The sequence below is a fragment of the Hyla sarda genome, chromosome 5, assembly GCF_029499605.1.
Source record: "Hyla sarda isolate aHylSar1 chromosome 5, aHylSar1.hap1, whole genome shotgun sequence".
Lineage (NCBI taxonomy): Eukaryota > Metazoa > Chordata > Amphibia > Anura > Hylidae > Hyla > Hyla sarda.
The window spans coordinates 331,181,783-331,325,961 of record NC_079193.1 but is presented as its reverse complement, the minus strand read 5'-3'; the positions used below and the strand labels follow the sequence as shown (position 1 = coordinate 331,325,961).

The following is a 144,179-nucleotide window of genomic DNA, read 5'->3' as shown; positions in this document are numbered from 1 at the left end:
ATGGGGAAAAGAAAAGGATTATTAAGCTTCCAATGTGTCAATTCAATGTGCTAAACCATCAGGACAATCAAAACACCTATGTAAACCTAAACAATATGGAGGGTGGAGTACTAAATTATCTAAGTTTTACAATTTGCTGACGAGCTCTGGTCTTATTAGCCATCCTGAGATTTATTATTATTCACCTAAATTTTACTCGCAGGCATCTTTTTTTTCCCCAGATTAAGGGCTCATTCACGAGCAGATTTTCTGCTACAGATCTGCTTCAGATTTTGCTGTCCATTAAAGTTAATGGGCAGCAAAATCTGCTGAAGCAAGTCTGCAGCAGATCTGTAGCAGAAAATCTGCTCGTGTGAATGAGTGAATTCGGCAGTTTGAACATACCCTTATGAAAGTCAAATGGAAAGTTACTAAAACAGATTATGTAACTTCCTAAAATATTTAAGCCAGTGTTTCCCAACCAGGGTGCCTCCAGGTGTTGCAAAACTACAACTCCATGTTTCCCCACTACAACTCCCAGCTTGCCCTGACATCTATTGGCTGTCCGGGCATGCTGGGAGTTGTAGTTTTACAATAGCTGGAGGCACCCTGGTTGGAAAACACCGACTTAAATGGGCACTGTCACCAAATTATTTTTTGATATGTTGTAATACTTATGTACTACAACATCTCTCTAATATACTTATGATTTTTTTTTCAATAAAATGGTTTAATTTGCATTTAAAAACCGGCCACCAGGGCCCAGGGGGCTGCAGCCTGGCGTGACGTCACGCTTGAATTTGGGCATCGGTCGGAATTCAGTCAGGCTGCGCTCCATCCCTGCCTGTCAGGCGGGAGCGAGCGCTTTGAAGGAAGAGGATGCGCGCAGGCTCCCTGGCCTCACACACCACCCCCAGCTCCTGGGGACAGGTAAAATATTATGCCTGGGGGGTTGCGGGCAGTGCGGCCATCACAGATACCGTGTTTGCCTATACAGTATGCCTCCAGTTTCCCCACTACAACTACCAGCATGCCCCGACAGCCAATAGATGTCAGAGCAAGCTGGGAGTTTCAGTGGGGAAACAGCTGGAGGTACACTGAATAGGTGAACTAAGGGCGGAAGTGTCGGCCCCAGCAGGCATCAGTGACTTTGTGCCTGCTGGGGAAGTCTGCTTGGTAGTGAGAACACTACCAGGCAGACAAAAGGCATTTTTAATATGTTAAAAAAAAAATTAAAGGCAGGGAGGGGGTTAGGGATAGATGGGCAATAGGCAGGAAAAAAAAAAAAAAAAAAGGATGGTGGGAGCTACCCTTTAAAGGAATACTCCGGTGGAAAATTTTTTTTTAAATTAATTGGTGTCAGAAAGTTAAACAGCTCTAGAGTTAACCGGGCCAAACAGCTTAGTGGTGGTTAACAAAATAATACCAGGCATCCCTGTGTTTTCTTCTTTAGTTTAACTTTTTATCATTTAAAAAATATATATATATATTCTTCATCCTGTCCAAGCGTCAAAGTAGTGGCCCGGGGTCCATAACATATCTTTACATATGTTAGGGCCACTCCTGTTAGGATTAACACACATGACTCACCAGCATGTGTACCCGATGTAGTTTGCCCTGGCATGCACCTTGAATGTGTACTATGGCGCATGCATGGCAACTGCTCATGTTCCCCAACTTCTTAGACAGCTGGAGGCACCATGGTTTTGAATCAGTGCCATAAGGTGTGGTTGAATACACACTACTGATATCCTATACAAGGGAGAGTCTTTTTTTTTGCCCCTCAATTGCTCTATTAAATGGGCACTGTCAGATACAAAAACTTTATATGTTGTAAAGCATGTATAACCAATAGGTTTTGCAATTGATTTCATTAGAACATATTCAGTATTTCATACTGAAAAAGCCAAACAACTGCCCCCCCTGCCTGCTTGGACACATACTAGTTCTGCTGTGTCCATGCGTCATCACCGATGTCATGGACACACTTCCTTGATTGACAGCTGTGAGCACAGGGCTCAGAGCTGGAGGAAAAATCCTCCCACTGTCAGCTTGTGTCCCGCTACTGTCAGTGAGGACAAGCTGGGAGTTGTAGTTTTGCTAATGCTAGAGGAGATGTGAGCAGACAGCATACTGAGGAAGGGGGCAGAGACCTGAACAGTGAGACCACGCCCCCTCCCTTTGAGAGGAATTCGGAGTAGTGAGCTGAATTAAAAGTGTAATAAAAAATTTAATAAAGGTGCTAGACACAACAATTAGATGTACATGGTCAAGATGAGGTACTGAGTGATATTTAAAAAATAATTTTTGTTGGATCTGACGGGTACGCTTAAAAAATGTGGAATCTGTGAATTTAAGAAATGTTCAGATTTAAAGGGCCAGTTCACCCAGAGAATGAACAGGTTAATTCTGTCGGCTGAGTTTTCATATGGTGCAGAAGAATCCCATTGTAAACTATGGGAGGCTGCTGCACTGTATTTTGAGTGGAATTCCGCTTGGAAAATATTCAGTGTGAATAGGGCCTAATTAAATTCTCATCTATGTGAGGAATGTAAAGTGCATCTATCTCCTGATCTATAGTTCTTAAGCTATCCATGTGGCAGGTCCCAGAGGCATGTGAGGTCTGTGCATCAATCACTAGTAGGAGCGTGCATCATACGAGCAGACAGTTGCGGCCCAGCAGGCCCTGGGTCATTCCTCTTACAATATGGAACAGGTTGAAAAGCTTTTTTTTTTTTTAAAGCAAACAAAGGTATGCCTGGAATTAGCTTTTTAACCCCTACTACACTGTTTGGCCAGTTTAACAACAATAGATCAAGAGATAGATGCACTTTACATTCCTCATATAGATGAGAATTTAATTAGGCCCTATTCACACTGAGTATTTTACAAGCGGAATTCCACTCAAAATACGGTGCAGCAGCCTCCAATAGTTTTCAATGGGATTCTGCTGCACCATTTACACTACGAAAACTCAGCCGACAGAATGAACCTGTTCATTCTCTGGGTGAAGATTCTGTAGTGTGAACCGGCCCTTAAAAATGTTGAATCTGATTAAGAAATTTTAAGGTTTTATATCACAAATTAGGGAATAAAAAAAAATATATAAAAAAAATTAAGAAAGAGGGGACCCTCCCTTGCCTGGTATATATCGTTAGTGTGTATCTAACCACACCTTATGGCCCTGATTCCCAACCAGGGTGCCTCCAGCTGTTGCAAAACTACAACTCCCAGCATGCCTGGACAGCGAATGGCTGTCCAGGCATGCTGGGAGTTGTAGTTTTGCAACAGCTGGAGGCACCCTGGTTGGGAATCAGTGCCTTATGGAGTTGTGCTAGCAATAGGGTCAACTCTATGGAGGGCCTGGAGGATAAATGGTAAACAGGCTGCCGGACTCTGACCTAATCCCACAACATACAGGAGCAGATCACCAGCACGCGGACATACAGGAGGGGGGGGCTGGGGGGGATTTATTATAATGTATCTCTGTGTAGCCAACATTATATTTTTTGCTGTGTTCTTGGCTTATGTGCGTTAAATTTATCAAGCTTTGCGCAAATGAAAAATCCCCTCAGAACTTGCTGTAGGATGTCACTTCTCTAAGGCAAAGCAGAGGTGGTATGATTTAAAAAAAATTTTTTTTACATTTGCAAATTATTTTTGCGCCTTTTCAAAACACAGTCGATAAATCTCGTTCACTGCATAGTCAAGAACGAAGCACTGCATTTCACAGTCCCTTTACCCAAAGTTGTCTATTTTGAAATTGGGCACAATTTTTGCACAAAAAACTAGCTGGGCAAAAAACATGCAAATTTCCACCAATGAAATGTCAGGAAGGCAATGATAAGTCTTCCCCTAAGAGTACTAAATAGGTCTTCGAGTCACTGCTCATAGCTTCACATCAGGACGCTGCATCAGTTACTCTGGGGGACCCTGAGGAAGGGACATAAGTGCCGAAACACGTTATCCAGCTGAATGCCAAATAAAGTTACTGTCGTCCTGGGCATCCCCTGTGGTTGTGTTAAAGGGGTATTCCAGGCAAAAAAAAATTTATATATCAACTGGCTCCGGAAAGTTAAACAGATTTGTAAATTACTTCTATTAAAAAATCTTAATCCTTCCAATAGTTATTAGCTTCTGAAGTTTTCTGTCTACCTGCTCAATGATGATGTCACGGGAGCTGTGCATGATGGGAGAATATCCCCATAGGAACTGCAAAGCTCCCGGGACGTGAGTCATCAGAAAGCAGTTAAACAGAAAACAGCAACTCAACTTCAGAAGCTAATAACTATTGGAAGGATTAAGATTTTTTAATAGAAGTAATTTACAAATCTAAAAGAAAAAAGGGGGTGTATGTGCAGCTCACAATCACAATACACACTGAGGTCAAACTGGGGCATGCAACTATACCCTAATTGCACAAAAAAGACAAGCCAATAGAAAAAAGTTGCCCGGACCTTCTAAGTGAGTAAATAATAAGAATACGGATAATTTAATAAGAAATATTAAATGAATGATTGTCTGGATCGTGCTTCAATGATAATAGTATAAACAGTTTAATAAGATAGGATAAATAGACTGTAGTTAGTTACTTCTCACAGGGCCCATGTGAGAAGAACATATACAATAAAAACAACCTTTAGGTAATAATGTACATGAAAAATATAAAATGACAATAATACCAAAAATAAAGATTATGTTATGGCATGCTAATATCACTGGCATATAGTGAGTGCAGCTGGTATTTAGCCACTGATATCTACGTGCACGCTGCACAATGTATTAAACAATTTATGACAGTTTTCAAATGAATGTTACTGGTCCTTTAGGCAGCAGCCTGAGCAGAAAGCGCTGCTTTCGCAGTGTGTGGATGGTGCCGGTACACTGCGCCCTCTGTGCAACGTCCCAGATGGTATTGGTAAGGTCCTGGACATCACTGGACCTTACCAATACCATCTGGGACGTTGCACAGAGGGCGCAGTGTACCGGCACCATCCACACACTGCGAAAGCAGCGCTTTCTGCTCAGGCTGCTGCCTAAAGGACCAGTAACATTCATTTGAAAACTGTCATAAATTGTTTAATACATTGTGCAGCGTGCACGTAGATATCAGTGGCTAAATACCAGCTGCACTCACTATATGCCAGTGATATTAGCATGCCATAACATTATCTTTATTTTTGGTATTATTGTCATTTTATATTTTTCATGTACATTATTACCTAAAGGTTGTTTTTATTGTATATGTTCTTCTCACATGGGCCCTGTGAGAAGTAACTAACCACAGTCTATTTATCCTATCTTATTAAACTGTTTATACTATTATCATTGAAGCACGATCCAGACAATCATTCATTTAATATTTCTTATTAAATTATCCGTATTCTTATTATTTACTCACTTAGAAGGTCCGGGCAACTTTTTTCTATTAATTTACAAATCTGTTTAACTTTCCGGAGCCAGTTGATACATAAAAAAAAAAAAGTTTTTGCCTGGAATACCCCTTTAATGCCAGTTCTGAGCAGTACATCTAAGACACATTTTGTCCGCTTACTGTCTATCCAGACTGAATATAAAATTTACTTTGAATTTTGCATCTGTGTAGACCAGTGTTTCCCAAACAGGGTGCCTCCAGCTGTTGCAAGATTACAACTCCCAGCATGCAGGGAGTTGTAGTTTTGCAACTGCCAGAGGAACTCTGGTTGGGAAACAATAGTCTAGACCAGCGTTTCCCAACCAGGGTGCCTCCACAGCTGTTGAAAAAAACTACAACTCCCAGCATGCCCGGACAGCCGAAGGCTGTCCGGGCATGCTAGGAATTGTAGTTTTGCAACACCTGGAGTCACCCTGGTTGGGAAACACTGGCGTAGACTGTGCACTGCATCTAGACTACCGTTTCCATACCGGTGGCTCTTTTGCTGCTGCAAAACTACAACTCCCAGCATGCACAGACAGCTACAGGCTTTAAAAAGTCGACTGAACTGAAAACTAAAACTAGTCTATTCGGGACTCAGGAATCTGCAAAGTTGTGATGTTTCAATATAGAAACAGAGGCGGAAACCATACCTCCCTGAAACCTGATCTCACCAGTGAGTCTGCAAAATACATATATGGTCCCAAGTGTAGGGACACGTGATTCAGGATACCTAAACCATATGGTCACGATGGCATCTAAGCAAAATAAAAGAAAATCTTACCATCTGCCGGCTGCTGGAAGTTGACATAAGCATAACCGAGAGATCGGCGGGTGATCATGTCTCTGCATACTCTGATTGACAAAATGGGACCCGCAGGACTGAACTTTTCATACAGCATAGCCTCTGTGACATCTGGATGGAGGTCCCCGACGTACAAGGATGCCATAGGATAGCTGGGAGCACTTGGATTCATGATGTCTGGTGGTTAAGTTTTGACTGGAAGGAGGGGGGGAAAAAAAATTCAATTAATAAAGTCCAAACATTTTTCATTCAGAATTAACATTTCAGTAAAAGCTCTGTACTGCCCTAAGGGGGGGGAAATTGACACGTGGCAGATTTGTTGCAGAAATTCAGTTCCGGCCTTCCCAATAGGGTGGCTTAGTCAGTATATACAGTTTGATACAGAAATAGCCTGTCACGTGAGAACATACCCTAAATGGACAACAGTATGTGCAAAAAAATTGGAAATTCGGATTAATTCCCATTAAAGCTTGTTATCTACTATCCATAGAATCCGGAATAACAAGCCAATCGAACAATCTCTGGGACCCCCACCAATCTCAAGGACAGGCATTCTCTCTTTTTCTCTATAGTTCAGTATTCGACGGTCAGACAGGTGGTGCACTGTTCATTCCAGGGACAGTTATGGTCTCGTTCTTGGGATCAGTGGGGGTCCCAGCAGATGAACCCCCACCAATCAGCTTGTTTTCCCAAATCCCAGTGTTTTTTTTAACTGGTGTGCCACCAGCTGCTGCAAAACTACCACTTTCAGCATGCCTGGACAGCCTTAGGGAAAAAAAGAAAAAGGATGCATGCAAACTAATGACATTACAGGCTCATCTGTTTGCCATAGACTTCAAATGTTAAATTTCATATATATCCATTTCTAATCTTATTTGTGACAGAGGAAAAAAAAAAAAAAATACTGCATGCAATGGAATAGAAACCAAACTAGTGCAAACGAGTGACAAAGAAATGTAAAAAAAAAAAAACACCACTGTCATCAATGGCATCTATTCAAAAGGCTTGAACGGATATGAGAACGGGCATGAACTAACAGGGACTGACGTTAAGGTGAACGAGCCCTAAGATAGGAATACCCCTTTAACCCTCCATCATATAAGCAAAGTGGAATTCCCTGCTGCCACTCCCTTGGTGCCCCCCGGTATCCCCGCTCCAGTCCTCCAGTGCTGTCTTCTTCCTGGCGCCGGGGCTCAATACATCACACTGACGCTCGGCCTATTGCTGGCAGACGCTGCAGACAGTGATTTGCTGATCAGCAGAACGACAACAACCACCAGCAGCAACCAGAAACAATGGAGCAGTGAAAGGTGACCACAGGAGCGGCGGTAGGTAAGGATGCATTCACATCTCGTTTTTGCAATACGGTTCCCGTATCAGTTTTTTGTAAAAAAAAAAAAATGTATGTCTGTCTCAAAACCGGACCGAACCGTGTACAACCGTATATACCTCTGTACGGTTTTCAACCGTATACGGTTTGAAAACGGATGTCCGGTTGCATACAGTTTAATAAGTTTTTTTTTTTGTTAAACAGATACGGTTTTAGGTTTGTCTTTAATTAAATAAAGTTCTTCTTGTTCTATTTGTGGGAAGAACTTTCGGCGTGCACTGCGCATGTGCAAATTGCTAAATCGTATTGTGCAAACCGGATAGAACTGTATGCACACACAGTTCTGTACAGTTCATGTTCAAAAAAAATTATAATAATAAAAAAGTGTACGTTTCAAGACAGTTTTTCACCCGGACCAAAAACCGTGGTTGGCTATGGTTTTGGGTACAGGAAAAAAAAAAAAAATGAAAACCATACAGGATGCAAAACGGACACAACCTGATGCATCTTTTGGCATATGGTTTTCAATGGAGAGTCAATGCATACGGTTTTCAATACGGTTCTGTACGTTTTTTTAATTAAATTGTATTGCAAAAACGTGGTGTGAACCTAGCCTTAAGGGCTGGGTTCACACTACGTTTTTCAAATACGGTTACTGTATACGGTTTTCCGTTAAAAAAAACGTATGGCAAAAACCGTATGCAATCGTATACAACCGTATGACTCCAAATACGGTTTTGCCCCATATACGGTTCCAAAACGTATGTACGGTTCTATCCGTTTGCATCCGTTTTTGCCATTTTGTTGGAATTAGTTTTCAAGCAATTTAAAGGAGTAGTCCAGTGGTGACCCAGTGGTGAACAACTTATCCCCTATCCTAAGGATAGGGGATAAGTTTGAGATCGCGGGGGGTCCGACCGCTGGGGCCCCCTGCGATCTCCTGTACGGAGCCCCGACAGTCCGCGGGAAGGGGGCGTGTCGACCTCCGCACGAAGCGCCGGCCGACACGCCCCCTCAATACAACTCTATGGCAGAGCCGAAGCGCTGCCTACGGCAATCTCCGGCTCTGCCATAGAGATGTATTGAGGGGCGTGTTGGCCGCCGCTTTGTGCGGAGCTCGACACCCGCTATCTGGGGGGAGAGCCTGGCCCCAGCGGTCGGACCCCCCGCAATCTCAAACTTATGCCCTATCCTTAGGATAGGGGATAAGTTTTTCACCACTGGACTACCCCTTTAATAAAGTTACTATTGTTTTATTGAAATTCCTTCTGCGCATGTGTCAACTCCAAAAAACGGATTAGAAAAACCGTGTGCAACCGTATTCTGAAATTCTGTGTACGGTTCTCATAGACAATGTTAAAAGAACCGCATACGGTTTTCCAACCGGAGGCAAAAATGTGGTCGACAGCGTTTTTGCCTACGGTTGAAAAATCAGCAAAACCGTATCCGAGGCAAAAACAGATGCAACCGTGCACAACATTTGGAATACGGTTTACAATGCATGCTCTATGCATACGTTTTCAGATACTGTCGTATACGTTTCTTTTGCGGAAAACCGTATACGGTTACCGTATTTGATAATCTTAGTGTGAACCTTAGAAAGGAAAGAAGCAAACCCCCATATTCTGCATAAGTAATGCCTTAGAATTTAAGGGTTCAACCTGTTGCAAAACTACAACTCCCAGCATGCCCGGACAGCCAACGGCTGTCCGGGCATGCTGGGAGTTGTAGTTTTGCATAGTTTTCTGGTCTAGCTGCAAGTTGAGGCCCTAGAAGTTGAACTTTCGGCTCATTCTACCAAGACAGAAGACCCTCTGATTGTGTATTCCTAGGGACCGACGCTCCTGAATATATTCCCAGTTAACCATTAACCCGTCGTCCTTTACAGACTATTCCACATCTGTGAGCTGGAGGCGGAGAGTGATTTATGTGCTTCCATATAGCACAGAACACTTTACCTGGTGTGAGTCATTTCTAATAAGAGATATTAGGAGGGACGCGCCTTACAAGATTTAGTACAGGAGGACTACAGGTATCAGGAAAACCACTAAGGCCCTGGGTATTCTAAAGAGTAATACATAACCCACTAAGGAACAGATGGTGTAACATGGCGGAGGATCATGTACAGGAAGGAAGATTTACCAATATCTGTACCAGTCATGTGCACAGTCACATCATCCAAAACCTCCATACAAGAGCGGACACCTATATTACACATAGGAAGCCCAGGTCTACACCAATCACACTGTAGGAGAGGAAGGAGACGTCTTAGGGCCGGCTGAGGATTATAAACAAGACTTCAAGATTTGGGGATAGTGGAGAGAGAAGACCCTAGGACAACCAGGTGACCCCACAACCTGCTGTCCTGATGGGGCTGTATCTATTACTATGAAACCCCATTGAGTTCATAATAGTGTACAGTGTGAGCCTGTTAGTGTTGTACGCTGCCCATGGTTCGGGCAGCACTAAACTGGTGACTGTTTTTTTCTGCACGGACATGTGAACATACCCTTCTGTAAATTTTCAACTGCGGGTTGAGCTGCAGCGGATTTCGTTGACCTCAATGGGGTCTTGCTGCAGAAAATCTGCCTATTTGAATGTTTAAGGCAGCGGTCTTCAAACTGTGGCCCTCCAGATGTTGCAAAACTACAACTCCCAGCATGCCCGGACAGCCAACGGCTGTCCGGGCATGCTGGGAATTGTAGTTTTGCAACATCTGGAGGGACACAGTTTGAAGACCACTGGTTTAAGGGGTGCTCCACTGGAAAACATTTCTTTTTTTAAATCAACTGGTGCCAGAAAGTTAAACAGATTTGTAAATTACTTCTGTTTAAAAAAATTTAATCCTTCCAGTACTTATCAGCTGCTGAATACTACAGAGGAAGTCCTCTTTTTTTTAACTTCCTTTCTATCTGACCACAGTGCTCTCTGCCGACACCTCTGTCCATTTTAGGAACATCCTCAGTCTGCCCTAAGACGTCTCCTTGCTGGGATATGCCATCAGTTTATAATCGGTGGGGTCCAACCTCAGACTCCCACCAGACATGAGAATCAAGGAGATGCAGTAATTGTGTCATATTGAAGGGGTCCGACCACTGGGACCCCTGCAATCTCCTGCCTGGAGACCCGGCTCTCCGCATCCACAGATCTGTGCTGATCCCGGCACAAAGCGCTGGGCCACATACGCCCTCCATGCATCTCTATGGGAGTGCCTGAGATACACGAGTACAGCGCTTTGGGTCAGCCATAGAGATGCATGACGGGCATGTGCTGACCCACTCTGTGCATGAGGAGAGTCTGAGTACTGTGCAGGAGATCTCTACGGGTCCCAGCAGTCAGACCCCCTGCTATTTGACACTTATCCCTTACCTTTGGATAGGGGTTATATTTTCCTTAAGTACCACTTTAACCCCTTAAGGACTCTGGGTTTTTCCTCCTTACCTTTTAAAAATCATAACCCAATTTTCCACCTAAAAATCCGTATGGCTTATTTTTTGCGTCGCCAATTCTACTTTGCAGTGACATTAGTAATTTAACCCAAAAATGCACGGCGAAACGGAAAAAAAATCATTGTGCGACAAAATCGAAAAAAAAACCCCGCCATTTTGTAACTTTTGGGGGCTTCCGTTTCTACGCAGTGCATATTTCGGTAAAAATTACACCTTATTATTCTGTAGGTCCATACGGTTAAAATGATACCCTACTTATATAGGTTTGATTTTGTCGCACTTCTGGAAAAAATCATAACTACATGCAGGAAAATGTATACGTTTAAAATTATCTTCTGACCCCTATAACTTTTTTATTTTTCCACCTACAGGGCGGTATGAGGACTAATTTTTTGCGCCGTTATCTGAAGTTTTTATCGGTGTGATTTTTGTTTTGATCTGACTTTTTGATCACCTTTTATTCATTTTTTAATGGTATAAAAAGTGACCAAAATACGCTTTTTGGGACTTTGGAATTTTTTTGCGCATACGCCATTGACCGTGCGGTTTAATTAATGATATATTTTTATAGTTCGGACATTTACGCACGCGGCGATACCACATATGTTTATTTTTTACACTTTTTTTTATGGGAAAAGGGGGGTGATTCAAACTTTTATTAGGGAAGGGGTTAAATGACCTTTATTAACACTTTTTAACATTTTTTTTGCAGTGTTATAGGTCCCATAGGGACCTATAACACTGCAAACACTGATCTCTCATCCTGATCACAGGCGTGTATTAACACACCTGTGATCAATGTTATCGGCGCTTGACTGCTCCTGCCGGGAGGAGGCAGGTAAGGGCCCTCCCGGTGTCCGGTCAGCTGTTCGGGGCGACGCTATTTCACCGCGGCGGTCCCGAACAGCCCGACTGAGCAGCCGGGTCACTTTCACTTTAGAAGCGGCGGTCAGCTTTGACCGCCGCTTCTAAAGGGTTAATACCGCACATCGCCGATGTGTGGTATTAGCCGCGGGTCCCGGGCCGTTGATGAGCGCCGGGACCGACGCCATATGATGCGGGATCGCGGCGCGATCCCGCTTCATATCGCGGGAGCCGGCGCAGGACGTAAATATACGTCCTGCGTCGTTAAGGGGTTAAAATCCACTAGTAAACAATTTTTTTTGTTTTTATCAACTGGTGCCAGAAAGTTAAACAGATTTGTAAATGACTTCTACTTAAAAATATTAACCCTTCCAGTACTTAGCTGCTGTTTACTACAAAGGAAGTTCTATTTTTTTTAACTTCCTTTCTGTCCGACCACAGTGCTCTCTGCTGACACCTCTGTCCATTTTATGAACTGTCCAGAGCAGGATAGGTTTGCTATGGGGATTTACACCTTCTCTGGACAGTTCCTAAAATGGACAGATGTGTCAGCAGAGAGCACTGTGGTCAGACAGAAAGGAGGTTCAAAAAAAAAAAAAAGAGAAGTACTTCCTCTGGAGTATACAACAGCTGATAAGTACTGAAAGGATTAAGATTTTTAAATAAAAGTAATTTATAAATCTGTTTAACTTTCTGGCACCAGTGGATTTAAAAAAAAAAAAAAAAAAAGGTTTTCCCAGTGGAGTACCCCTTCAAAGCTGGGTTCACACGTGAATTTGCCGCAATTGATAATCCAGAGTTTATTAATTGTGTAGGCTAGATGGAGAACAAAGCCAGATACGTTCCCCGTGTGGCGTGTTTGACCACCCAGCATCTAAAATGAGAGGCCGGATTAATGTAAATAGGGTCACGTTCTATCACACGTTTCCCTCCGATGCTTTAGAGCACCTAAGGGTGCGTTCACACTACGGAATTCCCACGAAATTTCACAAGCGGAACTCCGCGGTGTGAACTTAACATTAATGTGAATGGGTCTCCGCCACTGAAATTGCTCCGCGCAAAGAAAGAACATGTTCATTCTTTGCACGGATTCCGCAAACACTGCATAGCCGTCAATGGTGCCGGCTCAGTGCCCCCGCGGCCCTAGCGCCAAAGTATCATCGGCGGCCGCCGCCAGGCGGAATCTCTGCTCGCGGAATTCAGCGAGCGGAGATTCCGCAGTTTGAAAGCACCCTAAGACTGTTTCCCAAGCAGGGTACCTCCAGCTGTTTCAAAACTACAACTCCCAGCATGCCCGGACAGCCTTCGGCTGTCCGGGCATGCTGGGAGTTGTAGTTTTGCAACAGCTGGAGGCACCCTGCTTGGGAAACAGTGACCTAAGGGAAACGCCACCAGATATGTGAAGGAGGCCTGACCCAACTGCACAGGAAGCACAATGCAGACTCCATCCACAGCCAAAGGCTGTCCGGGCATGCTGGGAGTTGTAGTTTTGTGACAGCTGGAGGCACCCTGGTTTGGAAACCTAAGACGGCATAACCTATCAATATGCCACTTCATAGAATGGGAATGTTACTTTAACTGCAGACGTCCGGCTCCTGTTACCTACATCCGGGTTGTCAGGTGGTTTCCCTACCAGAAAAAAAAATATATAATCTTTTTTACTTCCTGTAGAGTTTATCTAGATCCCCAGCGCCGCCCTTGTGGTCAGAATCCTTCACATGGTGTCCAAGGACCTGCACAGCCTTATACATACAGTACGCTGGTCACCAGCTGTACCAAAACCACAACTCCCAGCATGTCCTGCGCCTCTACAGTGACAGGAAACTAAGAGATTCTGCCATGTGCTCACCTACTATGGTGTTTCCCAACCAGGGTGCCCTCAGCTGTTGCAAAAACTACAACTCCCAGCATGCCTGGAAATTGCAGCCTGTTTGGATTCTCTTTTGTATATGCTTATTATGTAAGTTGTAGATCAGTGCTTGTTAAACTGTGTGCCTCCAGCTGTGGCAAAACTAAAGTTCCCTTAATGCCCTGGGCATGCTGGGAGTTGTAGTTTTGCAACAGCTGGAGGCACCCTGGTTGGGAAACACTGATGTACGCTAAGGCAGATAAGTTACCAGATGCCACTTGAGGAATCTTTCTAGAATAAAAGCTGTAGTGTTTAGCCACAGCCCAGGAAGCTCGGGCAGCGCTACTACACTAACATGGGCGCCCATGCTGCCAGATGGTGACAGATTGTCACAGATTTGGTCAAACTTGACAAGTCACCTGACCACGGCACTAAAGAAGAACTCTGCTCAAATAACATAACCCCGGACTGAAATCACAAAGAGTTAACCTCTTTAACGCCCAAGACTGGGGCCCCCTACAGAACAGTAACTAAACCTGCCTGTCCTGCTTTTGCACAACTACAACTCCCATCATGCCCCGACACTCATGTGACCTGTGCTCTCCACCGCTAGCTGGACTACAACCCCCAGCATAAAAAGAGTTTTAATGTGCGATAGCTAGAAAATCACGCAAGATGACCGGTCAAGTCGGGGAACGATGGGAGTTGTAGTTGTGCAACTGAGTAACTCAAGACTACAACACCCTTCATGACCTGATAGTCTAATTCTTTAGGTCACCAGAGTGCGAACGTCCAGATGTTGCAAAACTACAACTCAGCATGGCCGGACAGCCGTTGGCTGTCCGGCCATGCTGGGAGTTGTAGTTTTGCAACATCTGGAGGTCGTGTTTGGAGGCCACTGCTTCAGCAAAACTAGAAATCCTATCATGTCCTGACCATTATCCAACCTGTGGATCCCCAGTAGCTGCACAATTACAACCCCCATCATGCCATGACTGTCACCGAACTAGTAACTCCGCCTCCTGCTATTAAAGTGCAACTCCAATCATACCGACAGTCACATGACCTGCCCCTCTCCAGATGTTGCAAAGGTACAACCCTGATAAAGGCCCCATCAGTCAAACCTGTGGGTGCCCAGCTTCTGCTGAACTACAACCCTCATCATGTCATCATTGACATCCAGTCAGTGGCTACCTTTCATAACTACAACTCCCATAATGCCCTGACAGGATGCCAGAGCATGATAAGAGTCGCAGTTCCGCAGCAGCTGGGTAGTCACAGGACTGATACGGAAAGATGGGAGTTGTAGTTATGCAACAGCTTAAGAGCCACAGCTTGGATGACTTGTTACAAGACTACAACCCCCATCATTCCCTGACTATAATCCAACCTGTGGATGTCCAGCTGCTGAACAATTACAACCCCCATCATGCAATAACCGTCATCCATCCAGTGGCTCTGCTGCTTTTAGATAACGAACGCCAATCATTCCACCACAGTCACATGACCTATGCCTATATCTTATCAGTCAACAAGTGACGCCCCAGCTGCTGCAAAACTACAACACCCATACTTCCTGCCAGTCATCTGACCTGTTTCTAAAGGATGTCAGGGCATGATGGGTGTTGTAGTTATGCAGAAGTTAGGTAGACAAATGTTTCAATAAGGGGGCATGATGGGAGTTGTAGTCGTGAACCAGCTGGGGAGTAATAGGTTTGCGTAAGGGGGCATGATGGGAGTTGTAGTCATGAAACAGCTGGGGAGTGATAGGTTTGCGTAAGGGGGCATGATGGGAATTGTAGTCAGGCAACAGCTGGAGAGTCATAGGTATGAGTAAGGAGGCATGATGGGAGTTGTAGTCAGGCAACAGCAGGAGAGTTATAGGTATGAGTAAGAGGGCATGATGGGAGTTGTAGTCAAACAGCCAGGGAGTCACAGGTATTAGTAATTGGGCATAAGGAAGATGTAGTCTTGCAGCAGCTGGGGAGTCACGTTTGACCAGTGCATGATGGGAGTTGTAGTCGTGCAACAGCTGGGGAGACATAGGTTTAAGAAAGGGGGCATGATGGGAGTTGTAGTCAGGCAACAGCTGGGGAGTAATAAGTATGAATAAGGGGGCATGATGGGAATTGTAGTCAGGCAACAGCTGGAGAGTCATAGGTATGATTAAGGGGCATGATGGGAGTTGTAGTCAAACAGCCAGGGAGTCACAGGTATTAGTAATGGGGCATAAGGAAGATGTAGTCTTGCAGCAGCTGGGGAGTCACGTTTGACCAGTGCATGATGGGAGTTGTAGTCAGAAGGCAAATGGGGAGTCACAGGTTAAACATCACTGATGTATCCAGGACTCTAGGAGACATGACTCAATGCCCCATCACCACTACACCCCGAAATTCCGGGGATTCCCCCCTAAGCAGTCACGTGGTTAGAAATCCAATGACGTCACAAGCCCCAGTCCCCTCAATAGTAGTCAGCCAGCGAATATGGGGGGACACGGGGGAGGGGGTACAGGACACACAGGAGGCGGAGGAGCCCCTCCGGACACAGTAATAACGCACGAGAACCGCACGGTGACTATGGAGGCAGCGCGGCTATGTCCCCTCCCGGCCCCAGCACTCACCGATGTCGGAGTGACGGCAGTGTCTCTCTCCTCTGGGCTTCTCTCTCTCTCGTTACCGATTCCCAAGTTGCGGTGTTGTTGCGTTTTTGTTATTTTTTTTGTTTGTTTTTTCTTCACTTCTCGTTACTTATTCCGGTTTTTTTTTTCTTTTGTAGATTTTTTGGGTGTTCTTTTTCTTCTCTCTAGCGTTAAAATCGGAGACAGAATCGGCGCGGGCGGAGCGGTCCTTCTCTTGTTAAAATCAACGGAAAAAATAAAAATTAAACGTGAGGGGAAGAAGAGGAGCGGAGGGAAATTTTTCTGGGTTTTTTGAAGGGATTTTGTGCTTTTTTTTTATTTTTTTAATTTTTTTTAATAATAAGAAATGTGTGCCGAGGCCAGGCTCCGGAGCACACACTCACACACAGCACTAACAGCCGGGGTAGAGGGGAAAAGGCCGAAGCCCTTCGGCGCGCTATTTATACGGGCGCACGGACGCACGGCGTGCTCTGACGCGCCCTTGACGTCGACGCGGGCTCCTCCCACAGCGCGTGACCAGGGAGGGGGCGTGGCCTGGAGAGTGCCGTGAGCTTTTTGGTCGCCATTTTGGAGTTTTTTAGTGACAACATTAATCGGGTACTCGTGAAAAGGCGCCCGGTACCGGGCTATCGATCATATAACGTCTTGTATAAGGTCTAAGTTATCGCACACGATACTAGAAGAAGCGGAGCTCTGAGACGCGTTATGGACTACAACATCCGGCATCCTTCTCTCCGCATTTTACAAGCCCGGAAGTGGCGGTGCATGACGGGAAGTGTAGTTTGATAATTTGAAAGCTGTACGTTATCACCACGTGTGCAGCACATGTGTATGGAAGTCTCCGTGTGATGTACGGGGCTGACGGTACATCCGGGTCATGAGTTCCAGCCGCACATGATGTGTATCTTTCCTGTTAGGGGTCATTTGCTCTCCAGTTCTCTTCATGTCCGGACAGCCATTGCATGATGGGGGTTGTAGTTTTGCAACGACTGGAGATCCACATGACAAATCGTTGTCCAGCTAAGCAAAACTACAACCCCCATCGTGCCCTGATATATTTCAACCTGTGTTCTTCTAAACTAAGACTTACATCGTGCACTGACAGTCACCTGACTTGTGGCTCTCCAGCAGTTGCTAAACTACATCCACCATCATTCCCCAGCTCCTACTAAACTACAATCCCCATCATTCCCTGGCAGTAATCTAGCCTGTGGCGCCTCAGCTCCTACTAAACTACTACTCCCATGATTCCCTGGCAGTCATTCAACCTGTGGCTCTTCTGCTAGACTACAACTCCCATCATTCTCTAGCAGTAATTTAACCTATGGTGCCTCAGCTCCTTCTAAACTACAATTCTCTGCCAGGGAATGATGGGAATTGTAGTTTAGAAGGAGCTGAGGCACCATAGGGTAACTTACTGCTAGAGAATGATGGGAGTTGTAGTCTAGCAGGAGCTGGGGCACCACCTGTGGTGCCTCAGCTCCTAATAAACTACAAACCCCATCATTCTCTAGCAGTCATACAACTTGTAGCGCCCCAACTCCTGCTAAAAACTACAACCCCCATAATTTCCTAGTAGTGATCCAACCTGTGGTGTGTCAGCTCCTGCTAAACTACAACCCCCATCATTCCCTGGCAGTCATCCAACCTGTGGCGACCCCAGCTCCTACTCAACTACAACCCCCATCATTTCATATCAGTCATCCAACCTGTGATGTTCCTGCCAAACTACAACCCCATCATTCCCTAGCAGTAATCTGACCTGTGGCTCTCCAGCTGTTGTTGAACTACAACCCCTATCATACCCTGGTAGTTATCCATTAATCTACTACCCATACCATGCTCTGAGAAGAAGGCTGTAAGGGCATGATGGGAGTTGTGGTTTTGCAACTGATGGAGCGCCATAGGTTGGAGAACACTGCTCCATTCCATTGTTCCCTAACCTGTGAGTCTCCAGCTGTTACCAAACTACAACTCCAATTATGTCCTCACAGCCTTCTTCTCAAAGCGTGATGGGAGCTGTAGTTTTGCAACAGCTGGAGCACCACAGGTTAGGAACAATGAGGCATACATTGGGGAGATGTATCAAACCTTGTGCAGAGGAGCAGTTGCCCATAGCAACCAATCAGATTTCATTTTTTAATAAGACTTTTTTTTTAAACTGAAAGTTGGAATCTGCTTGGTTGCTATGGGCAACTGTTCTAATATGATGTAATATTCCTCTCCCCATGTATTTATCGCACTAAAATGGTGACCGTGAAGAATGTCTTTGTATATTATTCATATTACACCTGCAAGCACTACCCCAAATATGAGCCTAATGCAGTGTTTCCCAACCAGGGTGCCTCCAGCTGTTGCAAAACTACAACTCCCAGCCAAAGGCTTTCCAGGCATGCTGGGAGCTGTAGTTTTGCAACAGCTGTAGGTACCCTGGTTAGGAACACTGTCCCACACAGAAAGCATAATCGAGGATTCCACACACAAAAAAAGGCCATATTCACTTTATGGTGGTTTTTTGTTTCTATATCCAGATGTTAGTTGGTAGTTAATAGGGAAGTATGAAATGCCAAACCACAATGGAGTTTTGTCTTTTGTCATTTTTCTCCCTTTTGTAGCGTTTCTAGGCTCAGGGCTAGTCTCCCAAAATCGCAGCATGTCGAGGGTATGACGTTTTTTTTCAGGAAACGGGAGAAGAAAAAAATAGCAAACAAAGCAGTGTGGATTTCAAATTGGCATTTTTTGCTCGAAAATGTCCCCCCTAAGGCTATGTTCCGCTATTCCGTTCTAATTTCATTCTGTAATTTGGCAGAATTTTTGTGTGCCAAAATTCAAAACCCCATTTGAGTTCAATGAGATTCTGCAGCGGGATTATGCAAAATTAAAGACATGTTCAATGTTTTTGCGGAATGGGGAAAATCCACCTTGTGAATGGGACAGTAGAATCCCCAGTGAACACAATGGCCCTGACTTACTATTGTAAACCCGACCTGTTGTGTGCCAAAATGTGTTGCATTGCACCACAAATTGTGTCTGCGGCAGAATTTGCACCAAAACTCAGAAAAACCCGACCAACTCTCCATTTTACTCAGAAAACCCCAAAAGGGGCGTGCAGGGGTGTGGAAATAAAATAACAAAACTACTTGTCCAAGGGACTAAAACTGAGCACAATCTGCTTGTCCCTCATGACGATCCACTTGTCCTGGTACATAATATAATTCCAACCAAAATAGTCTGTAAATAAGGTCTTTATTAATAGAAACTTAATAGGCAGACCAGTATGTCACCCCACTAGGTGGATAGGTCCCTGATAAGTAAGTCCGCCCCATTAAGTAGGTAGTCCCCCTTTCAGGTAGGTACGTCCCCTCATCAGGTAAGCAGACATGTAGGGCTCCCCTGGTATGTAAATAGAGCCCCAGATATATATGTCCCCCCCAGTTGGTAAAAAGGTAGGGCTCCCAGACAGAGCCTCAGATAGAAATGACCCCCATTAGGTAGAGCTCCCCCAGTAGGTAGACAGGCCCCCAGATAGATATGACCCCCCCCCCCCAATCAGGTAAGGCTCCCATTTAAACAATTATACCCCCTAAGTCAGAACTTTCCAAACTTTTAATGGTGATGCCCTTGCATAGTTTGGTGACACTGTACTGTAGTACCAATATCAGAATTAGAGTTGTGGCTTCTACCATCCTGTGTCAGTTCATCCCCACCCCCCTTTATCACTCCCTGTGCCACATCTTTTCCCCCCTTGATCCTCTCCTGTGCCATATCATTCCATTGTGACATTATATTCCCACCCTCTGATGCCCCTGTGCCATTATATTCCCTCCCTTCCCCCCTGTGCCATTATATTTCAGTCCCCCCTCCCCCTGTGACATTATATTTCAGCCCCCCTCCCCTTGTGACATTATATTTCAGTCCCCCTCCCCCTTTGACATATTTCACCCCCTCCTCCCCCTGTGCCATTATATTTCATCCCCTCCTCCCCCTGTGCTATTATATTTCAGCCCCTCCTCCCCTGTGCCATTATATTTCAGTCCCCCTCCCCTTTGACATTATATTTCATCCCCTCCTCCCCCTGTGCTATTATATTTCAACCCCTCCTCCCCTGTGCCATCATATTTCAGCCCCCCTCCCCCTGTGACATTATATTTCATCCCCTCCTCCCCCTGTGCTATTATATTTCAGCCCCTCCTCCCCTGTGCCATTATATTTCATCCCCTCCTCCCCCTGTGCTATTATATTTCAGCTCCTCCTTCCCTGTGCCATTATATTTCAGCTCCTCCTTCCCTGTGCCATTATATTTCAGCCCCCTCCCCCCTGTGCCATTATATTTCAGCCCCCTCCCCCAGTGCCATTATATTTCAGCCCCCTGTGCCATTATATTTCAGCCCCCTCCCCCCTGTGCCATTATATTTCAGCCCCCTCCCCCTGTGCCATTATATTTCAGCCCCCTCCCCCTGTGCCATTATATTTCAGCCCCCTCCCCCTGTGCCATTATATTTCAGCCCCCTCCCCCTGTGCCATTATATTTCAGCCCCCTCCCCCTGTGCCATTATATTTCAGCCCCCTTCCCCTGTGCCATTATATTTCAGCCCCCTTCCCCTGTGCCATTATATTTCAGCCCCCTCCCCCTGTGCCATTATATTTCAGCCCCCTCCTCCCTGTGCCATTATATTTCAGCCCCCTCCCCCTGTGCCATTATATTTCAGCCCCCTCCCCCTGTGCCATTATATTTCAGCCCCCCTCCCCCTGTGCCATTATATTTCAGCCCCATGTGCCATTATGTGATGTCCCAGTACATGTACAGGCTCCTGTACTCCGATGCACACTTTTTTCCTTTTATCCCGTCCGGGCTGCAAAATAAAGGAAAACACACTTTCTCTTACCTGCCAACGAGCCCCCGGAGCTCCGGTACACTCCGGTACAGGCATTCGGTCCCCGGGCTGTATTCTTCTTACTTCCTGTTAGCCCGGCATTTCACACGGAGCTTCAGCCTATCACCGGCCGAGTCGGGACATTGCTGCGGCCGGTGATAGGCTGAAGCTCCGTGTGACGTGCCGGGCTAACAGGAAGTAAGAAGAATACAGCCCGGGGACCGAACACCTGTACCGGAGTGTACCGGAGCTCCGGGGGCTCGTTGGCAGGTAAGAGAAAGTATGTTTTCTTTTATTTTGCAGCCCGGACGGGATAAAAGGAAAAAAGTGCGAGCCGGAGTACTCCTTTAACTTAGTAAATGTGATGTATGTTCCTTTAAGAGCATAGACAGGATCCTTATGTCTAGATAGTATACAGGACTTGTGGAGGTCTCAAGGACCTGTGTGAGTAAGTTGATCACATGTTATGTTATGCAGTTATATGATTTGTTGCAATATGTTCTCCCAGAGAGCACCAGCTTTTACCTATGACCCACAGCTTGACCAATGGGCTTTAGTCCAGCCCCCCACTATATAGAGGGGCGACCATCTTAATTAGCTCTCTTAGGCTGCATGCACACCACGTTTTTGCTCTACAGTTCCCGTATACGGTTTCAAGTTAAAAACCGTATGGAACTGTATAGAAAACTGTATGCATTGACTTAACATTGTAAACCGTATGTCAAATGCATCATCCGGTTTAGTCCGTTTTGCGTCTTATACGGTTTTGTCCGGTTTTTTTACCCATAACCGTAGTCTACCACGTTTTTTGGTCCGGGTGAAAAACTGTATTAAACCATATACGTTTTTTTTTTAACGGGAATGGGAACCGTACAGAACTGTGTGTGCGTACGGTTCCATCCGGTTTTCACCATATGGTTTTTGACTTAGCACAGTTTTTTTTCTTGGAATTTCAATCAAACAAGTGAAACTTTATTCAAAATGAAGTGAAAAGATAAAAATGTATATGTTTTTTTCTTAAAAAACGGATGCAACCGGACATCATTTTTCAAACCGTATTTGGGTTAAAATTTGTACACACTTTTTGATACAGTTTAGTCAGGTTTTGAGGAATCCGTTTTTCATCAAAAACCTGATACGGAAATTGTATTGCAAAAACGTGAATGCACCCTTAGACCCTACCATCTGACCTGAGAACAAGTCTTTGCTGAAGCAGCTACCAGAGATCCAGGACAAGTGTTCAGCATCTGGAGTACAACAAAGCTACAACTCTCCTGTAAGTTTACGGGGGATATTTTAAAAAAAAAGTGCCAAAACTGCGCCAAATATAGACTACAAAACAGCTCTAAATGCATTGATAAATGTGTAGCAGTATATGCATTTCTTCCTTTGGCGTTTTATTTTTACATCATGTGACTCCATGATTTCAATTAAAGGATTGTGGAAGAGGAAAAACACCAAGATTTCATAAAGAAGAAAAAAACACCATACCCTAAGCATGCTGTGATTTTGGAAAACCACCACTGAACCTAAAAACACCACAAAGGGGTAAAAAAAAAAGTGCCATGTAGGTGGGGTGTCTCATATTTCCCTGTTGACTACCAGTTAACATTTGGCTGCAGCGTTTTTGGCCCAAAAAGATGCTATTTAGCAGGTATGCTATTTTGTGGAGTGTTTTTTTGACAAAAATGCCAAGTGTAATCCCAGCCTAAAGGCATATTGTAACTACATTCTGTCTATTTCATGGATGTATACTGAGTTTGGGAAGAACTCAAAAGCACAGTAAACCACCAATCACTGGACTTATTAGCAGCAGGAAATGCTAGCAGAATGCTCGTGTGTAGGGAGAGGTATTAGCAGTAGAGAGGGAAGTACTCACGAGTGTATAGGGAGAGGTATTAGCGGTAGAGAGGGAAGTGCTCACGGGTGTATAGGGAGAGGTATTACCAGTAGAGAGGGAAGTGCTCACGAGTGTAGAGGGAGAGGTATTAGCAGTAGAGAGGGAAGTGCTCACGGGTGTATAGGGAGAGGTTTTAGCAGTAGAGAGGGAAGTGCTCACGAGTGTATAGGGAGAGGTTTTAGCAGTAGAGAGGGAAGCGCTCACGGGTGTATAGGGAGAGGTATTAGCAGTAGAGAGGGAAGTGCTTACGGGTGTATAGGGAGAGGTATTAGCAGTAGAGAGGGAAGTGATCACGGGTGTATAGGGAGAGGTATTAGCAGTAGAGAGGGAAGTGCTCACGGGTGTATAGGGAGAGGTATTATCAGTAGAGAGGGAAGTGCTCACGAGTGTATAGGGAGAGGTATTAGCTGTACTGAGGGAAGTGCTCACGGGTGTCTAGGGAGAGGTATTAGCAGTAGAAAGGGAGTTATTTTTCTAGAGCCAAGGAACGTTGCAAAAAGTGCAAATGTGTCACACTAAAAACATGCACTAGGATGTGTTCTATTGCAAGCCCTTTTCTGAAAGGAGAGAGGCCTCCCAACAAACCTACCATTCACCTCTGGGCCAAAGGCAACTGCAAGATTCCATATTCAATGTCACTTTTCGCCAAAGCTACTAAGAGGACCACAAATGCTCCTGGCATCCACCTAGGCATTAGCCCAGGTGTCAACAAAAAAGCCGTATTCTAGTTGGCATCTCTGTTGTAGCAGGGAGGTGAGGAACCTGATGGCCACACACACACCTTCCCTAGACTGACAGGGGGGGCACCCAGAAGGGCACCGCACCCTGATCAATCCAAGTGAACTCGCAAAGTGGCACAATGACAACAGAAATAAAAAGGTGGATAAGCCAGTGCAGAACTGCCCAGTCATCTGGCCAGATATATAAACATTTCTTTGACCCTAGCTAGAAGACTAGGAATCAGGAGGTGAAGTGCTAAAGGTTTGAGTAGTAATGCCCATGCCAGTGGGTCCGACACCCTGTGAGATCAGGAACCTCAGGGTCACCCCCCCCCCCCCCCCCCTGCCCAATGACCAGACCTGGAGGGAATAGCTTTGGTTCAAGCTGGCTTTGGGTCCAGCCCCGGAATGTCTTTGTACACCTGCAGAGAGTAGTGGATGCATGGAATAGCCTTCCTGCAAGAGTGGAAGCTGCACATACAGTGAAGGAGTGTAAGCATGCATGGGATAGGCATAAGGCTATCCTCCATATAAGATAGGGCCAGGGATTATTCAAAGTGTTCAGAATATTGGGCTGACTAGATGGGCCAAATGGTTCTTATCTGCCGACACATTCTGTGTTTCTATTACTCGGCAATATCGCCTCTGATCCGCCTGTTACCAAGATACCATTGTAGCCAATCACCAGCATGTATGCATGAGGGACATTTTGGGAATGCATTGTACATTCATTTACACGTCTATTGATGTCTGCACTGTAATTGTAATTTCTCTTGTTTTTTCAGGGGGTGAAGCATTTTGTTGTTTTTGTTCTAAAATAAACCTGTTTAACAACAATAATAAAAGAAAAGTGAACCAGCAAGAACTAACTCTGAAAAGACATAAACCAGCATTACCCAACTGCATCGCACCCACTGTTGTGTTATTATACCTTATTATGGGCAGAACCTTGCCCCTCTTCTCCTGCGGAAATCATAGAAGGGCCTTGGCCCAACTTCACAGCAGGACAGAATATATAAATTATACAAAAGTCATAAATTATTGTCCCTTAGGAAATGCCCACCCATCTTGGCGGAGTGGGTATTTGCTATATGAAATGCAATCAGGAAGTGCTCAGTGTTGGGGACTGGCACCACTGGAATGGCTCTGGCAGGTGAGCAGCATGTCTATGGGAGGGGGCGTTGCGGCCGTTACGCCCCCTCCCATAGAAATGAATGGAGGGGATGTGGCGTGACATCACGTCCCCGTCTTGGAAGCCTGGCGGTTTCCAAAACTGCAGATTCAGCTACGCATAGAATGCAGGCTGCTGCAGGGAGATCATGGGGGGTCCCAGTGGCGGGCCCCCCGCGATCAGACATCTTATCTCCTATCCTTTCGATAGGGGATAAAATGTTTTTGCCCAGAATACCCCTTTAATTGTCAGGGACTACCGACAGACGTTTTCTGAATGACTAAGGCTTAGTGTTCACACTGCTTTTTAGTTGTGTTTTATGCCTTTATTGGGACCTTTTTGAGAGATATGGAAGTTCACCAATAAAAACAGAAAATGCACGTTTGGCGGCTTTCACATCACATTTTGTGCCCTCCAGTGGAATACACATGGTCACATGTACAGCACATGCAACAATTGGGAAGTGGACCAAAGTGGACTACGTTCAGTCCATCCAGCAACACGTCAGGCTGCACATCAGCATCCCTTTATGAGAGAACGCCATCATGTAACCCGGCGAGGGGCAGAAAATGTCATGTGAAAGCAGCCTTAAAACGGAAATAAAATGCAATGTGAACACAGTCTTCTCTTCCATGGAGGGGAGGCACAGCTGACATTTTCATCTCCTGTGTGATACATGAATAACTCCTGGACAGCAGGCACAGTGTCTTGGAGTTATGGTAGTCATGGTATGGTAGTCTTGGTAGGCTCTGATCTGCCTCTCACTCCCTATATTCAGTCCTGTTCACGTTTTTGTCACCTGCACCTCAAAAACATTTCCGGAATCCGCCCTTTTCTCACTACTGAAACAGCTAAAACTCTCATTATTACTTTGATTCACTTTCGCCTTGACTGTCGTAACTCTTTACTAATAGGCCTTCCCTTCTCTAAACTCTCCCCTCTCCAGTCCATTTTAAAGGGTACCTCTCATCAAAAAAAACTTTTGATATATTATAGATTAATGTATGCAGAATAACTTTACAATTGCATGTTATTAAAAAATCTGCTTCTTTCTATGTAATTTTACACTTTGAAGAAATGACCACTAGGGGTCTCCCTACCAGTCCTGGCAGCAAGCATTTCAGACTCATGCTGGAGTCCTAAACACTACGAGCTGCCAGTCTGCTTTGTTCACAAAGGAGAACACTCAGAGCTGCCAGCCTGCTTTGTTCACAGCCTGTTTGGCTGTGAACAAAGCAGGCTGGCAGCTCTGAGTGTTTAGGACTGCAGCATGAGTCAGAAATGCTTGCTGACAGGACTGATCGGGAAAAATACAATAGAAAGAAGCATATTTTTCATTAACATGCTATTGGAAAGTTATTCAACATTCATTAATCTAAAATATATCAAAAGTTTATTTGATGAGAGGTACCCTTTAAATGCAGCAGCCAGACTCCTCATTCTCTCCAGCCGTAAAGCTATGTTCACACAGCAGAATTTTCTTTCTTTGAAATTTCGCGGGAATATTCAGCTCGTAAATTTCGCTGCAGCAGAGTCCAATAGATTTTTATGGGATTCATCTTCACTGTGCACATGGCAGAATCCCAAATCCAGCATCGGCAGAAAGAAGAGACATGTTCTGCATATTCTGCATGGAAATGCATTGCCGTCTATGAGATGGCGCATACCCAAGGTGTCCTAGCACTCTTCGGAGCATTTAAAAGTGCGGAGTGTCTGTCCGTGTTTTCCAAACGGACATTCCACACGGAATCGGCTGTGTGAACATGGCCTTACACTGATGCTTCCCCCCTGTGTCAGTCACTACACTGGTGACTGGATCATCCACCATTTCGTATGATCAACCCTATTTATAAAACATGTACAGTGGTCCCTCAAGTTACAATATGAATTGGTTCTTGGACGACCATTGTATGTTGAAACCATTGTATGTTGAGACCAGAACTCTATGGAAACCTGGTAATTGGTTCTGAAGCCACCAAAATGTCATCCAAAAATAGGAAAAAGTGAGGATTAAAGAAAAATAAGTAGAAAACTAATATAGATAAAACAAATCCTTAGATATAAAAGTAATAAAGATCTGCTGGGAGCTGTAATCACTGTCTATGTCAGTGTTTCCAAACCAGGGTGGCTCCAGCTGTTGCAAAACTACAACTCCCAGCATGCCCGGACAGCCGTTGGCTGTCCGGGCATGCTGGGAGTTGTAGTTTTGCAACAGCTGGAGGCACCCTGGTTGGGAAACAATGGTTTACGTAGAGGACAGGAGCTTCTTCAGGGTCCTATACAGTACACACAGTGTCCCAAATGGAGCCGCCCTTACTTGGTGTCCAAAGGAGCAGCTAACCCTGGCACAGGTAAGGAGTAGTACAGAACTTGTAGTTCCTCCCTGTACTGTAGGGGGCGCTACCAGACAGCCGGTCAGTGCATGTACTAGAGGTACTACAGTAATAGAGTTGATTTACAAGTAAAATGCCAATTCTGATTGGTCAGTTCCTCCAGTTGTGACAGGTATCACAGATCTGGACTGTCCGTAGCATTGTATGTTGAGTCTGGTTTCAAGTTACGATGGTCCAGAAAAGACCATTGCATGTTGAAACTATTGTATGTTGAGGCCATTGTAAGTTGAGGGATCACTGTATAAATAAAGCCTTTGCTGCCTTATGTCTCAACTTCTCCTTCATAGACTGTGAGATCTCGAGAGCGAATATTAATAGCATTATAAAGTATAATGTCTGATATTTGTCTTATTTGTACCCTCAAAATTGTAAAGTGCAGCGGATTCTGTTGGCGCTATGTAAATATTATTATTATTATCATCATTATGTCACTTTGTGTAGATTGTTGCTTTAGACCACAATGCCCTATGTAAGAACGGCACAATGCCAATCCATCTCTGCTTTGTTCTATGGCCTGGTCCAGGCTTTCATTATTGGGAGGTCTCTAACCACTTTCCAATTACAATACCTGGCAATCACCCAAAAAATGTTACACGGCAGATCAACTTTCCAAAAGATATTTGTCTTTGGTCAGCATCTTCTACACTTGTTGACTTAAATTAAAAGTAAGAGAAAAAATAGAAAAATAAAAATCCTGTCCAAAAGTTTTTTTTGTGTATTGCCAGCTTTATAGCATTTAAATGGGTACTCCATTGGAAAACACTTCTTTTCTTTTTCAATTTCCTTTCTGACCACAGTGCTCTCTGGTGACACCTCTGTCCATGTCAGGAACTGTCCAGAGCAGGATAGGTTTGCTGTGGGGATTTGTTCCTACTCTGGACAGTTCCTAAAATGGACAGAGGTGTCAGCAGAGAGCACTGTGGTCGGATAGAAAAAAACAACTCAACTTCCTGTGGAGCATACAGCAGCTGATCAGTACTGGAAGGATTACGATTTTTAAATAGAAGTAATGTGCAAATCTGTTTAACTTTCTGGCACCGGTTGATTTAAAAAAAAAAAATGTTTTCCAGTGGAGTACCCCTTTAAAGAAGAAATCCAGCTGAAAGAGACTTATGCCCCCCACTCAATCCCCCGTGAGATCTTCAGTAAGGGGCTCCAGCTCGGCCCTGCTTCACTAAAGCGCGTATCGTACCCAGCATAAAAGCTGGTCAAAACACGCCCCCTCCCATTGATCTCTATGGAAGAGGCGGAGACACAATGCTCACCCATAGAAATGAATGGAGGGGGCGTGTTTCAACCAGTATACGTGGTTGGTGCGGAATGTCATCACCGGAGCAGATCCGACCGCTGGGAATTATTTCCTATTTCCTATTCTGCGGATAGGGGATACATTTATTTCTGCTGGATATCTTTTTTTTACTGTCATCCTTTGATGCAATAAATCTGTGCAATCACCCAATCTGATTGTATAAGGCAGTGTTTCCAAACCAGAGTGCCTCCTGAGGTTGCAAAATAACAACTCCCAGCATGCCCGGACAGCCGAAGGCTGTCCGGGCATGCTGGGAGTTGTAATTTTGCAATGCTGGGAGTTGTAATTTTGCAATGCTGGGAGTTGTAATTTTGCATGCTGGGAGTTGTAATTTTGCAATGCTGGGAGTTGTAATTTTGCAATGCTGGGAGTTGTAATTTTGCATGCTGGGAGTTGTAATTTTGCAATGCTGGGAGTTGTAATTTTGCAATGCTGGGAGTTGTAATTTTGCATGCTGGGAGTTGTAATTTTGCAATGCTGGGAGTTGTAATTTTTCATGCTTGGAGTTGTAATTTTGCATGCTGGGAGTTGTAATTTTGCATGCTGGGAGTTGTAATTTTGCATGCTGGGAGTTGTAATTTTGCAATGCTGGGAGTTGTAATTTTGCATTCTGGGAGTTGTAATTTTGCATGCTGGGAGTTGTAATTTTGCAATGCTGGGAGTTGTAATTTTGCAATGCTGGGAGTTGTAATTTTGCATGCTGGGAGTTGTAATTTTGCATACTGGGAGTTGTAATTTTGCATGCTGGGAGTTGTAATTTTGCAATGCTGGGAGTTGTAATTTAGCATGCTGGGAGTTGTAATTTTGCAATGCTGGGAGTTGTAATTTTGCAATGCTGGGAGTTGTAATTTTGCATGCTGGGAGTTGTAATTTTGCATGCTGGGAGTTGTAATTTTGCAATGCTGGGAGTTGTAATTTTGCATGCTGGGAGTTGTAATTTTGCATGCTGGGAGTTGTAATTTTGCATGCTGGGAGTTAATTTTGCATGCTGGGAGTTGTAATTTTGCATGCTGGGAGTTGTAATTTTGCATGCTGGGAGTTGTAATTTTGCATGCTGGGAGTTGTAATTTTGCATGCTGGGAGTTGTAATTTTGCAATGCTGGGAGTTGTAATTTTGCAATGCTGGGAGTTGTAATTTTGCATGCTGGGAGTTGTAATTTTGCAATGCTGGGAGTTGTAATTTTGCATGCTGGGAGTTGTAATTTTGCAATGCTGGGAGTTGTAATTTTGCAATGCTGGGAGTTGTAATTTTGCAATGCTGGGAGTTGTAATTTTTCATGCTTGGAGTTGTAATTTTGCATGCTGGGAGTTGTAATTTTGCATGCAGGGAGTTGTAATTTTGCATGCTGGGAGTTGTAATTTTGCATGCTGGGAGTTGTAATTTTGCATGCAGGGAGTTGTAATTTTGCATGCTGGGAGTTGTAATTTTGCATGCTGGGAGTTGTAATTTTGCATGCTGGGAGTTGTAATTTTGCAATGCTGGGAGTTGTAATTTTGCATGCTGGGAGTCGTAATTTTGCATGCTGGGAGTTGTAATTTTGCATGCTGGGAGTTGTAATTTTGCAATGCTGGGAGTTGTAATTTTGCATGCTGGGAGTTGTAATTTTGCATGCTGGGAGTTGTAATTTTGCAAGCTCTGGAGGCACCCTGGTTTGGAAACACTGGTGTAAGGGGAGGTTGGGAAGATAGCTTTTGGGCATATGATTGTTTACTTGACCTCAATCTTATCATGAACCCAAGTGAAGGTGCTCAGCGATGTCTGAAGATTGCGATCAGTTGTCTAGACCTGCACTTTTGAGAGAAAACAAATGGCTGCAAATGTAATTCTTCCATATGAAAAAGTCACGTTTTGAATACCACCATGGAGCACTTATTCATGCACTCTATCATCAGAATACCCGGTACTACCAAAGGGCTTGAAATACAGAATAGCACAGTCTGATTCTCCACTCTACCCAGTAAAGAGACAAAAAAAAATAAGCCAAGTGGATCCCATTATAGAGTATATGTCAAGATCTGTTCTCAGGGTACGATCACACAACATTCCTGCCCCCGTTAATTGTATCCATTGGCATCCCACAGAAAACGGGATGCTGGCGTATACTGTTAGCGGGAGCAGCCGACTCCATTCATTTCTATGGCCAAATGGAGTCATCCCTAGTAACTCTGTTCGGGACATAGGCATTTTTTTTAAGCCTACTCACGACGGGGGCTATTGCAATTTTGAAATAGCCCGTTAGTCGAGAACGAAGTCACTAGGTGACTCTATACGGCCATGGAAGTGAATGGGGTCCACTGCTCCCGTTAAAGGGGTACTCCAGTGGAAAACTTTTTTTTTTTTTATATCAACTGGTGCCAGAAAGTTAAACAGATTTGTAAATTACTTCTATTAAAAAATCTTAATCCTTCCGGTACTTATTAGCTGCTGAATACTACAGAGGAAACTATTTTCTTTTTGGAACACAGAGCTCTCTGCTGACATCTCTGTCCATTTTAAGAACTGTCCAGAGTAGGAGAAAATCCCCATAGCAAACATATGCTGCTCTGGACAGTTCCTAAAATGCACAACAACAAAATTCCCCAGGGATTCCAGGGCAAATTATATATAACAACAAGAATTATATATAACAAGAAAATGAATACATCTTATAGATATTCATCAATGGGAACATTATGAACAGACAGAGACCCCTTAGTACCATATACAATCACGGAGATAGGGCCCATGATACAGTTTCAATTGAGTTATACCTACCTGGAGCTGTGGGCGATGTGTTGGTAGCCTGCTGGGTCAAGTTTGGATGTTGGGTCCCATTTTTTGAGACTAGTAAGTAATTAGATAGAGTACATTGACCAGTGATACCTTCCATTATGATTTCCACCACTTGTTCGCATCACCTGGCAGACTATCCCTCCCCTTTAAGAAATCATTACAAAGAAAACACCACATAGTATCAGGATACATCTAATCATTAAATTTTATTTTTAGTGCAGAGACCAGTTAGATCCACTGAGACACATCTAGAGCTGTACTTACCTGACTGTGGGTTGCGTTCCAGTGGTCCTCCTGGCCGGGCCCTTGTCCGGGGGCCCCCCGTGGGGGGGGGGTTGGGTCGGACGTGGTGGTTGACTTCTGTGGTGGTGTTTGGATTGAGTTTGGGGTGCCTTAGAGACGGTCCTCCTAAAAAGACTAGATCTTAGTATCAGTCCACAGCACCCTTCCAAATAACCACTACACTATAATGTTCATAGTCATAGGAAGAACATTATCAGTAAATACGAACATGTCCCCATATGATAATAAAATATTCACCTTATACACATGGCTAATTCTCTAACTTTATCAACACTTACTGTCAACAGATGTAATAGGTGGTATCCAGCAACACCAACATCTACTATCTATATCCATATACTTAAATCCAGAATGAATGATTAATACCTTTCATCACTATGATCCCCGTCACAACCAAGTCCACACATATAGAATAACATTCATTAGAATAATGAAGTTTACAAATATTAAAATAATGAACCTTACAAACATGTGTTGTACTTATTGAACTCACTACCTGTGTTGATAGAATAGGACTATATTCATATATATTAAACACACGCAAGTTACCAGCAGTAAGCTCAGAACAACTAAATGTAGTTTACAATTACCATCACTGTTGTGAAACAATTAAGTCCGCAGACATGCGCGGAATCCACTATAGGGACACCTTGAGTCGGACGCAGGCGCAGTCACTGATAATATCTAAGATTGAATCTAAGTTCACTGACATGCGCGAACGGCAGATCGCCGTGGAACGGACATGCGCAGTTGCCTATAATTGCGATTGATTATTACTAAGTGCGGAGACATGCGCCGCGCATCGTATATACGCAGTGCGAGTGACGGGGAATGAAGAGTGTTGATTGGTTGGGATGAGATCAACACATAGTGACGTGGCATGACCGGACTGGTCAGTCACGTCACTTGAGCTCAGATAAGCCGAACAATCGGCACACAATGATGCAGTGGCTTTGACATCACTAACAGAGGATATAAAAGGGAGAGTGGACCAAACGAACGGCCATTAGCCTCTGTACCTTGATAAAGTTGGTTCATCCAACGAAACGTTGGGAAGAGGAGGGCTATTCACATTTTAACCAGCAGCTATCAGTGCTTTTCCATTAATATAGTGGCATCCGTAGATTAGTGCTATAAAAGCACAATATCATTACCAAAGAAGTTATAGGATGCTAACATATCATTTAGGCAACTATTAGCTGTGTTTTTAGATCACAACACCGGAGCTCATATATTTTAAATGATTTAATAAAATTTAGTTTTAAGGGGGGTTTCTAGTTTAGGGTTAACCCCTTGGGGGGCGACCCCTAAAGGTTGTTGTTATATATAGTTCCTAAAATGGACAGAGATGTCAGCAGAGAGCACTGTGCTCATGATGTCAGCAGAGAGCTCTGTGTTCCAAAAAGAAAAGTTTTTCCTCTGTAGTATTCAGCAGCTAATAAGTACTGGAAGGATTAAGATTTTTATATAGAAGGAATTTACAAATCTGTTTAACTTTCTGGCACCAGTTGATTTAAAAAAAGTTTTCCATCGGAGTACCCCTTTTAACAGCATACACCAGCATCCCGTTTTAGGTGGGATGCCAATGGTTACAATTAAAGGGGGCAGGAACGTAGTGTGGTTGTACCCTCAGACTAATCCATCATGGATCATGTAAAAATGGAAGCTATGAGCCTAGTGCAATATGTAGATAGGTAAATGAGTACAGTGCAAGTGAATGGAGTTTTGTGAAACTACGTTTAAATGCTACAGAATGTTCAGATCCACAGCAAGCTCTATGTGTGACATAGTTATGCAAGATGTTTGCAGAAAATTTAGTAAAAACTTTTGTACATATGAACTCAGCCTTATAGGACAACTGTAGTGGAACACTTTTATATATGCCCATGCCCGGGCCTCAAAAATAAACAAAATAAACTCATACATACCTTCCTACGAGCCCCCGTTGGTCCGGCACAGGCCTCACGGTCCGGCAGTGCTGACGTCATTCCACTTCCTGGGGACAGGGATGCCGCAGAGCAGTCGGCGTATCACCGGCCGTAGCCATGTCCCACCCTGGACTGTGACAGCCTGAGCCCACTGTAATGTGATAGGCTGAGCCGGCCAGAGCTCCTTACATGACAGTGGGCTCAGCCTATCACAGACCGGGGTGGGACATGTCTACGGCCGGTGATACGCCGACTGCTCTGCGTCGTCCCCGTCCCCAGGAAGTGGAATGACGTCAGCACTGCCGGACCGTGAGGCCTGTGCCGGACCAACGGGGGCTCGTAGGAAGGTATGTATGAGTTTATTTTGTTTATTTTTGAGGCCCGGGCACAGGAATATATATAAGTGTTCCACTACAGTTGTCCTTTAACCCCTTAACGACGCAGGACGTATATTTACGTCCTGCGCCGGCTCCCGCGATATGAAGCGGGATCGCGCCGTGATCCCGCATCATATCGCGTCGGTCCCGGCGCTAATCAACGGCCGGGACCCGCGGCTAATACCACACATCGCCGATCGCGGCGATGTGCGGCATTAACCCTTTAGAAGCGGCGGTCAAAGCTGACCGCCGCTTCTAAAGTGAAACTGAAAGTATCCCGGCTGCTCAGTCGGGCTGTTCGGGACCGCAGCGGTGAAATCGCGGCGTCCCGAACAGCTGATCGGACACCGGGAGGGCTCTTACCTGCCTCCCCGGTGTCCGATCGACGAATGACTGCTCCGTGCCTGAGATCCAGGCAGGAGCAGTCAAGCGCCGATAATGCTGATCACAGGCGTGTTAATACACGCCAGTGATCAGCATAGGAGATCAGTGTGTGCAGTGTTATAGGTCCCTATGGGACCTATAACACTGCAAAAAAAATGTAAAAAAAAAGTGTTAATAAAGGTCATTTAACCCCTTCCCTAATAAAAGTTTGAATCACCCCCCTTTTCCCATAAAAAAATAAAACAGTGTAAAAAAAATAAAAAATAAACATATGTGGTATCGCCGCGTGCGTAAATGTCCGAACTATAAAAATATATAATTAATTAAGCCGTACGGTCAATGGCGTACGCGCAAAAAAATTCCAAAGTCCAAAAAAGCGTATTTTGGTCACTTTTTATATCATTAAAAAATGAATAAAAAGTGATCAAAAAGTCCGATCAAAACAAAAATCATACCGATAAAAACTTCAGATCACGGCGCAAAAAATGAGTCCTCATACCGCCGCATACGTGGAAAAATAAAAAAGTTATAGGGGTCAGAAGATGACATTTTTAAACGTATAAATTTTCCTGCATGTAGTTATGATTTTTTCCAGAAGTGCGACAAAATCAAACCTATATAAGTAGGGTATCATTTTAACCGTATGGACCTACAGAATAATGATAAGGTGTAATTTTTACCGAAATATGCACTGCGTAGAAACGAAAGCCCCCAAAAGTTACAAAATGGCGTTTTTTTTTTCGATTTTGTCACACAATGATTTTTTTTTCCGTTTCGCTGTGCATTTTTGGGTAAAATGACTAATGTCACTGCAAAGTAGAATTGGCGACGCAAAAAATAAGCCATAATATGGATTTTTAGGTGGAAAATTGAAAGGGTTATGATTTTTAAAAGGTAAGGAGGAAAAAACGAAAGTGCAAAAACGGAAAAACCCTGAGTCCTTAAGGGGTTAAAGGGGTACTCCTCTGGAAAGAAAGTTAAATAGATTTGTAAATTACTTCTATTTAAAAATCTTAATCCTTCCAGTACTTATCAGCTGCTGTATGCTCCACAGAAAGTTCTTTTCTTTTTGAATTTCTTATCAGTCTGACCACAGTGCTCTCTGCTGACACGTCTGTCCATGTCAGGAACTGTCCAGAGTAGGAGCAAATCCCCATAGCAAACCTATCCTGCTCTGGACAGTTCCTGACATGGACAGAGGTGTCAGCAGAGAGCACTGTGGTCAGACTGATAAGAAATTCAAAAAGAAAAGAACTTTCTGTGGAGCATACAGCAGCTGATAAGTACTGGAAGGATTAAGATTTTTAAATAGAAGTAATTTACAAATCTGTTTAACTTTCTGGAACCAGTTGATTAAAAAAATGTTTTTCCAGCGGAAGTACCTCTTTCAGTTCCCTAAACATTTAGGTATTCTAAAAATGGCAAATGGGGAGTAAGACATTGCTGGCAGCTCGGGTAGCGGTTCATGTTTTCGAGAACAAAGGGCTTGATGAAATACAAAATGTCTGTCCGTTCTCTCCACCAGACATCTGCTTTAGGCTATGTTCACACGGCTGAATTTCCGAGCGGAAAATTCCGTGGGAATATTGCGCTCAGAAATTGCGCTGCAGCAATGTCCTATTGATTTCAATGGGATTCTGCGGCACTGGGCACATGGCAACATTTTCGCAGCAGATGTTTCTGCCATGGAAATCCTGATTCTGTGAGTAGACATGTCTATTCTTTCTACTGATTCCAATGCATTGCCGTCTATAAGACGGCGCGTTTCTGAACAGTCCTAGCGCCCGCCCGAACATTTACGTGAGTGTGGAATTTCACACAGAATCAACTACGTGAACATAGCCATAAGAGGAGAGATGACCGATTCAGATAGAAACTGTGGTTTTGCCAAGTTTAATCCAATGTTTATGGCCAGCTTTAAGCTAAAAGTACAAAATAGATTATTTCTTTGCTGAAGCCATTTATATCTGTGGGACCAACCAACCATCTTAGGTGTATGGGGGCCTCCCAAATCCAAGTCCACAAATAAAATTGGAGAAGAGAACAATCAAGCTGAGCAGTTGGATTTCATCATACCAGATGCTTTTGCTCCCAGAGCTTTACTACCAACCCCCCACCATTGATCCCAGGCATGCATGTGTATGGGGGCAGGGACAGCTGTCTAAGGCAGTGGTCTTCAAACTGTGGCCCTCCAGATGTTGCAAAACTACAAATCCCAGCATGCCCAGACAGCCGTTGGCTGTCTGGGCATGCTGGGAGTTGTAGTTTTGCAACAGCTGGAGGTCCACAGTTTTGACACCTAGCCATAGTACAGTGGTCTTCAAACTGTGGCCCTTCAGATGTGGCAAAACTACAATTCCCAGCATGCCCAGACAGCCGTTGGCTGTCTGGGCATGCTGGGAGTTGTAGTTTTGCAACAGCTGGAGGTCCACAGTTTTGACACCTAGCCATAGTACAGTGGTCTTCAAACTGTGGCCCTTCAGATGTGGCAAAACTACAATTCCCAGCATGCCCAGACAGCCGTTGGCTGTCTGGGCATGCTGGGAGTTGTAGTTTTGCAACAGCTGGAGGTCCACAGTTTTGACACCTAGCCATAGTACAGTGGTCTTCAAACTGTGGCCCTCCAGATGTTGCAAAACTACAATTCTCAGCATGCCCAGACAGCCGTTGGCTGTCTGGGCATGCTGGGAGTTGTAGTTTTGCAACAGCTGGAGGTCCACAGTTTTGACACCTAGCCATAGTACAGTGGTCTTCAAACTATGGCCCTCCAGATGTTGCAAAACTACAATTCCCAGCATGCCCAGACAGCCGTTGGCTGTCTGGGCATCCTGGGAGTTGTAGTTTTGCAACAGCTGGAGGGCCACGGTTTGAAGACCGCTGATCTAAGGTGTATGGCCAGCTCTAGAATGTCCATAAACTGATTTAGCAGTGTTTTCTTAGCACCTCTTGATGGGTTAAGCTCATAAAGTCACATAATCTTAAGTACAACTGTGTGCAAACGAAACTTGCACAATTCTCCCTTTGATGTACTGTGTGAAGAACACCCTCTGGAGGTGACAGACCTGCTTACATCATTTTCACATATCTGTTGTAATTGCTATTAACTCCTTCAGTTAGCCACCAGTCACACTTCAGTGTAATGTTGATTTGACTTACAAAAAAAAAGAACCCAAAAAATGACATTTGTTTTATGATTTTTTTTATTTTTTTATTTTTTGTGTTTTTATTTGCAAAATTGAATGAAAACAGTTAATGCAACTGGGGGAAGGAGTCATCCCTTAGTACAGGTGTGGACAAAATACTGTAGGCTAATGTGTTTTTGTTTTTTTTTATTATGTTTTTGATGAAGAATTTCCATATTTTGAAAATGAACGATTACAAAACAAATACAATCTGTATTCAAAAGTGGAAACATAAATGATTTACTGTAAGTTAATGTTAATAATGGTAAAATATTTAAAGTGCGTTACACAAAGCAAAATTATTTGCATGAGACAAAACTGCAGCATTCCAGCCAGTCTGCATCCTCTCCCCTAAATACCTACAGGAGTGAATCAAGAATTGTCCCGCATCATCCCCTGATGAATGAGGGCCGGGAAACCTGTTGGGACAATATTCTTTGATGAGTACCTTTCTCTAGTCCATTACACTATTTTAGGTAGAACAGTATTATCTATGGCTACCTTGTGGTTTGTATAGCTGTACTGCATGGTTATATACCGATCTAGTACCTTATTCTATCTTATTACACCCCCTAGGCATAACAGTATTATCTATGGCTACCTTGTGGTTTGTATAGCTGTACTGCATGGTTATATACCGATCTAGTACCTTATTCTATCTTATTACACCCCCTAGGCATAACAGTATTATGTATGGCTACCTGGGCCTTGTGGTTCTTTTTGAATACATAACTATGCTATTGGTGTGTGGGTATTATCCATTTAATTTATGATTGTGATTTTTACTGATATGAGACGTGACTGTGCAGATTGGTGGTCACATTGGGCCTATGTGTCTGGGGCCAAGTTAAAGGGGTATTCCAGGATTTTTTTTTTTATTTGACTATGCTACAGAGGCTGTAAAGTTAGTGTAGTTCATAATATAGTGTCTGTACCTGTGTGTGATGGTTTTCTCACAATTCTTCTGTGATTTTCATCCCACTATTTATTTTTATCAGCATACAAAATGACTGTTGCCTCAGATTTTTCCCAGGTTGCAGTGCGGCCGAGACCTGACTCACTAGTCATCTGATGACAGGGAGCCTGTCTGCTTCAATGGGTGGAGCGATGGCTTGGGGGGAGAGAGATCAATCTGCAACTAATGCAACAGTAGGCACCCTGATGGAAAACCACAGGTCTTTTAAATGGATGCAGCTCATTAATGTTTCAATGGGTGGGGTGGTTGATGTGCGGAAGGGAGGAAAATGGAATTCTGGGATTTGTAGACAAAGAAGAAAACTCAAACAGGAAATACCAGTTCATAAAAAGTTAGCCATAGTGTTATGGTAATCTCACAGCATAGCCATTTAGCCCCAAGACAAGCGCAGATCCTTCCTAAGCATGTCCATTACTGTCTGCCAGGTACATACTAAAATCACCTTATGGTGGAGAACCCCTTTAACAATTTACTGCACTTTACAAATTCTGTTAGTGCTTATGGAGACATCTGGTCTGTTTGCATATTTGATTTTGCATGAATATTTGTATTTTACATCTTCCAGCTTGGGGTTCAACACTAAGATATTTGTCGCATGGGAAAAGACTTCTTTTATATCCAAGTTCTTGTGTGTCAGGGTAAATACCTGTACACCACGTATGAGCTGCTTCTATTGAGCACCTGCATTATCTCCCTGGATCTTTAGCCAAGGTCTCACTACCAATAACAGCTGGTCTTTAGAAACTGAGAATGTGTCTACATATAAGAACCAATCGGCCCATCAAGTCTGTCCAATATTCTGAATACTATGAATAGTCCCTGGCCCTATCTTATATGAAGGATAGCCTTATGCTTATCCCATGCATGTTTAAACTATTTCATTGTATTTCTAGCTACCACTTCTGCAAAAAGGCTATTCCATGCATCCACTACTCTCTCAGTAAATTAATACTGTACTGAACTGTCTCACTACATTTTTGCTGTCTAGCTACAGTAGATGGAGACTGATACACAAGGATTAATACTATGAATGCACAACAAACCTAAGTGGAATGGATTAGGCAGTGGCTGAGTGACCGATAACATAGGGTTGTAGTCAATGAAGAATATTCAGAGCAAGGTCTTGTTACCAGTGGGGACCTCAGGGATCTGTACTGGGACCAATTTTGTGATATTGCTGAAGGTCTCGATGGTAAGGTATTGGTCTTTTTGCTAATGGCTCAAAGATTTGTAACATGGTTGATATTCCTTGAGGGATCCGCCAAATGGAAAAGGATTTAGGTAAAATAGGGGAATGGTCAGAACTCTGGACACTGACATTTAATGAGGATAAGTGCAGGATAATGTACTGGGCAGAATATAGCCTATGTGATGCAGTCCTAATCTCAGTATCTGAGGAAATGGATTTAGGGGTTTCATTTCATTATTTCAGACTTAAAAGTTAGGCAGACAATGTCATAGAGCAGCAGGAAATTATAGCAAAATGCTTGGGTGTATAGGGAGAGGTATTAGCAGTGGAGGGAAGTGCTCATGGGTGTATAGGGAGAGGTATTATCAGTAGAGAGAGAAGTGCTCACGGGTGTATAGGGAGAGGTATTATCAGTTGAGAGAGAAGGGCTCATGCCATTGTACAGAACACTGGTGAGACCTCAAATGGAGTATTGTGCGCAGTACTGGAGGCCATATCTCCAGAAGGATATTTTAGCAAACTTGGGAAAAGAGAAGCACTCCTAAAAAATGGAGTTGACTTGTGGGTGCAGGCGGCCTATGGGACCCCGGTCCTGGGTCCAGTTATGTAGAAACAAATAGAAGCGGCTGCAGCACACCAGAGTAGCAAAAATTAGTTCTTTAATCCAGCTAAAAAATGTATCTGTGGTCTCACACCATCATTTTTAAGTCAAAGTGCAAGTGATCCAAGGCAGTTCACATGAGCGGATTTTTGCTGCGGATCTGCTGGTGAAGGCTCGCTCTATGCTGTCTTTACATTTGCCTGCTCATAGTGGCTGTACGCCGCTACGAGCAGACACACTGCGATGTGTGAGTCGCAGTATACTCGCACATCGTGGGAGCTCAGAGCAGGGAGAGTGGCCGCGATGTGCGAGTACGCTGCGCACATCGCTGCACTGTGTCTGCTCATCGCGGCGTAAAGACAGCATAGAGCGGGCCTTCACCAGCGGATCCACAGCGTAAAATACACTGTAAATCCGCTCATGTGAACGTATCCTAATTAGACATTGTCATGTGAACAAATGATTAGCATACATAATATTCAATTAAAGTGACCAGTGCATCATAATATAAAATCGACATAAGTACAACACATACATCCAATAGTGATACAATAGTGAAAAATAAGTGCAAGGTGAAAATGATAGAATAAGCATTAAAAACATTCATAGTATATATAATTAATATAGCTGGACCAGCTGACAATCATAAAGATCTAATACGCAGGGCGGGAAGTAGTCGTGGTATATTTGTCTTACCAGCCTGAGTTAGTAAACAAAAACAGCGTGCAGGGGATCCTCCACATGGCGCCATGATTGGCGCTTCCATGTTTATTCTAGTGAGCCAATAGATAAGTCTCTCCCTGGTCAATGGTCACATGATGGAAATGACGTGTGTGTTATCGAGAGCGCATGCGCATCTGTGTTCAGAGAGACAAGCGCAGCCATGTTGGATAAGGGAAATCAAAGTATATATTAGAACAACATATAGCATTGTATAAAATTAAGTAGCATAGAGGGCAAATAATAATAAAGTAACAAGTCATCTTAATGACACCAAAGGCATTGATAAAATTGTGCATATTGTAGCGCAAAATTACAGCGCAAAATATTAAGTAATTAAAGTCAGGCACTATTTATCCTGACCCGCCCGGGGCATCCAATGTTGTTCATTTTTTAGCTGGATTAAAGTACTAATTTTTGCTACTATGTTGTGCTGCAGCGCTTCCATTTGTTTCTCCAGAAGGACATAAATACATTGGAGAGAGTTCAGAAAAGAGATACTAAACTAGTACAAGAATTAGAGTAGGAAAACACAAAGAAAATCCTGCACTCACCGTCCAGCTATTGACTCGATGCTCCTCCTCTTACGGGATAAACCGGGGACACCGGACTGCAGAAAGTGTGCGCTCAGAGGCAAACAACCGGTGGTTTTCGCGCAGACTAGTGCTTCATCCGGCCTCCTAGGAGGAGCATCGAGTCAATAGCTGGACGGTGAGTGCAGGATTTTCTTTGTGTTTTCCTACTCGAATTGTTGCTGAAATCTAATTTTCTACATCCTAGCACCACTGCATAAGACTCAGTTGTATACCGGAGGACTGCATAGAGCTACCTGCGTCTCCATACTTTGGGTACAAGATATCAGCGGTGCCATCTCTCTCTTTTTTACTAAACTAGTACATGGACTGCAGGATAAAACTGGAAGACAAGACAGAGGGGATATGACCTTCTACTTCTATAGATCCCCTTACTACTCCCCTTCTACCTCGCACACTCTTTGTATTCTGGGTTATTTATGCTTGATGAGACAGAATTGGTATGTATTCATGGTGCATGTATTGTGTGGCACGATATTGCAGATTCTTGCAGGTCCAACACCTGGCACCTTCACTGAAGTGTTTGGCAGAGCCATGGCTACGTAAATTGTGTAGTGGTGGCACTAGATAAGAGCTGAGCTATAGTAACCTGGTGCCACCACTACACAATGAACAGAGCCAGGACTTTCATCTCACTTATTGGGGGGGAAATTATTATTGGTTGTACCCTGCTGTTTTATTTTATTTTTATATATATATATGTATATATATATATATATATATATATAAACTGATGAACAGGGAACCTTTTAAAATTGCTTTTATTATTAAAATTGTTTAGACACTTATCGGGTGTATATATTATTGTAGATCGCACCTTAGCTGCCTTCTTCTAGCCTTCAACATAGATACTTGAAGAGACATGTATCTTGCTTCTGTCTTCTATAGTATTATGTCAGGCAGGATTCAGACTGTGCATATGTCTTGCGTTATTTGCTGTGCACTGACTCGTTGTAAAGTGGCTATGTGCAAAATTCCTTCTTAACTGGGGCAATCAGTTGTATCCATAGGTGTGATGATGACTAGTGCATTTAGGTGAGTATGTTTATATACAATGTCCTCAATCACTCATTGCACTGAAATATTGCACTGTCCACAGTCTATTATTGCACTATTAATTATTGCACATGCCACTTAGCTTTTTTTCTTTTTTGAGGAGATAAGGTGCGTCTTTTTCATCCTTGGAGCTTTAGGTATGCATATTATGCCGATCCTACGCGTTTCCTCTATGCGATTCTTCAGGGACCTTGTTACAGCTTTTCAACTCTTGGCTTGTATCCTTTTTTGTAAGCGGCTCCTTTCATATGTGCGGCTCTGATGCCGGCCGTACTCAGGAGTACGCACGACATATGCACAATCTGAACCCTGCCTGACATAATACTATAGAAGACAGAAGCAAGATACATGTCTCTTTAAGTATTTATGTTGAAGGCTAAAAGAAGGCAGCTAAGGTGCGATCTACAATAATATATACACCCGATAAGTGTCTAAACAATTTTAATAATAAAAGCAATTTTAAAAGGTTCCCTGTTCATCAGTTTATATTAAAATCTGGGAGACCTCCAAACTATAAGAACGGTTAAACCGATCAGTGGTATTATATATATATATAAATATATATATATATACGGTATATATTATTATTATTATTTTCACAAAAACTGTATAAGGCTAAGTTTCCATTTGTTTTTTTTGTTTTTTTAGGGATTTAAAAAAACGCATGAAAAAACGCATGAAAAATCGGCAGTTCAGTGTCCTGCATCTGGCATTTTTTCATTTGTGTGGAAATTGCATTTTTGTCACCTTTTGGCGTTCTGTTTTTTTTTTGGTACCCAAAATTAGTTGGGTGCCAAAAAAAAAAAAAGGATGCTGCAGTGATGGAAAACATTTTATTAAACGAAATGTATATATTTTATAACAAACTTTTTATTATTTTTTAATAAAGTGTGTGTTTCACTTTTTTTTTTCTATATTTTTTTTGAAATTTTTTAGGTAGTACTACTACTCCAAGCATGGAACAGACTGTTCCATGCTGGGAGTAGTAGTACCTGTAGTAATAGACAGATCGCATTATATAGCAGAGATGCCGCTGTATACAGCGCTCACATCTCTGCTCTGTACTCCGGCCAGTGATGTCATTCATATTTCCCACCCAGAGCTGTGATTGGCCGGATGGTTGCAGCCAATCACAGCTCTGAGGAAAATAACAATGAGTGAGTGGCCAGCCCGGAATATAGTGCAGAGCAGGGATGCGAGCGCTGTATACAGTCACTCCCTCTCTGCTATAGACAGGACAATCACAGCGGGTGTCAGTAGTGACATCCACTGTGATGTGTCCTTAAGCAGGCACTACTACTCCCAACATGGTGCACACTCTGCTCCATGCTGTGAGCTGTAGTACCTGCATTAATAGACAGATCGCAGGGAGTGTAACTTCTGACACCCGCTGCGATCTGTCTATTAATGCAGGTACTACAGCTCCCAGCATGAGGTAGAGTGTGCTCCATTTTGGGAGTAGTAGTACCTGCAGTTATAGAAAGATCACAGCGTGTGTCACTCCCCACTGTGATCCCCCTGTATAATGTATAGATGCAGCAGACGCTCTCCTATGGTCCCCCGCACAGCCGTATATATACAAATATTCCTATTTCTCACAGAGAGCTGTGATTGGCTGGAACTATCTGGCCAATCACAACTCTCTGCGGGAAATATGAATAGGTGTATATATACGTCAGGGCAGGGACCATAGAAGAGCGACCTCCGCATCTATACATTATACAGAAAGATCGCAGCGGGCGATCTGTCTATTAGTACAGGTACTACTACTCCCATCATGGAACAGTGTGTTCCATGCTGGGAGTAGTAGTACTAACTAAAAAAAAATAAAGAAAAAATGTGAAAAACACACACACACTACATTTTTATAATTGTCGGCTACATTTTTATTTCCGCGCACACATAAATTGATCCCTGTTTAAAAAGTAATACATTTTTTAAAATAAAAAATATACATTTCGTTAGATACAATTTTTTCCTTCACTACTGTATCTTTTTTTATTTTTAATGGTACCCTACGAAATTTTATTCAAAACAGGTATCTCCATCACTTTTTTGGATCGCTAAAGTCCAAAAAAGATTGCAAACCGCCCTCAAAAACGCCAAACTTAAAACCCACATATCGTTTTTCTTGGCGTTTTCTCACTCCCATAGACTTCTATTGGAGCAAAACGCCACGATTTTGACTAAAAACACTGGTTTGAGCGACATACAAGGAGCTTCAAAACGTCAAGGAGCTGAAAAAAAAGCAAAAAAATTGAAAAAACGCCAAAAGGATAAAAAAAACGCCAAAGTGAAAAAACGCCAAGTGGAATTAGAAATTTGCGATTTCTCATTGATTTACAGCTAACATCTGGCTGCAGCGTTTTTAGGCCAAAAAAAGCCATGCGGCAGAATTGGCGTTCTTCTTGGCGTTTTGCAAAAAAAAAAAAGTGGAGACTTAGCCTAATAATGGGGGAAAAGGGGAATAGAAAAAAGAAAAGAGAATTTTTGTGAACAACATTTAGACCCATTCAAGAAAGCAACTTAAATGTATGGTGTCATGGTTAGCCTTTTGCACTGGTCAATGATTTATCAACTGCACCTTGGAATTGTAACAGAATTTTTGCGCAAACAGTTACGTTTTTGTGCAATCTTACGCCTGCCTAGACCACACTTGGCTACATCTAAGCTACATTGCTATTTATGAAGAACGTGCACCTCTTTGATACACCCAGGAAAACGTCGGTAAAAAGAACTTGATTTACACAAGCACTGATAAATAAATTTTGGCTTACCCCCCCCCCCCCCCCCCCCCACTCCCTCCATTGAAAACACATACACACTCGGCTGTAGGGATCAAGGCGACATCTATATAGTGTACCTGTGAATGCAAGAAAAGAGACTGCACACCGGTGCCTCATGTATTACCCAAGGACGAAAGGAGAAAAAAGCCACAGGGACTGACGTCTCTAAAAGTTGGCTGCTCACCTCAAGTGAGTGATTTGAGCACTTACCGTATCACCCCAGTTTTGTATTAGGATATTAATAGCTTGAAGTAGCTGCTGAGCCTGGAGGGTAACAGGATGACAGGGGCAGCCTGACCTGTACAATATCCAATATGGTGTGCAAAAAGGAGAAGATGCCTGGGGACCCCCGATTGTCGCTGGAGACAGGCACAGGTAGGGAAACGACGGTGGGGGGGTTGGAAATGAAAGTGAAATCAAGTGATCTTTACTGTGGCAACCATTAGGAAGGCCAAACTGCAACTCCCAGCATGCCCAGACAGCCAAAGGATGTCTGGGCATGCTGGGAGTTTTGGTTTTACAACATCTGGAGGGTCACAGTTTGGAGACCACTGTTACAGTGGTGCCCAAATGGTAGCCCTCCAGATGTTGCCAAACTACAACTCTCAGCATGCCTAGACTGCCCAGGCATGCTGGGAGTTGTAGTTCTGTAACATCTGTCCCTTCAGATTTTGCAATTTTCATGACATTTTTGAAAATTGCTGCTCTACTTTGAAGCCCTCTAATTTTTTTCAAAAATGAAAAATATGTCCATTTTATGATGCCAACATAAATTAGACATATAGGGGGATATTTATCAAAGTTGGCTATGTCCCGCATCAATATAGACCAAACTACAGAGGGTTAGTCTGGTCTATTGTGCACCTAATTTATCAAATGGCGCACGGCTCTTGATAAATTCTGTGTACAGACTTCATGATCTATGCTTTAGTCTATATATAAACCTGCTCCAACATGGTCTGACATTTCGGCGTACTTTCAGCCCGTGCGACTTGTCGCTGAAAAGTCTCTTTTGATAAATTCAGCACCAATGCATAATGTTCTAAAAATCCTCTAGAGCAAAAGTCGCAAAAAAGTCGCTCATATTTAGACTGCGACTTTCTGTGCGACAAATTTAGACAAGAAAAACCAGTCTAAATCCTTTGATAAATCTCCCCCACTGTATTTGTGAATAAAAATAAAATTTATTGGGAATTTCCATTTTCCTTACAAGCAGAGAGCTTCAAAGTTAGAAAAATGCTACATTTTCAAAATTTTCATGACATTTTGGGATTTTTCACCAAAAAAGGATGCAAGTAATGCCGAAAATTTACCACCAAAATAAAGTAGAATATTTTACGAAAAAACAATCTCAGAATCAGAATATTCGGTAAAAGCGTTTGAGTTATTAATTCGTACAGCGACGGTGGTCAGAATTGCGAAAAAGGGCTGCGTCCTTAAGGGGTTAAATAATATAATAAAATACAGGAACAATGATGCGTTTCTGGGTTTGAAGATTGAAGGGTGTGGTGAACCCTGAAATGCGTTATTGTGCCTGTATTTTATTATATTATTTATTAAGTCGCTTAAAAGTATCTCTGGAGTTTCTTCTCCTCCTTCCTTGACCAGAAGCAGCAGCACCAGGTACAAGGGTTTTTGGCACCGCCATATTGGATCTAATGTATATGGCTAGCTTTAGTTGTTTTTTTTTTATAAATGAAACATTGGTTCTTGGAGCAAAATAACAGTAATAGCCACAGTAGGACAAGTGACTAGGCGTTCGTATAATGCATGTACTTCATCTCTCCTAGTAAAGTTGATATTGACTTGCTAAGTGGCTGCAGCACGACCTTCATTTTATCAGCGCCCAGCAGGCGGTCCCCTCTAGTAATCTCATGCCTTTAGACTCTGGGCGTGGGACTTGGCCCGTGTTGTATTGAAATGCACCGGCTCCCCAGACTTCTGGCTGCACAGATTAGCACTTCAATGCAGAATTCTCAGGCCTCCCCTGAATGCCCTTTGCTTTATTTGCACATCATTTGCATAGAAACATCCTGTTGCACATGAACTCTTATTTTTGCTAAAGTCAGATTTTGTTTCTTGTTTTGGTCTGTACTACAGCGGCCTTTGTTACTTTGTTTCGTCGCAGCTAATTTTCGCAGCCCCACACACGGTTAACGCTTTCCACTAGTTCTGCTGTCCTGGCAGGGAAACAAGCTGCCTAAGCAACTTTCATCCCAATGGAGCAACAATAAGGGCCACAGACAATATTTGCATGATTTCTAGGGCCGAAGCTGCCTGGGATTGTTCTCATTGTTTAGCATGGACATTGCTCATGAGCAGCCTCACATTTTAAGAGACTCACGAGGGGGCTCATTTTTATTTTTAAAGTCCTGGCCAAGGTTTATGTTGTTGCCGTCCTCTTACGGCTGAAAATTTTTCGGATACCTTTTCGCTGTATTTTTTCCTTTTGCTCAGCTCTTACGCACAGATAAGTTTTCATGTGTACATGAGAATTGCTTGTGCAGCAAAGTGTCTGTATCTGGCCATAGACAATAACTAGCTGTGGGCCAAAATAAAGTCCTGCCAGCATCACTGCTCATGAACGTTTGGCTCTGTGGAACCTGTATGTTATTACTACAGTGCTCCGTAATCATTTCATAAATCTTTTATGTGTGTGTATTTTTACTGCATTTTGTCACAGTAGTTGCAGTTATGCAAAGTGGTCTTTTACTTGTCACTTATTATAATTGTTTATGTGCAATAATTTGCACATATTATGTATCTTTGCTAATAGACATGGATTCATGTGAAGCCGGCGCCGGGAGCTAGTGACGTCATAGATCCGCCCCTCATGATGTCACGCCCCACCCCCTCAATGCAAGTCTATGGGAGGGGGCTGACAGCTGTCACGCCCCCTCCCATAGATTTGCATTGAGGGGCGAGGTGTGATGTCATTAGGGGGCTGGGCTATAACGTCATGAGCTCCCAGCTCCAGCATTTGGAACAGTTTGTTCCAAATGCTGAGCCACGGAATACCCCTTTAAGGATACAGCCAATTTTAATTTTTTAATTTTAGTTTTTTCCTCCCCGTCTTATAGAGGTAGAAGTCACAGGGCCCTAATACCTAAGGGGGTCCAAAGGCACCCCTGCCCCATAAAAAAACACCAGTATTATAAGTGGCGCACAGTAGATATGCAGCCCTGTTACAGATTTTGCATTGGGGCCCTGAAGCTACAAGTTAGACCTCTGGTAATAACACAAAAAACAACCAAGTCAATAACGTTCAGTGTGAACATGGACTACAATCCCACCATAAAACAAAAGCGGGGAAAATTGCCATAAAATATATTATAAAACGTAACCTCTACCACCACCATAAAACCCTCTGATAAAGGTGGGAATGTGGTGTTGATGGAGACAATATATTATGTGCCATTCTATTTTGCTAGACCCTTCCACTTATCGTAAATTGGAAACTAACCCTACTAGTGTCTTCATGCATAAACTAATAACTATTCTTATGAGGGCATTTGATAATGAGGGGATTAGTGAAAAAGAATTGTTATTCTTGTGCCCAGAAAGCCCGATGACTCCTGCATTCTACTCCCTCCCGAAAATTCATAAGGGTATAGACCCTTTAAAAGGTCGCCCTATTGTATCAGGAGTGGGTAGTATGATACAGAACGCTGGTATGTATCTGGACAGGATCCTTCGTCCCTTCGTACTTACTTTGCCGTCCTACATTAGGGATACGGCAGATCTTTTATCCAAGCTGAAAGATATCTCCATGGATGAAAATATGATTTTCGCTTCAATTGATGTAGAAGCACTCTACAGCTCGATCAGACACGAACTTGGTCTGAGAGCTGTGGAGCTTTTTTTGTCCATGAGGGATATAAAATTGGTACCACATAGTGATTTTGTTCTGGAGCTCCGCAAAATTCTGTCTCACATACATCTATTTCCTCTTCGGGAGCCACTACTTCTACCAGCTCTGGGGCACCGCGATGGGGAGCCTCTGTGCCCCCTCGTATGCCAACTTGCTCCCGGGGTGGTGGGTGTCTATGGTGGTCTTCAGGGAGGAACTCCGCCAGTGGCATGAACATCTAGCCATCTGGCTGAGGTATATAGATGACATCTTTTTGTTGTGGGTGAGGACGAGAGAGGAGTTCTAGAACTTTGTGGGGCTGTTGAACAATAATGACCTTGGTCTTCATTTCACTTGCGAGTGGAGTGCACAAAAACTAGCATTTTTAGACGTGTTGATCACTAGGAATGTTAACAATAACATAGAAACTACAGGAAACCCACCTCAACCAAAAGCCTCCTAAAGTGGGAGAGTTACCATCCATTGGCCCTAAGGAAAGGTATTCTGAGGGGTGAAAATCTTCACCTTGGGAGGAATTGATCCAGTACAAAAGAGTTCATAACCCAAGCAGGTGACCTTTGGGACAGGTTTCATGCAAGAGGTTATCCAGACTACGTCCTGAAAAAGGCCTTTGATTAGTCAATATCCCATAGGAGAAGTGACCTATTGGTTCCCAAACCACAGGAGGCAAGAATGTTCCTATTTTCCTTTTTCCTTTTTTTTTTATAAGGGATTTCATTAATTGCAGGTCAGAAGGAGCTATATATGTGGCCCAGTGTCCATGCTCTTTAGATTATGTAGGGAAAACAAAACGTGAATTTCTTAGTAGAATTTATAATCACCATGGTGATAGAGAGGACATTCCCGGGACACAACAATAGAAAGACATGTTCATTCCCATCATAATGGTGATCCGAATGCCAATAAATTCATTGGTATCCAGTTGATACCGCAACATGTTTGTGGTGGCGACTGGGACAAAAAGCTCCTCCAAGTCGAATGTCAGTGGATTTTTCGTTTAAACTCGCAAGCACCGCAAGGTCTTAATGAATCGCTTAGCTTTTCTTGTTTCATCTAATGCTGAATGTGTACTTTTTAACATCTTGCACTTTTTGTTGTGCTACATATATAAAGGGGTTATCCAGGAAAAAACTTTTTTTTATATATCAACTGGCTCCAGAAAGTTAAACAAATTTGTAAATAATGTACAAGTAAATGTAAGTGTATAACCAATCCTCAAGGATTCTACCCCGAAAGGTGCATTTTTACTATTTTATATTACAATTTTATATTTGCATTGTATAAAAATCTTATACTTATAGCATCCTATGTTATTTTATTCAAATATCATTATGTACCTTTCGGGGTAGAATCCTTGAGGATTGGTTATACACTTTGTACATTATTTTTCATAATTCCGGCCGTTGGGTTTTGGCTTATAACCAATTATATCCTCGGATTGTGTTTTGTGAGCTGCACACATTTCTATATTTTTAAGATTTGTAAATTACTTCTATTAAAAAAAATCTTAATCCTTTCAGTACTTATGAGCTTCCGAAGTAAAGGTTGTTCTTTTCTGTCTAAATCCTCTCTGATGACACCTGTCTCAGGAACCGCCCAGTTTAGAAGCAAATCCCCATAGCAAACCTCTTCTAAACTGGGCGTTTCCCGAGACACGTGTCAGAGAGGATTTAGACAGAAAAGAACAACCAACATCAGAAGCTCATAAGTACTGAAAGGATTAAGATTTTTTAATAGAAGTAATTTACAAATCTGTTTAACTTTCTGGAGCCAGTTGATATATAAAAAAAAGTTTTTTTCCTGGAATACCCCTTTAACTATGATCATTTCTATACATGGAGAACATCAATTAGGGACAGATCTTCAATGACTACACCCTGGCATTTTTATCTATATTGCATTTTACACCCTGTTTTTACTCTTTCCTGCTATGTATATATATATATGTATGTATATATACCGCTATTTGACTGTATCCTCTGTATATGTACACACTTCACATTGTGTGAGTAGTGAGACTGCTGCAGCGTTCCAGCTTGTTAATTTAACTGGAATACCTTATTGTCCAGATTGTACTTGTAACGGGTAAGGATGCGTTCACACGGCCGTTTGCCCCCGTTCCGTTTAAAAAAAAAATAATAAAAAAAAACGTTTTTAATCCGTTTTTTTTGGGTAGGGCTTGCAATAGTAAGTGAGGGCCAGTGTGTACACGCCGTAGTAGAGATGAGCGAACTTACAGTAAATTCGATTCGTCACGAACTTCTCGGCTCGGCAGTTGATGACTAAGGGTGCTTTCACACCACGTTTTGTACTTACGGTTCCCGAATACGGTTGGGAGGAGGGGGGCGGGGCTTAATCGCGGCGCCCGCACTCAGCCGTATTCGGGAACCGTATTTAATGCATGTCTGTCTATGAGCCGACCGGAGTGAACCGCAGCCTCCGGTCGGCTGCGTTTTCTGCCGTATGCGGTTTCCCGACCGTAGGCAAAAACGCGGTTGACCACGTTTTTGCCTGCGGTCAGGAAACCGCATACGGCCGAAACCGCAGCCGTCCGGAGGCTGCGGTTCACTCCGGTCGGCTCATAGACATGCATAAAATACGGTTCCCGAATACGGCTGAGTGCGGGCGCCGCTATTAAGCCCCGCCCCCCCCTCCTCCCAGCCATATACGGGAAACGTAAGTACAAAACGTGGTGTCAAAGCACCCTTATCCTGCATAAATTAGTTCAGCTTTCAGGTGCTCCGGTGGGCTGGAAAAGGTGGATACAGTCCTAGGAAAGAGTCTCCTAGGACCGTATCCACCTTTTCCAGCCAACGGGAGCACCGGAAAGCTGAACTAATTTTTGCAGGAAAAGTCATCAACTGCCGAGCCGAGAAGTTTGTGACGAATCGAATTTACTGTAAGTTCGCTCATCTCTACGCCGTAGCATAGTGTTGCTCACCTGTTACCTTCCTGCACTATTTTCGCGGGCGTAGCTGAAATGTTACGAGGTACGGGGAGAACTTCTACTATTACATAAGGGTTAGGATGTTCTGAATGCACACAGCGCTTCCTTTCCTGTTTGTTCTGTTCTACAGGCCTGAACAAACTGGGACTGTTCTAGTAAAACCAGATTATTCAGATGTTTGTGTGTACAGGGGGAAGGGAGTACTCGGAGGAGGACAGGCAATTGACAGCAAAACACTGGAGCCTCTTATCCCAGCCTCCGAGCCTTGACACCGGGCAACAAAACACTGGATCATTATTAGGGTTTAGGGGATTGTGCACAGGCTTAAAAATACAGGTCAGGAAAGCCTCATGCTGCCCATACATGGCCCGGTAGGTCTGGCCTGGTCTAAATGAAGGGTTTGTGTCGGTACATATGGCGCCTGAGGGAACATGCACATTTTTTTTGATCTGTCAGATTTATACAGAATGCCACAGAAAAACAAAATCTGTACGGTATAGGACAGTGGTCTCCAACCTGCGGACCTCCAGATGTTGCAAAACTACAACTCACAGCATGCCCGGACAGCCATCGGCTGTCCGGGCATGCTGGGAGTTGTAGTTTTGCAACAGCTGGCGTGCCGCAGTTTGGAGACCACTGCTCTATGAGTAGGTCTCTTTCGGGCATGCTGGGAGTTGCAGTTTGCAACAGCTGGAGGGCCGCAGTTTGGAGACCACTGCTCTATGAGTAGGTCTCTTCCGGGCATGCTGGGAGTTGCAGTTTTGCAACAGCTGGAGGGCCGCAGTTTGGAGACCACTGCTCTATGAGTAGGTCTCTTCCGGGCATGCTGGGAGTTGCAGTTTTGCAACAGCTGGAGGGCCGCAGTTTGGAGACCACTGCTCTATGAGTAGGTCTCTTCCGGGCATGCTGGGAGTTGCAGTTTTGCAACAGCTGGAGGGCCGCAGTTTGGAGACCACTGCTCTATGAGTAGGTCTCTTCCGGGGATCTGTATTTTTTTTCTTTATCAGAAAAACAGAGCACTGACAACTATAGAGAGAGGTTCTAAAATTAAAGGGGTACTCCAGTGGAAAACAATGTTTTTAAGTCAATAGATGCAAGAAAGTTAAACAGATTTGTAAATGACTTCTATTTAAAAATCTTAATCCTTCCAGTTCTTATCAGCTGCTGTATGCTCCACATGAAGTTCTTTTCGAATTTCATTTTTGTCTGTCCACAGTGTTCTCTGCTGACACCTCTGTCTGCAAATTTTTTTTTAATCTGTCGGATTTATGCAGAATGCCACAGAAAAACTAAATTTGTATGGTATAGGACAGTGGTGTCCAACCTGTGGACCTCCAGATGTTGCAAAATTACAACTCCCAGCATGCCCGGACAGCCATTGGCTGTCCGGGAATGCTGGGAGTTGTAGTTTTGCAACATCTGGGAGGTCCGCAGGTTGGAGGCCACTGGTATAGGAGGTAAACAGGGGTACAGTAAAGAACTCCTATTCTGTTATGGGGCCCTATTACAGCTCCATGCAAAATATAGATGTTACACAGCAGAGGTGGATTTTATGGGTATGTTCATGTTGTATGCCTTGGGGGTGTATGGTAGCTGGGATGTTGTGGTAGATAAGGGGTTAATGTTAACATTATAGTTCGTGACGCCAGGTTGAATGCTAGTATGCTGAGGTAATTCTCCAGCCTATCGCCGCCCTTCCCAGAAACGATAGGTGCATGTTATAAAATTACTGAAGGTCCACAATGTACTTGAACTTGAAAAAACTTTACTTAAGTGCTTGCAGTACATCCAATGAACAATGACAGTCTCAGGCCAACAGTCTCTATATATATCTCAATGACTGACAATTGTTGCGGACCTTGAATGATATTAAAAGTCTCTGAATTTAGGGTAGTTATTGCAGATCCGTCCGGATTTAGGGGATGGATAAGGTCCGGTGATGCTGCAGAGTGCTTAGGGATTGATACACTCTCAATTTAGAATTGATCAGCCGTTGCCGCAAGGCTCGGGCCTAACTCACTGCGGTATGGGTCAGATAGCGGTATGGGTCCTTCCACGTCAGGAGCGCAGGAGCAAAGAGATGTTGCTGGCTTGGATGCACAGGAACAAGAGCGCGAGCAATGGCCGCCGCTCCCTTATATGGGCGGGGAGAATCTGATTGGTCCGAACATCCGTCATTCACTGTTACACAGTGTGATGGGATTGACGACGTCACAGGGACCTCTAAAGGTCCTCAAGCAGAAATACCATAGAGTTCACCTGACCATGTGACCTGCTACACTATGGGCAGGTAATTAACTATTTATTTACATTTGTACAAATCTTATACATCTAAATTAGTGTTGCTCGCGAATATTCACAATACGAATTTTATTCGCGAATATCGCATATTCGCGAATTCGCGAATATAGCGCTATATATTCGTAATTACGAATATTCGTTTTTTTTTCACAGTACACATCACAGTGATCATCCCTCTCTGCCTCCAGCTTGTGTGGTGTAAAGATTAGGCTCTAATACTACTGTGTGAGGCTGGTATGCGAATTATTGCTTATGTTAATTTTGCTTATGCTACTTTTCGCATATGTTATTTTCGCATACGTGACTTTTCGCATATGCGAAAATAAAACGAGCATGTTACGAATATGCGAATATTCGCGAATATATGAATATCGCGAATTCGAATATGGCCTATGCCGCTCAACACTAATCTAAATCCTAAGTGGTTACTGGACAGTTACCAACTGGATGAGAGGTGACTAGGGGTGAACTAGACAATTGGGACCCCGACGTCCTAGGGACTCTGCCTATGGGGACCCACAATAAAAGGGACTGGATAGGATACATTACCGGGACACCACATTCACATGTTGCATTTTTATAGCAGATGCACAGGCTGGAAATCTGCAGCATGTTAAAGTAGCAGCAAAGTTGTCGAATTTTTTAGGGGATTTTTAGGTCTGCAACATGTCAACATATGCTGCGGATGTGCTGTGGATTTTCAATGGGGAAGCCCAAATCCACAATAATTTTGTAGTTGTTGATGAATTCGGCACCCTAAATTTATGGCACTGCATCCTGGTACTTTGCGCACAGCGCTGTACATTTGTGACTTGTCTATAAAGCGAGTGCAGGAGTTGCATAGTGGCCGATTCCCCACTAATGTCTGTCATTAACCCTTCAGATGTTGTGATCAATGCCGATCACGGCATCTATAGGTAAAGGGACAGATGCTGAGTTCAGAAGAGGCTTATTGGACCCCCCAAGTATGATCGTGGGAGTCCAATGAGTTCAAATGCATAGTGGTGAGTGGCGGCTACTCTCAGTAGCTGGACACTTACCGCTAATGACGGGGAGTAGTGATCTCAACACTCCCTGTCATTAACCCTTTAGACGCCGTGATCAGTGCCAATCACTGCGCCTATAGTATCAAGTTACAGGTGCCGGTTATCTCTGCAACGAGGTCCGATGAGCTATAATAGTAATGGAGATGCCCTTACCTGCCTTAGGCTGCCGGTCTAATGATACAGCCTCCATAATTAAAATAAATAAATAAAACACCATTGTTTAAAACAAGAATAAACATATTTGGTATCGCCGCATGCGTTATTGTCCGAACTATCAAAATATATTGTTCATGATCCTGCACGATAAACGTCGTAAAGGGGGAAAAAAATACAAAACACCAAAAATTGATTTTGTCACATCATTCATATAGATTATATATGAATAAAAAGCAATGCAAAACAAAAAAGGTACTGATTGAAAGAACAGATCATGGCGAAATAATGTAACCCTAATACAGCCCTGTATACGAAAAGAGAGTAAAGTCATGAGGGTAAGAATGGGGCAATTTTAAGGATTCTGGGGGGTGTTTATCAACAAATGTATATTTTTTTTTGTAACTATTGCGCAATTCTTTGGCGCATTCTCTCCACTGTCATTTTTTTAAACTTTCTCAAAATCACACGGTCCTGTGTGTGATTATTGCTTTGGTCAGTAATGCATCATTTGTGCCAACTGATCTTTGGTGCAATTTTTTTTGGTGTTATTCACTGCCAAGAAATGTTGTACATGGAAAACACACATAGAAACGTCAGAAAATGTAAAGGCGTCAAAATACATAAAAAATTTTTTTTGTGAAAGCAGCGATAGCTCCGAGGCTTGCTGATAAACTGCAGGAGGGACCCCGAAATTGCTGCGCTACAGGGTAAAATCCTCTGTGGTGGTAAGTTCTGTGTAAAAGGCGCTGTGAACAGCTGATTTCAACATTTGCGCCAAAATTACTAACTAAATGATGATAAATTTGGTGCACGTCCACAAAAACCAAAGTGAAAAAAAAAGGGTAAAAAGAAACAGTCAACAGGCAAAATTGCAGTTTTTACCAACCTGCCAAATTCCACTTAAATTTAATTTATTTTGCCCTACTTTTCATGGTAAAATGAATGGTGTTATTGCAAAGTACCATTAGTCTTTAAAAAAAAATAAAAAATAAAAAAAAATAAAAAGACTCGTATGGATGGAATAATACAAGTTATGGCTCTTTAAAAAAGGCAAAAAGAAAAACCAAAAACAAACACAAAAATGAAAGGGGTACTCCAAAAGGATAGGGGATAAGATGTTAGATCGCGGGTGTCCTGTCGCTGGGGACCCCCCGGGATCTCCGGGCTGGTCCGGAACACGCCTCGCCCCTCCATTCATGTCCATGGGAGGGGGCTTGATAGCTAGTACATAGCAGTCATGCCTCCTCCCATAGACGTGAATGGAGGGGGCGTGGCATCAGCATCACCATTTATTCAGCACGGAGCGGAGTTTGCTCCATGCACGGAATGACAGGGGCGCCGCAGCGAAGATCGTGGGAGTCCCCAGTGGCAGAACCCCTGCGATCTAACATCTTATCCAAAGGACAGGGGATAAGATGTTTTCAGCGGAGTACCCTTTTAAGGCCCGAACAGGCATTGTTATTGTAAATGTGCATCATCTTGTGACTTGTGATTTTTGTTACATTCTTTAATAGAAATTCTTGAATCACATGTGTGGTGTCCCGATATAGGACATGGTCCTGTACCATCTCTAGGTCTCCTCCGTAAGAGTCCCTGCAGTCCATAGGGCTCTCCTGCAGGGCTCACCCCTTGCTCACCTTCTGTTAATGCATTGTAGATGTGTTGTGTACATGTTTTTCGTTATACATAAAGTTGTACAAATGTATAGAGGTTAGTCATGTGAACCACTGTCATGTGACACTACCCAGAGTGCCATGGGCACAGGAACCACAGGCTTTGCAACCAATGGGCTTTAGTCCAGCCCCCCTAGTATATAAGGGGCTGTAGTCTCTAAATTCACTCTCTTAGTTCCTGGCTACAAAGCAAGCACAATCTCTGCACCTACTAAATTCATCTCCGCTAGGCCAAAGCCTAAAGAACCTGCAGCCACTTCAAAACGTGAGTTATCAAGCTCTATCTACAATTCTTGTGACTACTACTCAACTCAAGGATAATATTAGTAGCACAGTGGCCTGCATAAATCATCTCAATACTACAAGTCCCAGCAAGCCTGTGAGGTATCCTGCATCCCGGTTGCCTCTAGAGAAACTGCATATTTGTAAAGACTGTTTAATAAGAATTCCAATTAAAAGTTCCAGTTATTTTCACAATTCCTGCTGTGGACACTCCTTTATTGCCTGCCGTTTCTGGGTTTGATGTCGGCAGGGCCTTATACCGAAACAACCACATCCTGGCGTCACGACTGATCAGGGGTTAAATAACACCTTACCCCACAGGGTTAATACCACCAGACCCTGCTACACCATTGCGACACCCCGGGACCACACATGAACAAAAAAATCTAATGAGAAAAATGGTATTTAAAAAAACCTACATGTACTAATACACACTATTTTGGGAAGAGCAAAGTCTACAAAAACTGCATCATGGAGGTCACAATAAAGTGGAAATTTTTAGGGCTTTTTTTTTTTTTTACTCATGGCCAAAAATTGCTAGGCAAAAAGTATGCGTAAAGGAGGAGGAATGTTCATTTTTAGATAAACAATGCGGCATATATTCGTATTTTATTAAACATGTAAAAATATACATAACATACAAGATACAACAGTATTTTCTAATTTATTTTATTCCTATTTTTTTCTCCATAGAACTTTATCTACAGAAATGTTTTCTAAACAGTGTGCCTCCAGCTGTTGCAAAACTACAAATCCCAGCATGCCCGGACAGCCTTTGGCTGTCCGGGCATGCTGGGAGTTGTAGTTTTGCAACAGCTGGAGGCACACTGTTTAAAAAAACACTGATCTACAAATTACATAATAAGCACATAGAAAAGAGAATTTAAACAGGCTGCAATTTCTTTATACATTAATTTTTCATACTTTTCAATCCTTTGGCAGTATAGGATAGCAACCTAACGCTTTAAGCTTAATAATACAATGTACTTCTGGCGCGTTCACATGTCGCAGATATGCTGCAGATTTTTACTTTCCCATAAAAGTTAAATTGGCAAAAATCTGTTACAAATCTGCAGCGTATCCGCCACGTGTGAACATACACTTAAAGGGTACCTCTCATCAAAAAAACTTTTGATATATTATAGATTAATGTATGCAGAATAACTTTACAATTGCATGTTATTAAAAAATATGCTTCTTTCTATTTAATTTTCCACTTTGAAGAAATGACCACTAGGGGTCTCCCTACCAGTCCTGGCAGCAAGCATTTCAGACTCATGCTGGAGTCCTAAACACTACGAGCTGCCAGTCTGCTTTGTTCACAAAGGAGAACACTCAGAGCTGCCAGCCTGCTTTGTTCACAGCCTGTGTGGCTTTGAACAAAGCAGGCTGGCAGCTCTGAGTGTTTAGGACTCCAGCATGAGTCAGAAATGCTTGCTGACAGGACTGATCGGGAAAAATACAATAGAAAGAAGCATATTTTTCATTAACATGCTATTGGAAAGTTATTCAACATTCATTAATCTAAAATATATCAGAAGTTTATTTGATGAGAGGAACCCTTTAATACGATACTTGGTCTGTATAATACTGTAGGAAAACTACAGATCGCAGTCAGACATTTCCAGTGAATCACTGTTTCTAATGTGAGAAAAGGAAAAATCTTTCTTCTCAGGGACATCTACCTGTGAAGACAAAAAAAATGGAAAAACAAGTAAAAAAAAAAAAATAAGTAAATCACAAACAAAATCAGATATGTTCTCTTTATCTGTAATACTGCAGTAAAATCTAAGGGTATCTTCACACTACGAATTTGTTGCGGAATCTCCGCTCGCGGAATTCAGCGAGCGGAGATGCAGCCTGGCAGCCAGCAGCGGTGGTAGGACCGCGTGGGACTGCGCAGTCACCATTGACGGCTATGCACTGCTCGTGGACTTTCGCGCAAAGAATGAACAAGTTCTTTCTTTGCGCTGAACAATTTCAGCGGCAGAATTGTCCGCCGCTGAAATTACGCAGTGTGAACGGGTCTCGCGGAAGACCCATTCACACTGATGCTAGCGTTCACTGTGCGGAATTTCTCTTGGAATTCCGTGGGAATTCAGCAATGTGAACATACCCTTATTGTATAGCAATAGTATGTGTAGAGTATCTAGCACTATTATATTCATTGATGTATTGAGAGCCGTTACTTGGTCACTTGATGTTACTATTATTTATGTACTGTATGGTGGTATTTACAACAACTGTGTAGCACGTTTTTTTTTTTTTTCTTTGCAGTGTACAGTGGAAAAAAAATTATATAGCACCACTGTATGGCAACTAGTTAAAAAAAAAATGGTGAGGAGGGGGGGGGAGGTTCGAAGGACAAACAATGGGCGTCACTGCTGCCACACTTGTACACTTGTAAACATAATAAAATGCAAATTACATAGGTGAGTATACTGAGATAAGTAGTGAGTATACTGAGATAAATTATCACAAAGTGCATGAATAGTATACAATACCAACCTAAACAAAAGTATAAAGTGCCAGGTGCAGCAGGAGTGACGCCACCCCAGCGTACATCTACCTAGTTCCCCATTACTTATACTGCTCACATTATTTGGGTGGACTATTCGGTAGAACTAATTAGGTAGTGTGCTTTTTTTCTATTAATGCCATGATATGCCAAATACATGACAATACAATACATTTTAGGGCAGGAGTGGCCAAGCCACAGCACTTTGGAAGGTGCCATGCGGCTCGTAGCTCGCCTCCAGGTCTCCCTAAAGTAAAGTAAAAATCAGGCACAATCACCAGGCCCATTAGTAGTGCTGCAGTAGCTGCCTGGGAAAGAAAAACAGACGTCACTCTCATGCTCCAGGGACGTGCAGAGTGACCCCGCTAAGAGAGGAGCGAGGAAAATGCACCGCCACCTCTATCTGCAGGCTTAGTCAGCTGCTAACTGCTTAGTCTGCCCTGTCAGGCCTACCGGGCACTGTGCTCCGTTGCTCTGCTGCCGGAAGCAGTGGGCACATAAGTAGATTAATACGGTACTACCTACTCACCTAACTACCTAAACACTCACCCACCTTTTTACCCATCCAACCAGCAACCCCTACCTAGTTACAGATGGATTTACCAATTTGGGGGAGGGATTTCCTACCCGAGAACATAACCTGTTTATGGGGCTACCTAATAGGAGAACTAACTACTGTGGGGGTTATCCGGCAAAGGAAAAAAAATTATGCAACGTGTCCAGACTGTAAAAAAGCTTCTACTTACCTCCCTCGCTTCCTGGTAGTGCCTGGTATCGGTGCCCTGGTCTCCACTGAACCTTGCTTTAAAAAGCTGTAGATATGACATTGCCACTCCACCAATGACTGGCGTAGGCAAGACACTCCTGCAGTCAGCGACTGAGTGACAATACATCATCTGCAGCTCCAGGAACAAGGTGTCAGTGAACACTCAGGTGCAGATACCGGAGGCTACGAGGGAGGTATGTAGAAGCTTTTTTGTAACATTGGGGGGAGATTTATCAAAACCTGTCAAGGGGAAAAGTTTCTGAGTTGCCCATAGCAACCAATCAGATAACTTCTTTCATTTTTGAAAAGGCCTCTGAAAAATGAAGGAGGTGATCTGATTGATTGCTATGGGCAACTCAGCAACTTTTCCTCTGGACGGGTCAAGATAAATCTCCCCCAGTGAGTTTAGCCACCCCTGTTATATAGGGATGCCAGCACGAGATACCTTGGGTGGTACCCTGTGCAGTAAGTCTGGCTCTGGTCAAGTGACATTTAAATAAACTCACCAAAGGGTGTATGGATCAGAGAGGTAGCCATGCTTCTGCTATAATCCTCCTCAAGAAAGAGGGCCCAGCCCAGGTTGGCCATATCCTTTATAGGTAATATGGAAAGGACATCCTTGCACAGGTTAAAATAAACTATGGTGTAGGGCAGGGGTTGGCAACACCTGGCAAGCATGCCACTCATGACACGTAGGGTGCTTTTGAGTGGCACGTGGGGCTGGCTCTGGACACTTATCCCGGATCCCCAGGTGAGTGAGCACTGCTTTCAGCTATCACTGTGCACATACACGCACACACAGCTGAAGCCTCCTCTCAGTGTGAGCTGCAGTACCTGCGGCTTCACTGAGAGGAGACCTGTGACCTCTCGTCACTCATCGGCACCTGCACTGTAGAGGGAGAAGAACGCAGCCAGGCCGTGCTACCCAGGAGATCGCTGCGTGGGAAATAGGTGAGTAAAAGTTTGTTTTAGTCATTCATCCTGGCATCAACAGAGCAGGGGAGGGAAGGTGACGGGAGGGGGGGGTGAAAAGTGATGATGATGATTAGGGGAGGAGGGGGTGCAAAGGGATGATGGTGACGGGAGGGGGGTGCAAAGTGATGATGATGAGGGGAGGTGGGGGTCCAAAGTGATGATGAGGGGAGGTGGGGGTCCAAAGTGATGATGGGGTGAAAGTGAAGGGGGGGGGGTGCAAGTGATGGGGGAAGGAGCACTGGCTACTTACCTACCTGGCTACCTACACAATTACCTGCCTGGCTACCTACCTTATTAATTTCCTGGTTACATACCCACCTACTTAGCCCCCTGGCTACCTACCTACATAGAAACCTAAGTACGTACCTACATACATACGTAGCTACCCATTTACCTACCTTGTTACCTACCTATGAACTTACCTCCATATCTACTTACCTACCTGCATAGCTACCTACCTACCTAAATATATCCAAGGAAATTCATAGCTCACCTAAGCATAAAGTGCAGAATTCATTGCAGTTTATTCCATTTCAAACAGTGTTACAGAGCAGGCTACATTTTGTCACCTCTCATACCTGACAAAGGCGAAGACAGGTCGCTGAAATGTAGCCTGCTCTGTAACACTGTTCAGAATGGAATAAACTGCACTGAATTCTGCACTTTTAGGGAGAGCAGTGGAAAAATGCAGAAACTAAGATGTTTGTCCTGCAGATGCTGCAGTGATGGGTTTTAGCTGGAAGAAGTCATCATGGCAGTCTGAGCCAGATGGAGAACAGAAGGAAAGAGGACGCCGCTGACCGTAAAAGATGTGAATATAATATGTATATTGTTGTGCAACTCGACTGGGGTCTGATCCTGGGGTCTGTATTATGTAAAGGGAGGGGGGGAGGGTCTGAGTTATGGTGGAGTCTGATTCTGGGGTCTGTACTACGGTGGGGTCTGTATTATAGTGGGGTCTGATTCTGGGGTCTGTATTATGGTGGGTGGTGATTCTGGGGTCTGTATTATGGTGGGTGGTTCTGGGGTCTGTATTATGGTGGGTGGTGATTCTGGGGTCTGTATTATGGTGGGTGGTGATTCTGGGGTCTGTATTATGGTGTGGATTGATTCTGGGATCTGTATTATGGTGGGGATTGATTCTGGGGATTGTATTGTGTTGGGGACTGATTCTGGGGTCTGTATTATGGTGGGTGGTGATTCTGGGATCTGTATTATGGTGTGGATTGATACTGGGGATTGTATTGTGTTGGGGACTGATTCTGGGGTCTGAATTAAAATGGTTGCTCTCACTGTAAGGTCCTTGCAGCGAGAACAATATATAGGGACAATTCTGTAAACCCCCCACCCTGTGATAAGCCACACCCACAATGAGCCACACCCACAATGAGCCACACCCACAATTAGCCACACCCACAATGAGCCACACCCACAATGAGCCACACCCACAATGAGCCACACCCACAATGAGCCACACCCACATTCCCAACACCAAGCTACTTCCAAAAAAAAAATTGGCCACAGCACTACCAAAAGGTTGCCTACCCTTGGTGTAGGAAGTTAACCAAATGATCTGGGAAATTATATACGGGTGCAAACAAATACCACATTCTCCTATCCCAGCTGTGTGGGGGTGTATTGTGCAACCAGAAGCAGACCTTCCTTTCCTCTAGCCATTGGTTGTCAACTACCTGTCCATTCTTAAATACCCTACTATGTAATAATAGTCTGTCAATAATAAAATAATGTGCATGGACAATTTAAAAGGGGTACTCCAGGTAAAACCACAGGATAGAGGAGTGTCTGATCACAGGAGGTCTGACCTCTGGGGCCCTCCCGTGATCTCCGGGCCTGGCTTCTCACCTGTCTTTGAAGCAGATGCCTGGGAGTGGCTACCTGCTCAGCCAATCAACTGCTGAGCAAGGGATCCCGTCCCAGCCAATGATTGGTGCAGCATTAGGGAGGGGGAGGTTTGGGGGCCAGTGATCTCTCACGTGTTAAAATTTGCACAATATTGTATTTCATTTACACAGTGTTTCTGATGCGGTTTCTGTATCCAATTTAAGAAATTGGACACAATTGTGTGATTTTTTTAAAGGATGCAGAATGGGGGAAAGCACATGCATTAATGCACTTCCCACATCCCACGCCACCTCGGGAATGGAGTATACTTGTGCCATTTTTATGCAGATGATAAATGTAATAAATCTATTTGCGTACACTAAGTGACTTGCTCTCCAAGCGCAAAAATGATAAAGCTAGTGCAAACTACAAAAAAAAAACAAAAAAATAAATGCACCCCCCCCCCCCCCCCCCACATTGACTTTTAGAGGTGGCTTTATATATGTTCACTGTCTGTTGGCTCTCCATGATCTATAAGTGATGGAGCAATGATAAAGATTGTCAATCATAGTTACATAGTTAGTATGGTTGAAAAAAGACATACGTCCATCAAGTCCAACCAGTACACTAATCACTAGAGGAATAGATCAGTTTTTGGTGGACAAACCTTTTTCTGCTTTCTGGTGAACATACTTGCTGAAGTTCTGTTATCCTGCTATAAAAATAAATAAAATAACTATAGATCATTGACATTTATATAATTTATAAGCGAATAAGTTCTGAAAACTGCAAGTTTTTACTTACAATCTCTAGGTTCCCCTTAGTGCAAGTCACCGGTTGTTCACTCAGCATCTTTTTTAACCAGGTACTTAGTAGGAATGCCTGAAAGTGACAAGGTATGTAATTTGAGATTATGTCACATTATACAGGTCTATGGACACCAGTAGAGTTTGTTACAGGTACACAATAGATTTTTTTTTGTAGCAATTATCAATTTGTATCAAGTCAAATGTCAAGATAAAAACAAGACCTTTATCATTTCCTTTATTTTTAATAGAGAATTACTACTGTTCAGACTAGAAAATTGTTTGGTATGAATAAACAGATTGTAAAGGCTATGTGCACTTCTGAAACCACGTTTATTACTTAAATGCACACACAAAAAAAAAAAAGATATAAAATATAAAATAAAAAAAGGCTACTTTGCAATCTATATGTAGCCATGGTTACAGACTCCAAATGAGTCCTGTGTAGTCTGATCTACCAGTCTTGCAATAACCCCACTTTATTTTCCCCCTCTTCTTGCTTATTTAGGCCTCTTTCCCACCACAGTTTGTGCCCCCGAGGCATGGATACGTCAGTAAAATGTCAAAATGACATGCCGAAATGTCTGTGCTAGGACAGGGACAGGCCCCATTCATTTCAATGGCCTGAGCATAGTCATCTAGTGACTAGTTTGGGGTCATTTGCCAAGGATATTCAAGTGTTTGCTCAGACTAAAACGCATCTTGCAGCATTTTTTAGTCCACGACAAAGGAATGACCAGAACGTAGTCACTAGCTGACTACACTCAGGCTATTGAAATGAATGAGGCCCGTGCCTGTCCGAGCATTGATATGTTGGCTTGTCATTTTGAAATTTTTCAATGTGTCTGGGTCTCAAAGGCACAAATCGTGGTATGAACTCGGCCTTACAAAGAGTAGGAACCCGGCTACACACAGAGTTTGTTCATAGTCTGTAACCATGGGGACACATAGTACACACGAGGGCTGTGTACACTGTGTGGCAGGATATTTTTTTTTAATAAAGACTCTTTGCAAAGTTGATTCACTTTTCATATTAGATGCATTAGGGTCATACAAACTGGTTGCAAAAGTGTACACAGCCAGGATGACAGTGTGTTACAATAGGAGCTGTGTGGTGTATTGGTTTACATTCATGCTTCAGCAACATTGTAAACCATTGTAATAGCAAGAATGGTAATGCCATGTGTGGACACGTCCAGAACCTTATGATGAGAGCTAACACAATAGTGCATGAACGACACATTATCTGCTCCATGGTAACATCCAGGAAGTTATTCATGTAAGCAAATGTTTTTGTGTGCTCCCCCCCCCCCCCCCCTTACTTTTTAGAGACTCTGCAATGTAATGTGCCATCTTGCACCCCCCTATTTGTTCCCTTTCCCTGACAAACCTGGTTTGTCTTTATTGTAATCCATTTCAGGACATCTCCATCAGTGTACTCAAATCTGAACTCCTGTTGGTCAAGGTCTTTTTCTTGTTCCTGAAAAATAAGGAACATCATTAGGTATGGGCTGAAGCCTGGAGACACTCATCTATTCTTGTTCTAAGTTTTGCTCCAATATTCAGTAACTAGATTAAAATGGGTTTTTCAGGACTTTTTGATTGATGGCCTGTCCTGAGGATTGGTGGTGGTCTGACACATGGCGGCCTCCACTAATTAGTTGTGCGCCAGAGCCCCAGACAGCTCTCTACATTGTGTAGTAGCTGTGCTAGGTTACTGCAGCTCATTGAAGTGAATATGAGCTGAACTGCAGTAACCCAGCTAGGCCACTACACAATGTACGGCGCTGTCTGCTTCCTGCTTCACTCACTGCGCATTTCAGGCGCTGCAATTCTGGCACACCGCTGATCATCTGGTCAGACACCCACCTATCAGATATTGATTGACATTTATTGCATATACATACAGTGGTCCCTCAAGTTACAATATTAATTGGTTCCAGGATGACCATTGTATGTTGAGACCAGAACTCTATGGAAACCTGGTAATTGGTTATGAAGACCCCAAAATGTCATTAAAAATAGGAAAAGGGGAGGGTTAAAGAAAAATATGTAGATAACTAATATAGATAAAGCAACTAATATAGATAAAGCAAGTACTTACATATAAAAGTAAGAAAGAGCTGCTGGGAGTTGTAAATCACTGTCTATGTCAGTGTTTCCTAACCAGGGTACCTCTAGCTGTTGCAAAACTACAACTCCCAGTATGCCCGGACAGCCAACAGCTGTCCGGGCATGCTGGGAGTTGTAGTTTTGCAACAGCTGGAGGCACCCTGGTTGGGAAACAATGGTTCATGTAGCAGAAAGGGGCTTCTTCTGGGTCCTATACAGAACACACAGTGTCCCAAATGGAGCCACCCTTACTTGGTGTCCAAAGGAGCAGCTAACCCTGGCACAGGTAAGGACTATAACAGAACTTGTAGTACCTCCTTGTACTGTAGGGGGCGCTACCAGACAGCCGGTCAGTGCATGCACTTAAGTAATACAGAGGCTTTACCACTAAAATGCTCATTCTGATTGGTCAGTTCCTCCAGTTGTGAAATGTCTCACAAATCTGGACTATCCGTAGCATTGTATGTGGAGTCTGGTTTCAAGTTACAATGGTCCAGAAAAAAACATTGTATGTTGAAACTATTGTATGTTGAGGCCATTGTAAGTTGAGGGATCACTGTACATACATACAAGATACATTTTTCTTTCAAGGTCACTTATTTTTACTTTCCCCTTTTCCGCATTAAAAAAAAAAAAAAAATGCTATCCGCGTCCTTGCATGCTCCATTTGCATATAAGTGTCTCAGTTTTTAGCTCTTTAGCAACTACTAGATTTGCTACCCAAGTTGTTATTCACATTTTACACTTTAGTTTATCAGCTACTAAGGGTCCATGCATACAATAAACCCACTTCACTTACCAAGTATGATGTCACATTGAGTCCCTACAGTTCTGTATTATGGACCTATAGTCTTTTCATGTGACACAATATGGTGACTTCATATAGCACAGCATCCTCCCTTAGGAGCAACTATTTCCTGGGGAGCAGTAGACAGTGGAAAAAAGCGGAGGTGGCGCCGGGTGCGGTGTAGGTCTTTGGCCGGTATAGGGAGGTACCCGGGTGGGGGGTAGCGTATCCCTTGCCGGTGATGGTAGCTTGGTATGCAGGCCTACATCGTGTGGACGGAGCCCAGAAGGTGGGTCCGTATGGAGAATGCAGAAGAACAGGAAAAAACTGCGGTGGCGCTCCCAAGGAAGTAACCCAAAGTCGTGGGTATAGGGTATAAAGTAAATCATTTATTTTTTACAGCATATAGAAATCAAAGAAAATAAAAAACTTAATGCAAGATGCGTTTCGGGAGTCACAGCTCCCTTTCTCAATTGCAGGTGGTGGCTGTACAGCCACCACCTGCAATTGAGAAAGGGAGCTGTGACTCCCGAAACGCGTCTTGCATTAAGTTTTTTATTTTCTTAGATTTCTTTATGCTGTAAAAAAATAAAATTATTTACTTTATACACTATACCCACGACTTCGGGTTACTTCCTTGGGAGCGCCACCGCAGTTTTTTCCTGTTCTTCTGCATATTTCCTGGGGAGGCAGATAAAGCTATGGACACTGTATTATAGATCTACACAACATGGATATGGTATAGCAGAGTGGATGAGGCCCTAGGCACCCTATATCTATCACCCAAACCCACCAATTTCAGTAGACTGGCTGAACAACATGTGGATCAGGGTCTCCAAACTCTTCCCCCGATAGATGATGTAAAGGAAGAGTAGTATTGGACGTAATTAATTTTAGTAGTTCGATCCAATTGATCTCTAAAGGATATGCTGCCAGAGATGTCTGGCAGTGACTTACCCTAATACTGTACCCACTTTCATTCAGCCAGGCTGATGTTTCATGTGTATTGGAGGGATTGGGAGAGACAGTGGTCTGCCGAATTAACATTTGTCCACCAGCCATCTAATGTCTATGATCACAAATGACTACAGTAAGTGTTCTGTCCCATTTGTCCTAGCTGACATCATCTAGCCAACCAACAATTCATAAAAGCCATCTGACCTAGGTTCACGACTTACCTGGAACCTGACATTCCAGCAAATAACTTTACTGATATGGAGCCTAAGATTTTCAGTCTTCTTGTCGGTGGTCTGAAAAAGGCAATATAGTTCACTTTTTCCAACAGACACGGTGACCACGGTGTTGGCACCTAAATGATCTGTGAGACCAGGGTCCAACTTTTGGTAACTGTAGTGCTCCACTTGTTGCATCAACTCCAAGAACTAAAATATAAAATATGCAAAAGTCTAAAAAGTTTACAAATACCAGATAACAGAGGTGGCACCTCCAAAAACATTCACACACTATTAGTGTCCAACACAAAACATAAACCAGCAAACCTGTTTGATGGATCCATGCCCGGACCGACAGAGGAGCTCTGCTGCCATAGACTGTGGAACAGAAAAAAAGTAGTCCAGCATGGAATCTGAGTAAAAAATTAAATCTCCTTTATTTGTAGTGTATTAAAAACACACAACCAGCAGGACAAACACAATACAGCATAGGCTTAACCTGAAAAGGATGCTCTATTGTTTTTTGTCCTACCGGTTATGCATTTTTAATGCACTACAAATAAGGGAGATTGGCTTTTTCACTCCGATTCCATGCTGGACTACTATTTCCCCGTTTCATGTTCACACACTACTGATCTGCTGGAACATCTGCTCCTTCAATGAAACAAATGTGCTGGGAATATGGGATGAAAGGCTATGATAAGGACTCTATATAGGAGAGTTGTAAATAGCCTAAGGATACACTGTATATCCAAGAACACTGATAGTTCAAATGTTATCAAACAATGTGTTTTTGTAAAAGATTTATTCATAAAAAAGGATAAAGAAGTTGTTTGCAAATAAACTATAGTGCGTCGTACTTATTGTTTTGAATGTATGAAAGGAGAGCGGAACCTTACAATAGCTTCACTGAATGACTAGATGTACACCCTTTGGGGGGGGGGGGGGGATTGTTTATCAATTTGTGGATTCAGAAAACCCCCTTTAAAACCAAGTTTCTCAAAGCAAAGGAGTATTTATACTTTGCCTCCATTTCTGATCTACTCTTGGGATTGGGCTCTGGAAGAAGAAGAAGAAAGAAAAATAAAAGCACACTAAAAGCTACTTGAAAGATACTTAATATCTAAAAATGCCTTAATTTTGTATAGGAGGGCTCACTGGTAGCATATGTAAATGGTCACTGCCAGATACAAAAACTTTTTATATGTTGTTACTGATGAAAATTAAAGACCTGTGGTTGTTTATTTTTTTTTTTTAATAAAGAAAATGGCTCCTAAAAATCCCACCACTAGGGGTCACTATACCTACTGGGACACTAACCAGTCCTGCAGCAGCATCAGGCTTGTCCATGAGTCATGGACAAGGCTGCATGAGCAGATGCACCAATCCTCTTCCACCCCCACAAGGGAGGGACACACCCCCTTCCCCTGAGAGGATTTCTAACTGTGAGCTAATAAAAAGAGGGATTTTTATAATAAATATAGGTGATAGAGGCATAAAAATGACAGGTACACTTTAAGGCAATGTGTCATTAGAAAGTGATCTATTTATATAAAATTTTTAAGAATTTTTGTTGACTTTTTTTTTTCTATATTTAATTAAAAAGCCTGAAATGTTGCAGTTTCCATTCTGACTGATATGTCTAAAACTAATCTGAGAGTTCCTGCTCTGTACACATCATTTCCCAGTCCTTCCCAGCAGCAATGTGATAGGTGACACCAGTAGATAGATAACACTGGATCCACCACCATTCACAGCAGAGATCAGCCTCCACCCTCCCTGTAGAATGACCTTTAAAAAAGTTCACAGAGAATTCCCAGTAACATCTGCAATTCATTTGAATGGGACTGGTTCTGTGCATTGTTGGCTATGTTCATGGGTCCTGGTGTAAAGCATAGCTAAATGCCGTTCTAAACCGCTCAGGTAAGATGGCTGTTCCCACCATAATAATACTCAGAATAAAACAATTACAATCAGAAAGCAAACATTAGGGGGAAAAAAAAAAAAAGCTTAGTTTAGTATCCAGAACAAATGCAGGTGATGCATTTGCTTATAACATTGGGAAATAGAGGAGATAATGTTTACTACACTAACAAGCTTTTTAAAGGGAATGTCTCAGATTAGATGGCAAGGTCTGGTGTTAAGGCCGCATCTGAAAACATCAGGGCAGTATACACAGGCTGAGTGGAGCTATATACAGTACAAAGCTAGTGCTTTTTGCATTACCTTCACTTTATTATCAGTTGTTATTAACTCTTTAAGTGTGATTCTCTGTTGTTCTGTCGGTCTGGACCAGTTCATCTCGAATTCTTGTACAGCCTGTAAGTAGATAGAAGTGAAGACAGATGGCAGGGTTTAGACTGGCGTTCTGCAACCAGCGTGCCTCCAGCTGTTGCAAAAGTACAACTGGGAGTTGTACTTTTGCAACAGCTGGAGGCACACTGGTCATGAAACACTGGTTTAGACAAATGGATAGAAACTACGAAGGAAAGTTATTATGCCGGTTCGTCAGTACTCTCGTGTACAAAAGTTGCAAATTTTTTAGAAAACCACGGTTTGCATAATGCACGCCACGTATGCAACTTAAAAAGTCACATAGTGGCCAGGGTCTACATATTTATGTAAAATGATGCTCCACTGCGCCCTCCTTCTGTATAATTATGTTGCTCCGCCCCTGCAGAACTCCTGTATAGCCAGACAGCATATCTGTCCATAAGTTGGCTTCCTATGGAGGAGCGCGTGACTCATCTACTCTTCTTTTAATTGAGTGCAGTGTATTGCGATGGGAGGCACAGTGTACCATCAGGTGCTCCTCCATAGGCTATATATGCGCAGAGGATCCATGATACACATAAAAACAGAGAGGAGAGGGTTACAGAGCAGCCTGCAATGATTGGATGAAGAGACCCAGCACAGCACAGCAGCATCAGGGAGGAAGCAGAGTCATGCTGAGGGAGGACAAAAGATGGACACGCCCCTTCCAGGAGAGGTTGAAAAACCAAGTGAGCATTAATGGAAGGTATTTGTGAGAGAAATATAGGTGCTAGACACACAAAAATTATATGTACATGATCATGTACTATGAAGTATGTACATTTTTTTGGGAGAATATGATATAAATTCCTCCACAGGTCTGGGTTGTTAAAACAGGAAATTATGGCACCACACTAATCTATTATGACACTTCACATCGTACCTGGACATATAGTAAATCAATAGCGGATGTGCAGCCCATTAGCATAGCATCAGTAGAGGGAGTCATATACCTGGAAGATATGATTAATAAATGTATCACATTCTGATTGATCTGTATATCAGCATTATTCAGAACCATTTACTATTTATACATCGCCCACTTGCAAACTTTACATTTGAAAAAAAAGAATCCCTATATGAACTTGTTCAGTTTCTCTTCTACAGCCTGCATGTTTTTACATACAGCGCAGGCTACTCTAGCTTGTTTAGCGCGAAATCCATCAGAAGAGCTGCCTGACAGGTTGATCTCCAGCTTTTCTCTCTCTCACGAACAATCTCTTTAGCTGACTTATGACCAGATATGGTAATAAATACAGTATAAAAAAGTGCTCACACACCTTCGATAGCTGTTAGCCCTCTCTCCTGTTACCACTATATAAATGAATGTTCCGTTTGGCCAAGCATTTATGTATACAGAATGGTTAGAGTGGAGTAAGCAGTCAACCATAACAGAGCCGTCTACACTATGCGGGGGTGTTGATAAGTACGGAGCCTTACCCTGAAAAAAGAAGCTGTACATAGCAGGGTGTACTGGCCGATTTGTCTATATTCAATGGTAAAAAAATCAAGTATCTATGATTTTAGCTTTTCTTTATTTTTTCCGGTCCAAAGTGAACATGGCAGAACCTCCAGAAAAGAGCATGGGACCATAATAAAGTTACTGTTTCTCCAAGAAAATATCACAAACTTTGGGCGACAGTGGCCCTAATATGTAACAGTTAAACGTTGGATTGACAATTTTAAAACTGTCTCTCTTTGGTGTTGAAAGTAAGAACCCCAGTAGAAGGCCTCTGTGTCTCTCTGCCTGCAAATGTCAAAGCCATCCACGATATGATCACAGCAGACCGCCGAACATCAGCCAAAACTATTGTTACATATCTGGGAACGTCACATTAGAGAGAGTTGGTGCCATTATCCACAGTTACTTGGAAATAAGAAAGCTTGCAAAGGGGATCCCAAAACTTTTGACAACCGAACAAAAGAGGACAACACCTTATATCACACACTGCAGGGGAAACAATGGCAGAAGCCATGGGCACAGATCGGAATGTCCGTGCTGGATTCTGCATTGGTATCAGACACGGAGATTCCACTGCAGAAGAGTCCTGTTGAATTCAACAGATTCTGCTGCTCGGTGCACACGGTGGAATTTCTGTGCTAGATGTTTCCAGGCCTGGAAATTCCATTTTCTGTGTCCCACGTAGAATCAACTCGTTCATTCTTTGTGAGGAGTCTGAACGGAATGCATAGCCGTCTATGCAGTGTCCACACGGAGATTCTCGGTGCAGACATTCCGACGTGTGAACATAGCCTTAGGCTTTAACCCCTTAACGACGCAGGACGTATATTTATGTCCTGCGCCGGCTCCCGCGATATGAAGCGGGATCGCGCCGCGATCCCGCATCATATCGCGTTGGTCCCGGCGCTAATCAACGGCCGGGACCCGCGGCTAATACCACACATCGCCGATCGCGGCGATGTGCGGTATTAACCCTTTAGAAGCGGCGGTCAAAGCTGACCGCCGCTTCTAAAGTGAAAGTGAAAGTGACCCGGCTGCTCAGTCGGGCTGTTCGGGACCGCCGCGGTGAAATCGCGGCGTCCCGAACAGCTGATCGGACACCGGGAGGGCTCTTACCTGCCTCCCCGGTGTCCGATCGACGAATGACTGCTCCGTGCCTGAGATCCAGGCAGGAGCAGTCAAGCGCCGATAATGCTGATCACAGGCGTGTTAATGCACGCCAGTGATCAGCATAGGAGATCAGTGTGTGCAGTGTTATAGGTCCCTATGGGACCTATAACACTGCAAAAAAAAATGTAAAAAAAAGGGTTAATAAAGGTCATTTAACCCCTTTCCTAATAAAAGTTTGAATCACCCCCCTTTTCCCATAAAAAAAATAAAACAGTGTAAAAAAAATAAAAAATAAACATATGTGGTATCGCCGCGTGCGTAAATGTCCGAACTATAAAAATATATCATTAATTAAGCCGTACGGTCAATGGCGTACGCGCAAAAAAATTCCAAAGTCCAAAAAAGCGTATTTTGGTCACTTTTTATACCATTAAAAAATGAATAAAAAGTGATCAAAAAGTCCGATCAAAACAAAAATCATACCGATAAAAACTTCAGATCACGGCGCAAAAAATGAGCCCTCATACCACCCCATACGTGGAAAAATAAAAAAAAGTTATAGGGGTCAGAAGATGACATTTTTAAACGTATACATTTTCCTGCATGTAGTTATGATTTTTTCCAGAAGTGCGACAAAATCAAACCTATATAAGTAGGGTATCATTTTAACCGTATGGACCTACAGAATAATGATAAGGTGTAATTTTTACCGAAATATGCCCTGCGTAGAAACGAAAGCCCCCAAAAGTGACAAAATGACGTTTTTTTTCGATTTTGTCGCACAATGATTTTTTTCCCGTTTTGCCGTGCATTTTTGGGTAAAATGACTAATGTCACTGCAAAGTAGAATTGGCAACGCAAAAAATAAGCCATAATATGGATTTTTAGGTGGAAAATTGAAAGGGTTATGATTTTTAAAAGGTAAGGAGGAAAAAAGGAAAGTGCAAAAACGGAAAAACCCTGAGTCCTTAAGGGGTTAAAGTGATTCCCCATCCACCTGATTCACCTGACGTGGCTCCTCCTAACTAACGTCTGTTCCTCAATCTTAAAAACAAGAACTTTATTTTGGTCCTATACTCTTCAACATTGAACTTTTCTGGAGGTTCTACCACATTCACTTTGACCCAAAAAAATTAAAATAAATGTACAGCGTCCTAGCTCAATTTTTTTCTGGGTAAGACTCAATACTTATATTAGAGTCTTACCCAGAAATAAATATCAGTACCCCTCATATATGTGAACACATGTTGGTCACAGAAGAGAAACTAAGCAAAAATTTTTAAAGGAGTATTCCAGTAGTGAACAAGTGGTGAACAACTTATCCCCTATCCTAAGGATAGGGGATAAGTTGCAGATCGCGGGGGGTCCGACAGCCTGCGCGAAGGGGGCGTGTCGACCCCCGCACGAAGCGGCGGCCGACACGTCCCCTCAATTCAACTCTATGGCAGAGCCGGAGTGCTGCCTTCGGCAATCTCCGGCTCTGCCATAGTGATGTATTGAGGGGGCGTGTCAGCCGCCACTTCGTGCGGGGGTCGACACCCGCTATCTGGCCGGAGAGCCTGCCCCCCGTACAGAGAGATCGCAGGGGGCCCCAGCGGTCGGACCCCCTGCGATCTCAAACTTATCCCCTATCCTTAGGATAGGGGGATAAGTTTTTCACCACTGGACTACCCCTTTAATAAAGACCTATGGGAGATTTCTTTTTATTAGCACCATAATAAGTAAATGAAATGATAAACTGCATTTAAAGTCAAATTTAAGACTAAAATCTGTTCAATATTAAATGAATATACTTTTTAGTCAGGTATTGCCTGGTAATGTATAATATGTAATAAGTGTTGCAGAACCTTAGGTAGAAAGGTGTAAAATAAACTTCCTCCTGCACTCACCACTTCCTGATGTCGATTTGAAACAAATCATTATTTATGTTCCAAATGGTTATAAATGGAATTTCAAAAGGTGCAACCCGCTTCACCACTGCAGAGAAAAGAGGAACAGTAACATGTGATAGATATCTATATATAAGGGAATGCAACTCGACAGCCTTGAACAGTGCAACAGCCTAGCAATATAGTAAAATGAAACACATAATGCTTTAAAAAAAAAATAAAACAACTGTACTGTACGGTGAGATAACTGATCACTAAAACTTATTTCCTAGCTGGATCCTTACTTCCTTATTTGGAACACTCAGACAACCTGTCTGTGTTAACCCTTTCTTGACAGTGACATGCTTTTTCAGTTTTTTTGTTTTTGTTTTTTTTGTTTAAGCATAGCCACCATCCCCGCAGGAGAAGTTTTATTTTTAATGCCATCAATGTACCATATAATGCCCTGACAATTGTAATAGCTTGGATTGTCATATTGAAGCATTAGCTATTATTATTATTTTTTTTTTTTATGTTAAAAAAAGGAGATTTTTTAACTCTTCCCATAAAATCTCTTTCTCGAAGGATCCATTGGGGGAAACAGACCGTGGGTGCATGCTGCTGTCTCTAGGAGGTATGACACTATGGTAACAAAGAAGTCGGCTCATCCCAGCAGGATATATCCGCCTCCAGGCCCTGAGTTTTAGTACCAGAGCAATAGGAGAGGACTGATAGGTCAAGGAAAAAACACGAACTGTCCGAGAACCAGACGAAAATGTATAACTGAACACACCCTCAGACAGAGAACCAAAGAGAAACCCAAAAGGGCGGGAGCTGTGTCCCCCTATGGATCCTTTGATAAAGGGATTTTACGGTAAGTGTTAAAAAATCTCCTTTTCTCTATCGGCTCCATTGGGGGACACAGACCGTGGGATGTACCAAAGCCGTCCCTTGGGTGGGCAGATAGTCAGGCAGACGGCTGTTCCACTGCCACCTGCAGCAGTCTACGGCCCAGACTAGCATCAGCCGATGCGAAGGTATGAACCCGGTAGAACCTTGAGAAAGTGTGCAGAGACGACCAAGTAGCCGCCTTGCGAATCTGCGAGGCAGAGGCTTTGTTCTGGAGAGCCCAGGATGCCTCAACAGAAACAGGTAGACTGAGCCACAACCTGAAGGAAGAAATCTTCCCCCAACAGCGATAGGCTTCCGAAATGGCAGATCGGATCCACCGAGAAGTGGTAGCCTTGGAAGCAGGTTGTCCCTTATGACGACCTTCCGTAAGGACGAAAAAGGAATCGCACTGACAAAACGACGAAGAGATAGAGGTAATACCTAACAGCCCAAACCACATCCAGTTTGTGGAGTAAATGCTCCCTAGAATGAGAAGGAGCGGGATAAAAGGACGAAAGAACAATGTCCTCATTGAGATGAAAGGTCGAAACAACCTTAGGCAAAAAAGGAAGGATCTAGCCGGAAGACAACCTTGTCCTGTGAAGCACCAGAAACGGAGAACGGCAGGAGAGAGCTGCCAATTCAAACACTCTCCCAATGGAGGAGATAACAAGAAAACGCCACTTTCAAAGAAAGGAGGCGCAGGGACACCTCTCCAAGGGGTTCAAAAGGTTCACCTTGGAGTACCCCCAGAACCAGATTCAAGTCCCAAGGGGGAGAAGGTGACCGATAAGGAGGGGCAGCATGCGCCACTCCTTGAAGAAGGTCCGGACATGAGAATTAGAAGCCAGAGGACGCTGGAAAAGAAAGAAAGGGCCGAAACCTGACCCTTAAGGGAACTGAGAGACAACCCCAGTTCCTATCCCGACTGCAAGAAAGAGAGAAGGCAGGAAACCGAAAAGGTAACAGGACACAAGACCTGAGCTTCACACCAACTAAAATAAGACCACCAGGTACGGTGGTAAATTTTTGCCGAGGAGGACTTATGAGCCTTGAGCATGGTGCGAATGAATTGGGAAGAGAAACCGCAGTTCTCAAAACCGCGGTCTCGACCGCCACGCCGTCAAAGCAGAGATGGTAATAGGGGTGGCACAGGGGACCTGAGATAGGAGGTCTGGAAGATAGGGAAGGCGCAACGTTAAGTCGTTCAGGAGCCTGACCATGACGACATACCACGCCCGCCGGGCCCAGGCTGGGCCACTAGAATGGCGGAAACATCCCACTGAGTGTTTCCTCAAGACCCCGAAAAGAGAAGAAAGAGAGGAAACAAATAAGGTAGGGCAAAGCCCAACCACCAAATAGACAAGGTAGGGCAAGGCTCGTCCAAGAGAGAGAAACGCTTCGGTTGTGGCGGGACAAGCAGAGGTCCACGCCTGGAGTGCACCAGGGGTTGCAGATCACAGCAAACACCCCTGGATGTAGGTACCAGTGCCTTGGACGACTGAGGACCTGCCGAGAAGATCACTTCCCAGGGACGGCCAGACTGAAGATAACTGAGATGGCCAGAAACCTGAGTTCCGCCCAGGAGGGAAATTCCCAAGAAGCAAGCAAAGAAAGAATTGCCCTAGGCCCCAAAATGTTTCTGGGGGAAAAAGTTTCTCAGGGGGCCAAGACCCCAGACCGGGCGGTCCCTGAAAAACACCTCCCCAGTCTGACAGACTGGCAGGGATGGACAGGAAGGAACACCCCCCAAAAAATGAGGGGGAAAACAAAGCCACCATAGAAGGGACCAACAAGACCGACGAGAGACAATGGAGACCTGTCACACCGGAAGAAAATCACCAGTTGAAGAGGTCAGTGATGAAACTGGACAAATGGCACGGCCACCACAGCCGCCGCCAATCGACCCAGGACATCCATGCAAAAGCAAATGGAAACTGGAGCAGGGAGCCGAAGGCAACAGACTCTTGAAAAGAGTCGGCGGAGTTCGAAAGCGGGCAGAGGCCGCATCGAACTGGAGCCACAGGAGAGGGGTTTGGCTTGTCCCAAGTTACCATCCAACCAAAGTGAGACAAGGTCTGGAGGTTGAGACTAAGATTCTCCAGGATCTGGGTCCTGGCTGGAGCTTAGATCAGGAGGTAGTCCAAATAAGGAATCATGGAAACAACTGTTGTCCGTAAAAAAGGCTATCACAGGCGCCAAGACTTTGGTAAAGGTCCGCGGAGAAGTGACCAGACCGAAATGGATAGCCACAACAGAAAATGACCGTCCGGAACTGCAGAGCGGAGGAACTGCTGATGGCTGGGAAACAATGAGAAGTGGAGGCAGGCATCCTTGATGTCCACCGAGGAACGAAAACTCCCCTTGAACCATGGACGCAAGCACCGAATGGAGAGACTCCATTCGGGATGGGAACGCAAGATGCTGTCTGAGATACTCGAGAACCAAGACTGGGCGAACAGAAACGCCTTTCTTGGAGACCACAGAGAGGTTGTAATAAACCTTGAAAATGTTCCCCTAAAGTTGCATGTCCAGGCATCCCGGAGGGTAAGAGGCGACCAACCACCCGAGAGAGGTCGGCGGGTGGGGGCGACCCTTCAGGCCGAGGAAGGCCTACGGGTGCCTGATGGGGCCGCCAAACGGCCGGAACGGATAGTCGACCTCCGGGAGGAATGGGATCGGAAAGAGGAGCCCTCTTCCCATGAAGGCGACTGGCTGGACCCTTTGTTGGTACCAAAGGTTCTGCAGAACCGGAAGGAGAACTCATGACGGAAAGCGGTTTTGTGAGTCTTACCAGAGGTAATAAAGAACTCTTTTTCCGTCCGTCGCCTCACTACCTGAAGGTGGCGTCCGCATTCCAGACTTAAAGCCAACGGTGGCTACCAGGTAGCTTGTGGTAAAGGCAGCACAGTGGCTGCACATGGAAGCAGAACACAGAAAAATCTCCGGCTGCAGTGCATCGGAGAGCTAGATTAAATAAATCCTCCGAAGGGATCTTGAAGACTACCCTGGCGGAGTTGGAAGACCATACTAAAAGGGCCTTTGACACCCAGGCAGAAGCAAAAGCAGGAAAAACCTGCTGCCTCAAGGGCAGAGATTGCCAAAATATCCACCTTCATGTCCGCTGGATTCTTGAAGGCAGCCACATCAGCCAACGGCCGGGTAGGCGCCTTAGAGAGGCGGGAGACCGGCGGATCCACAGTTGGAGAGGAGGTCCACCGAGCAATGAGGTCCTTGGTGAAGGAATACCGCGCTTGAACCTTCTTCGTTTCCTGAAACTTATTGTCAGGGAGACTTCAGGCAGATACCCGCAGGGCGTAAAATTCAGCGTGAGAGCTGAAAGTCTTGAGTGCTGGTCGGGCACAGAGAAGGAGACTTCTGGAGCCATGTCCGAAGTTCCTGGGTCCTTTAGATGGAAGGTGTCTCTTATGGCTGCAACCACTGAGTACACCACATCAGGCACATCCGTGCGGTCCTCTGAGTCGGAGGCCGAATCAGAAACCTCATCCACAAGTTCTCCAGGTGAATGGGAACGAAGTGAGGCAGCCCTGGAAGAGGTCAGACATGATGAAAGGAAACTTCTGGACCAAGTCCGAAGTTCCTGGGTCCTTTAGATGGAAGGTGCCTCTTATGGCCGCAACCAATGAGTACACCACATTAGGCACATCCGTGCGGTCCTCTGAGTCGGAGATCGAATCAGAAACTTCTTCCACAAGTTCTCCAGGTGAATGGGAACGTGTGAGGCGGCCCTGGAAGAGAGAGAGACTGACCTGGCACGCGGGTCTGGAGAGCCAGAGCGGCGACCCTGGGAGCATTCTCTAGAGGAGCGACGCTTGCTACAGGTCGGAGTAACGGGGCGATGCCTGTGAGGGGAGCACCCGTGCCTGCCAGAAGACTCGGGGGATGAGTCAGATGACAAACCCCTATGATGCTGCGAGAGTGTCTGAATAGGGGGAGAGCGGGACCCTCCGGAGGGACGGTGTAGGGAGGGCCTCTCCAAGGCAGTCACCACATAACGGGAGACCTGAGCCAAGTCGGATATAGACTGGGAGAGGGAGGGAATCCAGGCTGGAGGGGCAGCCGAACCCACCGGGTCGGGAAGAACAACAGGGGTAGAGTAGCAGGGGGGGGTCTGGGGGAGCAGTGGAGCAGGCAGAACAAGTGGTTCAGTAGAACCAGACAGTTTAGAGTTACAGTATTGACAGAGTAAAGGAGTGGCTAACACTCCAGTTAACTGTTTAGAGGGAGGCCGTTCTGGGCCTCTCTCACCCAAGACTGTGTTCCATTTCACTGTGTTGCTGATACAGTCTGCTTATCTTACTGTTTCACATGCCTTGATATCCCCATAGACCACAATGGGCCTATTTAAAAAATTAAACCACAACACTGTAACACTCTGTCCCACCACGGGACTCGAACCCGTGGTGGTCTGCAGGCTGTCAAAGAGGAGAAATGCCGGCCAATAGCAAGCTGATTGGCCCCTGCCACCAATCGCGCGCACAGCGCTGATTGGTGTACAGTTCGCACCCAGAGAAGCTTCGGCGGCACTGCATTAACAAGAAGTCTGTAATGGCGCCCGCTCCTTGCCCCGAGTGCACATGCGAATGCACGTCCGCAAGCGGGGAACTGAGCGGACTAGACGCCGCCGGCAGTAGCCGCTGCCAAAAGTGAAAGTAAACCGATGCTCAGAGCACCCGCATAGAGAACGCCGCGGCTGTCAGCCGCTTCAATGTAAAAACACACACACAGTATATATGAATAAAGTGTAGAGAGTTGTGCCCCATCCAAACTGCCACTGCTCCCCCCAGTAATAAAGGACCCCCTGTCCAGGCCAGCCCCATTAGACCCATGAGAAAAGTGGGCCAAAAATTGAGGGGCAAGCTGTGCATAACTAGCTTGCCCCCTGACTGGTGAGCAGTTAAGGGGTTAAGAAATATACAGGCAAGGTTTTTAGCCCCCTCCCCCGCCTGTAAAAACTTGTTGGTAACTATAGTGGTATGTCCCATGGGTGGGGGGGAAGGAGTGCACCAATCAGGGGTTTAATAGTTTCCCGGGCCCTCCCCTGGGTATTTATAGCTGTGGTGTCTCCCTTCCCCCCTCAATCTGCCCAGGACCAGGAGTTTTGCCCTCCCTCCCTTTTTTGTATCTCTGTTTATTTTAAGTCACAGCTTGGCGGTAAGAAGACGGTGAAAGCGTGGTCAACCCGGGGTAGACCTCCACACAGGACAGTGTGGCAGCACCTCTTGGGTTGGCAAGAAGCCAATCGGTGTCTTTGTTACAGTTAAATTGTTATTTATATAAGTAATTTTATAAATAAAGCTGTGGCCGATCCCCACCCATAAAAAAGTTGAATTGTTGTTGTGTCAGTTATTATTTAATTAATTATTGTAATAAGGGGGAGGGGTAGTTATAGCCTGCTAGGAGCTAATTGGGTCTCAACAGTCCTGAGGGTCTCCAGCTGTTGCAAATCTGCACCTAAGGAGAAAGGGAAATATACTCACCTCAGTCAGAAGAGTTTACCTCATGAAGTCTTCCTATGAAGTCTTCAGCCAGCTTTATCACCTGCATCATGCCGGGCTACCATGTGCGAGCGAGGCGAGCAAGGAGATAGGGTGACCCGGAAATATGAGGTACAACCCCAGGCACTGACCGTTGGCGAGAGGGGGTGAACAGCACATATACGCAATATCTGTGCCCCCTTACTCGCAATGGGGAAACAGTGAGCCACAGTTCCTGAGTCCCCACCTGAAAACATCAAAGAAAATGCAATAAAAAACTAACACATTCCCTAACTAGGAAAATAAAAAAACATAAGACCTGGTCTGGAGAAATCCAGACCATGTCCACCTCCTTCAGACACTAAGCTTAAACTGATTACCTCAGGGCCTGGAGGCGGGTATATCCTGCTGGGAGGAGACGACTTCTTTGTTGCCATAGTGTCACACCTCCTAGAGACAGCAGCATACACCCACGGAGCCGATAGAGAAAAACCCTTTATTTTATTGCATACTTCTGGATTGTGCTGTAACCTGTAACGGTTTTCAGCAGGGTGTCTTAGGAGTATGTAGATGGCAGACCTGGGGGCCTGTACGAGGCACCTGGCTGCCATGTTAACTACTCAGCAGCCCAATGATCACATGGGGCAGAGATGAGCCTTAGTCACTACTGCAATCTAGAGGGGATAAACAGCTGGGATTGGAGTTATGGAGCAGTTATGGAGCCATTTTGCATATAATTAAAAAAAAAAAAAACTAAGAAATTATGTAATTTAACAGGCTTCTGACTAATATATAGATTAGTGCTTCCCAACCAGGGTGCCTCCAGCTGTTGCAAAACTACAACTCCCAGCATGCCCGGACAGCCAACGGCTGTCCGGGCATGCTGGGAGTTGTAGTTTTGCAACAGCTGGAGGCACCCTGGTTGGGAAGCACAGATATGGATTGTAGTTACAGTGAACAGAAAGAAAGGCTTTCTGGTGTCCAAGCGACAGGGTCATGGGTGACCAAAGCTCTTTTATGCTGGCCTGATCCATAGAGATCCCATTTCACAAACTACATGGCTTATGTCCTTCATGTCTGTGTTTTGAAGATCTTGTGGACTCCATGCTGTTTTGGCAGCACCAGAAAAAAAAACCTTGCACAGTATTAAAGTAGGTGATTCTACGCTATGGATGATGCTTGTATAATGCTGCACATGGTGAGCACCCCCTAGTGATTGCTGTAGGCAAACGGAATATTATGACGTTACTAGAGTGAAGCATGAAAATTCAGATAAAAGGTTACTAAGAGCACCTGTACTCTGACGCATCGGTCCTGTACTACACAGTCACCCTATTGGTATGAAGAACACTTAATGCTAGGTTTCTCCACAATTATTACAGTCGATTGCTGGGGGGTCATTGTGTGATCTGCTTTATTGTTAGAAGGGCCCCTTAAATGGGTACGCTCATTAAAAACTATTTTTGCTATTGTACTCCTTATGGTAAATAAAAAAAAAATCTTTCTAATGTACTTTGTTTAAAAAAAAAAAAAATAATGAAGTTTTCTATGTTTTATTTAGGTTTAAAAAAGCTGCCACTAGGTGTCTCCCTACTTGTCCAGAGCACATTTCCCTCCATCTTTTGCACAGACTTTGGAATTCTGATGGTCTGGCAGAAGTCCAAAATCAGGAAATGCAGTCTGGAGTGCTGAGGGGTATGTGTGCAGCCTTATCCAATCATAACTCATCTCACACTGAACTGCTTTGGGCTGTGTGTAGCAGAGTGAGGGAGGAAGTTCTCCCCTGTATGGCTTCAGATGATGTCACACCTGCTGGGGAACGCCCCTTTCCAGTCTGTGAATCTGACTGAGACTGAGCAGAAAATACAGAGCAATATCAAGGTAGAAAACTAACAAATAAAAAAACATAAAGGCAGGGGGTGGTTTATCATGATGCGGCAGTGAACTGGGAGGATTATAAAATTAACAAGATCATGAGGGGTACTCTTTAAGGATTGTCCAGAGAGGAGAACCCTTTAAAAGTATTAAATGAGCATTTAGAAATCTTTCGCATGACCTGAAGCATCCTCAGCAGTCTTCTGTCTTGTGTTTCAGTCCACTATAGAAGCCAGCAAGGAGACCCCAAGGACGCTTTATGGCATGAGAACGCTTTATGGCATGAGCAAGACACAGCACAGTCTGGCATTACAATCACACCTATCGCAGCAGGATTACAGCCATGATGTGGTGACTTTTTGTGATGGAGTGCCCACCCCAATGACTAGTTCTCCATCAGTTCAGAGTGCAGAATTAAAAGAATATATTTTTGCAAATGTACAACTCATAAGGCATTTACATAAGATCATCATATAGATCCATTTTATGTGTTGTGTTCCCGCTATTTATGCTTACAGGATTGAGTAATACTTTAATTTTTGTGTCGCTTTAGAGAGAGTCCTAACTTTTTTATTTTTTCCATTAACATAGCTGTAAAAGGGCTGTCACTTTTTTGTATAGTTTGGATACTTTTACTTATTTATAGACCCTCTCTTATCCTATATCAGGCTATCAGTGTAATGATATGTAATGTAATCTCTTTCAATATATACAGTGCCGTGGAACCAAAGCACTATAAAAAAAAATTATTAATAATTATTAATAATAATAATTTAAACAAAACTTGTTTACGTATTGCTATACTAAATTCCAAGAGCCGTAAGTATATCTTTCAGTCAGTGTAGCCATACGCGGCCTTGATTTTTGCAACATAAATCTCTACTGACCTCAGTATCTAAAGAGATAAATGGCTGAGATGAGAGTTTTCCCCAATTATTGCTGTTGCAGCAGGATGTCCGCATATATGATGGCACCCACAACAGATGGTAATGACAGCGCTCCTGTGCCATCCACTAGATCTAACTGTGAGCCCATTTGTGGGAATGCACTGCTAACATGTACATACAGTTACATCAATTTGCGGGAAAAGGTTAAAGGAGAAGTATCACGTGACCCCCTCCCCCCGCGATCTTCTGTACAGGGTCCCAGCTAGGTCCCCTCCATATATCTCTATGGGAGTGCAGGAGATGGCCGAATGGCTCTCCCATAGAGCTATACGGAGGGGGTGTGACGGCCACCGCTTTGTGCGGGGGTTGTGGCACATCGCTCCTGGGAAGAACTGGGACCCCGTGCAGGAGATCGCAGGGGGTCCAGAAGGTCAGACCCCCGCAATCTAAAACTTATGCCTTATCCTGCCTATACGGGATACACTTTTCCCCATGATATATCTCCTTTTAAGATCTTGGGGACTCATCATGTATAATTAAGCCATGGGACCATTAAGGGTGTATGGAGAGGCCTCGGGACTCAAGCCTACTCCATACCCAGCGACAACCAGCTCATTGAGCAGCCGAGGGCCATCGCTAATAGCCATCGCTGAGGAACCACGGCTGCAGGCTATTAACCATTAAGGTGCCATTATTAAAACTGATAGCAGCATTTAAACCGCTTTTATGCATGTTGCATTGTTAGTGATTTCAAAGATGAGCCTGAGAACCTACCTGAGTAAATGCCTTTAGTGTCTTTATGTGTAATAAACAAGCTGAAATATTCCACAAGTTCTCTTGATAAATTTAGTTTATACAACGCAGCCTATAAAAAAAGGATACATGATAAATTCAACATAGTTAAATATGGTTTCTACAAATCATATTGCAAAAGTCGTTAAAGGGAACCTGTCATTTTTAACAAATTCTGATCCGTGAGCATCATGTTATAGAGAAAAGGAGTAAGACGAGGAGGAGGAGGAAGAGGATGACGACTGTGATGAGTTACCTTTAATGCAGTTAAAGTGTACCAGTCGGTAACAAAAACTTTTTATATAATGTAGATAATACCATTATATGTATATTTGTAATATACATTGGTTAAATCATGTGTATATTTTTGTCCCTGCAGCTATTTCCTGTGTGTCTCTATGAGGAGTCCAAATACAGGAAGTGAGGGTGACTATTATTCAAGGGGAATTGTTTAGATATAAGTAAATAATAAAATGAATGGTAAATCCTAAAAATGCGTCCATGTACTGCAGCATCCATGGGAAACTTGCTTCCTTAGCACATTATTCACATTACCCTGTGTCACATGACCACTTTCCTAATTTTATCGATAATGGCAGGTGATGTGTGGGAATAGGCATATTTGACCCGTTACCAAAAAAGTGCTTCCCAACCAGGGTATACCCAGCTGTTGCAAAATAACTCCCAACTCTAAAGGCTGCCCAGGCATGCTGGGAGTTTTATTTTTGCAACAGCTAAAGGTTTCCTGGTTTAAAAAAACACTGCCATACAGTATAAATGTGTGGTGTCGGACGGGTAAATGTGTAATAAACCTTATCGTGATGCCAGGGGGTGGTTGACCTATACACCACCCGAGGTAGGCCAGCTCCATCTGTGCCAGGCACAGGGCAAATAATCACTCCAACGCAAAGTTTGGTTAACTGGCTTGCTTTACTGAGGTTGGAAAGGTGGTACAATCCATTACAGCTCAGAATAGCGTGAAGGAGTTGCAGAGTGAATTTAGGGAAGCTTTTCGGCTTGCTGGGACTTCTAGTTGATTGTGCTGTATATAATTGACTTGACTGGTATGCAGCCCACGCTATACTTTAGGGACTTGGACTTGACTAACTTGACTGAAGTAATCCCTGAGACTGTAGGCTTACCGCAAGGCTTTGACTTTCACCTGGGTAGTGGGGTTAACTTGTAGTTGATGCGTGGTTGCTGGACTAGGCCTCCTTTCAGATCCACCTCACAAAACTGTACCTCAGCATGCACAGAATTAAGAGCGTGAGCTGAACTCTGACCTCATATATATGGGAGGAATTTAGAAAGATCCCATTGGCTGGATAAGTCACATGTTCACCACTGCATACTCCCCTTAACAACAAGGTCCTTGACAACAGGTTTCTTAACCCCTTAAGGACCAAGCCCATTTTCACCTTAAGGACAGGCCAATTTTATTTTTGCATTTTCGTTTTTCCCTCCTCGCCTTCTAAAATCCGTAACGCTTTCATATTTCCATCTACAGACCCATATAAGGGCTTGTATTTTGCGTGACCAATTGTACTTTGTAATGAAACCTCTGATTTTACCATAAAATGTACGGCGAACCCAAAAAAAAATTTTTTTTTTTAGATAGGAAATTTTAAATGAAAACCCCAATTTTGCACATTTTGGAGGGTTTCGTTTTCACACTACACTTTACAGTAGAAATGACAGGTGTTCTTTATTCTGTGGGTCAATACGATTAAAATGATACCCATATTTAGATACTTTTATATTTTTGTACCGCTTAAAAAAAAATCTAAAACTTTTTGTACAAAATCAGTAATATAAAATCGCCCTATTTTGACCACCTATAACTTTTCATTTTTCCGTATATAGGGCAGTATGAGGGCTCATTTTTTGTGCCGTCATCTTAACTTTTTATCGATACCACATTTGCATATATAAAACTTTTATATCATTTAAAAAACAATGTTTTTAACCCCTTAAAGGGGTACTCCGCCCCTAGACATCTTATCCCCTATTAAAAGGATAGGGGATAAGATGTCAGATCACCGCGGTCCCACTGCTGGGGAGCCCCGGGATCCCCGCTGCGGCACTGCGCTATCATTACAGCACAGAGCGAGTTCGCTCTGCACGTAATGACGGGGAATACAGGGGCCGGAGCATCGTTACGTCACAGCTCCGCCCCTCGTGACCTCACGACCTGCCCCTATCAATACAAGTCTATGGGAGGGGGCGTGGAAGTAGTCACGCCCCCTGCCATACACTTGCATTAAGGGGACCGGCCACGATGTCACGAGGGGCGGAGCAATGACGTCACGCTGCTCCGTTCCCTGTATTGCCCATCTACGTCCCCTGTATCGCCCGTCATTACGTGCAGAGCGAACTCGCTCCCAGGGCTCCCCAGCAGCGGGACCGTGGCGATCTGACATCTTCTCCCCTATCCTTTGGATAGGGGATAAGATGTCTAGGGGTGGAGTACCACTTTAAGGACGCAGCTCATTTTCACCTTAAGGACGGAGCCATTTTTTTCCAATTCTGACCACTGTCACTTTAAGCATTAATAACTCTAAGATGCTTTTACAGATTATTCTGATTCTGAGACTGTTTTTTCGTGACATATTCTACTTTCTGTTAGTGGTAAATTTTCGTCATTACTTGCATCCTTTCTTGGTGAAAAATCCCCAAATGTCATGAAAATTTTGAAAATGTAGCATTTTTCTAACTTTGAAACTCTGTGCTTGTAAGGAAAATTGATATTCCAAATAACTTTTATATTGATACACAAATACAATATGACAGAAGAAAGAGGAGTCCAGCGTCCAATAACTCTGAGGATAATATTTATTTCACCAGATGATCATGACAGGAGCACAAGGTACAGTGACGCGTTTCGGCCTTACAACAAGGCCTTAGTCATACATCGTGTATGACTAAGGCCTTGTTGTAAGGCCGAAACGAGTCACTGTACCTTGTGCTCCTGTCAGGACCATCTGGTGAAATAAATATTATCCTCCGAGTTATTGGACGCTGGACTCCTCTTTCTTCTGTCGTTCATTTGTGCGAGGTCCACGCCCTGTCCGCGCACACCTGGGGTGAGCTGAAGCACTGTTTCTCTGTTTTACAAATACAATATGTCTACTTTATATTCACATCATAAAGTTGACATGTTTTTACTTTTGGAAGACATTAGAGGGCTTCAAAGTATAGCAGCGATTTTCAAAATTTTAATGAAAATTTCAAAATCTGAATTTTTCAGGGACCAGTTAAGTTTGAAGTGGATTTGAGGCGCCTTTCTTTGAGAAATACGCCCTAAATGACCCCATTATAGAAACTACACCCCTCAAAATATTCAAAATGACATTCAGAAAGTTTGTTAACCCTTTAGGAGTTTCACAAGAATAGCAGCAAAGTAGAGGAGAAAAATCTAAATCATTTTTTATATTAACATGTTCTTGTAGCCCCATTTTTTTCATTTTTAAAAGTGGTATTAGGTGAAAAAAAATAATTGTAGCCCAATTTCTCTTGAGTACGGAAATACCTCATCTGTTGGCATAAAGCGCTCTGTGGGCTCACAATATGACTTAAGAGGGAAAGAGCAACTGAGATTTTTGAAAACGAATTTTGCTGTTATGGTTTTTGGGGGCCATGTTGCATTTAGGAAGCCCCCATGGTGCCAGAACAGCAAAAAAAAAAAAAAAACACATGGCATACTATTTTGGAAACTACACCCTTCAAGGAATGTAACAAGGGGTATAGTGAGCCTTAGCACCTCACAGGTGTTTGACGACTTTGCGTTGAAGTTGGACGTGAAAATAGAAAATTTTATTTATTTTTTACACAAAATTGATGGTGTTACCCCAAATTTTTCTTTTTCACAAGGGATAATTGGAGAAAATGGACCACAAAATTTGAAGCCCAATTTCTTCCGATTAAGAAAATGCCCCATATGTGGATGTTAAGTGCTCTGCTGGCGCACTACAGGTCTCAGAACAGAAGGAGCAAACTTTGGCTTTTTGAAAGAGAATTTTGCTAAAATGGTTTCTGGGGGGTATGTTGCATTTAGAAAGTCCCAGGGTGCCAGAACAGAAAAAAAAAAAACCCACATGGCACACTATTTTGGAAACTACACCCCTCAAGGAACGTAACAAGGGGTATAGTGAGCCTTAACACCTCACAGGTGTTTGACGACTTTGCGTTGAAGTTGGACGTGAAAATAGAAAATTTTATTTATTTTTTACACAAAATTGATGGTGTTACCCCAAATTTTTCTTTTTCACAAGGGATAATTGGAGAAAATGGACCACAAAATTTGAAGCCCAATTTCTTCCGATTAAGAAAATGCACCATATGTGAATGTTAAGTGCTCTGCTGGCGTACTACAGGTCTCAGAACAGAAGGAGCACCATTGGTCTTTTGAAGAGAGAATTTTGCTGAAATTGAAGTCGGGGTCATGTATATTATCAAACCTCCCATGGAGCCAGAACAGCAGAAACCCCCCACATGTGACACCATTTTGGAAACTAGACCCCTCCAGTACTTACACTTCACAGGTTATATGAAAAGTGGGCCGTAAAAGTGAAAAAATTGATTTTTAATACTAAATTGCTGGTATTAACCAAAATTTTTTTAGTTTCACAAGTAGTAAGAGAAAAAAAGCTCCACAAAATTTGTAGCCCAATTTCTCCAGAATAAGAATATACCCCATATATGGCAGTAAAGCACTATGCGGGTGCAAAACAGGGCTTAGGATTGAGACAGCACCGATGAGATTTGAGGACTAAAGGGGTGCTTTGCACTGAGGTTGGGGTTCTGACGTAAAAGCTAAAAAAAACAACAAAAAAAACAGCAAGTGACCCCATTTTGGAAACTACACCCCTCAAGGAAGGTAACAAGGGGTACAGTGAGTACTAATACCTCACAGGTTTTTTGAACAGTGGGCTGTAAAATGAAAACTGATTTTTTTTTACACTAAAATGCTGGGGTTACCCAATTTTTGACATTTTCACAAGGGGTAATTGGAGAAATTGGGTTACAAATTTTGGAGGGCTTTTTCTCCTGACTATGGAAACATATCCACATATGGGGTAACGTGTTGAGCGGGCGCACAACAAGGCTCAGAAGTCATAGAGGTCTGTTTGCATTTGAGGCCTATGGCATATCAGTAGCTGACTATTACATATATTCAGAGGAAAATACAAAAATGAAACACCCTCAAGTGACACCATTACAGAAAGTACCCACCCTGAGGAATGGGTATAGGGCTAAAGAGGACATTTTGAACGCACGGGTGTTTCCTAAATTTATTTTCCAGGAATGGATGAAGGGTAGCTTTGGAAAATTGCAATTTTCAACCTATACTCTGCTTCATCTTTCTGGGAACTAACATGTGACTCTGAATTGTCGCCTGGAAATACGACAGAGCTCATGAGCGAGAACTCCGCATTTGAGGCCGGTGTTTCTAACGGACCTAACAGTTACATACATTCAGAGGAAAATACAAGAAAGGAACACCCACATGTGAGAATATTACAAACAGTAAACCCCCTAGAGGTTTAGGGGTTCTTTTTTTTTTTGGGGGGGGGGGTGCTGTTTTGGTTTTAAAATTTGGAAGACAATGTACTCTGGACTGGTACATTGGAGTTGAATTCTTCGGAATGAAAATCAGGTGAAAGGATAAAAATTTAGTACTCCATGGAAGTGTGATACTCCCTGAAGCAATCCTTAATGCAGAGGCCCGGATGATCGGGGCAAGTGTCGCATTGAGTGGTGGTGTCCTTATGAATCCGCCTCTTGCGACACACTCTGCATTTTTTCTGAGATCGTCCCTTCTTTCCAGTGTGGGGGACCTCATCTGGAAAGTGTTGGCCGGGGACGATCCGGGGGCCCACAGTTCCAGAGGTGCTCTGACCCGCTCTTTGGCAGTCAACAAAGATGAGGGTCTTTAGAACTTCCTCTTGAAACTGCAGGAATGTCCCTGTGTTGCCAGCATACTGGGACAGTACAAAAGCGTTGTGCATGGCAACCTGTACCATGAAGACCGCAACTTTTTTATACCATACCCGTGTTTTCCGCATGGCATTATATGGTTTGAGGACTTCATCAGAAAGATCAACTCCCCCCATATATCGATTGTAGTCCAGAATAAAATCAGGCTTGAGGACCGGTCCCTCGGTACCTCGCACAGGGACAGGGGTGCTGCCGTTCCCATGAATAGTGGTGAGCATAAGGACATCCCTCTTGTCCTTATACCTGACCAGCAATAGGTTGTCATGGGAAAAGGCACGGGACTCACCCCGGGGGACAGGAGTCTGCAGGGGATAGGAAGGAAGGCCTCTTTGATTCTTCCGGACTGTCCCACAAGCGACCGTGGATCTGGCGGCGAGGGATGTTAAGAGAGGGATACTAGTATAAAAGTTATCCACGTAAAGGTGGTAACCTTTATCTAGCAATGGGTGCAAAAGGCCCCAAACGATTTTCCCGCTAACACCCAGAGTTGGGGGACATTCTGGGGGTTCAATGCGGGTATCTCGTCCCTCATACACCATAAATTTGCAAGTGTACCCTGAGGTACTCTCGCAAAGTTTATACATTTTCACGCCATACCGCGCTCGCTTGGTTAGGATGTATTGCCAGAAGCTGAGTCTCCCCTTAAAGCTGATGAGAGACTCATCAATAGCGACCTCCCTTCCAGGGACATAGGCCTCCCAAAATTTGGCCCCGAAGTGATTGATGACCGGCCTGATTTTATACAGGCAGTCATATGCGGGATCAGTTCGGGGGGGACATGCCGCATTATCAGCATAATGCAAACATTTCCGAATGGCCTCGAACCGGGGACGTGCCATGGCCATATTGTAGAGCGGGGTCTGGTACAGGATGTCCCCACTCTAATATTGCCGGACACTGGGTTTCTTGACCAGGCCCATATGCAGCACAAGGCCCCAAAATGTCCTCATTTCGGCTGCATCGATTGGGCCTAGCCAAGAGTGAGCCCGGGTGAGCGGCGACAAACTGTTGGGCGTACAGATTCGTCTGGTCAACCATCAGATTGACTAAGTCGTCACTGAAAAAATAACTAAAAAGAAGTCTATTTCAGTAAACCCGACAATGTCAATCTTGATTCCTGAGTCGCAAACAAACTCAGGAATCACGGGCTCGTGGTCCGCTGGCTCAGTCCAGACAAGTTCTCCGGTACGGGGCACCAGTGAATTTGGCCGGGGGGCTTCACTAGTATGAGCGCCAGGGGGACTCATACTAGCATGGGGCACAGGGTCAGGAACAGAGGAGGTTAGCGGACCCGCTTGGCGGCTCGTCATCAGAACTAGATGATGAGGAGGACGAGGAAATAAGGAAGGTGGGGTCTTCCTCATCCTCTGAGACGCTTTCAGTGTCGGAGGCAAGTATGGCATATGCCTCCTCTGCTGAAAACGCCCTGCGGGCCATTTCCCTACTCTAATGGGGGGGGGGGGAAATAAAATAATAAAACGCTTAACCCCGAAAAAAATGCACCCGCCTGAACCCAAAGAAAACGCTGATCAGTGATAAATCACTGACAGCGGTGGGGCAGGCCGCACACAGAGGTACGGTCTGTCCACACAGCACAGGCCTGCTACTGGTGGCATGGACCAACTATGGGTGCAAAAATAAAAATGCCGCTATAACCCGAAAAAGTGCCTGCACCTCAAAAAAAAAAAACGCTGATCAGTACTACGGGACTGATCAGCGGCGGGTGGGCTTTAGCTAACAGTGGCGGACCGCTCTTTTATAGCCAAGAGGGTCCAGCCACATGTTAAGCAAAAAATAAAAAATAAAAAAAAATAAATAAAAAGGTCTGCGCCAAAAAATGGGGGGGGGACCTCCTATGTCTCGGGATGCCTGCTGAATGATTTCAGCAGGCATCCGGGTCCGGTCCCCAACCGGCTAGCGGCCGGGACCGGAATTCCCACGGACGTATGCATACGCCACACGTCCTTAAGGACTTGGGATGCAGGGCGTATGCATACGCCCTACGTCCTTAAGAGGTTAAATAAAATGTGACAAGGCAGCATTTTTATTTTTTACGTTTACGCCGTTCACCATACGGGATCATTAACATTATATTTTGATAGTTCAGACATTTACGCATGCGGCCATACCAAATATGTTTATTAACCCCTTAAGGACACATGACGTACTGGAACGTCATGTGTCCACTCCCGATCTATAACGCGGGGCCACGGCGTGGCCCCGCGTCATAGCGGTTCGGGCCCGGCCTCTAACAACGGCCGGGACCCGTGGCTAATAGCGCGCGGCATTGATCGCTGTGCCGCGCGCTATTAACCCTTTAGACGCGGCGTTCAAAGTTGAACGCCGCGTCTAAAGTGAAACCGAAAGCATGCCGGCTAGCTCAGTGGGCTGTTCGGGATAGCCGCGGTGAAATCGCGGCATCCCGAACAGCTGACAGGACAGCGGGAGGGCCCCTACCTGCCTCCTCGCTGTCCGATCGCCGAATGACTGCTCAGTGCCTGAGATCCAGGCATGAGCAGTCATGCGGCAGAATCATCGATCACTGGTTTCTTATGAGAAATCAGTGATCAATGTAAAAGATCAGTGTGTGCAGTGTTATAGGTCCCTATGGGACCTATAACACTGCAAAAAAAAAGTGCAAAAAAAAAGTAAATAAACATCATTTAACCCCTTCCCTATTAAAAGTTTGAATCACCCCCCTTTTCCCATAAAAGAAAAAACACAGTGTAAATAAAAATAAAAATAAACATAAATGGTATCGCCGCGTGCGGAAATGTCCGAATTATAAAAATATATCGTTAATTAAACCGCACGGTCAATGGCGTGCGCGCAAAAAAATTCCAAAGTCCAAAATAGTGCATTTTTGGTCACTTTTTATATCATGAAAAAATGAATAAAAAGCGATCAATAAGTACTATCAATGCAAAAATGGTACCGTTAAAAACTTCAGATCACGGCGCAAAAAATGAGCCCTCATACCGCCCCATACACGGAAAAATAAAAAAGTTATAGGGGTCAGAAGATGACAATTTTAAACGTATTAATTTTCCTGCATGTAGTTATGATTTTTTCCAGAAGTCCGACAAAATCAAACCTATATAAGTAGGGTATCATTTTAATCGTATGGACCTACAGAATACATATCAGGTGTCATTTTTACCGAAAAATGTACTACGTAGAAACGGAAGCCCCCAAAATTTACAAAACAGCGTTTTTTTTTAAATTTTGTCGCACAATGATTTTTTTTCCCGCTTCACCATAGATTTTTGGGCAAAATGACTGACGTCATTACAAAGTAGAATTGGTGGCGCAAAAAATAAGCCATCATATGGATTTTTAGGTGTAAATTTGAAAGAGTTATGATTTTTTAAAAGCAAGGAGCAAAAAACGAAAATGCAAAAACGGAAAAACCTCCGGTCCTTAAGGGGTTAAAAAAAATAAGCTTTTTGGGGGTAAAATGGGAAAAACGGACAATTTGAAATTTTACTGGGGAGGGGATTTTTCACTTTTTTTTCTTTACATTTTTCAACTTTAGTTTTTACACTTTTCATGTCCCCATAGGGGACTATCTATAGCAATCCTTTGATTGCTAATACTGTTCAGTGCTATGTATAGGACATAGCCGATAATACTGATCAGTGCTATCTCCTGCTCTGGTCTGCTCGATCTCAGACCAGAGAAGGAGAAGCCGGGAGATGGCCGCCATTACAGATGATCGGATTGCCGCGGCAGCGCTGCGGGTGTTCCGATCATTATTTTATTATGCACATTGCCGCAGATGCCGTGATCTGTACAGATCACGGCATCTGAGGGGTTAATGGGGGACATCCACACGATCGCAGATGTCTGCCATTACCGGCAGGTTCCTGCCGTGTATGACGCGAGCACCGCTCCAATGCTCGCGGTCATACACAGGACATAAGTGTACATCCTGGTGCGGGAAGTCCTGCCAAACCAGGACGTACATTTAAGTCAGTGGTCGTTAAGGGGTCAAGGTAACAAGTAAATACATTAACCCTTATGTAACATTACATTATTTAGTGCATTATGGGGAGTTCTAAGGAGAGTGGGCCCAAGACGGACATTGAAGAAGCATCTGCCACACAGGATGGGCAGGAGTACAGAAAAATATGTGATTCTGTACTGGGTCACCAAAAATGCAGTTGTGTCGCACCCAGCCAGCAGAATGCCCCAGTGCAAGAGAAGCCCATACTCTCCTATAGCTCTTTATAAAGAATCTCTTACATCTCTGTAGCTATCCACAAGTAGTTTACCATCTCAGTCCCTTTAAAGCAATTTGATAGGAAGCATAATTTTTCTTGTAGGGCAGTTGCACAGGTTTCACACATGTCATGCTTTGCGCCCTGGTGTTTGGCATCCTCTTATTTACCCTGCTCTAAGTCTAAATTATAGTTCAGCTGACACCTATAGGTAAAAAAAGAGTTGCTGTAAAAATTTAGTTGTAAAAAAAAACAACAAAAAACAAAACAAAAACCAATTACCTCTAGAACTCTTTCTGCGGAGTCGGACGTCTTGCAGTCTATGTTAACCTGTCGACCATCAGGCAAGAAAATTTTGAGGATCACATTTACGGAGGGCATGTTAAATGTTTCCTGAAAAATAGAGATGTCTTATCAGTTCCGATTCCCTTTTACAGTCTTCACAAGGTTATGAAGTAAGTGCAGCACCACTAGCTTATCTAAACACAGCAACTAAGGAGCAGTAAAGGTCTGGTACAAACAATACAGTCTAGTATATATTCCCTCCCTATAAGAGTTGGAAACATTGGGGTGGGGGCATAAATACAATTGTGGTTGTAAAAAAATATATTGCAATTTGCCAAAAAATAAAAACCTGGTCTTACTGTCACATTGGGCAGGGATATGTGCAGCCCTGAGCTCACTCATAGCCTCTATCCCTGCCTACTTGATCTGCCCTGAGCGACAGACCCACAACTGGATGACGGTCCCCAATCTGAATGAGCGAAAAGGCGTAGCAACATCAAAACAATAAAATACTAAAAGTCACGGATTAGGTCAGGACACAATGGGTTTGTTTGCACATTTAGCGGCAAACACAAGAAGCACAAACTAAACATTTAAGCAGGGTCAACTACTCGGGTCGGTAACTGAGATAGTGGCACAGTACAGAAACAGTAAGCAAAGAGAGTAGTCAGAGAACAAGCCAAAAATAAATGCAGGTAAACCAGGAGATTCAATCACAAAGCCAGCAACAAGGAATGATCCAATATTGCAGGGAAGGAACACTGGAGTGAGTGGAGTATAAATAGCCAGCTTTAGAGAGGCGTGGGCGCTGGGGACGAACTCTAATGAACCACCCTCTGATAGGTCTGGGAGTGACACAGCTGCAGAGGCATTGTCAGGGTAATAAACGATGCCTGCTGAGTACACAGGCATAGCACTTACATGACTTGCGCAACATTTTCAATGTGTTTTAGACACTTTCATCTTGCTAAAGGGGTAGGGCTTTTTTTTTTTTTTTAAATACAGTGGGGCTTAAATTTTTGGGCCCCAAAAACTAAGCCAACTTCTAGAAGGTGCAAACAAACTTGATAGATCAGAAAAATGCCAAATTGTCAAACAGCCTTACAAATCTGGTAAAATTCTGGTAAGGAAACTCAGTGAAGAATCCTCTGTGGATCTGTGATCTTCCTGCTCCAGCTAAAATTATCCAGAATTGGCACCTACTGCCACAGAATACGGCCTTTTTCTTGCAGGTGACGGCAGCTTTAGATACTGAGTAGGGCTCTGTCTTTTATCTTGCAGGTATCCCAGTGGAATAATAGTAAGTGACCAGCGCTATACCCACATGTAAATGTACAAGACGACATGTGGGCATTTAGTAATCGCTTTTGTGTTTCTCTTGTTTTCTTTTACAGGATGAACTACCACTAACAGCAGGCTTCACGGGACCCATATGGTCTAAATGATATTTTTCTCTAAGAGCATATAGGACATTGGTAGTTTTACTCTACTATTTCTGTTATTTTTCACATACCCTTAATATCTTGTCATCACCTCTGAGGACGTCGCCAAATTGGGTGAGGGGATTTAGCCATCTTTTTCACTAATAAAGAGGTTAAGGTGATTAAATGGGCACGGTCATGAAATCAAAAAATTGATATGTTGTAGTACTTAAGTACTAAAACATATCTCTAACATACTTTAATTAAAAAAAGTGATTTTAAACCAGTTTAAAATCACTTTTAAATTCGGCCACTAGGGGACGCCCTCCTAGTGGCCTAATGCATTCTGCAGTGACGTTACTACAGAATTTCGACTCATTTAAGCCTGGCAATGGGTCGAAATTCAGTCACTGCGGTGCTCGCTCCCGCCTGTCAATCAGATAGGCGGGAGCGAGCGCTTTGAAGGAAGTGGATGCGCGCAGGCTCCCGGGGACAAGGTAAAGTATTATTGGGGGGGGGGGGGGGTTGCGTGTTCACCTATACAGTATGCCTCCAGTTTCCCCACTACAACTCCCAGCATGCCCTTACAGCCAATAGATGTCTGGGCAAGCTGGGAGTTGTAGTGGGGAAACAGCTGGAGGGACACTGAATAGGTGAACTAAGGGTGGTGGGGAGGGGGAGTGGGTTGAGCGGAGCGGCAGGGCCGGGGGGGTTGCGGTAGGGCTGGACAGTATACCGGTCACGGGATGTGCAGGAGCGGGAGCCGCTGAGCTCACGTGCGGTGCACATCCCTGCTCCCCCTGCAGCTGGGAGGGGAAAGCGCAGAAACTTCATCCCCTGGCTCTGATGTTTCCCTCAGCCCCGAGCCTGCTCCCTGTTCAGCCCCCCTCTCCCCTTCCTGCAGGCTGTTTGTTTATCATGCCCATCCCCAGGTGCGGGCTCTGCAGGGCCTCCTTCCCCTGCAAGCGCTAAATGTGACTGGCAGGCACAAGGCATCTGATCTTCATCCCCGCTCTGTTCTCTGATCCCCGAGCGGGGACCGGGATCAGAAGCTCTGCAGCGCCCGTACATTCAGCGCTTACAGGGGGAGAAGGCTCTGCTGATTCTCACATTCCCGTCCCTGCTCGGGGATCAGAGAACGGAGCGGGGATGAAGATCAGAAGCGCTGCGTCTGCACATTCTGCGCTTGCAGGGGGAGAAAGCTCTGCAGCGGCCGCAGCTGGGGACCGGGATTATAAGCTGTGCAGCGGCGAAAATGTAAGTGAATAGCCGTCAGTGCGCCCATGGGGGAAATCATGATAGCGCTGCAGCTGTCAGTTAACCCCTTCCCCGCCATAGGGGTCGTGCGCACGGTCCCCATGGCGGGGAAGGGGTTAACTGTCAGCCGCTGCACTTATACACTGTTTCCCCCATGGTATCACGGTAATAACGCGATATACATATTAGGTCATACCGCCCAGCACTAGGTTGCGGGCTGCGCGGCGGGGAGGGGGTACTCTGGGTGAACTAAGGGGGAGGGGGAGTGGGTTGAGCGGCACGACGGGGACGGGGGGTTGCAGGCTGCGTGGCGGGGAGCGGTATGTGCGGCCATCACAGATCCGGTGTTCACCTATACAGGGTGCCTACAGTTGTTTCCCCACGACAACTTCCAGCATGCCCTGACAGCCAATAGATGTCAGGGAAAGGTGGGAATTGCAGTGGGGAAACAGCTGGAGGCGCCCTGTATAGGTGAACTACTGGCGGAAGTGTCGGCCCCAGCAGGCATCAGTGACGTGGTGCCTGCTGGGGAAGTCTGCCTGGTAGTGAGCACACTGCCAGGCAGACAAAAGGCAGTTTAAATACATAAAAAAATAATTAAAGGCAGGGAGGGGGTTAGGGATAGATGGGTAATAGGCAGGGACAGAAAAAAGAAAAAAAAAGGGATTGTGGGAGCTACCCTTTAAGGTTGTGCTGATGTCATAGATACGAGCACCCTTGATTTGATTTGTGGGACATATATCATTGTATGAGCACGTGAAAACACTTTATCTTGGTTTATAAATTTTACGCAAGAATATTAAAAGTTATGTTTTAGGCACCTCAAGCACTGGTTATTGTTTTGGTCTAACTAGTGGTACTTTATATTGTTTATGCCTTGAGGATCATTGCAAATGACGGTCGTGCACAGGACCAACATAGTAGTTGTACTTTAATGCCACAGGCTGGTGCCAGAACGTTAAACAGATTTGTAAATTACTTATTTTTTAAAATCTTATAGGGGTACTCCGGTGGAAAACGTTTTTTTTTGTTTGTTTGTTTTTAAATCAACTGGTGCCAGAAAGTCAAACTGATTTGTAAATTGCTTCTATTAAAAAATCTTAATCCATCCAGTACTTATTAGCTGCTGAATACTACAGAGGAAATTCTTTTCATTTTGGAACACAGAGCTCTCTGCTGACATCACGAGCACAGTGCTCTCTGCTGACATCTCTGTCCATTTTAGGAACTGTCCAGAGGAGCATATGTTTGCTATGGGGATTTTCTCCTACTCTGGACAGTTCTTAAAATGGACAGAGATGTTAGCAGAGAGCACTGTGCTCATGATGTCAGCAGAGAGCTCTGTGTTCCAAAAAGAAAATAATTTCCTCTGTAGTATTCAGCAGCTAATAAGTACTGGAAGGATTAAGATTTTTTAATAGAAGTAATTTACAAATCTGTTTAACTTTCTGGCGCCAGTTGATTTAAAAAAAATAAAATAAAAAAAATAAAAAAGTTTTCCCTTTAAGCTCCATCACATTGACAGACTGCATTTCTCTGGCAGATTCGGCCAGAAGACTGAACATATTAAATTTTCCGTTGGAACCCAATATTTTTTCAGAGGTTCCTAGCAGGGGAATACTCATTGTAGCCAATGGGACTAGGATACAAGGCAGAATTCCTCGTCGGCATTACTTAGGGATTTTACCTTGCAATTCTATAGTGTGAATCAACCTTTAGGCTGTCTAACACTCGGCTAACACAGTCTAAAAATTAGTGTTTAAATGTTTGCTCCCAATGTCCCCAAGCCATGAGAAGTCTGCAAGTACATTTTCGAGTGCCCACTGTGACGACGGTGGAGACCCGCTAACAGCACACATCCTCCAGCATTTACTGCCTGAGGTCTATGTTGATAATCACTAGGGCCCAGTGGGCTTTGTTTTACTAATAATGATATCTTGTTTGTATTTTGTATCCTTAAATAACCTATATTTGAATCCATATTGGAGTTATCTGGATATGTACACTTCTGGAAGCATTTTAGGCTCAAATATTCCTTTTTCATGCCATTTTTACCCACGTCTTTTCTCATTTCCTCATTGCTCCCACGTTCTTTTCTCCATTTCTCTCTCCATTTACACCACTTTTAACTTCACATCACTTTTACCCTTTCCATACTCCTCATACTGACATGCAAATTAGATCCTTCAAAGCATAGTCCACTTTTTATTTACATAAAAATAGTGCATTAATACAGGCAAAAGTTATAAGAAAGATTGTCAGATATCTATAATACTTACATTTGTAAATTTACTTAAAGTGTACCTGTCAGATCCAACAAAAAAACTTTTTTTTTTTAAATATATCACTCAGTACCTAATCCTGACCATGTGCATCTAATTTTTATGTGTCTAGCACCTTTTATTTATTTTTTATTACACTTTTAATTTAGCTCACTGGTCTGAATTCCTCTCAAAGGGAGGGGGCGTGGCCTCACTGTGCAGGTCTCCGCCCCCTCCCTCAGTATGCTGTCTGCTCACATCTCCTCTAGCATTTGCAAGACTACAACTCCCAGCTTGTCCTCACTGACAGTAGCGGGACACAAGATGACAGTGGGAGGATTTTTCCTCCAGCTCTGAGCCCTGTGCTCACAGCTGTCAATCAAGGAAGTGTGTCCATGACATAGGTGATGATGCATGGACACAGCAGGACTAGTATGTGTCCAAGCAGGCAGGGGGGGCCGTTGTTTGACTGGCTATTTCAGTATGAAATACTGAATATGTTCTAATGAAATCAATTGCAAAACCTATTGGTTATACATGCTTTACAACATATCAAAAGTTTTTGTATCTGACAGTGCCCATTTAAGCCCAGAATATTTTATGAACATTGTGTATGCATTTTTGAAATATACAAGATATGATAAAATAATTTAGTAATGGAATAAAAGTTCCCTACGTAGGTTTAAAGGGGTACTCTGGTGGAAAACATTTTTTTAAATCAACTGGTGTCAGAAAGTTAAACAGATTTGTAAATTACTTCTATTAAAAAAATCTTTACCCTTCCCTTTTAAAGGGGTACTCCGCCACTAGACATCTTATCCCCTATCCAAAGGATAGGGGATAAGATGTCAGATCACCGGTGTCCCGCTGCTGGGGACCCCGGGATCGCCGCTGCGGCACCCCGCTATCATTACTGCGCAGAGCGAGATCGCTCTGCACGTAATGACGGGCAATACAGGGGACGGAGCATCGTTACGTCATGGCTCCGCCCCTCGTGACATCACGGCCCGCCCCCGTCAATACAATTCTATGGGAAGGGGGCGTGGCGGTCGTCACACCCCCTGCCATAGACTTGCATTAAGGGGACTGGGCGTGATGTCATGAGGGGCGGAGCCATGATGTCACGCTGCTCCGGCCCCTGTATCGCCCATCATTACACACAGAGCAAACGCGCTCTGTGCAGTAATGATAGCGGGGTGCTGCAGCGGCGATCCCCGGGTCCCCAGCAGCGGGACCGCGGCGATCTAGCATCTTATCCCCTATCCTTTGGATAGGGGATAAGATGCAAAGGGCGGAGTACCCCTTTAAGCAGCTGTATGCTACAGAGGAAGTTCTTTTATTTTTGAATTTCTTTTTTGTCTTGTCCACAGTGCTCTCTGCTGACACCTGATGCCCGTATCAGGAACTGTCCAGAGCAGCATAGGTTTGCTATTGGGTTTTTCTCCTGCTCTAGACAGTTCCTGATACGGGCATCAGGTGTCAGCAGAGAGCACTGTGGACAAGACAAAAAAGAAATTCAAAAAGAAAAGAATTTCCTCTGTAGCATACAGCTGCTAAAAAAGTACTGGAAGGGTAAAGATTTTTTAATAGATATAATTTACAAATCTGTTTAACTTTCTGGCACCAGTTCATTTACAAAAAAATAAATAAAAAATTAATATTTTTTTCAACCGGAGTACCCCTTTAAGCCGTTTGGCATCCATAAAAAAGAAAAAAATGCATACACAATGGGGGAGATTTATCAAAACCTGTGCAGAGGAAGAGTGGTGCAGTTGCCCATAGCAACCAATCAGATTGCTTCTTTCATTTTCCACAGGCCTCTAAAGAGGCCTGTGGAAAATGAAATAAGCAATCTGATTGGTTGCTATGGGCAACTGCACCACTCTTCCTCTGCACAGGTTTTGATAAATCTCCCCCAATGTTCATAAAATATTCTGGGCTTAAATAAATAAAAAAATGTAACTATTATCATAGATATCTAACAATTCAGCTTTCTTATACCTTTTGCCCGTATTAATGCACTTCACACTTAGGGTATGTTCACACTGAGAAATTGGCGAGTAATTCTAACTTAAAAATTTCGCCGCAGAATTTCCGTTTTTTTTTTTTTGAGCGGAATTGACATGGAATTCGGCGCGCAAATATAGGAGGAAACTTTTTTTTTTTTTTTTTAATTTTTTTGCTGGACGACAACCACCAATTAGAATTTCCTTTTTTTTTTTTCCCCAGAATTTCTGCGGAGCGGAAATACAGTTAAACTCTATTGGCTTTTTCACTGCAGACTGAATTGGAGAGGAATAAGTGAGCGGAATTACTCAAGTAGATTCCTCTCCAATTCCTCAGTGTGAACATACCCTTACATGCGTTTCTTTCAGGGAGTACACACACATTTTATTAATGGTATATTGACCGCTCCGTTTCATGTACACTGATACAGCATTGTATGTAGCACTATAGTATAAGAACATTCACCTTCCTGACTGATTCGTAACACACATTACATCTTGTATACATCAGTGTCGGAACACGGCTACTTCTCACACATTTTTGGTTTTATATTAGCACCGATGTTTTCTACCATGTAGCTGTGTGCGACTTTTAGATTATTTGATTCACCTGTGAAGCGGGCTATTTGAATGTGATTTGAACCGATCTGTGTATCTTTTGACAAAGAGCGCATACGCTCAAAACGCGTTAAGATGATGCAGACGTTGTGAAGCATTTCTATTAGGGATAGGCCTATTATTCACGATTTTGGAAGTTATCAGTATGGGCAATTACCTTGCCGATAATGCGCAAATCCCCCCCCCCCCGGCCAGAGACCGCCGCCTCCCCCATCCCTGGTTTTATAATTACCTGTTCCCAGGGTCTGTGGTACTTCTGTCTCCTGAGGCGTCCTGCGCTATTGCTGTGCGCTGCGCAATGACGAGTGACGTCCGTGCGCACAGTGACAGCTCAGGACATCGCCGGAGCCAGAAGTAGTGCGGACCCCGGGAACAGGTAATTATAAAACCGGGGATGGGGGAGACAATGGGGCAGCGGTGGTGGTTGGACTAGGGAGGACCCCAGGACAGGCAGGGGGAGAAAGGCGGGTGGCGGCGGTCTCTGGCACCGCAAAAGCCACTGCAGTTCATTGATTTAAAGCACCTGCTTTAAATCATTGAGCTGCAGCGGCTTCTGCGGGGGCGGGGTGGGGAGAAATGGCTGATAACTTATACCAATATTCCAGTATAAGTTATCGGCATCAGCCCTAAAAAATCAAGACAATACCGGTCGATCCCTAATTTGTATGCTGTTTTTAAATCGAAGAATTACAATAAAGCTGCTATTACTTCAGTGCTGGATCATCCATCTTTTCACTCATAGTAAAAGCCCTTTCTGCCCGACAGCACCATCAGTGCAGACAAACATAGAATCCCAAGTATATTTGGCCAGGAGTACAGGTATACCTTACAGCAGCGTTTTCCAACCAGGGTGCCTCCAGCTGTTGCAAAACTACAACTCCCAGCATGCCCGGATAGCCGAAGGCTGTCTGGGCATGCTGGGAGTTGTAGTTTTGTTACAGCTGGAGGCATCCTGGTTGGAAAACGCTGCCTTTGAGAAAACTGATGAAAACTGACAATGTGGTATGGAGGAGAAGAAAGAGACAATAGGGGAGGGTCTCGGTCCACCTGATGGCAGGAAGGTGACAAAGGCACCAAAGAATTCTTCATATGATCCATAATAGTGGCCAGGTGCTTACCAGCTGTAATTTCTTAAGATATGTGATGAAAATTTCACTGCTGGAAATAACAGGATCTGAAACAACTGCAAGAAAGACAACAATAAGGTCCATAAATGCATTTTATACACAGTCCCTGCTGATTGCGCTTGTCAGTCCTGCATGCTCCCTTGTCTTTAAAGGGGTACTCCGGTGGGGAACTTTTTTTTCAAATCAACTGGTGGCAGAAACAAACAAACAGATTTATAAGTGACTTCTATTTAAAAAATCTTAACCCCTTTAGGACCAGGCGTTTTTCGTTTTTTGCACTTTCGTTTTTTCCTCCTTACCTTTAAAAAAATCATAACTCTTTCAATTTTGCACCTAAAAATCTGTATTATGGTGTATTTTTTGCGCCACCAATTCTACTTTGTAATGACATCAGTCATTGTACCCATCATTGTGCGACAAAATTGAAAAAAAATGCCATTTTGGAAATTTTGGGGGCTTCCGTTTCTACATAGTAAATTTTTCGCTAAAAATGACACCTTTTCTTTATTCTCTAGGTCCATACGGTTAAAATGATATCCTACTTATATAGGTTTGATTTTGTATTACCACTGAAAAAAATCATAAATACATGCAGGAAAATTTATTCGTTTAAAATTGTCATTTTCTGAGCCCTATAACTTTCTTATTTGTCCATGTTCAGGGCGCTATGAGGGCTCATTTTTTGCTCCATGATTTGAAGTTTTTGTCGGTACCATTTTTGCATTGATCGGACTTTTTGATCGCTTTTTATTCATCTTTTCATGATATAAAAAGTGACCAAAAATATGCTATTTTGGACTTTGGAATTTTTTTTGCACGTACGTCATTGACCGTGCGGTTTAAAAAGTGGTATATTTTTATAATTCGGGCATTTCCGCACGCTGCGTTACCACATATGTTTATTTTTATTTACACTGCTTTTTGTTTATTCTTGGAAATGCCAGGTGATTCAAACTTTTAATAGGGAAGGGGTTAAATGATCTTTATTCACTTTTTTTTTCACTTTTTTTTTGCAGTGTTATAGCTCCCATAGGGGCCTATAACACTGCACACACTGATCTTTTACATTGATCACTGGTTTCTCATAGGAAACAACTGATCAATGATTCTGCCGCTTGACTGCTCATGCCTGGATCTCAGACGCTGAGCAGTCATTCGGCAATCGGACACCAGGAGGCAGGTAGGGGGACCCTCCACGTGTCCTACAGCTGTTCAAGAGGCCGCGATTTCGCCGCGGTGATCCCAAACAGCTCCCTGAGCTAACCGGCATGGTTTCACTTTCACTTTCACTTTAGACGCGGTGTTCAAAGTTCAAAGGGTTAATAGGGTGCGGCACCACGATCAATGCCGTGTTCTTTTAGCCGACCTGCTATGACGTCGTGGCCCCGCGTTATAGAAAGGGAAAGGACTCAGGACGCACCGGTACGTCCTTGGTCCTTTTAAAGGGGTACTCCGGTGGAAAACTTTTTTTTTTAATCAACTGGTGCCAGAAAGTTAAACAGATATGTAAATGACTTCTATTTAAAAATCTTAATCCTTCCAGCACTTATCAGCTGCTGTATAATACAGAGGAAGTTCTTTTCTTTTTAAAAGGAATGTTCTGTCTGACCACAGTGCTCTCTGCTGACACCTCTGTCCATGTCAGGAACTGTCCAGAGTAGGAGCAAATCCCATAGAAAAGCTATCCTGCGCTGGAAAGTTCCTAAAATGGACAGAGGTGTCAGCAGAGAGCACTGTGGTCAGGCAGAAAGGAAATTCAAAAAAGAAAAGAACTTCCTATGAAACATACAGCAGCTGATAAGTACTGGAAGGATTAAGATTTTTAAATAGAAGTAATTTACAAAGTTGCTTAATTTTCTGGCACCAGTTGATAAAAAAAAAAAAATCCACTGGAGTACCCCTTTAAGTCCATTGCTAATTTAAACATCTGAAGGGATTTGGGTTGAGGGAGATTGTTTAGAAACTAAGTAAAAGTACCTTTTTGCAAATACTGCTCCAACAATATTCTCCTGTCTTCTGCCATAGATTTAGTCATGACCAGATAATATTTTGGTGGAAATGTTAATCGCCTGCTTCCCAATATATTCTGCATCTGTAATATAAAGTCAACCACATCTGTTATGTGCAAAGTAAACAACAAATAGTGTAATTGTCAAATCCCACAAAAAAAATGACAAATGATAAAGATAAATGTTATTCAGTACCTAATCCTGACCATGTACATGTAATGTTTATGCTTCTATCACATAAATTCATTATAAAAATCCCTCTTTTCATCAGCTCACAGTATTAGAAATCCTCTCATGGGCAGGGGGGGGGTGTCCCTTGTGGTGGGGGTAGGTGATTGTTATGTCTGCTCATGCAACCCTGTCCATGACTCATCTCTTGTCCATGACTCATGGACAAGTCTAGCTCTGCTGCAGGAGTGTCCCAGTAAGTATTGAGACCCCTAGTGGTGGAATTTCAATTCACAGAAAATGAAATCCTATCACATGAATCTGTTAGAAACTAGATCACATGAACCCTTGCCAAATAAAGGGGTGTCCAAAATATATGCAACCTTATGTGACCAACTACATACAGGAAACCTACATCTGGGATGTAGTTTCTAGATCTAGGCCTCACTTTTGACCAACTAGTCTGAGAAAACTGCTTTGGACTAGGAAATGTACTAACCTTTTAGTACACTGCTCAAAAAAAATAAAGGGAACACTTAAAGAACACAATGTAACTCCAAGTCAATGACATTTCTGTGAAATCACACCGTCCACTCAGGAAGCAACACTGATTGACAATTACACATGCTGTTGTGCAAATGGAACAGACAACAGGTGGAAATTATAGGCAATTAGCAAGACAACCCCAATAAAGGAGTGGTTCTGCAGGTGGTGACCACGGGCCAATTCTCAGTTCCTATGCTTCCTGGCTGATGTTTTGGAAACAAAAATTAACAATAACCTGAAGGGAGCGCTTCAATCCAAATTGATGATATTAACAATAGGGGAAAAAAAGAGGAAAAACACTCACCCGGTGTGAGCAGTGGGTCCCATAAAAGTGGATCCACCACAAACACCCTCTGGGCCACATTGGTATATATAATTATATATATATTTTTTTTTTTTTCTCTTTGCAAGATGTTCCTCCACCAGAGTGGGTATCCAATCAATGCTGGAGAGCGTCAAGGTTTTGATCCGGATGAACTCCACGTACACCCGTGTAGACAATATAGGAAGAAATAAATAAAAAATAACCAGCGCTCAGAAGGACATCAGTTAAAAAAAAAGTTTGGCTGATGTTTTGGTCACTTTTGGATGCTGGTGGTGCTTTCACTCTAGTAGTAGCATGAGATTTAGTCTACAACCCACACAAGTGGCTCAGGTAGTGCAGCTCATCCAGGATGGCACATCAATGTGAGCTGTGGCAAGAAGGTTTCCTGTGTCTATCAGCGTAGTGTCCAGAGCATGGAGGTGCTACCAGGAGACAGGTTAGTACATCAGGAGACATGGAGGAGGCCGTAGGAGGGCAACAACCCAGCAGCAGAACCGCTACCTCTGCCTTTGTGCAAAGATGAGCAGGAGGAGCACTGCAAAATGACCTCCAGCAGGTCACAAATGTGCATGTGTCCACTCAAACGGTCAGAAATAGACTCCATGAGGGTGGTATGAGGGCCCGACATCCATAGGTGGGTGTTGTGCTTGCCGTCCAACACCGTGCAGGACGTTTGGCATTTGCCAGAGAACACCAAGATTGGCAAATTTGCCACAGGTGCCACAGGTTCACACTGAGCACATGTGACAGAGTCTGGAGACGCCGTGGAGAACGTTCTGCTGCCTGCAACATCCTCCAACATGACCGGTTTGGTGGTGGGTCAGTAATGGTGTGGAGTGGCATTTCTTTAGGAGGCCGCACAGCCCTCCATGTGCTTGCCAGAGGTAGCCTGACTGCCATTAGGTACCGAGATGAGATCCTCAGACCCTTGTGAGACCATATTCTGGTGTGGTTGACCCTGGGTTCCTCCTAATGTAAGACAATGCTAGACCTCATGTGGCTGGAGTGTGTCAGCAGTTCCTGCAAGAGGAAGGTATTGATGCTATGGACTGGCCCGCCCGTTCCCCAGACCTGAATCCAATTGAGCACATCTGGGACATCATGTCTTGCTATATCCACCAATGTCACGTTGCACCACAGACTGTCCAGGAGTTGGCGGATGCTTTAGTCCAGGTCTGGGAGGACATCCCTCAGGAGACCATCCACCACCTCATCAGGAGCATGCCCAGGCATTGTAGGGAGGTCATACGGGCATGTGGAGGCCACACACACTACTGAGCCTCATTGTGACTTGTTTTAAGGACATTACATAAAGTTGGATCAGCCTGTAGTTTTCCACTTTGATTTTGAGTGTGACTCCATATCCAGACCTCCATGGGTTGATAAATTTGATTTCCATTGATAATTTGTGTGATTTTGTTGTCAGCACATTCAACTATGTAAAGACGAAGGTATTTCATACGATTAGTTCATTCATTCAGATCTAGGATGTGTTATCTTAGTGTTCCCTTTATTTTTTTGAGCAGTGTATTTAGCTTAGTATTTTCACCCATTTTTGTAATAAAGTTCCACCCATCAGACTACATAGTGAAAAGTAGAGATAGTCAACCAACTTGTCAAAAACCCTCTCTCTCTCTCTGAAATGATCAGGTGTAGCCCAAAAAACTAAAAGAAAAAAAAACTATAGGAATCAGGGCACTGGTATTAAAGGGGTACTCCACTGGAATTTTTTATATTTTTTTATATCAACAGGTGACAAAGTTAATCCATGTATGATCCACAAGAAGTTCTTTTCTTTTGGAATTTCTTTTCTGCCTGACCACAGTGCTTTCTGCTGACACCTCTGTCCATTTTAGAAACTGTCCAGAGTAGGATCAAATCCCAATAGAAAACCTCTCCTCTTCTGGACAGTTCCTAAAATGGACAGAGGTGTCAGCAGAGAGCACTGTGGTCAGGCAGAAAGGAAATTAAAAAAAGAATAACTTCCTGGTGGATCATAACAGCAGCTGATAAGTACTGGCAGGATTAAGATTTTTTAATAGAAGTAATTTACAAATATGTTTAACTTTCTGGCACCAGTTGATAAAAAAAAAAAAAAAAAAAGTTTTCCAGTGGAGTACTCCTTTAACTATAGAAATGCTTTTTATGCCCCTTTATGTAGATTAGTGCTTCCCAACTAGGGTGCCTCCAGCTGTTGCAAATCTGCAACTCCCAGCATGCCCAGACAGCCAAAGGCTGTCCGGGCATGCTGGGAGTTGTAGTTTTGTAACAGCTGGAGGCACCCTGGTTGGGAAGCACTGGTGTAGATTATGTTTCAGTTTGTAGCTTGGCTGTCTGGGCATGCTGGGAGTTGTAGTTTTGCACCATCTGGAGGGCTGCAGTTTGGAGACCGCTGCTCTACGAGTAGGTCTCTGCTGGGGATCTGGATTCTTTTTTTTTTCTTTATCAGAAAAACAGAGCTATAGAGATATGTTATAGACTATAGAGATATGTTCTAAAAGTCAATTGGTGCAAGAAAGTTAAACTGATTTGCAAATTACTTTTATTTAAAAATCTTAATCCTTTCAGTAGTAGAGGTGTCAGCAGAGAGCACTGTGGTAAGACAGAAAAATTCAAAAAGAAATGAACTTCCTCTGTAGTATACAGCAGCTGATAAGTACTGGAAGGATTAAGATTTTTAAATAGAAGTAATTTACAAATCTGTTTAACGTTCTGGCACCAGTTATTTAAAAAAAAAAATGTTTTTCCACCGGAGTACCCCTTTAAATCAGTGCAGCATTAGATTTCAGATTTCTTTAGATAAGAAGGAAAAAAACAAGCCTTAAATCAGCTGACACAGAACATGACTCACACGATAGTAAGGAGTTTATTTGGGGACTTTTTCTGAGCTCCTTTGTATTATTTTCTGCCTCACTAGTCGTGTGGGTGTGCATGTGTATATATATATATATATATATATATATATACACACATACATACACCCTACATTCCAGACCTGTATGCTAATGTAACAAAAAGGTTAAAAATGTGTGTAAAATAAAAACAAAAACCTGTGTTATCAGTTCATCACGGTGTACAGAATCCTGGGCATAGCACATAGATCCTTATCAGCTGCAGCTCTCAAAACAACTGTTCAACTGAATGAAAATTAGGTTGAAAAACATCTAAGGCTAAGTTTACATTGCCGTTGTGCCCCCCCATCCGTTTTGGGTCAGTTTGCTTTGTTTGTTTGTTATTTTTGGGTCCAACAGACCCTGAATGGTTGGAAGCAGAACGGACAGCGCCGAATCCCATTGACTGGAATTGAGAAGTTTAGCATAGAGAAAAAAGAAAAAGAAAATATATAGGACATATAGTATAAAGTGGGACATATTGAATTTTCTTAAGGAGTACTGATGGACAGAGTTCCCTTTACCGGAGCGCAACAGCCGTGTGAATGAGCCCTAAGGGTGAATAGACAGATCTGCTGCAGATTGTCTGTGCAGAACTTTGCACTGCAAATCCAGAGTGGATTAAAGCACCAGCAAAATAAACGTAATTTTTTTTCTTTCTTTCTTAAAGGAAACCCGTCACCAGCGTCACCTGCACTAACCTGTCGGTACCGACAGGTAGTTCAGGGGATACTTATGACAACGGTACTTACCTTGTCCTGTTCCGTTGCGGTCACCTCCGGTAATCTTCTCCATTAAGCTTCACCTCAGAGCCTGGCTTGGGGCACGAGCAGAGCTTAGTGACTACACCGCTGAGGTTTCTAGCAGTAGGACCCAGCAGGGAGCAGCAGCGGTGATGTCACTAAGCTCTGCTCACGCCCCAAGCCGCTGCTGCTCTCTGCTGGGTCCCATAGCGGTGATGTCACTAAGCTCTGCTCACGCCCCAAGCCGCTGCTGCTCTCTGCTGGGTCCCATAGCGGTGATGTCACTAAGCTCTGCTCACGCCCCAAGCCGCTGCTGCTCTCTGCTGGGTCCCATAGCGGTGATGTCACTAAGCTCTGCTCACGCCCCAAGCCGCTGCTGCTTTCTGCTGGGTCCCATAGCGGTGATGTCACTAAGCTCTGCTCATGCCCCAAGCCGCTGCTGCTCTCTGCTGGGTCCCATAGCGGTGATGTCACTAAGCTCTGCTCATGCCCCAAGCCGCTGCTGCTCTCTGCTGGGTCCCATAGCGGTGATGTCACTAAGCTCTGCTCATGCCTCAAGCCGCTGCTGCTCTCTGCTGGGTCCCATAGCGGTGATGTCACTAAGCTCTGCTCATGCCCCAAGCCGCTGCTGCTCTCTGCTGGGTCCCATAGCGGTGAGGTCACTAAGCTCTGCTCATGCCCCAACCCGCTGCTGCTCTCTGCTGGGTCCCATAGCGGTGATGTCACGAAGCTCTGCGCATGCCCCAAGCCGCTGCTGCTCTCTGCTGGGTCCCGCAGCAGTGATGTTACTAAGCTCCGTCCGTGCACCAAGCCGCTGCTGCTCTCTGCTGGGTCCCGCTGCGGTGATGTTACTAAGCTCCGCCTGTGCCCCAAAGCTGAGCCCGGAGATGAAGTTTAAAATGGAGAAGATTACTGGAGATACCCTGCATGGAACGAGACAAGGTAAGTATCGCTGTCATCAGTGTCACCTGCACTACCTGTCGGTACCGACAGGTTAGTGCAGGCGACACTGGTGACAGATTTCCTTTAACCCTTTCAGGACTGAGCGTTTTTCAGTTTTTTGCACTTTCGTTTGTTCCTCCTTACCTTTTAAAAATCATAACCCTTTCAATTCTGCACCTACAGACCAATATGATGTCTGTTTTTTTGCGTCAACAATTCTACTACTTTGTAATGACATCAGTCATTTTATCCAAAAATCTACAGCGCAAAAAAAAAAAATTTAAAATGAAAATAATTATTTGTGGGACAAAAGTGAAAAGAAAAACAAAAACAAAAAAACAATTTTGTAACTTTTGGGGGCTTCAGTTTCTACGCAGTGCATTTTTCGGTAAAAATGTCTCTTTATTCTGTAGGTCCATACAATTAAAATATCCTACTTTACATAGGTTTGATTTTTTTTTACTTCTGGAAAAAATCATAACTACATGCACGAAAATTAATACGTTTAAAAATTTCGTCTTCTGACCCCTATAACTTTTTTTATTTTTCTGCATACAGGGATGCATGAAGGCTCATTTTTGGCGCCGTGATCTGAAGTTTTTATTGGTACCATTTTTGTTTTTATCAGACTTTTTGATCGCTTTTTATAAATTTTTTATGGTGTAAAAAGTGAACAAAAATACGCTATTTTGGACTTTGGAATTTTTTTGCGTGTACACCATTGACCGTGTGGCTTAATTAATGATATATTTTTATAATTCAGACATTTACACATATGGCGATCCCACAAATGTTTATATTTATTTACATATTTTTTTTAAATAGGAAAAGGGGGGGTAATTCAAACTTTTATTATGGAAGGGGTTAAATCACATTTATTAACTATTTTTTTTTACACTTTTTTTTTTGCAATGTTATAGCCTCCATAGGGGACTATAAACATTCAATACATTGATTGCAGACACTGATCAATGCTATGCCCTTGCTCACATTGTGTGAGCTGCCGGCAGGAGAAAGTGGGCATTTCCCAGCAGGCGCGACATCACTGAAGCCTGTGAGAGCTGTGCCTCACCATGCCCCGCACGCACTTCCCGAGTTTGGTCTCCTGCCAGGCCGGGAGGAGACCAAACTAACTGTTTGACTTGCGCAGGGAACAGAACAGAGCCACCTAGTGGCTGTTTTTTCAACACTTTAAAAACATATATGGGGAGATTTATCAAAACCTGTCCAGAGGAAAAGTTGCTGAGTTGCCCATAGCAACCAGATTGCTTCTTTCATTTTTCAGAGGCCTTTTCAAAAATAAAGTGTCTTATAATTACATAAGTAACAATATACTAAAAAGTTTAGTTTAGTGACAGAAAACAAAATTTTCCTGATTGAAATTGACCTGCATTGCAGATTTTTATATCTTCAGCATGTCGATTTATGTGGCAGATTTCCCCATTGAGTTTAATGGGGAAGCTGAACTCTACACTAAATCTGTGGCTTTTCCAAACCAAATCCTCAACAAAATCCGCACCAAAATACATGCAGATTTCTGTATGGCTTTGTTGCAGATTTTTTCTGTATATAATCCATTTTATGTGCGTTTACCCATAAGTTAGATGCCAAACCCGCCAATTTTGGTGGGAACAGCCAACTACTACTTTTGTGGAGGTGTCTTGTATTTCCCCCCCCCAACAGAAGATGTTGGTAAAAAGAACTGGCCATGGTGGATTTTAACATGCCTGAGCCTTGGTGTCTGCGGAGATAAAAAAAAAACCTTCAGGCAGCAGCTGCTCAAGAATGATTGCCTGCTCGGTGGAGATGAGTGTGCATGTTTAGCCATCAGCAGAATAAGCCTTTAATGGCAGCTATCTAAGATGCTTAACTTCCCTCAAAATGGTTATCCAGAAAAAGAATAACCGCTATTTTTTTTTACAAACGAAAAACAGCACCTGTCCTGTGCAACAGCTGGAGGCACCCCTTTTTGGAAAACCCTGACCAATACTATATACTATTAGATAGTCCAACATGCTGGTGTGATGTCCCAGTACAGGACATAGTCCTGTATTACCTTTAGGCCCTGTCAGGTTTAGTCCCTCAGTAACCTGGGGGCTCCCCTGCAAGGTCTCCCCCTCTGGTGGTTATAAAGGTGTATGTCACTTTAATGCCTAGACAGGATCCCTATGTATAGATAGTACAGAGGACCTGTGGGAGGTCTCAAGGACTTGTGTAAGCCTGTCACATGTTGTGTTATGTTGTCACATGTTCTCCCAGAGAGCACCAGCTTAACCTATGACCCGCAGCTTGACCAATGGGCTTTAGTCCAGCCCCCCACTATATAAAGGGGCGGCTATTATAGTTCTCTCTCTTCTCTTAGCACTTACCACCAGCTACCTTACTGAGCTCAGCTACCACAGAACTCAGGGCAAGTGATCAGCATCTGGAAGGCCACAAAGCTACCGTCTCTCCAGTAAGCCTCAAGTCTATGTCTGCTGTCACTTAAGTCCTGCACGTAGTCAAGTCAAGTCTAATTACAAGTCAAGTTAACTACAAGTATATTGGTCCAGCAAGCTGCGAGGTCCTTCTGGGTCCTGGCCACCTCTCTGGGAATTCTGTCCTTAGCTGTGAAGATAATTACATCTGTCTTCTAATCAGTAAAGCCTCCGTTTGACCATAACTGGTTGTGGACTAATTTCACTACTAGCAATTGGGATAGCGGAGAATCCTGGCGTGTTGTGTTCCGGAACCCTAAAACCACACTGGCGTCACGAACACTAGGAGTTAATACCATCCAGCCCCCGATGTTAACCCCTTAAGGACCCAGCCAATTTTCACTGTAGGAACCAGCCATTTTTTGCACATCTGACCACTTTCACTTTAAGCATTAATAACTCAGGAATGTTTTTACCTTTCATTCTGATTCAGAGACAGTTTTTTCGGGACATATTCTACTTTATGTTAGTGGTAAAATTTTGTCGATACTTGCATCATTTCTTGGTGAAAAATTGCAAAATATGATGAAAAAATTGGAAATTTTGCATTTTTTTATACTTTGAAGCTCTCTGCTTAGAAGTAAAATGAATATTCCAAATGAATTATATACTGATTCACAATATGTCTACTTTATGTTTGCATCATAAAGTTGACATGTTTTTACTTTTGGAAGACATCAGAGGGCTTCAAAATATAGCAGCAATTTTTCAAATTTTTCAAATTTTTTCACAAATTTTCAAAATCGAAAATTTTCAGGGACCAGTTCAGTTTTGAAGTGGATTTGAAAAAAAACAAAAAACACTATTTGGGAAACTAAACCCCTCAAGGAACGTAACAAGGAGTACAGTGAGCCTTAACACGCCACAGGTGTTTGGAGACTTTTCGTTAAAGTTGGATGATTTATTTTTATTTTTTTCACTTAAATGCTAGTTTTCCCCCAAATTTTAAATTTTTACAAGGGGTAATAGTAGAAAATGACCCCCAAAATTTGTAACGCCATTTCTTCTGAGTATGGAAATACCCCATGTGTGGACGTCAAGGGCTCTGTTGGCGAACTACAATGCTCAGAACAGAACAAGCGCCATTGGGCTTTTGGAGAGTGAATTTGTTTGGAATGGAAGTCAGGGGCCATGTGCGTTTACAAACCCCCCCTGGTGCCATAACAGTGGACCCCCCACATGTGACCCTGTTTTGGAAACTACACCCCTCACAGAATTTAATAAGGGGTTCAGTGAGTATTTACACCCCACTGGCGTTTGACAGATCTTTGGAACAGTGGACTGTGCAAATGAAAAATTACATTTTTCATTTTAATGGACCACTGTTCCAAAAATTTGTCAGACACCTGTGGGGCGTAAATGCTCACTGTACCCCTTATTACAAGACATGAGGGGTGTAGTTTCCAAAATGGGGTCACATGTGGGGGGTCCATTGTTCTGGCACCACGGGGGCTTTGTAAATACACGTGGCCTTCAATTCCGGACAAATCTTTCTCTTCAAAAGTCCAATGGCGCTCCTTCTCTTCAGAGCATTGTAGTTCGTCCGCAGAGCACTTTACATCCACATATGGGGTATGTTCTTACTCAGAAGAAATGGGGTTACAAATTTTGGGGGGCTTTTTTTTTCCAATTTTCACTTGTGAAAATGAAATATTTAGGGTAACACCAGCATTTTAGTGAAAACATTTTTATCATTTTCCCATCCAACTTTAATGAAAATTCTACAAACACCTGTGGGGTGTTAAGGCTCATTTTACCCCTTGTTACGTTCCGTGAGGGGTGTAGTTTCCAAAATGGGGTCACACGTGGGTATTTATTTTTTTGTGTTTATGTCAGAACCGCTGTAAAATCAGCCACCCCTGTGCAAATCACCAATTTAGGCCTCAACTGTACATAGTGCGCTCTCACTCCTGAGCCTTGTTGTGTGCCCGCAGAGCATTTTACGCTCACATATGAGGTATTTCCGTACTCAGGAGAAATTGCGTTACAAATTTTGGGGGTCTTTTTCTCCTTTTACCGCTTGTGAAAATAAAAAGTATGGGGCAACACCAGCATGTTAGTGTAAAAAAAAAAAAAAAAGTTGCCCCCAACTTTTCCTTTTCATAAGAGGTAAAAGGAGAAAAATCCCCCCAAAATTTGTAGTGCAATTTCTTCCGAGTACGGAAATACCCCATATGTGACCCTAAACAGTTTGAAATACAACAGGGCTCCGAAGTGAGAGAGCGCCTTGCGCATTTGAGGACTAAATTAGGGATTGCATAAGTGTGGACATAGGGGTATTCTACGCCAGTGATTCCCAAACAGGGTGCCTCCAGCTGTTTGCTAAACTCCCAGCATGCCTGGACAGTCACTGGCTGTTGTTTTAGTGTAGTGTTTTTAGAGTACATTCGCACTGGTGGAGGTTTACAGTGAGTTTCCCGCTAGGAGTTTACGCTGCGGCGAAAAATTTGCCGGAAACTTACCGTTAACCCACAAGTGTGAATGTACCCTGTACATTCACATAGGGGGGCAAACCTCCAGCTGTTTCAAAACTACAACTCCCAGCATATACTGACAGACCATGCATGCTGGGAGTTGTACTTTTGCAACAGCTGGAGGCACACTGGTTGGAAAAGCTTCAGTTAGGTTCTGTTACATAACTCAGTATTTTCCAACCAGTGTTCCTCCAGCTGTTGCAAAACTGCAACTCCCAGCATGCCCAAACAGCTGTCTCGGCATGCTGGGAGTTGTAGTTGCGTACCTCCAGCTGTTGCAAAACTGCAACTCCCAGCATGTACTGATCGCCGAAGGGCATGCTGGGAGATGTAGTTATGCAACAGCTGGAGGTACGCAACTACAACTCCCAGCATGCCGAGACAGCTGTTTGGGCATGCTGGGATTTGCAGTTTTGCAACATCTGGAGGGCTACAGTTTAGAGACTACTGCACAGTGATCTCCAAACTGTGGCCCTCCAGATGTTGCAAAACTACAAATCCCAGCATGCCCAGACAGCCAACTGCGGTGTGGGCATGCTATGGGGGGGGGGGGTCTGATGACCCCCCCTGGGCATTTGCACGGGATGTCTGCTGAATGATTTCAGCAGGCATCCCGGTCCGATCCCTGCCCGGCACGCAGCGGGGACCGGAATTGCCCATGACGTAACTGTACGTCATGGGTCCTTAAGACCCCGGGTGCCGCTACATAGCGGTACGTCATGGGTCCTGTAAGGGTAAATACCATCAGATCCTACCACTCACACCGCCACACCAGTGGTCCCGCCATTCACCCGGTGGTTCACCACACTGGGAGTTGTAGTTTTTGCTTGGGGTAGCTGCTAAGACACAGGCTGTATCACGGCATGCAGGGAGTTGTAGTTAGTAATTAAATGCAACTGCTGAATTTAATTTAAAAAAAAGTCACATCAAAACAAAAATGGTACTGTTAAAAACTACAGATCGGGGCACAAACAATGAGCCCTCATACAGCCCTGTATTAGGAGAAATGAAAAAGTAATAGGGGTCAGAATAGGACAAAATTTCCCCCGCATGTGTATCCTGTGATGTCACGCATATATAATTAATATGGCCGGTAGTTTTTTTTGCAAGTAAGGTGGCAACCCTAACTACGTGACAGGACTTCTTCAGCGGTATAGTGGAAAAATCCAATTCTACGTCGGAAGTTCCATAGTGTGATCAATGGGAATGTCCTTGTGGACATTCAGCACAGAAATTCCTTAGTGTGAATGGGCCCTTGGTCACATAAAGAGCGAGTCAAGAGGCAGTATGTATTACTGTTTTGTGTTTGTGGGAGTATGTATTACTGTTTTGTGTTTGTGGGAGTATGTATTACTGTTTTGGGTTTGTTTTTACATTTTTTTTTTTAGCGGGAAAGTGGGAGGACACATCCATACTACATAGCATTAGTCTTTACCTCCTGGACAGATCATTTTACAGTATCTTATGAAAAAAGCCTATTGAGGGGAGGGGGGGGGGGGCTGTATGTATCAAAACTGGTGGAAGTGAAAAGCATGCAAGTAGAATCAGTTTGCTGATTTCATTTCCCAAAAGGAGATCTCTAGTCTAGTGTTTTCCAAACAATGTGCTTCCAGCTGTTGCAAAACTACAACTCCCAGCATGCCCGGACAGCCTTTGGCTCTAGTCCCTACATTATGGGTGCATTCACACTACAGAATTCCCGTGGAATTCCACGAGCGGAACTCCGTGGTGTGAACTTAACATTAGTGTGAATGGGTCTCCTGAAATTGTTCAGCGCAAAGAAAGAACATGTTCATTCTTTGCGCGGATTCCACGAGCACTGCATAGCCATCAATGGTGACAGTTCAGTGCCCCGCGGCCCTTGCGCCGAATCACCCACGGCGGCGGCCGCCAGGCGGAATCTCTGCTCACAGAATTCAGCGAGCGGAGATTCCGCAGTGTGTGAACGCACCCTATGTGTGAAGAGTCAGTATTATTGTTGTCGGTGTCCCTCAACTTAGTTGACCTGTAGCAAATGGTATGGGTGTAAATTATAAATCAAGGAAGGGTGGATGCAGCACTGAGTAAAAGGTAATTCTTTATTGTAATCCAAGTTAAAAGTCCATGGAAGACAAGGAAAAATGACGATGACTATGGGCCAAATGGCCTGAAACGCATCGGCGTTCTGAGGTGTTCCTACTATACCCTGTTGCACTTTTGTCCTTGAGTACAAGGACAAAAGTGCAACAGGGTATAGTAGGAACACCTCAGAACGCCGATGCGTTTCAGGCCATTTGGCCCATAGTCGTAGTCATTTTTCCTTGTCTTCCATGGACTTTTAACTTGGATTACAATAAAGAAGTACCTTTTACTCAGTGCTGGCTCCACCCTTCCTTGATTTTTGTTTTGTATCCAGAGGCTGGCCGTGCACGTGTTGAATCAGGTGTATATTACTACAGAGGAAGTTCTTTTCTTTTGGAATTTCTTTCTGTGTTGTCCACAGTGCTATCTGCAAACATATGCTGCTCTGGACAGTTACTGACACGGACAGAGGATTCAGCAGAGAGCACTGTGGACAACACAAAAAAGAAATTCAAAAATAAAATAATTTCCTTTGTAACACACAGCTGCTAATAAGTACTGAAGGATTAAGATTTAATTTACAAATCTATTTAACTTTCTGGCACCAGTTCGTAAAAAAAATAAAATAAAATAATTCCACCGGAGTACCCCTTTAAGATCATATATGAATGGTTTCTAAACTGTAGACCTCCAGATGCGGCAAAACAACAACTCCCAGAATGCAAAATGCATTCTGGGAGTTGTAGTTTTGCAACAACTGGAGGTCTATATTTGAAGACCCAGGCTATATATGGTAAAAGCAATATAGAGGCGTATATAGAATGAAGAGGCTTGTTCTTCAGATGATATATGCACAAGTGTGGTGGCGTTGTGGGATAAAGCCTTGTGGGGTGTAGGTTAGTTAGGGTGTTGCTGTTCAGTATAGTAAAGGGCGCTGTTAACCCTTGTCACTCGTGACTCCAGGGTGAGGGTTAAATGCTGTAATCTTGATAGGCCCATTGCCACCCTTCCCAAGAGCAATAGGTGAATGTAGAATAAAGGATTGTCCACAACCACTGCTAACTGAAAACTTGCAGGAACTTTTACTGAAAAATTTCTGTACATGCAGCAATAGTAACAATCCAGATAACAGAGTCAGTCTCTATAATATATTATATATATATATATATATATATATATATATATAGACAGTTGGTTGGGATCAGATAAGCTCAATTTAGCTTCTTAGGGATTTTGTAGCATAGATCCGCTGGATTTAAGGGTGCGTTTAGGTCCAGTGATCTTGTGATGAGTAGAGTGGAATTGCTTAGTATAACCGCTTTGATATAGGCCGAGGCCTCAAGGCTTTGGCCTAGTAAATTGTCTTGTAAGCTGCGGAGGTCCTACCTCTTCCAGAATCAGCAACCCAAGAGGGAAGAGACCGATCAAGATGGCGCAGCTCGCTTATATGGGCAGGGGCTGGACGTTTTGGATTGGTCCTAACAACTGCCACTCACCGTTACATTGCATTGTGGGTGAACACGTCATGAGAACCTCCAAAAGGTCCTGTAGCAAAACCATAGAGTTCTAAACCTAATCACGTGACCCGCAGGTCCTGCTACACTGAACAGGTAGGCAATTGAATAAATACATATTTATACTTATATTTATATGAACTTCTATACAAATATAAGGGGTGACAAGGGGATATCTACAGAAGAGGGACCCCGACGTTCCTAGGGACTCTGGCTATGGGGACCTCTACAAAGGTACAGTATGAAATACGGTACCGGGACACCACACAAGCCAGGTCTTTTTTTGTGAGAACCTTTTGGGTATTATAGGGCGGCATTTACATAGAAGGCGGATGGAAATTTAGGCGGATGTTTAGAGGGGACAACATTAAACGAGAATTCTGGAATAGGAAAATTATCGTCCATACTGCGGCAGTAAAAAAAGAAATAGATACATACCTTCCTTCGCTCCCCCGGTGCCTCTGGTGACCACTCTGGTCTCCGCCGCGATCCTCTTCCTGGTTGCCGATGGTTGGCAAGTCATACTGCGCTCAGCCAATCACTGGCCACAGCGAAGACCCGACTCGGCCGGCGATAGGCTGAGCGGCAGTGCGACGTTTTCGGCCCCGGCAGCAGGTGCCGGTGTAGTGAAGAATTTTGTGTCTTGAAGCGTTCTCACACTGCCGCTCAGCCTATCACCTGCCGAGTCGGGACTTCGCTGTGGCTGGTGATTGGCTGAGCGCAGTATGACTCGCCGACCACCGGCAACCAGGAAGAGGATCGTGACGGAGGCCAGAGCTTGTCACCGGAGGCACCAGGGGAGCGAAGGAAGGTATGTACATCTTTACTTTTTTACTGCCGGCAGTATGAACGATAATTTTCCTATTCCGTAGTTCTCCTTTAAATAAAGGGGTTATTCAGGAATAGAAAACCAGAGCTAATTTCTTTAAAAATAAAAATAAAAAGCACCACACCTGTCCTCAGGGTGTGTGTGGCATTACAACTGCTCCATTTACTTCAGTGGAACTGAGCTGCAATACCACACACAACCTGAGGACAGATTTTTTTAAAAATTTTTTTTTTATAGAAGTCAGCTCTGTTATTCTAATCCTGGAAAACCCCAATAATTTGGTCTCAGGTGGGGTAGGCTTAGGGTACTCTGCTGGATGGAGGTTTGGATTGAGATCAGATTATGATGGATAATAAAACATCATGACAGTAGGGATTTGGCGGCAGCAAATTTCAGAATTTGCACACTGAGCTATAATAAAGGGATGGTTTCTAAACGTAAATTCTTATTACCTACACATGAATAAGTACCTACCTGTTCATCCCAGAAATGGAGATCTTTGTATCGCACTTTGAAAAGAATGAAGCCATCCAGGTACACAGAATAAAGCTGGAAATAGAAGAAGCACTATTAGTACAGGAGACGGTCAGTCACACAACACCCCTTTCCTGTGCGATAAAGGCCAAAATGTGGCCCATTTTATATTCCTTATTCAGAATCCGTGGCCCAGTTTTACTATTGTAAATCGAGCTAGAATTCTGGCACATTTGCCATGGTAAATCTAGGCCACTGTATGAACTGGAATAAATATTTTTCTATTCACTCACAGGAAATACCCAGTTCTGGCAGGTATGTACTAAAATCACCTTATGGTGGAAAACCCCCTTAAAGGTTTACTCTGCTCCCCAGCGTCCGGAACATTGAGTTCCGAACGCTAGGTGCGGGCTTCCGTGTTCACGCCTGCCCCTCATGACGTTACGTCCCGCCCCGTGACATCACGTCCCGCCCCCTCAATGAAAGTGTGGTGCCGGTGTGATCTACGGGGGTGCAAAAAACCACCTCACACCGGGAGTGTAACGGTGACTGGGGTGTTGCAGTGGCAGTGTACGGTCTGGTGGTATTAACCCTTGAATGTCGTGACGCCAGGGTGAGGTTTCCTCAATAGTAATGTTCCTATGGCCAACTGTCCCATAAACGGCAGGAAAAAAATAGACGGAATAAACTGAAGAAACTTTACTTGCGGAGTTTATGAAACAGTCTTTAACATAACAGTCTCTTAAGAGTGAACCGGGATACAGGTTCCTCACAGGTTTGCTGGGACTTGGAAGCAATGAGCTTTTGGTGCTAGCCACTGTGCTACTAATTTAGAAGATTTGAGCTGATAGTAGTCACACAGGATTTGATAGTTGGAGCTTTGAGTAACTCATGTTTAGTGGCTGCAGGTTCTTAGGCTTTGGGCTTAGTTGAATTGATGCTGATGAAATGCTTGTGCTGCTTGCATCAGGAAGAGCCGGAACTAAGAGGCAAGGGGGTGAATTGATTGAATACAGCTCTTTATATAATAAGGTGCTGGACTAAGCTCATTGGTCAGCAAACCTGTAAGTTATAAACCCAATGAACTCTGGGTACATCACATGACCTCCAAAAGGTCCTTAAGCATTTTATACATTACAACTGTGTAACACGTGACCACTAAGGTCCTATACATATGTTTTCTATACATTAAATAAATATAAAACACACTTTACATGAGGCGACCAAGGGCAAGCCCTGCAGGAGAGCCCTATATAAATGGAGGGACTCTAGCTGAGGGGAATTTAGACAAATGACAGGACAAGGTCTTGTACCGGGACACCACAAAAGTCTATGGGAAAGGGGCGCGACGGCCGTCACCCCCCCTCCCAGAGACTTGCATTGAGGGGGCGGGACGTGAACACGGAAGCCCGCACCCAGCGTTCGGAACTCATTGTTCCGGACGCTGGGGAGCAGAGTAACCATTTAATCCTGAATAACCCCTATTAAAAGGGGCTTTCTAGTGTAAAGCATATGAATTATAAATAAGCGTATACGTTTTCTATAAAAAAAAACAATTACTGTGTAACAAAAAAAAATAATCTGCAATTTCCTGATATACTACTTTCAGATTTGTGTTTTCATTCACTACTGTTTCAAACCCTATGCTTGCTGTCACTGAATGGAATCATTCCCTATGTACATTCTAAAGCTAGAAAACTGTTCCAATAATGTCCTGCTCTTAATTAAATATCCTTAGAAGAGATAGGTGAATTTATATTGTGAGCCCCAGTAGGGACAGAGTCCAATTTGATTGTACAGTGCTGCTGAATCTGTGCGCTATATAATGAATTATTATACCTAAATCTATGTTCACGCTGTCTATTATGAGGTACAGTGGGGATCAAAAGTTTGGGCACCCCAGGTAAAAATTTGTATTAATGTGCATAAAGAAGCCAAGGAAAGATGGAAAAATCTCTAAAAAGGCATCAAATTACAGACTAGACATTCTTATAATATGTCAACAAAAGTTAGATTTTATTTCCATCATTTACACTTTCAAAATAACAGAAAACAAAAAAATGGCGTCTGCAAAAGTTTGGGCACCCTGCAGAGTTAATATCTTGTACTGCCCCCTTTGGCAAGTATCACAGCTTGTAAACGCTTTTTGTAGTCAGCCAAGAGTCTTTCAATTCTTGTTTGAGGTATCTTTGCCCATTCTTCCTTACAAAAGTCTTCCAGTTCTTTGAGATTTCTGGGCTGTCTGTCACACACTGCTCTTTTAAGGTCTATCCATAGATTTTCAATTATGTTGAGGTCGGGAGATTGTTAAGGCCTTGGCAAAATCTTCAGTTTACGCCTCTTGATGTAATCTCCCGTGGATTTCGAGGTGTGTTTAGGATCATTATCCATTTGTAGAAGCCATCCTCTCTTTAACTTCAGCTTTTTCACAGATGGCATCAAGTTAGCATCCAAAATTTGCTGAAATTTTATTGAATCCATTTTTCCTTCTACTCGTGAGATGTTCCCTGTGCCACTGGCTGCAATACAACCCCAAAGCATGATTGATCCACCCCCATGCTTAACAGTTGGACAGAGGTTCTTTTCATTGAATTCTGTTCCCCTTCTTCTCCAAAAGTACCTTTGCTCATTCCGGCCAAAAAGTTCAATTTTAACCTCATCGGTCCACAGAACTGTCCACAGAACAGGGTCCTGTGTACTGTACAGGACCCTGAGGAAGCTCCTGTCCTCTACATAGACAGTAATTTACAGCTCCCAGCAGATCTTTCTTACTTTTTTTTAATGTAAGGACTTGCTTTATCTGTATTAGTTTTTTTTTTTTTTTTTTTACTTATTTTTCTTTAATCCAAATTTTTTCCTATTTTTGGATGGCAATTACCAGGTTTCCATAGAGTATAGAGTTATGGTCTCAACATACAATGGCCATCCTGGAACCAACTAATATTGTATAAAACAAACAGGCCTCTATGAGGTTGTACTGGGAAACCCCCTATATTACTGATATGAGGAATGTGGTCAGTACAGGATACCAAAGCGCCCCCCCCAGTGATTACGTCTATGTTGTTTCCTCATACCAGTACTGGAGAGAAAATGTGAGAACAGAATACACAGCGATGAACAAACATTGTCGTACAGGTGGATCCTGTCCAACCACTTGGAAGAGATATATTGCCCGTACACTGACAATTGGACCCCCAATCACCCTTTTATCTCTGATTCTGTGTGTAGGTTATATATGCTCTTAGCGGGTGAACCCCTTAATGCCAGAGCTCCAGTGCCAACCTACATAGGAAATTCCAGTCGGGGGTTAACAAAAAATAATTAACAAAAATATCCAGCACTGGGGCTATATTTTGTGTACCTGATATCACAATGTGTGACCCTTTAGAGATGAGTTTTCCAACCATCGTGCCTCCAGCTGTTGCAAAAATACAACTCCCAGCATGCTGGGAGTTGTAGTTTTGCAACACCTGGAGGCATGCTGTTTAGAAAACACTGCTTTAGAGTAATATCGCATGCAATTTATCATGCATGAAGCACCATTATTGTCCATGTTTAAAGCGTTTATGTCCTTTGAAAACAAAGATCACAGATAATTGTAAAAAGTTTTGTTTCGTCAGGGTCTGGGTTTTCAGATGTCTTGTCTCGCTGCAGGAGACGGCTCCATAGACATAAGTTTGTATGTTCTCCCTACCACTCTCCAAAACACACAATTTAGATTGTGAGCCCCAATTGGGGCCAGGGACCAATTTGAGTGTACAGCGCTATGGAATCTGTGTGCGCTATATAAATAATAATAATTATAAATAATAATTACTACTATAGAATCCATCTACTGCAGTGAGACAGGGAGAGAGTCTCTCAGCCGCGCACTTCTTCTGGCTCGCTCTAGCGATCTGTCAGGGTCTAAGCACCCAGGGGAGAAGGAATTTTTTAAAACAGGTTGTTGTCAGCCCGATTGTTAAAGGGGTACTCGCCCCTAGACATCTTATCCCCTATCCAAAGGATAGGGGATAAGATATCAGATCGCTGTGGTCCCGCTGCTGGGGACCCCCGGGGATCGCAGCTGCAGCACCCCGCTATCATTACTGCGCAGAGCGAGTTCGCTCTGTGCGTAATGATGGGCGATACAGGGGACGGAGCAGCGTGACGTCATGGCTCCACCCCTCATGACATCACGGCCCGTCCCCTTAATGCAAGTCTATGGCAGGGGGCGTGACGACCGCCACGCCCCCTCCCATAGACTTGCATTGACGGGGGCGGGCCGTGACGTCACGAGGGGCGGAGCCGTGATGTAACAATGCTCCGGCCCCTGTATTGCCCGTCATTACGTGCAGAGCGAACTCGCTCTGCGCAGTAATGATAGCGGGGTGCTGCAGCAGCGATCCCCAGGGTCCCCAGCAGCAGGACCCCGGCGATCTGACATCTTATCCCCTATCCTTTGGATAAGGGATAAGATGTCTAGGGGTGGAGTACCCCTTTAAGAGTGTTTTCAGGATGGAATTTTTGTCTGTCGTGCGCCAAAATGATAATATTTTTGCCCGGCATGTGGGAACTTTTGCCTGTTATAACTTTCTGGAGTCAACACAGGCAGTTTTCTAAGGGTAGTTGGCGAGAGTTTGCAACGTTTAGAGACCAGTTGCGTCAGCAAAATGCGACATTTTGAAAAGTCACACATAGTAAACACGTGACCACTGCAAAGTTATTAACCAAATACAACCATATAGTCAACAGTTTTAGAAATCTTCTATTTGACTTGTCGCACACTTTTGATGAAGAAAACCCTACAAACAATTAAATTACCCCTTTAGTCCCTGACTGACCGTTCACACGTTGACATTTCCGTGCTGGATTCCGCATTGGAATTCGGCACAAAGATTCCACCGCTGCAGAGTCCTGTTGAATTCAATAGGGTTCTACTTCGCAGCGCACAAGGCGAAATTCCTGTGCCAGATGTTTTCAGGACGGAAATTCCGAATTCCGTGTCTGCAGAAAGAATGAACGTGTTCATTCTTCTGCCGATTCCGCACGGAATGCATCTATGAGACGGCGCATTCCAGAGCTGTCCTAATGCTGGCAGTTTGCGGAACGTACGCATGGAGATTTTCCATTCGGACATTCCGACACGAGAACAAAGCCGAACAATTACTGTGGTGCTAAATAAAAGCTGCCACCAAGACTGCCATATAGGCGGTTTCACAATTGCCATTTTGATGCAGTTTTTGATGTCTATGGGGGGAATTTATTATTGGTTTTACATTGTTTTCAGATGGTAAAAAAAAAAAAAAAAAAGTTTTGCGCAGTTGGTCAACATTTTTGTGCAGTACATTTAGACACAAGAACATAGTGAGGCATGGTTAGCTTTTTTGCAGTGGTCAGGGATTTATCAATTGCAAATTATTATTTATTTATTTATTTTTTAACCTTGTGACAAATTTCTGCACAAATCCCACACCAACCCGGACCACACTTTGAAACTTGTCTACATCTAAGCTACTTTGCTATTTATAATGTGCACCTCTTTAAAAAATGTGTATGTATGTGTGTTTGTTGGTGGTGGTTAGAGATGAGCGAACTTACAGTAAATTCGATTCGTCACGAACTTCTCGGCTCGGCAGTTGATAACTTATCCTGCATAAATTAGTTCAGCTTTCAGGTGCTCCCGTGGGCTGAAAAAGGTGGATACAGTCCTAGGAGACTCTTTCCTAGGACTGTATCCACCTTTTCCAGCCCACCGGAGCACCTGAAAGCTGAACTAATTTACGCAGGAAAAGTTATCAACTGACGAGCCGAGAAGTTCGTGACTAATCGAATTTACTGTAAGTTCGCTCATCTCTAGTGGTGGTGGGGGGGGGGGGGGGGTCAGAGTACACAAGATGTATGCCCAGACCAGTGTTTCCCAACCAGGGTGCCTCCAGCTGTTGCAAAACTACAACTCACAGCATGCCCGGGCATGGGAAACACGGCTCAGACAAAAGGGGGCAAATAGAACTCTATTTACACAGACAATGATATATTCCCTGCATCCACAATGGACCTTAAAGGCTGGGAAGGTATATAGGGGGAGATTTATTAAAACCTGTGCAAAGGAAAAGTTGCCCAGTTGCCCATAGCAACCAATCAGCTTTCATTTTTAACAAGGCCTCTGCAAAATGAAAGAAGCGATCTGATTGGTTGCTATGGGCAACTGGGCAACTTTTCCTTTGCACAGGTTTTGATAAATCTCCCCCATAGTAAATCTTTTTTTAAATCCTTTCCTATTTACGGCTTGAAAAATCACATTGAAACAGCAAGTGTGACAGCACCCCAAGGCTGGTTTCTCACATAGCAGCCATGAACTTCAGTATTAAACTTGACCTCAGCTATGCTGCGCAACAACAAGTTAAACACATGCAGCAAAGTCGAATACGGTGTTGGCTTGCATGCCAGTGCAGTTCTCAGTCACCACATGAGAAACCCAGCCTTATAGATTGTTAAGTGTCACATGTACAGTATCCTTCACATATTTCATGTGCAGGATTTAAAGCTGCAGATTTGAAGCCATGTTCGGCCATTTAATTTACACTGATAAAATCTGCAGCATCAAATATGCGCAGTATACCATACGTGTGAATACACCCTAAAGGGCTTTTTCACACGGGCAAATCCACAGCGTATTTTCCACTGCAGATCTGCCGACGATGGACCCTACAGTGCTGCCTCCAGATGTGCCTGCTCGGAGCGGAAATCCACCGCTACGAGCAGACACATTGCGATGTACAAGTCGCCGCACGCATGCGCAGTATACTCGCACGCATCATGGCTACTCTCGGCCTAGCTCAGGGAGCAGCCGCGACGTGTGTGAGGACATCTCGACTCGCACATCGCAGCAGCGTGTCTGCTCTTAGCGGCCTATTGCCACCCCAAGCAGGCACATCTTAGACACACTGTGGGGTCCATCGACAGCAGATCCGCAGAGTAAAATACGCTGTGGATCCGCCATGTGAACCAGGCCTTAGGGTAATGTCACATGGGCCATATTTTGCTGCTGCTTATTTTCCTACGCAGTAAAGTCAATGTACAGTAATCCCTCAACTTACAATGGCCTCAACATACAATAGTTTCAACATACAATGGTCTTTTCTGGACCATTGTAACTTGAAACCAGACTCAACATACAATGCTATGGAATCTGCGAAACGTGTCAGTGGCTGGAAGAACCGACCAATCAGAATGGACATTTCACTGGTAAAAAACCCCTGTATTCCTAAAGTGTATGCACTGACTGGTGTCTGGTAGCGCCCCCTACAGTACAAGGAGGTATTACATGTTCTGTACTCTTTACCTAGGCCAGGGTAGCTGCTACTTTGGACACCAGGTGAGGGCAGCTCCATTTTCCTTTTTATTTTTATTTATTTTTATTTTCTTTTTAGGACACTGAGTGTTCTGTACAGGGCCCTGAAGAAGCTTCTGTCCTCTACAAAGACCAGTGTTTCCCAAAGAGGGTGCCTCCAGCTGTTGAAAAACTACAACTCCCAGCACGCCCGGACAGCCGAAGGCTGTCCGGGCATGCTGGGAATTGTAGTTTTGCAACAGCTGGAGGCACCCTCTTTGGGAAACACAAATAGACAGTGATTTACAGCTCCCAGCAGATCTTTATTACTTTTATATATAAGGATTTGCTTTATCTCTATTAGTTATCTACTTATTTTTCTTTAATTCTCACTTTTTCCTATTTTTGGATGACATTTTGTGGCTTCAGAACCAATTACCAGGTTTCCATAGAGTTCTGGGCTCAACATACGATGGTTTCAACATGCAATGGTCGTCCTGGAACCAATTAATATTGTAACTTGAGGGACCACAGTATAGCAAAATACGCAGCTGATTTTGCTACCCATCGACTTCAATGGGTAGGAAAATATGCAGCAAATACGCAGCACAATACGGCAGGTGTTACCCTACCCTTGAAGAGAATTGCTCAGAATACAGTTTTGTTTTTTTATGTTGAAGCGTAGGTGGTTTTCCCAAAATATCTAATATGTTTAGACAGGTTTAAAAACATAAAAGTAGAAAAATAATACTTAACCACATAACGTCCACCCAGGGTGTCCACAAGGTCTTCAGTGACAGGGATGCTGATGTGCATGGTAAAAAGTGAGAAGGAGCGATGATCGGGTGTGGTAGATGCAGCAGAGCTCAGCTGTAGAGTGTCGGTGCTGCTGGAGATCACTATGCAGGCGTGTTCTGTCTGCCTGAGAGGCGGAAGCATCCGTAACCTCAGTTACCTCACATTGCTGCTCACAAATGCACCTGTACAGGTGAGCAGGACAAGCCTGAGGACCCTTCACACTGGGGAGGAATTTACATAAAGTAGTGCCGTGACATGACTTTTTACATTTTTTATGTTATTTTATTCGGTGGTGGTTTGGTGCAGTTGCGCCATAGTCATCAACATGTCTCACAGCATTTGATACATGTGGTGCAAAAATAAACCAGGCATAAATAAACCATAGCAAGGCTAAGTTTCCACCCAGGTTTTTATTCTGGTGTTTTTTGGAAATCTGCCACTGCAGTTTTTGAGCCAAAGCCTAAAGTGTATTCAAAAGGAATGGGAAATATTAAAGAAAGACATAGGCTAAGTTTCCACAGAGGGTTTTTTTTATTTATTTTTTTTTTAGTTTTTTTGGGGGGGGAAACTGCCATTGCAGTTTTTGGGCCAAAGTCAGAAGTGGATCCAGCAGAAAAAGAAGTATAAGGGTACGTTCACACGGGCAGATTTTTTTGCGGGTTTCCCACTGCGTATTTGAAACTGGGCGGGCTCTTCTCAGCTGTCCGCAGCAGATTTTCCGTGGCAGAATCTACGCTGTGGAAAATCCGCTGCAAGCCCCATTGAAGTAAGTAGGGACTGTGGCGGATTTTCCGCAGCGTAAATTCCGCCACGGAAAATCTGCTGCGGCCAGCCGAGAAGGGCCCGCCCACTTTCAAATATGCAGCGGGAAACCCGCAAAAAATCCGCCCGTGTGACGTACCCTTAGGCTGGAATTCCACTTGTTTTTTTTGGGGGGGGGAAACGCCAAGAAAAACACCAATTCTGACGCATGGCGTTTTTTGGCCCAAAAAACGCTGTGGCCACATGTTAGCTGTAGATCAATTTTGCCGTTTTTCAGCTCCTTGGAGATTTTGCTAAATCGCAGCATGTTGAGCCTATGGCGTTTTTTTTCCCTGAAATCGTGGCGTTTTTCTCCCATAGAAGCCTATGGGAGTAAAAAAAACGCCAAGAAAAACGCCATGTGGGTTTTAACTTTGGCATTTTTTCAGGCGGTTTTTATTCTCTTTTGGACTTTAGTGATCCCAAAAAGTGATGGAGATACCTTTTTTAATAAAATTTCGTAGGGTACCATTAAAAAAAATTATAAAAAACATACAGTAGTGATGGAAAAAATTGTATTTAACGAAATGTATCTTTTTTTATAACAAAATTTTTATACATTTTTAAACAGGGATCAATTTATGTGGGCGGGCAGGGCACTAAAAATGTAACCGACAATAATAAAAATGTAGTGTGTGTGTGTTTTTAGTGTTTTTCATTTTGTTTTCTTTTTTTTTTTTTAGGTGTTACTAGTACTCCCAGCATGGAACACACTGTTCCATGATGGGAGTAGTAGTACCTGTAGTAATTGACAGATTGCCCCGGGTTCCGTTGCGATCCTCCTGTATAATGTATAGATGCGGCCGGCCGCTCTTCTATGGTCCCCTGCACAGCCGTATATATACACTTATTTATATTTCCCGCAGATGGTTCCAGCCAATCACAGCTCTCTGTGAGAAATATGAATAGGTGTATATATACGGCCGTGCAGGGGACAATAGATACAGCATCTATACATTATACAGGAGGATCACACCGGGTGTCAGGAGTGACACCCGGGGCGCTCTGTCCATTAGTACAGGTACTGCTACTAGTAGTACTACCTAAAAAATAAAAATAGAGAAAAAAAGTGAAACACATACATTTTAATTAATTAAAGTTTGTTATAAAGAATAAAAATGCCCTTAAATAAATGTTTTCCTATCCCTACTTCATCCTTTTTTTTTTTTTTTTTTTTTTGGTGCCCAACACATTTAAAAAAAAAAAAGCCAAAGTGGCCAAAAATGCTATTTCAACTCAGATGAAAAAACGCCAGAAAAAACGTCAGACACAGGAAATTGCACTGGCGTTTTTTCTGGCATTTTTTTCGGTGTAAGAAACGCTGGGAAAAAAAAACCAAGTGGAATCCTAGCCTAAGTCCTTCCTTTATTTTTCCCATTCCTTTTAAATACACTTCTGTCTCAAAAACTGCAGTGGCAGTTTTCCAAAAAATGCCAGAAAAAAACCTGTGTGGAAACCTAGCCTAATACTTCTCAGGGCGAATTTAACAAAAGTAGTGTTGTTACGCAATTTGTTTCTACCTTTTTTTTTATCAGAAAGGTGCTCAGCAACGTCATCAAATCACCTCCCAAAAAAGGGTGGAAACAAATCACATTACAACTTCCCCCTCTCCAGTCAAACATTTTTTTGGCTGTGTGCCATCATTTTCTCCAGTGTGGTCTGCCTTGATGTGGAATTGCACCCGGTAGACCTCCTTCCGCCAAAACAATGCAACTAAGTAAAAAAGACGTATGTAATATAGTCATGCCCACTGCAAAAGCCAAAACCAAAAGTATTCTAAACAAGGGCACTTTGGGTTTTGCTCTATATCAAAATTCCCAATGTGCTGGTGCACAATGTGCCTGCGCCAAACACATGAGGACCTACTGGATCAACTTCTGACTCTGGCTCAAAAACTGCTGTGGTATTTTTCCATAAAGCACCAGAAAATATCCTGCGCGGACATCTAGCCTAAAGGCTTTTTTGCCTGTGGTACTCTGCCTTGGCATGGCTTGTCGCCATGGCAGACCTCCTTGTGCCAACAAAATGCACGTCGTAAATTTCTGACTACTGCAAAAGGCAAAACTGAAAGTGGATTTTCTGAATTGTTTTAAACAAAATGTTTGCATACAAAGTGCCTGTGCTGAACACATGCGACAAATTTAGTCCCAAAATAGCTTCCACAAGGAATGATAAATTCCCCCTACTGTGCTTTTTCTATAGAAGTTTTGAAAACTTTATATTGCTGCACATCTGCAGCGTAAAATCACCACCAAATCATGTGGATTTTGTAGCAGGTTTTCCATGGTGGAAAACAATTTATTTTAAATCAACTGGTGCCAGAAAGTTATACAGATTTGTAAATTACTTCAATTAAAAAAAATCTTTATTCTTCCAGGACTTATCAGCTGCTGTATACTAAAGAGAAAGTTATTTTCTTTTTTAAAGGGGTATTCCAGGCAAAAACTTATATATATATATATATATATATATATATATATATATATATATATAATCAACTGGCTCCTGAAAGTTAAACAGATTTGTAAATTACTTCTATTAAAAAATCTTAATCCTTCCAATAGTTATTAGCTTCTGAAGTTTTCTGTCTAACTGCTCAATTATGATGTCACGTCACAGGAGCTGTGCATGATGGGAGAATATCCCTTGCATGATGGGAGAATATCTGAGTCATCAGAAAGCAGTTAGACAGAAAACAGCAACTCAACTTCAGAAGCTAATAACTATTGGAAGGATTAAGATTTTTTAATAGAAGTAATTTACAAATCTGTTTAACTTTCCGGAGCCAGTTGATATATAAAAAAATATTATGCCTGGAATACCCCTTTTAATTTCTTTTCTGTCTGACCACAGTGCTCTCTGCTGACACCTCTGTCTGTGTCAGGAACTGTCCAGAGTAGGAGCAAATCCCCATAGCAAACATATCCTGCTCTGGACAGTTCCTGACATGGACAGTGGTGTCAGTAGGGAGCGCTGTGGTCAGACAGAAAAGAAATTCAAAAAGAAAAGAACTTCCTGTGTAGTATACAGCAGCTGATAATTACTGGAAGGATTAAGAGTTTTTTAATAGAAGTAATTTACAAATTTGCTTAACTTTCTGGAACCAGTTGATTTAATATAAATTGTTTTCCACTGGAGTACCTCTTTAAGAAATTCCAGGCAGAGGTTCCAATGCAGCAGCCGCCCATTGTCATCTGTACACATTACGGACTTTCTGCAGCCAAAAAAATCCAAAGTGGAAATTTCAATTTCGGTCTCTGCTGAAATAATGAGCATGTTCCTTCTTTGGGTGGAATGGTAACTGGGTCAGTGTTTCCCAACCAGGGTTCCTCCAGTTGTTGCAAACTACAACTCCCATCATGCACAGACCAACGAAGGCTAGGTTCACACTACGGTTTAACTCTTCATCAGAGATGTCAATTGCTATAAAAATGGGATGCCGACTTATACTGTAACAGAGAGCAGCAGATGCCATTCATTTCAAAGAAGTATGCTCTATTTTAGGAGGACTGAATAACGCAGCATACAACACTTATGAGTCCGCTTAAAATAGAGTATACGGCCAGTGATAGAAATGGGATCCGCTGCAGTCCTAAACAGTATATATTAACATTTCCCCAAGAATAGGATGGACATATATATTGTTACGGAGAGCTGCCAATACCTTTGACCGCCAGCTAAAGTGTGAACCGAGCCCTATTCATACAAGCTGGTCTGTTAACATGGACCTGTATGGATCAAACTAGAACAATTGAAGTTTTACTGTTGTGTTGCTGTTGAGTGGACTTGGACTGTCATTGCGGAGCCACAGTATACTCGTATACTGGCATATACTACTGACACTTAGGGAAAGTTAGGTGATTGGGCACATTTGCTCATTCACTACTGAGGGTGGTGGAGAGTAGTGTTGAGCGGCATAGGCCATATTCGAATTCGCGATATTTTGCGAATATATGGACAAATATTCGCTAAATTCGCATATTCGTAATATTTGCGTTTTATTTTCGCATATGTGAAAATGTGCGTATGCGAAAATTAGCATATGCAAAAATTAACATATAAAACATTTACATAGGCGAAAATTCGCATATGCGAAAATTCGCACACCAGTCTCACACAGTAGTATTAGAGCCTTCTTTACACCACACAAGCTGGAAGCAGAGAGGGATGATCACTGTGATGTGTACTGTGAAAAAAAAAACAAAAAAAAACGAATATTCGTAATTACAAATATATAGTGCTATATTCACGAATATTCGCGAATTCGCGAATATGCGATATTCGCGAATAAAATTCACATTGCAAATATTTGCTAGCAACACTAGTGGAGAGCAATTCTGTTGAAGTGTCTGTATGGACCCCACGCTGGTACTAGGGGAATCAATATGGAGTGTCTGGCACAGCCCTGCAAATAATGTCTGAGTTGGGTAAGCTGTGACATGGAGACAACAGCCACTTTGGGTGCAATTTGTCTCTCAGTGGACCTATGCAATGTTGCAATGTCCCCCTGCCCCAAGTGCACTAAGGAAGTGCCCAGAATAGATAAAGGGAGTTTTCTGGGTAAAATGCATTGATGACCTATCCTCCAACAGTTGGTACCTCTGTGTACCCCTATTTACTAGAGCTGTGGTGCCAGGATACACAGTAAAACAAGCCCTCTACATTGTCCAATGGCCAAGCTGGGTACTGTAGCTCTGCTCCCATTAGGAGATGAATTCCACTTGCCGGCGACTCCTATTGTTTTCAATGGGAGTCTCCTGTACCGTGCACACTGAGGAATTTTCTGTGACGGAAAATTTTGAAAGGGAAATTCAGGATTCTGGACCCGCCAAAAGAAAGATAATTTTTTCAGCAGATTTCCGCCCTAACCACATTGCCACTTGCAGCGCACGAATATTTTCCCAGAATTTTTCTGGGCAGATATTCTTCATGTGCACATACCCTTAAAGCAGAGTTTTCCAAAGCTCCAGCTGTTTCAAAATTTCAAAACTGAACTGCAGTAAACAGGAACACCCACTACGCAATGTATGGAGCTGTTTAATTCCTGCTCTGGGTAGAAATAGTACCCTTGCGCCATTCCATAACCCCCTTGTGCAATTTCATTACCCCCTGTGCCATTCCGTTACCCACCATGTCTTTTCATAACCCCCGTGTCATTCCATCACCCCCTTGTGCCATTTCACTACCCCCTGTGCCATTCCATTACCCTCTTGTGCCATTCCATTATCCCCCCCTCTGTGCCATTTCATTACCCACCATGTCTTTTCATTACCCCCTGTGCCATTCCATAACCCCTGTGGCATTTCATTCCCCCCTGTGCCATTCCGTTACTCTCTTGTGCCGTTCCATTAACCCGCCCTCCCCCGTGCCATTTCATTACCCACCATGCGTTTTAATTAACCCCTGTGCCATTCCATTACCCCCTTGTGCCTCTTCATTACTCCCTGTGCCATTCCATTACTCTCTTGTGCCTTTTCATTACTCCCTGTGCCATTCCATTACTCTCTTGTGCTATTTCATTATCCCCTGTGCCATTTCATTACCCCCTGTGCCATTCCATTACTCTCTTGTGCCAGTTCATTACCCACCGTGCCATTTCATTATCTCCTTGTACCATTTTCATTAGCCCCTTTTGGCTTTTCACAAGTTTTTTTTATTGGGTCCCGCGGGGTCCCAATCCTGATGCAGGGCTCTAGTGTGCACCTGTATAGTACTAAAGCTTCTACACCTCTAACTGAACTCTAAAAGAAAAAAAAGAAAAACACAAAAAGGTTAAATGGGTTTTCTGTTGCTGACCAAATATAAATGTGCAAAAGAACAAATACATAACTACCAGGAAGTAATTTCACAAATTTCATATACATTTCCTGTTGAGGCCCCTTTCCAAATTACAGGTTAAAGTAAAGAGTTTTTGATCCCCTTGTAAAGAAGGAATGTACTGATCTGGGAAACTATATACTGTATATGTTGCATTAACTGTATATCATATTGCATTAAAGGGGTATTCCCAACTTCAAAATGTATTCCCTATTCACACAATAAGAGATAACAAGCAGATCAGTGGGGAATCTGACCCCTAGGACCCTCACGGCAAGGCGATGCACAGAAAAGGGCACATTATGAGTCAGGGGCACATGTCAAGGGGGCATTATCTGTGAGTGGCACATGACAGAGGGGCCCCCATCTCATATAATATATTAACAGGGCATTATATGTCCAAAAACAGGGCAGTATATGTCCTGTGCCCCTCACATATAATGCCCCATGTCCTGTGCCCCTCACATGTAAGGCCCCCAGTGCTGTGCCCCTCACATATAATGCCCCATGTCCTGTGCCCCTCACATGTAAGGCACCATGTCCTGTGCCCCTCACATATAATGCCCCCCTGTCCTGTGCTCCTCACATATAATGCCTCCTGTGGGGGCAGGACAGGGGGCATTATATGTGAGGGGAACATGACGGGGGCATTATATGCTAGGGGCACAGGACAGAGGGCATTATTATTATGTGGGGGGAACAGGACGGGTCATAATTATTATATGTGGGGGGCACAGGATGGGGCATTGGGCATGGTAATGACTGCTGCCCATTCTCCATGCAGACTCCTCACCGGGTATTCCACTATTTCACCTTTCTCCAGAGAGTGGAGTGCTGGAGGAAGATAGTTCAGTTGAACTGCTCTTCTGTTTACAAGTATAGTACCTCCATGCCGGCAGTCCTGGAGGGTGCCAAAGCCCCGTATACGATCAAACTTGATGACAGTGGCGCATCGGCGCTCCAAGGGTGGCTCACACACCCACCTGTGGGTAGTCCAGCTTACGAATATAGAGGGCCTCCAGCCTTTTTGTATCCTGCTGTTGCTCTATCTGCACTTCATAGGGCAACTGCTTGGGCCCATACCTTTCTCTATGTTGGGCTTTCAGCTTCTCCACAATGCCAGCAATTTCGGCTTCTCTGCGGGCTCTTTCGTCCTGTGCTGTGGGGAATGGTGGATGGGACTTCCCTGGCAGGGGAAGGACATGATCCCACATGTACTGAATGAGCGCAGGCTCATCGCTGAACACCCATCTAGGAAGAGGGGGTGACTGCGGGCATGCGCTGGCTGGAGTAGGCTTCGGTGCTGGGGGCTCCCTATCTGAGCTAGAGTAGTAGGAAGGCATGTAAAATGTGGCCTCGGCCGGCGTACTTACATCTGACTCCTCAATTGCGATCTCAGCCCAGGATTCCCAGGATCCATAGTGAGGGGACAGTCTCACCGGCGATGCTGATGAAGACTGCGGTGATTCCCCTTTCGGGGTAGTTGGCCATTCATCATCCTCTGGAAGCTGGGGCAGGTTGCAGGTCTCCTCGGCCCCAAGGGACAATCACTGCAAACGGTCAGCTAGGTCGTGGAATAGAAACTTTCTGCTGCTTCGGCACCATCTTGCTGGCGGCCGGCTGGAAGGACGTCATCGGTGCAGCGCTGACTTCCTGTCCCCAGGCAACAACAAGCAAATCACAATAGTTCCACTTTGGCATAGAGACGGCTACATGATGTCCACGCCCAGGGGCGGGACGCAGACCAGCACGGGACATTTTGGCGCCCTTCTCGGGTTCTTCCTTAACCCTTTCAGCCCAAATTTTACACATGGCAACAATACAGTATTCTTCACCTCCCCCTTACATTTTCTAGCACCCCGGCAAAGCACAATTTCACAAACAATGTCCTGTACACTTTTGGGTGCAATTTTGGTTGCAGATTGCAACAATCCTGGACAGTTCTCTATACACATTCCGGCATAGGGGGAGGACTAGTGGCTCTTGCAATAATGGTATACACCTGTTTTCTTGTTGCGGGTGGCCTGGTGGTTAAATAGTTAAAGGCACACACCCGTATCCTGTTCGTGGGACGCCAAAAGAGATGTAGTGACCACGGGTTGTTGCAGTGTAGGTAGCGGGATCTGATGGAATTAACCCCGGGGGCAAGATGTTGTTAACCCCTAGTGTTCGTGACGCCAGGATGTGGTTGTTTTGGTATAGGGCACCGCCAACAACCAGCCCAAAAATGGCATGCAATGAATGAAGGTCCACAGCAAGGATTTAAAGCCACTTGAACTTTTACTTAGAATAGGTGGATAACAGTCTTTACAATTAGGCAGTTTCCACAGAGGTACCGGGACACAGGGAACCTCTCAGGCTTGCTTGGACTTGTAGTTATTGTGATAATGCAGCAGGCCACTGTGCTACTAGTATTACTTTAGCTGGGTAGTAGTCACTTGATTTGTAGAAGTAGTTTTTATTTACAGTTCAGAAGTGGCTGCTGGTCTTTAGGCTTTGGCCTAGCTGAGATGAATTTGGATAGTACAGGACTTTTTAATTCATTTTCAAATTCCGCTCGCTTTTTTCAGAAATGAGTTAGTAGGTCAATGACATGCATAGTAATTGCCCTGGGAACATTTTTCATTCATAAAACCGCAGGCTTAATTGGATAATTGCCGTTTAGAACGTGGGGACCCCAAACGTTCTAAATGGCAATTATCCAATTAAGTCTGCGGTTTTATGAATGAAAAATGTTCCCACAGCAATTACTATGCATGTCATTGACCTACTAACCCATTTCTGAAAAAAGCGAGCGGAATTTGAAAATGAATTAAAAAACTTTGCTCATGTTTGCCAAAGTGTGCCTCCAGCTGTTGCAAAACTGCAACTCCCAGCATGCCCAGACAGCCTTTGGCTGTCAGGGCATGCTGGGTGGGTGTTGTATTTTTGCAACAGCTGGAGGCACCCTGGTAACAGTAACAGAAACAGTGTGTAGCGCAAGGACCAATAAAAAAATTAGAATGAATTATTTACTTTAGTTTACAGATAACGAATGCATTCGTTATTTACCGCATGCATTCAGTAAATAACGAATGCATTCGTTATTTTGATATTCGTATTATCGTGGCTATTCGGGAATGTTCAAAATATGTTTTCGTGCATTCGGATCGGTCCGAATGCTTGAAAACGATAAAATTCGGTAAATTGGACATTCGTGCCGAAACGAATTGCACATGTCTAGAGCCAGGTAGCTGCAGACTCAGACCATCAAAAATCATGGTCTGGGACTGGGGCAGTATTAGGGCCCCAGTATAATTGGCCCTTACCACTCTGTTAATGCCAAGCTGCTGCTGCTTGGTTTGTATCTGGCTGGCTATGGAAAATAAAGAGGGCCCCCCATGTCTCCCCCCCCCCCCCCCCCCAAAAAAAAAAAATTTATAAAATACATAAATGTTTTTCATAAACAGCCAGGTACAAAACCAAGTAGTTGCAGTTTGATATTACCAGCTTAATAATACCAGCCTGCCTCGTCTCGGTAAATAATGGGGGGGGGGGGGGGGGTAGTGTTAGCATTCCAGTCCTAAGCCAAAAACTACCTGCTGTGCATGACAAAGAATTCTGTATCAATTCGAAATGCATTGCTAATAAACAAGATTTAATACCTACTTAGCGCCAGACATTAGTCTCTTTTTAGCACTATCTTGTGTCTACACTGTTCCGGACGGAATTCCGAAGTAGATCCATGTGAAACCTGCTGGAGGCTAATCGGTGTTCATTATACTACATGGTCATTAAGGTGTTGCACTCTCAGGGCATCACGATCCGGTAAGGATCTCTCTACCTAGTACCTATTTCCACAATCCTAACATACTTCACGAGAGTGCACGTCTCTTCTCCTTTTTCTCCCTTTAGAACCTGTAAGGGTTTCTCATGACATGTCACATGGTCCTATTGCATGATCAGGACATTTAGCATAAAAAAATAACAGGAGCTAAGAACTATCCTACTACGTCATCTGCTGCTTTCTCGAGCATTAAAGGGTTATTCCAAAAATATGAAGGTATAGCGGACAGGTGATAACTGTTATCCATGTAACAATAGGATGGTGGTCTTGTTTAAATGGCGTGGCGGTTGAGCGTGCACACTGCTGCTCTATCCGAACTCTGTGGGAATGATGGAGCGTGCATGCCTGACCACCGCCCCATTCAGATGGAAACACATTCTAGGTTGGCCCCCCACTGATCTAGTAGTTTTTACCTACACAGTGGATAGGTGATAACCAAAGAAAATTAAGGTTAAGTTTCCACTATTGCTGCACAGCGTTTTCTCGCAGCAGCGGCCAGATGCTAGCAGGGAGTCAAGAGGGAAATATGAAATGCCAAACCCACTTGCGATTTTTCCAAAATTGCAGTATGCTGACACTATGAGTTTTGTTTTTAAAAGAAATCTTTGCGTTTTCCTCCCATAGAAGCTTATGGGAATTAAAAAAATATATAAAAATAGGAAAGAAAGTTTAACATTGGAGGTTTTTTTTATGTTTTTTTTTTTTTTTATATAATTTTATTTGCACTTACATTTTTTCCTCCTCCCCTTCTAAAAATCATAATTCGTAAAATGTTGTACCTACAGACCCATATAACGGCTTGTTTTTTGTGTCTTCAATTTAACTTTGTAATGACATCACTTATTTTATAACAATCTGCGGTGAAACAAAAAGAAATTTAAGACGCCATTTTGTATCTTTTGGGGGCCCCAAAAGTTCCGAAATGGCATCTGTTTTTTTTTTTTTTTTTCATCCCACAAAATTTTTTTCTACGCAGTGCACTTTTCGGTAAAAATGACACCTTATCTTTTTTGTGTAGGTCCATAAGATTACAAAGTTACCCAATTTATGTAGGTTTTATTTTATTTTACAACTTAAAAAAATTTGAACTACATGCACCAAAATTTGTATGTTTAAAATTGTCCTCTTCTGACCCCTGTAATTGTTTTTTTCCGCATACAGGGCTACAGGAGGGCTAAATTTTTGCGCCGTTCTCTGAATTTTTTATCGGTACCATTTTAGTTTTTGATGGGACGTTTTGATTGCTTTTTATAAATTTTTTTATGGTATAAGAAAGTGACCAAAATCGCACAATTTGGACTTTGGTATTTTTTTGATGTGTACGCCATCGACTGTGCGGTTTAACTAACCTATATTTTAATTGTTCGGATAATTATGCATGCAGTGGTAACACATATATTTATTTTTTATTACATTATTTTATTTAAAAATGGGAAATGGGGGGTGATTCAAACTTTTATTAGGTGAGGGGCTTATTCACATTTATTAATATATATATATATATATATATATATGTATTACACTTTTAACTTTTTTTTAATTTTTTTTTTGTCTCCATAGGGGGCTATACCATGAAATCTTTAGATTGCATACACTGATCAATGTTTCTCCATAGAACAGCATTGATCAGTGTTATCAGTGCTCTGCTGCTCCAGCCTGTGGAGGCTGAGGACATCAAAGGACTGATCAGACGGCGAGGAGGCAGGTAAGGGTCCTCCAACCATCCTCTCAGCTGATTAAGACATCACGATTTCACTACCGGGATCGTTTTTATAACACTTCAGACGTTGCAATCAACTTTGATCGCAGCGTCTTAAGGGTTAATGCCAGGTATCGGCCTGATTTGCGATGTCCGGCATTAACCCTGTGTCCTGGCTGCTGATAGCAGTATGGACCCGTGTATGAAGCGTGCTCAGCTCGTGTGTGTGCTTCAAACTGTGGTAACGGGACCAAGGCGTACAGGTATGCCCTGTGTCCTTAACTACCAGGTCGCAAGGGCATACCCATAAGCCCTGCATCCTTAACGAGTTAAATAATTGATACTCATTATTATTTCTCTCTGTGATAGTATACAGTATTCAGCCATCTATATAATGTATGTATACTGTATACAGTGTGGGAAGATGTCCATTCACCCGCCCTGGTTCCCGTCAGGCCTCCTGTTCTGTAGCTCCATCTCAAGTGATTATATCACGGTCAATATAGTCAGGACTACAGAAGATTACAGACAGGAACCAGGACAGGTGAAACAGGCTCTGTCCCCATGTTGTATTTTTGTTGTTTCAGATATGTGAAAGCTGTGGACTACTTTGGATTCTGCATTTTTTTATGAGGGCCCTGGGACAGTCTTTTTTGTAGTAGTGGCTTAGTAGGGGAAGCCATCTCATAGACGGAGTCCATTACAAATCTGGGGCTTAGTGTAAGGGAACATTCACACCATGTTTTTGCAATACAGTTCCCTTATCAGGTTTTTGATGAAAAACATGTGGTGTCCCGGTACCGCATCCTATACGGTACCTGTATAGAGGTCCCCATAGCCAGAGTCCCTAGGACGTCGGGGTCCTTCTTATCTTGTCCGCCCCTTGTCACCTCTCATCTAGGTATTAGTTAATCTAACAGTTTTTTCAGGATTTATATAAGTATAATTGTACAAATGTATATAATTGGTTAATTACCTGTACGGAGCGTAGCAGGACCTGCGGGTCACATGATCAGGTAAACTCTATGGTTTTTGCTTAAGGACCTTTGGAGGTCCCTATGACGTATTGCACCCATCATTCCTTGTAACGGTGAGTGACAGATATTCGGACCAATTAAAACGGCCCTGACCCTGCCCATATAAGGGAGCGGGGGCCATTGTTAGCTCTCTTGTTCCTGGGCTGTTGACAGGGAAGGATCTGCGCTGCTGTCATCAGTGAGTTTAGGCCAGAGCCTTGCGGCGACGGCTGATCTCTTCTACACCGTGAGTGTATCAATCCCTAAGCACTCTGCAAGATCACCGGACCTTATCTATCCCCTAAATCCGGACGGATCTTCGCAATTAACCCTAAATTCAGAGACTTATAACACAAGTCAAGGTCCGCAACAACTGTCAGTCACTGAAGTGTATAGAGACTGTTTGAATGAGACTGTTACTGTTCATTGGATGTATCGCAAGTCTTTAAGTAAAGTTTATCCAAGTTCAAGTTCAACTATCTTGTGGACCTTCAGTCATTATTTGCATACACCTATCCTTACTGGGAAGGGCTGCGATAGGCAGGAGAATTACCTCAGCATACTAGCCCTCAGCTTGGCGTCACGAACAATAGGGTTAACCTTAACCCCTGATATACTGAAGCAATACCCTGACTACACTAACCGTACTAAACTGTATAAAAACGTGTGGACAGATTTTAACCCGTATACGGTTTGAAAAATGATGTCCAGTTGAATCCGTTTTTTAAGAAAAAAACTTATAAGTTTTAAACTT

General features: G+C 43.6%; 2 protein-coding genes across 2 annotated transcripts in view; both read right to left on the bottom strand.

Annotated features, from left to right (window-relative positions):
* PABPC1 (poly(A) binding protein cytoplasmic 1) overlaps nucleotides 1–16,758 on the bottom strand; it is a 28,955-nt gene extending 12,197 nt beyond the window's left edge. The window contains exons 1-2 of the mRNA XM_056522413.1: nucleotides 16,310–16,758; nucleotides 6,177–6,392 (exon numbers count right to left, since the gene is read on the bottom strand). Of these exons, the coding sequence (XP_056378388.1) occupies nucleotides 6,177–6,369 (193 nt within the window). The 5' untranslated portion in view covers nucleotides 6,370–6,392; nucleotides 16,310–16,758. The remainder of the gene's footprint in view (nucleotides 1–6,176; nucleotides 6,393–16,309) is intronic.
* A 42,599-nt stretch (nucleotides 16,759–59,357) lies between these two features.
* On the bottom strand, nucleotides 59,358–130,420 carry SNX31 (sorting nexin 31). The gene is made up of 14 exons (XM_056522412.1): nucleotides 130,225–130,420; nucleotides 122,157–122,231; nucleotides 106,681–106,795; nucleotides 104,695–104,759; nucleotides 96,011–96,121; nucleotides 85,494–85,584; nucleotides 75,590–75,677; nucleotides 72,012–72,081; nucleotides 71,042–71,134; nucleotides 68,822–69,025; nucleotides 66,135–66,224; nucleotides 64,743–64,820; nucleotides 64,606–64,653; nucleotides 59,358–59,522 (listed from the first exon to the last, which is right to left on the bottom strand). Exons 1-14 carry the CDS (start codon nucleotides 130,405–130,407, stop codon nucleotides 59,439–59,441), a joined length of 1,395 nt encoding a protein of 464 aa, XP_056378387.1. The 5' UTR covers nucleotides 130,408–130,420; the 3' UTR covers nucleotides 59,358–59,438.
* Between the last annotated feature and the right edge of the window lie 13,759 nt (nucleotides 130,421–144,179).

Coding starts and splice junctions, on each gene's coding strand:
- SNX31 (XM_056522412.1), bottom strand. CDS start 130,407: ATGCTTCCGCCTCTCAGGCAGACAGAACACGCCTGCATAGTGATCTCC. Junction 96,122..104,694: donor ATCTTAAGAAATTACAGCTG/GTAAGCACCTGG, acceptor TCTATTTTTCAG/GAAACATTTAACATGCCCTC. Junction 85,585..96,010: donor CCGCAGAAAGAGTTCTAGAG/GTAATTGGTTTT, acceptor CTTTTTTTATAG/GCTGCGTTGTATAAACTAAA.